The sequence below is a fragment of the Nicotiana tomentosiformis genome, chromosome 3 (genome assembly GCF_000390325.3).
Source record: "Nicotiana tomentosiformis chromosome 3, ASM39032v3, whole genome shotgun sequence".
Taxonomy (NCBI): Eukaryota; Viridiplantae; Streptophyta; class Magnoliopsida; order Solanales; family Solanaceae; genus Nicotiana; species Nicotiana tomentosiformis.
The window spans coordinates 106,548,429-106,692,607 of NC_090814.1; the positions used below are offsets into that span (position 1 = coordinate 106,548,429).

General features: G+C 37.3%; 6 protein-coding genes and 1 long non-coding RNA gene across 7 annotated transcripts; 6 read left to right on the forward strand and 1 right to left on the reverse strand.

Moving 5' to 3' along the window:
- The first annotated feature begins 16,602 nt into the window (after positions 1–16,602).
- On the forward strand, positions 16,603–20,909 carry LOC104115413 (adenylate kinase 4). The gene is made up of 6 exons (XM_009626040.4): positions 16,603–17,012; positions 19,093–19,238; positions 19,378–19,497; positions 19,610–19,777; positions 20,081–20,170; positions 20,616–20,909. Exons 1-6 carry the CDS (start codon positions 16,904–16,906, stop codon positions 20,712–20,714), a joined length of 732 nt encoding a protein of 243 aa, XP_009624335.1. The 5' UTR covers positions 16,603–16,903; the 3' UTR covers positions 20,715–20,909.
- Positions 20,910–21,053: 144 nt separating this feature from the next.
- On the forward strand, positions 21,054–24,509 carry LOC104115415 (O-fucosyltransferase 37). Its single transcript, XM_009626041.4, is given in 7 exon segments — positions 21,054–22,930; positions 23,017–23,185; positions 23,332–23,421; positions 23,520–23,803; positions 23,891–24,149; positions 24,237–24,446; positions 24,448–24,509. Coding segments are annotated over 7 exon segments (1,683 nt in total). The 5' UTR covers positions 21,054–22,292; the 3' UTR covers positions 24,481–24,509.
- A 3,576-nt stretch (positions 24,510–28,085) lies between these two features.
- LOC104115412 (probable aspartyl aminopeptidase) lies at positions 28,086–35,964 on the forward strand. The gene is made up of 11 exons (XM_009626039.4): positions 28,086–28,404; positions 28,543–28,678; positions 28,838–28,916; positions 29,033–29,235; positions 29,790–29,859; positions 32,357–32,479; positions 32,631–32,786; positions 33,136–33,306; positions 35,203–35,277; positions 35,353–35,493; positions 35,562–35,964. Exons 1-11 carry the CDS (start codon positions 28,341–28,343, stop codon positions 35,781–35,783), a joined length of 1,440 nt encoding a protein of 479 aa, XP_009624334.1. The 5' UTR covers positions 28,086–28,340; the 3' UTR covers positions 35,784–35,964.
- Positions 35,965–40,307: 4,343 nt separating this feature from the next.
- On the reverse strand, positions 40,308–49,609 carry LOC138908800 (uncharacterized). The gene is made up of 3 exons (XR_011415208.1): positions 49,526–49,609; positions 40,734–40,776; positions 40,308–40,363 (listed from the first exon to the last, which is right to left on the reverse strand). It is a non-coding gene; the product is annotated as an uncharacterized lncRNA (long non-coding RNA).
- Positions 49,610–60,689: 11,080 nt separating this feature from the next.
- On the forward strand, positions 60,690–65,049 carry LOC104091892 (4-coumarate--CoA ligase-like 9). Its single transcript, XM_009597335.4, has 6 exons — positions 60,690–61,769; positions 62,284–62,473; positions 63,207–63,352; positions 63,465–63,532; positions 64,379–64,481; positions 64,704–65,049. The coding sequence occupies exons 1-6, from the start codon at positions 60,753–60,755 to the stop codon at positions 64,827–64,829; spliced, it is 1,650 nt and encodes a 549-aa protein (XP_009595630.1). The 5' UTR covers positions 60,690–60,752; the 3' UTR covers positions 64,830–65,049.
- A 1,159-nt stretch (positions 65,050–66,208) lies between these two features.
- On the forward strand, positions 66,209–74,742 carry LOC104091893 (uncharacterized). The gene is made up of 5 exons (XM_009597336.4): positions 66,209–66,765; positions 72,306–72,737; positions 73,182–73,488; positions 74,288–74,422; positions 74,504–74,742. The coding sequence occupies exons 1-5, from the start codon at positions 66,328–66,330 to the stop codon at positions 74,542–74,544; spliced, it is 1,353 nt and encodes a 450-aa protein (XP_009595631.1). The 5' UTR covers positions 66,209–66,327; the 3' UTR covers positions 74,545–74,742.
- An 18,308-nt stretch (positions 74,743–93,050) lies between these two features.
- Positions 93,051–96,513, forward strand: LOC104091894 (malate synthase, glyoxysomal). The gene is made up of 4 exons (XM_009597337.4): positions 93,051–93,566; positions 94,227–94,552; positions 94,644–94,974; positions 95,653–96,513. Exons 1-4 carry the CDS (start codon positions 93,165–93,167, stop codon positions 96,307–96,309), a joined length of 1,716 nt encoding a protein of 571 aa, XP_009595632.1. The 5' UTR covers positions 93,051–93,164; the 3' UTR covers positions 96,310–96,513.
- The last annotated feature ends 47,666 nt before the right edge of the window (positions 96,514–144,179 follow it).

Genomic DNA, 144,179 nt, shown 5'->3' on the forward strand with positions numbered 1-144,179 from the left:
ATTTTAAAAATATTAAAATGAGAATTTAATTAACTATTTAGTGTTGGCTTGCCTGACAGTGGTGTCCGGCTCCATCGCGACCTTTAACAAATTTTGGGTCGTGACAGGTACTATATCAGAAGGTGATTTCGAAGCCATTAAACGCAGCCACAGGTTTACCTTGAGTCTCCACAACAAGATCCGTACTGCTAGCGATCGGTCAACTGATTCCACATTTACCTGGCTCTGCACAAAAAAGTGCAGAAGTATAGTATGAGTACACCACAGTCGGTACCCAGTAAGTATCAAGACTAATCTCAGTGGAGTAGTGACGAGGTACAGTCAAGACACTCACTAGTCAAATAACCTGTGTCATACTAAAATAATCGAAAACAAATAGCAGTGATAGCAACAATAATCCACTAGTGCTATAAATAGTAAGGCAACAAGAACACCATAATTATTACTCAAACGAATAAGAAACACAAGAACAACCAATTAAATAAGTCTTTCACATATAATCTCTTCAAATAAATACCCTTCAAATATATTTCTTCAAATAAGTATCATTCGAATATAAAACTCTTCCAAATAATATCTCATATCATAATCATAAAATACGGTTCTCGACCTCATTTCAATTTCTCACGGCACCTCGTGCCCATATCTCTAATCACAACCGCACGAACAACTCTCGTGCCAAATATTTCAATACAAAAGATCTGCACGATTAATTTATTTTCAATAAAGTAAGGTTACAATTTTTAAAACTAAGTAAGAATTCAACAAAGAAATGAGCTTATTTTAGAAATAGTTTGAGTAAAGAAAAATGACATTTCAATTTAAATAAAATATCAGATAATCTATTGCTTCGGATGTAAAACTTATTAGTTTAAAACATAATAGTAACTTCTTTTATTTAATACAACTCAGTCATCAAAAACCGGTTAAAACCAGAAATATAAATCTTCAGAGTCTCTTACTAAAATCCCAAACCAACACAATTCAACAAAGAATACAAACGCATAGTAAAATCAAATAATATATCACGGCAGATCACAAGGATTGACCTATCACGGAAATACAAAATAACCAAAAACAAATGCAACCATATAGAGATGTCAACAAAAGGGCACTTCCGAGATACCGCCTCGTAGTCCCAAAAGTAAATGCTCAACAGGGGATCTCCCAAGGCACCGTCTCGTAGTCCCAAAAATAAATATGCAAGACAGGGGGATCTCCCGAGGTACCGCCTCGTAGTCCCAAAGTAAATATGCAAGACAAGGGGATCTCCTGAGGTACCGCCTCGTAGTCCCAAAGTAAATATGCAACAAACAACAATGCCCCCAGGCTATCACAAATCATAACAATTTAATTCCCGACATAGCCCACCTTGTCTTACCGCGTGTACAATAATAAAGTAAATGCCCGCCTTGTCTCGCCACATGCGCATAATAATATTCCCATCTTGTCTCGCCGCATGCGCAAATCCATATATATATATATATATATATATATATATATATATAGCCCGTCTTGTCACGCCACATGTGTATAAATCAATAATAATAATAGCACGGTAGAAACCTCGTGCAAACCCCCGAACAAAACTTTCCAACAATATAACGCCCCAATATCACATCTCATAAACTGCACCTCAAGTGCTCAAATATTACAACTTGCCACAAAATTCAACAATACATTATTTTCCACAATAAGGAGCCCATGTGCACAAAATCTTAATAAATATATCCGTAAGTGAACAAGAACAACTCAACAAAATAATATTTCATATAACAATCAAGGTGGCAATCACACCAAACCATCATATAAAAACAAATCCAACAAAATAAGGATTTAGGCAAGGCAATTAAAGGATTTAATAAGTGCCAATGATTTCTAATTTAATTCATAAGGGCGTCTAAGGATTATAACCAATGTAATTTGCACATATAAATCAAGTACGTACTCGTCACCTCGCGTACATGATTTTTAATTACACAAATTGCACATAAGACTCAATGCTTAAGGGAAATTTTTTCCACTCAAGGTTAGACAAGATACTTACCTTTTCGAAGTTAAGCTGATATTCCAAAACCGTCTTCTTGCTTGAATTAACCTCTGAACCGCTCAAATTTATCCAAATTAATTGTAACACTTCATTAAAATTCATCGGAAATAATTCCGAATAATAAAATGCTGACTTAGAAATTTATCTTTAAAAAGTCAACAAAAGTCAATGCGGGGTCCTTCTCTCGGAACCCGACATAATTTTTACGAAATCCGAACACCCATTCCGATACGAGTTCAACCATACTAATTTTATCCAATTCCGATAAAAATTCGACCTCCAAATCTTAAATTTTTATTTTTGGAAGATTTTGCCAAAAATTTGATTTCTTCTATAAAAATTCGAATTAAACGATGAATATAATCATAGATTCATGAAATGTAAACACTTTAGGATATAGAATACATACCCCAATCCATATGGTGAAAATCGCTTCAATCCGAGCTCCATAGCTCTAAACATGTTAAAAATGGCTGAAACCTCAAAATATAGCTACTGCCTAGGTATTTACTCTTCGCGATCGCGAAGCCCAACTTTTCTCAGCCCAACATTTGCCTTTCGCGATCACGGAAAATGCTTCACGATCGCGAAGAACAAGTGCTCAGCTCTTCCAGACAGCCTCTAGTTTAATAGTCATAACGTTTCGTACAAAACTCCAAATTGCAAATGGTTTAACTTTCTGAAAACTAGACACCAAGAGCTACAACTTTCATGTTTTCTCATCTCCTAGATCCTTATAGATTGTGATATATAATCTGTCAAAATTAGCCCTCTGCAACACAAATTTCTTCTTAGTGATTTCCAAACTCTTTCCAGACAACCTGGAGTATATCAATCATAACTTTTGGTACACAACTCCAAATGCCAAAATGGTTTGATTTTCTGAAAACTAGACACAAAGGGATACAACTTTTATTTTTTTATTATCTCCAAATTCCTTATAGATTGCGAGATATAAGCTTCCAAAATCGGGTTAGTGCAGCAGAATTTTCCTCTACGCGATCGCGAAAAGGCTTCCGCGATCGTGATTCACAGTCCAAACAGCAAAATTGCTCTTCGCGATCGCGACCGTTTGTCCGCAATCGCGATGCATACCTCTGTGGCCAAAAATTAGCAACTAAAAATGGTCCGAAACCACCCTGAAACTCACCCGAGCCACTGAGGGCCCCGTCCGAACATACCAACAAGTCTCAAAATATTTTACAGACTTAGTCGAAACCTCAAATCACATCAAACAACGCTAAAACCACGAATCATACCCCAATTCAAGCTTAATGAAACTAAAAAATTTCAACTTCTACATTCGACGCCGAAACCTATCAAATCAAATCTGATTGACCTCAAATTTTGCACACAACTCATAAATGACATAACGGACCTATGAAAATTTTTAGAATTGGATTCCGACCCTGATATCAAAAAGTTAACTCCCCGGTCAAACTTCCAACTTAAACTTCCTATTTTCGCCATTTCAAGCCTAATTTAACTACGGGCTTCCAAATAATTTTTCGGACATACTCCTAAGTCCAAAATCACCATACGAAACTATTGGAATAATCAAAACTCTATTCCGGAGTCGTTTACTCAATAGTCCAACTCTTGTCAATTCTTTTCATTTAACTTCTAAATAAGAATTGTTCTTTTAATTTAATTCCGAATCTTCCGAAAATCAAACTCGACCACACCCGCGGGTCATAATACATTTTACGAGACTGTTCGAGACCTTTAGTCGTTGAACGGGGCATAAATTCTTAAAACTACAAGTCGGGTCGTTACAAATTATTATAAATTTGGCCAATGTGACTTTTGTGATAAATAGAATAAAGTAAAATAATTTGTGTAACAAAAAAAGAATGACTTTTGGGTACTAAATACAAAGTTAAATGATTTTTACGTAACAAAAAAATAATAATAACATTTGATTAACGAACACAAACTTGAATAACCACACTAAAATTTACTCATCCAACGTACAAATGAAATAATATTATTATACATACCTTTCAGATTTGTGGAAAGTGTGCTAAAAATTTTAATAAGTCAGAGGAATTGATCAAACACATCGTACATTTGTGTTCGTTGGGACCCAATCAAAAGGGAAGTACACTTTTCAGTTCAATGTCGATAGTGTCATTTTTGTGTATACAAAATCTGTCCACTCTTTTAAAAGGAATCTTATCAAGCATATAATACTCGCAAAAGGTTTACTATATGAGACCACTTTTATTCTTCTCTATCTATTCTTTTTTCTTAAAAGAAAAAAAAGAATAACATGTGATTCCAAATATATTTTTCTCAAATTTTAAAAGTCGATTTAAGAACTAAAGGTGTCTTTTAGCAAAATATGGTTGGGCTAGAGTGTTGTTCCTTCGTTTATTTATGAAACAATTTGGATCATTAATTATTACCATTTAATTATCAAAATAATATAACTTACGTTTATTTTGGTTGAGTTTTGAATAAATGCTAAGTATATGGTATAAGTTGATTCGCCCGACGGGTTGTTTTAGCTGGGTGACAGTCACGTCTAGGGGGTATTTTGAGACTTGCCGGTCGTTTAGCAATAAATAATATTAGACTTATAATACCCATTAATCCAATAAATAAAATACCCACATTTAGCACAATGACACATCAGAATTATACTTTTAAATAAATAATATTAACAGATAAAGCTTTAAAAAACTTAATATTTGTAACGACCCGACCGGTCGTTTTGAGAGTTGTAGCCCCATTACCCTCATTTACTTCTCAATTTATGCTTTACATTTATTATGTGACTTGCCGGGGTGATTAGTTTGGGTCCGGTGAGGTTTTAGGAATGTATTGGAACACTTAGTTTCAAGGTTTAAAATCTAAGTTGAAATAGTGACCGGATGTCGACTTATATGTAAACGACCCCGAAATAGAGTTTTGATGATTCCTATAGCTCCGTATGGTAATTTTGGACTTAGGAGCACGTCCGAAAATTTTTTTGGAAGTCCGTAATGAAATTAGGCTTTAAATGGCGACATTTGAATTTTGGGAAAGTTTGACTGGGGAGTTGACTTTTTGATATCGGGGTCGAAATCCAGTTCTGAAATTTTTTATATCTCTGTTATATCATTTATGACTTGTATGAAAAATTTTAGGTCAATCAGACTTGATTTGGTAGGTTTCGGCATCGAATGTAGAAGTTGAAAATTCTTAAGTTCCTTAAGCTTGAATTGGGGTATGATTCGTGATTTTAGCGTTGTTTTATGTGATTTGAGGTTTCAAATAAGTTATTATGATGTTTTAGGACTTATTGGTGTATTTAGTTGAGGTCCCGAGGGCCTCGGGTGAGTTTCGGATGGTTAACGGATCAAGAATTAAAGTTGGGAGTCTGCTGAAGTTGAGTTTGCTGGTTTTAGGCTGATTTGATTTTTCCTTCATCTGTCAAAAATTGAGGTCAATATCAAGGTCATGAAATCGAAGACATGAAAATCGAGGTCACGAAATCGAGGGCAACGCCTGGATAGAGACTTTAAGTTATAAAACGGGGGCTTCGTCCCATTTTCTATTTTTGACAAATTGGAACCTTGGGAGAGGCGATTTTTGAGAGATTTTCAAGTAAAAATATTGGGGTAAGTAATTCTAACTCGGATTTGGTCAATATATACGAATATATCATTGTTTTCATAATTTCATTAGTGTTTTGAGATAAAAATTTGGGGAAAATTTTAAAGATCTCATAAAATGCAATTTTGAGATTTCGGTGTCGATTCAGAGTCGGATTTGAGTGAAACTAGTATGGTTACACTCTTAATTGAATGGGTTATCGGATTTTGTGAGTTTCGTCGAATTTCGAGGCGTGGGCCCCACAGGCGATTTTTGGGTTAAATTTCATATTTTGTTAGAAAATTTGTATTTTCATATAGAATTTATTCCTATAATTTTTATTGACTGAATCGAATTAATTATGACTAGATTCGAGCCGATCGGAGTCAAAAAATCGAGGAAAAGGCATACTAATTGACTGATTGTGAGAGTGGTTTGAGGTAAGTGACTTGTCTGATGTCGTGTGGGGGAAATTTCCCTTAGGATTGGTATTGATAAGAAAATGTTGATGTATTAAAAGTCGTGTACACGAGGTGACGAGTGTGTACACAGGCTAAATGTGGAAGATTATGTCATTAAATTGTGTAGAGCACTGTTGCATATTAATTAAATTATTTTATTCTATTATATTCATCATCATTAATATATTTCTATATTTTAAATTTGCTTGACCTGTTCATGCCAAGTGTTTTACCTGTTTAGTTGAAACTTTATTTCTTTTGTTCTTTGCATTTACTTGAAGGATGGATTTTTTTAATTTAAATATTATTAAAAATGAAGTATTTTACATTTAAAAATATGATATTTAGACAAGGTGTTAAATTTGTGAAATATTATTTTTGCTGAATATTTTGTGAGATTTTCGTACTCATTGTGATGGAGCCGTGAGTTCTTTATTATGAAAAATATTATTGTTGATTTATTTTGGCATGAGCCGTGAGCTCTTTATTATGAAAAAATATTGTTGTTGATTTATTTTGGCATGATCCGTGAGCTATTTATTGGAAAAAATATTGTTGTTGATTTATTTTGGCAAGTTGAAATATTTGGGCACTTGAGGTGCAAATTATGATATATTGTGATATTGATACGCATGTCGTGGTATAAGGTCTGGGTGTTAAAACGCATGCGGTGAGATAAGGGTGCCTTGATACACGTGGCTTGTAGGGGAACTACTATAAGTCATACGGTGTGATAAGGGTGGCTAAAACACGGGATGCTATTTCGGAAAAAATATTTTCTTTAAAATTTAATGTGAAGGCTCCTGCGGTGATATAAGAAAATGAGATATTGTGAATTTATTTATTATTTGGGACTACGAGGCGGAACCTCGGGAGTGCCCTTGTTGATATTTCTTTATGGCTGCATTGTCTTTAGTTATTTTTGGTATTTTTCTTAAAGTTGTAAATTTCTGTTTTCCTTCTGTGAGGTGTTAATTTCCCTTATTCTGTGTAATTAAACTATGACATACTACTTACTTGATTTATCCCCATTATTATTATTGTTATTATATTGTTTAACTTTTCTCCCTGTCTTTTATTATTCCAGTGGAGCCTGACCTGACCTCGTCACTACTCTACCTAGGTTAGGCTTGGCACTTACTGGGTACCGTTGTGGCGTACTCATACTACCCTTCTGCACATCTTTTTGTGCAGATCCAGGTACATCTTATCAGACCAGACATCAATGAATTAGCCGAACGAGGAGACTTCAAGATATATCTGCCAGCGTCCGCAGATTTTGGAGTCCCCTTCTATCCTTATTGTGTTGCTTCCTTATTTTCTTTAGACTCTGATATATAGATATACAACAACAATAACAACCCAGTATAATCCCATTAGTGGAGTCTGAGGAGAGTAGTGTGTATGCAGACCTTACCCCTACCCTGGGGTAGAGAGACTGTTTCCAATAGACCCCCAGCATCCTTCCCTCCAAGAACTCCCCACCTTGCTCTTGGTGTGACTCGAACTCATAACCTCTTGGTTGGAAGTGGAGGGTGCTTACCATCAGAGCAACCATCAGAGTACTGATATATAGATATATAGAGGATAAATCCTTAGAATCTTGTGACTTATTTTTACCGGGTTTTGGGAGTTGTAATTATGTGAATTTGCAGATTTATTTATTTCAGATTTCTATTGTTATTCCGCATTGATAGGCTTACCTAGTCTTAGAGACTAGGTGCCATCACGACATCCTACAGAGGAAATTTGGGGTCGTGATAAGTTGGTATCAGAGCTCTAGGTTCATAGGTGTTATGAGTCACAAGTAGGTTTAGTAGAGTCTCGCGGATCGGTACGGAGACGTCTGTACTTATCTTCGGGAGGGTATGTAACTGTTAGGAAAATGTTCACTTCTTTGATTCCTTATCGTGCACATTTGTTGACTTTGAAGTTCTAAACCATTGTCTTTCTATTCTCTCACAGATGGTGAGGGCACGCACAACTGGATCCGATGATCAGACACCCGCACCCCCTGTTGGATCCGCAAGAGGCCAAGGCCGGGGCCGGGGCAGAGGCCGTGGAAGACCACGTGGTGCAGCCAGAGCACCTGTACGAGCTGCTGCAGAGGAACCACAAGTAGCTCCAGTTGGAGAACATGCACCTGAGATGCCTGTTACTACTCCTGCACTTCAGGAGACTCTTGTCTAGTTTTTGAGCATGTTTGGCACTTTAGCTCAGACAGGGTTAATTCCACTTGCTCCTGCCACATCTCAGGCCGGGGGAGGAGCACAAACTCCCGTCGTGGTACCCCAGAGCCACGTGCCTAGGTTGACCATGCCCAGAGGTTATACTAGTGCAACCAGTTGTCCCAGTTCGGCCCGAGGTTAGGGCAGCAGTTTCAGAGGGGGAGCAGCTCAGGCTCGAGAGGTACAAAAAGTACCACCCTCCTAAATTCAGCGGTTTAGCTTGAGAGGATGCTCAGGGTTTTCTTGAGGAATGTCACAGTATCCTCCATACTATGGGTATTGTGGATTCCAGCGGGATTTCTTTCACTGCATTCCAGCTTAGAGGAGCGGCCTACCAATGGTGGTGGACATATGAGTTAGATAGTCTGGCTGAGGCAGCTTCACTTATTTGGACTCAATTTTCAGATATGTTCTTGAGGGAGTATGTTCTTCAGAGTCTTAGGGTTGCATGGCGCGCTAAGTTTGAGCAGCTGCGCCAGGGTGCTATGACCGTGTCAGAGTATGCGGTCTGATTCAGTGATTTGGCTAGGCATGCACCAGCCTTGGTTGCTACTGTTCGAGAGCGGGTTCGTCAATTTATCGAGGGGTCCACTATAGTATCAGATTTAGTATGACCCGAGAACTGGAGATGGACATCACATACCAACGGGTGGTGTCAATTGCTAGGAGTTTGGGGGTATGCGGACTCGAAAGAGAGAAGATAGGGAAGCTAAGAGACCTCGGGATTCTGGCACATATAATAGTTCTCGTGCCCCTAGCTGCAGCCCATCATGGTAGAGGCTATGTGAGACATCCTACTTATTCAGCACTTCCAACATTAGTCCGGCTACTCCCAGACCCTAGGTTCTATATTATGCACTGCTAGTGTCTATTGTACCTCCTATACGGAGTGCTTTCAGCGGAAAGTCCAGTCGATCAGGTCCGAGCCAGTCCCAGCAGCCACGTCCTCCGGGGGCTTGTTTTGAGTGTGGTGACACTCGTCATATAATGAGGGATTGCCCCAGATTAAGAAGGGGTGCACCTTCACAAATTTCTCAGGCCCCACCCATTCCACAGGGCCCTCGGGTTTCTGAGTCCATGATTACTACACCAGTTGCTACTCCACCTGCACCGCCAGCTAGAGGTGGAAGTCGGATAGGTAGAGGTCGCCCTAGAGGGGGAGGCCAGGCCATATATTATGCCCTTCCTGCTAGGATGAAGGTAGTTGCATCCGATTCTGTTATCACAGGTATTGTTCCGATTTGTCATAAAGATGCATCAGTCTTATTTGATCCAAGCTCCACTTATTCTTATGTGTCATCTTATTTTTCCCGTATTTGGGCGTATCACGTGATTCTTTGAGTTCTTCTATTTATGTATCTATACCCGTGGGTGAATCTATTATTATTGACTGATCGGTCGTGTTTGATTGTTATCAGTGGTTTTGAGACCAGATCTGATTTATTATTACTTAGTATGGTGGATTTCGATATTATTTTGGGCATGGACTGGTTGTCACCCTATCACGCTATCCTTGATTATCACGTCAAGACAGTGACATTGGCTATGCCAGGTCTACCACAGCTAGAGTAGAGAGGTACCTCGGATCTTGTTCCTAGAAGGGTTATTTCATTTATTAAGGCTCAACGAATGGTTGAGAAGGGGTGCGATGTGTATCTGGCCTATGTGAGAGATGTTAGTATTCATACTCCTACGTGGAGTCAGTTCCTATAGTAAGGGATTTTCCTGATGTACTTCCCGCGGATCTTTTGGGTATGCCACCCGACAGGGATATTTACTTTGGCATTGATCTGTTACCGGGCACTCAACCCATTTCTATTCCACCATATTGTATGGCATCGGCAAAATTAAAAGAATTAAAAGAGCAGTTACAAGAATTACTTGAAAATGGCTTCATTCGGCCCAATGTATCACCTTAGGGTGCTCCTGTCTTATTTGTGAAGAAGAAGGATGACTCTATGCGGATGTGTATTGATTACCGCCAACGGAACAAGGTTACAGTGAAGAACATGTATCCATTACCACGTATTGATGACCTATTTGATCAGCTTCAGTGTGCTAGAGTGTTCTCTAAGATCGACTTGTGTTCAGGCTATCATCAGTTGAAGATTCGGGAACCAGATATCCCGAAGACTGCTTTCAGGACTCGGTATCGTCATTACGAGTTCCTGGTGATGTCTTTTGGGCTGACCAACGCCCCAAAAATATTTATGCACTTAATGAATAGTGTATTTCGGCCCTATTTTGATTCTTTCGTCATTGTATTTATTGACGACATTCTGGTGTATTCCCGAAATTGAGAGGATCATGAACAACACCTGAGGACTGTGCTTCAGACTTTGAGAGAAAAGAAGTTGTATGCAAATTTTTCAAAGTGTGAATTCTGGCTTGCTTCAGTTGGATTTTTGGGTCATGTGGTAACGAACAAGGGGATCCAAGTAGATCCGAAGAAAATTGAAGCAGTGCAGAGTTGTCCCAGACCGTCATCAGCTACTGAGATCAGGAGTTTTCTTGGCTTGGCGGGGTACTATCACCGATTTGTAGAGGGTTTCTCTTCTATTGCTGCACTTATGACCAAATTGACCCAGAAGGGTGCTCCGTTCAAGTGGACCAAGGAATGTAAGGAGAGCTTTCAAAAGCACAAGACAACTTTTACTACAGCCCCAATATTGGTATTGCCTGTAGGTTCAGGGTCTTATACTGTGTATTGTTATGTGTCATGCATTGGTCTCAGTGTAGTGTTGATGCAAGATGGTAGAGTGATTGCCTATGCATCCAGACAATTAAAGGTACATGAGAATAATTATCCGGTCCACGACCTTGAGTTAGCAGCTATTGTTCATGCCTTGTAGATTTGGCGGCATTATTTGTATAGTGTCCATTATGAGGTTTATACCGATCACCGGAGTCTACAACATCTGTTTAAATAGAAGGATCTTAATTTGCGGTAGCGAAGGTGGTTGGAGTTGCTTAAGGATTATGATATCACCATTCTCTATCATCCCGGAAAGGCTAATGTGGTGGCCGATGCCTTGAGTCGTAAGGCGAAGAGCTTGGGAAACTTAGCATACTTACCAGTAGTAGAGAGGCCTTTAGCCTTGGATGTTCAGGCCTTGGACAACTAGTTTGTTAGATTGGATGTTTTCGAGCCAAGCCGAGTTTTAGCTTGTGTGTTTTCTCAGTCTTTTCTGTATGATTGTATCAGGGAACGTCAGTATGATGACCCACATCTGCTTGTCCTTAAGGACACAATTCAACATGGTGATGCCAAGGAGGTCACTATTGGAGATGATGGTGTATTACGGATGCAGGACAGGCTATGTGTGCTTAATGTAGATGGTTTGCGTGAGTTGATTCTCCAGGAGGCTCATAGTTCGCGGTACTCCATTTATCCAGGTGCCGCAAAGATGTATCAGGACTTGAGACAACACTATTGGTGGAGGCGGATGAAGAAATACATAGTGGAATATGTAGCTCGATGCCTAAATTATCAGCAGGTGAAATATGAGCATCAACGACCGGGTGGATTGCTTCAGAAGTTAGAGATTCCATAGTGGAAATGGGAGTGAATCACTATGGATTTCGTTGTTGGGCTCCCACATACTCAGAGAAAGTTCGATGCAGTTTGGGTGATTGTGGATAGATTTACCAAGTCAGCTTATTTCATTCATGTGGTTACTACTTACTCTTCGGAGCAGCTGGCTCAAGTTTACATTCGCGATATTGTTAGGCTTTATGGAGTACAGGTATTTATCATCTCTGACCGGGGTACACAGTTTACATCACAGTTCTGGAGAGCCGTATATCGAGAGTTGGGTACTCGGGTAGAGTTGAGTACACCATTTCACCCTCAAATGGACGGACAGTCCAAGCGTACTATTCAGATATTGGAGGATATGCTTTGTGCGTGTGTGATGGATTTTGGGGGTGCTTGGGACCAGTTCTTGCCACTTGCGGATTTTGCCTAAAACAAGAATTATCAGTCGAGCATTCAGATGGCTCCGTATGAGGCCTTGTATGGTAGGCGGTACCAGTCTCCAGTGGGTTGGTTCAAATCAGGCGAGGCTAGACTATTGGGTACAGACCTGGTTCAGGATGCTTTGGAAAAGGTTAAGTTGATTCAGGATCGACTCAGTACAGCCCAATCTAGACAAAAGAGTTATGTGGATCGAAAGGTTCGTGATGTTGCATTCATGGTTGGTGAGCGGGTCTTGATCTGGGTTTTGCCTATGAAGGGTGTTATGAGGTTCGGAAAGAAAGGCAAGTTGAGCCCGAGGTATATCGGACCTTTTGAGATTCTTGAGAGAGTTGGAGAGGTGGCTTACAGACTTGCACCACCACCTAGTCTCTCTGCAGTTCATCCAGTGTTCCATGTTTCCATGCTCCGAAGTATCACATCGATCCGTCTCATGTGTTAGACTTCAGCTCAGTCCAATTGGACAAGGATCTATCTTATGTCGAGGAACCAATGGCCATTTTGGACAGACAGGTTAGAAAGCTAAGATCAAAGAGCATTGCTTCAGTGAAAGTACATAGGAGGGGTCATCCAGTCGAGGAGGCAACTTGGAAGACCGAGCATGATATGCGCAGTTGTTATCCTCATCTTTTCACCACTCCAGGTATAATTCTATACTCGTTCGAGGACGAACGTTTATTTAAGAGGGGGAGAATGTAACGACCTGACCGGTCGTTTTGAGAGTTATAGCCTCATTCCACCATTTACTTCTCAATTTATGCTTTACATTTGTTATGTGACTTTCCAGGGTGATTAGTTTGGGTTCGTGAGGTTTTAGGAATGAATTGGAACACTTAGTTTCAAGGTTTAAAGTTTAAGTTGAAATAGTGATCGAATATCGACTTATGTATAAATGACCCCGTAATAGCGTTTTGATGATTCCAATAGTTTCGTATGGTGATTTTGGACTTAGAAGCGTGTCCGAAAAATATTTTGGAAGTCCGTAGTGGAATTAGACTTGAAATGGCGAAAGTTGAATTTTTGGGAAGTTTGACCGGGGAGTTGACTTTTTGATATAAGGTCGAAATCCAGTTCTGAAAATTTTTATAGCTTCGTTATATCATTTATGACTTGTGTGCAAAATTTGAGGTCAATCAGACTTGATTTGATAGGTTTCGGCATCGAATGTAGAAGTTGGAAATTCTTAAGTTCCTTAAGCTTGAATAGGGGGATGATTTGTGATTTTAGCGTTATTTTATGTGATTTGAGGTTTCAAATAAGTTCGTATGATATTTTAGGACTTGTTGGTATATTTGGTTGAGGTCCCGAGGGCGTCGAGTGAGTTTCAGATGGTTAACAGATCAAGAATTGAAGTTGGGAGTGTGCTGAAGTTGGGAGTGTGCTGAAGTTGAGTTTGCTGGTTTTTGGCTGATCTGGTTTTTCCTTCATCTGTCAAAAATCGAGGTCAGGAAATCGAACTCAAGAAATCGAAGCCAGGAAATCGAGGTCAGGAAATCGAAGTCAGGAAATCGAGGTCAGGAAATCGAGGGTAGGAAATCGAGGGCAGCGCTTGGACAGAGACTTTAAGTTATAAAATAGTGGCTTCGTCCCATTTTCCATTTTTGACAAATTGAAACTTTGGGAAATGCGATTTTTGAGAGATTTTCAAGGAAAAATATTAGGGTAAGTAATTCTAACTCGGATTTGATCAATATACATGAATATATCATTATTTTCATCATTTAATTAGTGTTTTGAGATGAAAATTTGGGAAATATTTTTAGAGATTTCATAAAACGAATTTTTGAGATTTCGGTGTCGATTCGGAGTCGGATTTGAGTGAAATTAGTATGGTTGGACTCATAATTGAATGGGTTGTTGGATTTTATGAGTTTCGTCAGATTTCGAGATGTGGGCCCCACAGGCAATTTTTGGATTAAATTTTGAATTTTGTTAGAAAATTTATATTTTCATATGGAATTTATTCCTATAATTTGTATTGATTGAATCGAATTAATTATGACTATATTCGAGCCGATCGGAGTCGAAAAATTGAGGAAAAGGCATACTACTTGACTGATTAAGCGTGGTTTGAGGTAAGTGACTTGTCTAACCATGTGTGGGGAAAATTTCCCTTAGGATTGGTATTGATACGAAAATGTTAATGTGTTGAAAGTCGTGTACACGAGGTGACGAGTATGTACACGGGCTACATAATGAAGATTATGTCATTAAATTGTGTAGAGCACTATTGCATATTAATTAAATTATTTTATTTTGTTATATTCATCATCATTAATATATTTTCATATTTTAAATTTACCTGACATGTTTCTGCTAAGTGTTTTACCTGTTTAGTTGAAACTCTGTTTCTTTTGTTCCGTGCATTTACTTGAAGGATGGATTTATTAATTTAAATATTATTAAAAATAAAGTATTTTACATTTAAAATTTTGATATTTAGACAAGGTATTAAATTTGTGAAATATTATTTTTGCTGAATATTTTATGAGATTTTCGTACTCATTGTGATGGAGTCGTGAGCTCTTTATTATGGAAAATATTGTGATTGATTTATTTTGGCATGAGCCGTGAGCTCTTTATTGTGAAAAAATATTGTTGTTGATTTATTTTGGCAAGTTAAAATATTTGGGCACTTGAGATACAAATTGTGATATATTGTGATATTGATACGCATGCGATGGTATAAGGTCTGGGTGTTAAAACGCATGCGGTGAGATAAGGGTGGCTTAATATGCGTGGCCAGTAAGGGAACTACTAGAAGTCATGCCGTGTGATAAGGGTGGCTAAAACGCGGGATGCTTTTTCGGGAAAAATATTTTCTTTAAAACTTAATGTGAAGGCTCCCGTGGTGATATAAGAAAATGAGATATTGTGAATTTATTTATTATTTGGGACTACGGGAGTGCCTTTGTTGATATTTCTTTATGGCTGCATTGTCTTTGGTTATTTTTGGTATTTTTCTTCCTTCCGCGAGGTGTTAACTGCCCTTATTCTGTGTAGTTAAACTGTGATATACTACTTACTTGATTTATCCCCATTGTCATTATTGTTATTATATTGTTAAACTTTTCTCTCTATCTTTTATTATTCTAGTAGGGCCTGACCTGACCTCGTCACTACTCTACCGAGGTTAGGCTTGGCACTTACTGGGCACCGTTGTGGCGTACTCATACTACACTTCTGTACATCTTTTTGTGCAGATCCAGATACATCTTATCAGACCAGGCATCAGTGAATTAGTCGTACGAGAAGACTTCGAGGTATATCTGCCAGTGTCCGCAGACTCCGGACTCCCCTTTTATCCTTATTATGTTGCTTCCTTATTTTCTTTAAACTCTGATATATAGAGATATTGAGGATAAATTCTTAGAAGCTTGTGACTTATTTCTACCGGGTTTTGGGAGTTGCAATTATGTGAATTTGTAGATTTATTTATTTCAGATTTCTATTGTTATTCCGCATTGATAGGCTTACCTAGTTTTAGAGACTAGGTGGCATCACGACATCCTACGGAGGGAATTTGGGGTCGTGACAATATTAAACACATGTATTTTTGAAACTTTTTAAAAAAAATTTATTGACTATAAAAATCTATCATTTGTTAAACAAATATATTTTTATTATTTCAAATAAGTATTAAAAATAAATATTTTTATTATTTTTATATTTAAAATATGTTCATGTTTGAATATAATTAAACAAATTGAGTGCCATGGAAAATTAAATGTATGGATATATTATAAAAATTATAAATAAAATAATATAAAGTTATTTTGATTATAAGTAAAATACCTAGGTAAAATAATATTATATAGTATATAATATAGAAAGTATTATATAAATGAGAGGATTTATAATATCAAGGGCGTAATAGACTTTTTAAGTTTATTATAAAATATGGCCAAGGTAACTTTTGTGATAAACAGAACAAAGTAAAATAATTTTTGTGTAACAAAAGAAAGAAAAATGACTTTTGAATACTGAACACAAAATTAAATAATTTTAACGTAACAAAAAGAAGTATAAGTGAAATTTACTCATCCAACGTACAAACAAAATAAGATTATTATACATACCTTTCAGATTTGTGGAAAGTGTGCTAAAATATTTAATAAGTCAAACGAATTGATCAAAAACATCGTACATTTGTGTTCGTTGGGAGTTGGAACCCAATCAAAAGGGAAGTACACTTTTCAGTTCAATGTCTATAGTGTCATTTTTGTGTATACAAAATCTATCCACTCTTTTAAAAGGAATCTTATCAAGCATATAATACTCACAAAAGGTTTACTATGAGACCACTTTTATTCTTCTCTATCTATTCTTTTTTCTTAAAAGAAAAAAAAAGAATAACATGTGATTACAAATATATTTTCCTCAAATTTTAAAAGTCGAATTAAGAGTTAAAGGTGTCTTTTAGCAAAATATCGAGATTTTCTTTCTCAAAATATTGATATGTGTGACTAACCAGTGATTCAAGGGTATAGTAGTCATTATAACAGTAAACCTCACGTAGCATCATTCTTGTGTGTAAAATCCTGCTTCAGTTTCAAGCGTTGGAAGCTCCGAAATCCAACACCCAAAACTCCAAGTCTCCATTGAAACAATGTCGACATCCGTGAACTTAGAAGATGTTCCGTCGGAAAGCCTCATGTCGGAGCTCCTCCGCCGCATGCGGTGTTCCTCCAAGCCTGACAAACGTCTTATTCTCATTGGTAATTATACTCACATCTGCTCTCTTTTGTTTGTGTGTATATCTGATGTTCACTGTCAAAATTCTTTCCTTTTACTTTATCATATGTTTTTTGCCAATCAGATCCACACGATTTATTTATTACTTTGTTTGTTTTGCTTTATGGTGTGTTATCGGTACATATATGTGGTGTTCACTCTCAAAGTTCTTTCTTTGAGTACTTTATATGGTTTTTGCCCTCATAATACTATCAGATCTACAGTTTCTCCATTTCAGTTAAGCAGAATTTTGTAATTGATTAGTTTATTTCTGTTGGGTTTTGCTCCTTGGGGTTTTGGGAGTGGGAGGGACATTGTGCATACTGTAAACGAGAGGAAAGTTCTGGAATTTACGTGAATTTTATCGTTTAGAGGATGAGACAAGATCTTCCAGAAAAAAAATCTCTGTTTTACACAGGTTGCAATAGGTTAAATTTATTAAGTGAAGTGATCAAAGAGTAAAATTGCACCCTTACCTTACTCCCATTATTTACCATGCTCCTTGTCGGTGGCATTGTTCGAATTTGTGATACGCGCCTTACCTGTATCTCTCACGTCGTATCCTTAGCACTGAACCAAAGTCGTGAGGCGTATTTTGGGTTAATATCTATGTCTGAAGTCTTCTCTATATTTTTTAAAACAAGGTGACATAGATATATGATCTTTTTGGTACTACATTTGTGTCAGATGTTACTTATCCACAAATAAAATTGTGTGAGATGTTGAAAAGTCTAGAAGATTGGTTATGAATATTAGGAAAGTAAAAGAAAGAGTCTAGAAAGTCAGAAGTGATAAAAGGTTTGTGAAATTGGGAGGCACTAGGAGTGCAATAACTATGATATGAGAAGAAGCGAGTAGAAATGGTAAAACTTTGCCTTGTTTTGGTATGGGAAATCTTCAGCTCGAAGATGTGCTGCCTCCTTTTCCAACATTTCTGGAATTGGCTTGAAGTAGGATGCCATGGGGGATCTTGATGGAAGATAAAATATTTTGAAAATAAGAGAATTTTGACCATGTCAAATAACATCTACCTGCCCTGCGTGCGTGTCGGCTTATTTTTAAATCCGTACTGTTGCATTTTGGTTTCAAGTCTAAACAAATAATATGCTATGTCAAGCTACAATAGTATTCCTTAAAAGGAGTAATGAGTCAACCGAGCTTTCAAGTTAAAATAGGGATTCTGCCAGAGCATCTGGTTTCCTGACTATTTGTAATGGATAATTTGGTAATGATCCTAGCTTTTATGTTGTTAGCTTTCACGATACAAGAATTGAAGGTTAAGATCAAGTGTATATAACACTTAAAGTGATTTCATGTTGGCTTGTTTGGTTTTTTGCTGATATTGGGTGGAAGTAGCTATACTCTTCTCTGGTAAAGTGCTCTCTCTATATGCGAATGTTCTATGGTGTTTTTCCTTTTGGGAATCTCTTTGTGATTCAAGTCAAGCTACTACCCGCTCAACCCTTGGAACACTAAACCAGGGTGTCATCCTTCGGTCTGGAGTACCTAGACTTGATTGATTCTCAATAGTGTAAATAGAAAGGCAAAAAACATTCCAATGGATTCCACATGCCTCAAGGAGAAGACTGGACAATAATTTGCCTCCTGTTTCATGTTTGGGTCTCTTGGCATTTTTTTCTTCTCTAAGCTTTTTGCATAATGCTCGTAGGCGGCGGATATATAGGTGGTTGAAAGTTTTAGCCAAGGATATATATTTGGATTGGGTTTGGAGCTGGTTATTCTTAATGAGTTATACCAATTCTTCTTTTTCCTAGTTGACTAGTATATTTATTTCATAGCAATTGTGTTTTAATATTTCTGTTCTGGTTTACCATTGTTCTAGTTTCTCTGGACAAACAATGTCATCCATGTGCTCAATCTGAAGTCATTTGGGTGTTGAGTTCTCATCATATGGACTTATATGTAGAATTATTCTCTTTTGTTTTGCCATATTTTTGTGATAGATAATTCTATAGATTTTCCTTCTCTCTCCAAACTATTATTATGTTGAGATCTCTTTTTTTTTTTTGATAAGGTAAACTAAAAACTAGAAATATTTTGCAGGCCCACCTGGATCAGGGAAAGGAACGCAATCTCCTATCATTAAAGATGAGTATTGCTTGTGTCATTTAGCCACTGGGGACATGCTGAGAGCTGCTGTTGCTGCCAAAACGCCTTTGGGCATTAAGGCGAAGGAGGCCATGGATAAGGTCACATTGGGTGTTTATTTTGATTATTATTATGGTTTTCTGACTACCCTGCTTCTTTCAAGTTTCAACTAGAGAATACAAGAGAGAACACATTGGTTTTCCTTTCCTCAGTAAAATTGTTTTTGTACTATCTTTTCAGGGAGAACTTGTTTCTGATGACTTGGTTGTTGGTATCATAGACGAAGCACTAAAGAAGCCGTCATGTCAAAAAGGATTCATTCTTGATGGATTCCCTAGGACTGTGGTGCAAGCAGAAAAGGTTTTTTTCCTGTTAATCCATGACTATTTATGCTTATATTGTCTTTATGTTCAATTCTTGCCAGCTTTGAATCTTTGTAGTAGGAAATCATGTCGTTCTCTGCTTATTGCAGCTTGATGAGATGCTTCAAAATCGAGGGACTAAAATTGATAAGGTCCTTAATTTTGCGATTGATGATGCCATCTTGGAGGAGAGAATTACCGGACGTTGGATCCACCCAGCTAGTGGTCGTTCATACCATACAAAATTTGCACCTCCAAAAGTACCTGGGGTAGATGATGTAAGATAATACTGTCAAAATTTATTTATTTAATTGGTCTGTTCTGATAATACTGTTGTTCCTCTCTAACTTATCAAAAATAAAGAAGAAGTCTTTTTGCTGAAGTAGTTCATTGTAATGTGTCTGCAAAGACTGAGCAATTGTTTGTTTACAATTTTATAATCGTTATTGTCTGCTATGCAACTTATATTCTGTCAGAAAAACTTAGTTTCATAACTTTCTATATTAAGGACTTTCTCCACAAAAAAAAAAAAGGAAGCTCTGACATCTGAATCTAATTAAATTTTATTTGTCTTCATGAAGGTCACTGGAGAGCCTTTGATACAACGTAAAGATGATACTGCTGCTGTTCTCAAGTCAAGGCTGGAAGGCTTCCATAGGCAAACTGAGCCGGTAAATAGCTGTTTATCTCTTCTGATTGTGGGAGAAAGGGGAAAAAAGGAAAAATCATCTGTTTATCTAGTTGCTTTGGTAGAGAATTGATCTCAATCTAATATTCAAGCCCTGAATGAACTGAGTAGGTAGGATTCCTTTGGGGAAAGTATGTCCAGACTAAGAATTGCATTTGGGAATCTAACATAATGTATACGAGATTTGGCAACATTTACCACTCTGTCACTCGAAGTGTTGAAAAGAGAGATTTTTCAGTTTGCAATTGATTATAGCCTTTCATTTTAGGACAAAGATTATATACACAGGGTATAGCAGTCATTTGACCTAATAATGTTTGTTTATTTTAGTTCAATACATGTGAAAGCCAATGATCCATTTTTGTTGTCTGTTTGGGCTCTACTTTAGTCTCTGTCTCATGCTAAAGCTGTTTTGTTTTAATGTACAGGTCATTGACTACTACGCCAAGAAGGGTAATGTAGTGAATCTTCCTGCGGAGAAACCACCACAGATGGTCACAAATGAAGTCAAGAAAGCTCTCTCCTGATCGAAGGATGCCAAACTTTTTTGTTTAAAGGCTAGAAAATTGAACTCTGAATTTTGGTTTAACCCGTTATATTTCTAGGTGACTGACTTGGCTATTTATCTTTTATGGCACTAGGTTGGTACCAACCCCTTATGAACATCACAAAGATGGTGTATTTATTTTATTTTTAACATTGAAATCTAGTGAGCTTTTGCAGAGTGCCGTAGGAATTTGCACAAAGTTATTACTCTTTTGAGCCAGATTGAATTCAGAGGAGTGTAACAGAAGATGCAAAGTAGGAGCCACGATTTTCGAGTGTGTGGGAGGGTAACTGAAACGGCTTCTGGGTTCTGGAAATGTTATTTTCAGTAGTCTGCTTTTATGAAACATTAGTTTATCTGTCAACAGACTTATCATTTACAGGTTGCTCCACAAAAGCATCTCTCTTAGCTGCCCTCTTTTAGAAGAAAACAGTTTGTTTCCCCTGAAATAATGTTTCAAGAGGTTTAAGCTCTAACCAATATGAAAAAGATATCACGAGAAGAAACTATGTTCTAGGTGTTTGCAGGTTGCTTTATTGGCCTAACTTTTTTTATAGTTCCAAGCAATTCAGACAAGGCGCTTCTTGGTATAGTGCTATTTTGTCTGCTGAAACTAGTGTAGCATGTTTTCAATTAGATTTTTATTACTTTGTTGTATTATACAGCACAAAAATTGTCTGAATAACCTTTAATTAGATGGCGGTTGTGCCCCATTACAAGTAAGAAAAATGTGTTCTGCCTGCGTATCTCAACCTCCTGCGCTCCATTAAGGATGGGTTGTCAAAATTGAGAGAAGACGACTTAATGCAGTTTTAGTCGATCCTAACTTTGATCTTTTCTCAACGATAGCCTTTTGTAAGTACATATTGAGCATGTAAAGATTATACTAGTAATTGTTCTCCGATGGAAACAGTTGCAAGTAGAAAAAGAAAGTCATAGAAGCTGCCATGTCTTCCTTCGCCGGCAAGTACCTAAAAATGATGATTGCGAGGCTGCACCATCGATGCAAATCTCACATAGAACATCGAATGCGTAGATAATTGTCCATCTTTGAGAGTGAAGGAACCGTGAAGTAATAAAAAAACAGAGCTCCAGAAAATTTGAGTGTGAGAGTTGCAAATGCTACTAGAAGTTCACCTGCAGTTATGTTGCCAAAAATCGTCTCCGGAGGCTTCCCTTGTTCTGGTCATTCATTTGTTTTAGTTCCCTCCCACCCTTACCCTCTTCGAGGGAAGTTAAGGGTCTACAATATTCAATAAGTAGAAGTAAGAGGGGTTTCTTTGCAATTTGCAACTCTTTTTAGAAAAATAGTCGTACACGGGAAAACTGCAATATACAGTTGGTTAAGTTCTGGCGGGAAACGGAGAAAAGAATCTTGTAACCAACTTAACGGCAAATAATATCTTGACCAAAATCTCCCCTTCATCAGTTCTCTGATTTACTACGCTTCAAGTTTCTGTTATTCCACAGTTTTGTCTCTAGAAAACCATCTTCACCTGAATACATTTCTCTGCTTTTCTTCCACAAGAGCTTCTGTAAATTTCTCAGAGAATCTTCAATGGCGAGAACAAGAAATTCCAAGAGCTCATTCATCTCTCTCAACCCATCATTCTTCACTCATTTGCTCTCACTATTTCCCTTCAATTCCCTCAATTACTCACCCAAAAGGAACTCAAGAAACACCCAAACACATCTCTATTCATCTCCATTTCTCTCTTTCTGTTTCCTCTCTCTGCTCATTTTCCTCACTTTCTTTGGCATTTTGATGCTCACATTCACAACCCTTTTCCAAAATTCAGTCCCATGCCCTGAGACTTCTTCTTCTCCTCTGTTATTAGCCTCTATTTTGGCTGCAGCATCAGGTTCTGTTCAAGATGACCCAATTACTCTATCTACTGGAGCAATGGTGCCGCTTCCGGCTCACGGGGCGGTTGGAAATATTTCCGAGGAGGAAAAAGAGTTCTGGAAACAACCAGATAATCAGGGATACATCCCTTGTTTGGATTTCAGTCTCAAGTATCGAAAAGCCTCTGCAAAGATTTCCAAAGAGAGGAGGAATTTTTTGGTTGTTGTTGCTTCAGGAGGATTGAATCAGCAAAGGAATCAGATTGTTGATGCAGTTGTCATAGCAAGAATTCTTGGAGCTGCTCTCGTTGTTCCTGTTTTGCAAGTAAATCACATTTGGGGTGATGATAGGTAAAATATGAAGTTCCCCTTGGTTTTTTTCAACTGTTTTGACTCATTTGGTTTTCAAGATTATAAGTACTTACTTTTGTGTGCAGTGAATTTTCGGATATATTCGATGTTGAACATTTCAAGAAAACTTTGAAAGCTGATGTTCGAATTGTGACATCATTGCCATCTACACATTTTGTTTCTAAACAGACTATCAATCGTGAACTTCCTTTTCATGTATCACCGCTCTGGCTTAGAGCCAGATTTCTCAAACAAGTAAGAAATTGAAACTGCTCCTTTTGCTGTACTAATACTTGAGTTGAGTAGTGAATTGGTCATCCTGATTTTAGCATTGCCTATTGTCTAAATTTGTTATGTCCGTTCAATTTAGTCATAACTTTATGTTACATTTAATTTTATAGCTAAACGAAGAAGGTCTGCTTATATTGAAAGGATTAGATTCTAAACTCTCAAAGAATCTTCCACCTGACTTGCAGAAGCTCAAATGCAAGGTAATACAACGAACTGCAGCTTGTTTTCTGAACTAGTGATTAAGCTAAGTAGTTAAAAAAAATTGAGGAAGTAACTTCCTTGTTTTGTTGCAACACAGGTTGCATTCCATGCATTAAGATTTGCAACTCCAATTAGGGAGCTAAGCTATCAGATAGCTAGAAGAATGTGGATTGAAGGTCCTTATGTTGCTATCCATCTCAGATTAGAGAAGGATGTTTGGATCCGAACCGGATGTCTTACCGGTTTAGGCAAGCAATTTGACAGTATTATAAGTAGAGAAAGGGAATCTCACCCTGAATACCTCACTGGCAAGTTGAACATGACTCATGCACAACGGCGACTTGCAGGACTTTGTCCTTTAAATGCATCAGAAATGGCAAGGTAAAATTTGTTTAAGTCCTTGACCATGTTTTGTTATACTTTAAAATGACCTAAAATCATTCTCAAATGGGGCATTATATGTTACAGATTTCTGAATGGTTTAGGAGTACCAAGCAGCGCTCATATATATGTTGCTGGAGGAGAACCCTTTGGAGGCGCGCAAGCTATGCAGCCTCTACAAAAGGAGTTTCCAAATTTAGTCACAAAACATACATTGGAGCGAAATGGAGAGCTCACTCCATACTTGGAAAAATCTTCAATGTTGGCAGCTATCGACTACATTGTGTCTTTGAGCAGTGATGTTTTCATCAATTCCCATGGAGGTAACATGGGCCGAGCTCTCGAGGTATTAAGTAGCAATAGACTTGTTATTTATTTACTGATTTTTTTAACATTGGACAATGCTGATTGTTTTTTGAACTTTGGTGGTCAGGGACATAGGGCATATGTAGGACACAGAAAGTACATAAAGCCAAACAAGAGAATGATGCTGCCTTTCTTTGAAGATCCATCTTTACCTGAGGAAGAATTCAAAAGGATAATAAAGAAACTGCACAGGAAAAGTCAGGGGCAACCTGAGCCGAGGACGAAGAAGATTGACAGAGATGTAATAGCATATCCTGTCCCTGAGTGTATGTGCAAGCCATAATAGACATATCTCTGTGTCAACAATTTAGATCACTGGGGCTAAAATTTTGTATGCAAATGGTCATTCCAGTTTTAACAGTCAAATTTCCAGTTTGCCAAGTCTAAAATAGCAGTATGGGGACTAGTCAGATAATAAATCAGTATTGTAGAGTAAAACAAAAGGATATGAGAAAGTATTTAAAGTAAGGGTACAACTTCTAAGACAAAGGTAAAGGCTAAAACGTTATACTTTACACAGATCTGGCACATATTCTTAATAGTAAAGTGGAGTCTTTTCCACTTTAATCGCATTGCACTAACTAAAGTAAAGAAATGCATCTATTCCTCGTCACAGAAGAACGTAACTAGTAAATAAGAATTGAATAAAAATGAATCTGTTAACAACGACAACAACAACAACCCAGTATAATTCCACTAGTGGGGTCTGGGAAGGGTAGTTTATACGCAGACCTTACACATACCCTAAGGTAGAGAGACTGTTTCCGATAGACCCGCGGCTCCCTCCCTCCAAAAATGAATCTGTTAAGTGAAAATAATATAGGAAACTGAAAGTTGACTGCATGCTCATTCCAACTAGTGTTTCATATTTGAAGAGACGGAGGAGCCAAATTTTTAAGTTTATGGGTTCCAAAATTAAGATATGACAACTTATTAGGTTCGTGATAAATTATTTATACATAATAAGTGGGTTTAAGTTACTGGGTCTGTCGGATCCATAATTGCTACTTTAGCTTTGCTCCTGCTTTTTGTGCACAAAAATTTATTATCATTGGCATTGGTCCAAACCTTAGCGGAAACGTTTTACAAAAATTATATGTAAAATAAAAATAAAAACATAATGCTTTGAATTTGCCAATATTTTCTATAAGAAAAGTAATAGTTTAAAGAATATCTACTTGGCTTCAACAATTCACTTCTATGAAATGTTAGTATAAGAGCAGTACATAAAATAAAGTTTTTAGTGACGATGTTGGTCTTCTGTGGCGACCTCCATAGACCACAGTCGCGACTCGCCACCAAAAAGTAGATCTTCTTTAGCCTCCCCGAGAGAAGTGCTATATGTCGCCGTTTGAATTGGCAACTACATTTCAGTGACGACCGTCTGTGGCGACCTCCACAGTCACCGCAAAACGTAGTGCCAAGTCGCCCTGCACGAAGTGCTATGTGTCGCCATTTGAATTGTGACTTACCATAACTGACGACTCTGCCTGAGTCGCCACCAAAAGTTGTGATAGGTGTAGCTAAAATTTATTTTACAACAACATAGCCAGTATTATCCCACACCATGGGGTCTGAGGAGTTTAGTGTATACGAAAACCTTACTCCTAACTTGTGAGGATAGAGAGGCAAAATTTATTTTGTGACGCTATATTTTTATATATTTTTGTGACAACTTTGGTCGCTATAAAACTAACGATCTTAATGAATAATCGATATAGGTGTCAAGGGGCAGGGCCAGGCCGGTCAGGGGTAGAGGAAAAAGGAACCAGCCGTTTTCATTATCGGGCCGGTTTCGGTTATTTTTTACCGTGTTTATCAGTGCAAAATTTAACCTGAACGGTTCCGGATGGGCCTTTTTTAAAAAAAAAAATATTTTGTATTTTGTATAACAATCGTAATTTATAAAATTTTAAAAAAATTCAAAAAATAGCTTCTTAATCCGATCTGATTAACCCGTTCCCATATGACTTGACCATAACGGGTCGTACAGGTCCGATTAACCGGTACCAAAAATTTACTCAGCACAGTCCGGTCCCCGTCCCAACCCAGCCCTGCCCGGCCCCTTACCACCGATCCGGTCTAAAATTGGTCTGGGCCGATCCGGAACCGGGCCAGCCCGACCCGTTTGACAGCCATAGTTGAAACATTAATAATTCGAGGACTGATGCATATATCTTGACGTGATTTGATCCGGTAATGACAAACTTGAGAAAACACATTTTGAAAAAAGTACCTAGCCTTTCTTTCAAGTTCCAACAATAGAAGTTTATAGAAATGTGTCCATTACAATAAGGCGATTGTGTGTGTGGGCGGGGAGCCGGAGGAGAATAATCTGAACGAATTTGCACCTATTTGTATTGAAAATTGGTAGTTAAATTATAAGCATATATGATTTTCTCCCAACATTAAAACATTTCTTCTATAGGCGTTAAAGAGTTACAAAACGCAAATGCAATTTCACTTGATATATGGATTAGTTTCTATGTTTTAATTCCAACACTGAATTCGTATTCTTTAAAATGATTAACCAACTAACTATTGACTGATGAAATACGTAGACTTATATAGATAACTCGCGTTCAACCTACCTAGATCACTAATTTTGTTTAGTTCTTAAAATATCAATTGAAATCAACAAAGTGAAATTAAGTCACTTGAGCAAACTGTAGCATAATATCGTGAAACCGACATCATATATTATAAATGTCTGTTTTCAAGAAAGAAAAAGAAAAAGAAAGATAGCACTATATTTGACATTTTAAAAAATTTCAAGAATCTAGAAACTGAATAATTAGAAATTAATAATATTGAGTTTTGAACTACAATTTTGAAAGAAAGATATGCACTTAAATTAGTTTTCAGTAAACATTCTTAAAAACAATTTGATATGTTTGTGCAAAAACTGTATATAAGTTGTTTATAGTGGAGAATTTAATCTTTTGAATGCAAAATCAATTTTTCCCCCTAATGTGTGTAAAGTGAATACACAAAAGAAAGGGATCACCTTTCTATCTTTTTCCCTCTCTTCATTAGCGTCGCCCTCAAGCAGACTTTTCTAAAGTAACCACTACACCCATAAGATCCAAATAAATTGGATCGAGAGGAGAATAATCGAAACGAATCTGCACCTATTTGTAGGGGGAAGCGATTGGAGAATAATCAGAACGAATCTGCACCTATTTGTAGAGGGAAGCGATTCAGAACGAATCTGCACCTATTTGTATGTTGGTACTTAAATTATAAGCTTATATGATTTTCTTCCAACATTAACATTAAGACCTTTCTTCTATAAGCGTTAAAGAGTTGCAAAACTCAAATGTAATTTTACTTGGTATATGGGTTAGTTTCTATGTTTTAATTCCAATACTGAATTCGTATTCTTTAAAATGATTAATCAACTAACTATTGACTAATGAAATACGTGGACTTACATAGATCACTCGCATTGAAACCTACATAGATCACTAATTTTGTTTACTTCTTAAAAATATCAATTGAAATCAACAAAGTGAAATTAAGTCACTTGAGCAAACTTTAGCATAAAATCGTGAAAGCGGCATCATATATTATAAATGTCTGTTTTCAAGAAAGAAAAAGAAAAAGAAAGTTAGCACCATATTTGACATTTTAAAAAATTTCAAGAGTCCATAGAAACTGAATAATTAGAAATTACTAATATTGAGTTTTGAACTAAAATTTTGAATAAAAAGATATGCACTTAAATTAGTTTTCAGTAAACATTCTTAAAAACAATTTGATATGTTTGTGCAAAAACTACATATAAGTTGTTTATAGTGGAGAATTTAATCTTTTGAATGCAAAATCAATTTTTTTTTTCCTAATGTGTGTAAAGTAATTGCACGAAAAAAAAGGGATCACCTTTCTATCTTTTTCCCTCTCCTTCATTAGCGTCGCCCTCAAGCAGGCTTTTCTAAAGTAACGACTACACCCAATCCAAATAAATTGGGATTAGTTATATGAATTTTTAGGGGTTCATTTAAGTCCAAATTTTATATTATTATCATATCAATAGAATAAAAATAAAATAAAAATCAAACCCTATATAGATGATAGTCCAAATTGAATAAATTTTCAGTTGGGGAGTAGTAGTGTTTAGTTTAACAAACAAATCAGAGAGAACAAATCAGTGTGTTTGAAGACGCAAACAATGGCAGTAGCAGCCGATCTGATTGATTTCTTGAACGCTTCTCCTACAGCTTTTCATGCAGTTGGTACTCTACTTTATCTCATTCTATCTTCTTTCTCCCTAATCGCACCACAGTATTGAAATCAGTCTTGCGTTTTTTTTTCTTACTGTTTAATTAAAAATTATGTTTTTAATTGATTTTTCTTTGGTTGGGTTTCTCTAGAGGAAGCAAAGAAGAGGCTTAAAAGTGCAGGTTATGTACAAATATTTGAGAGAGAGGACTGGGATTTGAAAGCTGGGAACAAGTATTTCTTCACTAGGAACCACTCTACTATTGTTGCTTTTGCTCTCGGTAAAAAGTATGCTCCCAATTTTTATTCTTTTTTTATTTTTCTTATAACTTAGGTTTATGTTGTATTGGTTACAGAGAAAGAGCACATGAATGAATTTGCTATGTTTATTCTTATAAATTGGACCTCGTTTATCATTAGTGCCTGATATTAATAAACTCATTCTAGATACGTTGCTGGAAATGGATTTTACATAATCGGTGCTCATACAGATAGTCCTTGTCTGAAGCTGAAGCCAGTTTCTAAGGTAATAATCTTGATTCTGTTAGGAGAGGAAAATTAGATTTTGAAGCTTGTTTAAGTTTTGAATTTGTGGCTTATCAAATATTCATCTAGGTCTCTTATTGATTGGGATTGTTGTAGGTAACTAAAAGTGGATTTCTGGAAGTGGGCGTACAAACGTATGGGGGTGGTCTGTGGCATACTTGGTTTGATCGTGATTTGACAGTTGCGGGAAGGATGATTATAAGGAGTAGGAAAGATGGTTCTGAATCCTACTTGCACAAGCTTGTGAGACTTGAGGAGCCCATAATGCGAATTCCAACTTTGGCAATTCACTTAGAAAGGTAAAATCATAAGAAGATGAACTATCTTCGTCAGATGTTGCATGTTTCAAAATTCATCTCGGGCGTCAGAGGTCTTGGCATTTCTGATTTCTATGCAGCCTACCTGTCTTGTGTCTAATAATTTTGGACCTATTCGGAATAAAAAAAGTTTTGAGCATTTCGTTAATTTGATGTATTTCATAGGATATAGGAGTCACAAATCTTGCTTTCAAAGTTTGAGTAGATTTGAAGAGAAAAGATCTTAGCATAGCTATTGAGTTTTATGTAGCATGCCTTAGCTTGCTTTCAATTGTGAAGTGACATACAATTGGGATAAACAGAAGGGTTTGCATAGGTGCTAATTATTCTTTCATGTTGTTCTAATCTTCTAATTCACCTCCATGGATTTGCATCAATGTATTATGTGGTTACCGTATTCATTAAAAGACATATTATGTGGTCATCATGTGCTTTGTACCTTCAATGAGTCAGACAGAACATCTTTATCTTCTTCGAATTATTTTGACCCATGGTTTGCAAGAGAAATTATTATAGTTTGTTTCCTATATTTGCAGAGGTACGAATGATGGATTTAAGGTGAACACGCAGACCCATCTTCTACCAGTATTGGCTACATCAATTAAGGTAATGTACATTCCATATGTTTGATGCTCGTGTATGTTTGGTGGTGTAATTCTTTATCTCAAGATTGTGTGACTAGAAATTTTGTGTAACTAATTCAATTTATCTACCTTGAGGAGACCTGTCCTCTTCTCTGTACTTATTTCCTTATCAATTAGATTCCTTTCCTTACCAGAAAAGCATTTAAATTATGTGAACTTCTTTGTGATATGATCTAATTCTTTTTCTCACTGGTTTAGATTCTTAATTTGTTAGCATCATCTAGGAAATTCTAATTCTTGCCTACAGTTCACACATTATTCTGACTACTCCTCTCACTGGTTAATTTGTTAGCATCTAATTCTTGCATACAGTTCACACATTATTCTGACTACTCCTAATCCGGAAATTCTTACCTTGATAAGCTTTTGGCATGTTTGTGGGTCCTTTCATTTTACATGCGCTTCAGAAGAACACTTGAATTGAATCTATTGTTTTGTTGGACATGAAGCATCTGCGAATGCCCTGCTTTGAATGCTTGCTTGAAATGAGTTGCAAACCCACTTTGGACATTACACATTAAGCAGACGAACTCACCACAAGAAAATAGGGAGAAAAAAAAAGGAAAAAGAAATATTACCTTCTTGTTCCATATTATTTTACAGTGTTTAACTTGACACAGAGTTAAGGTGCATGGAAAGTTAGTTTGATAGAGAAACATTGCATCAAAGTGCATCAAGGACGAAGAAGGTAGAGTTTTGTTGGATGAGGGGCTTATCCGTCGGAGATGGCAGACCTACTTCCATAGTCTCTTGAACAAGGAGGGGGGCAGGAGAATTGTACTGGCCACTGGGTGATTTGGAACTCTCTGGGAGTCGTTGTAACATAGGGTATTGTAGGCGGATTAGAGTGGATGAAGTTGAGGGGGCTATGCGTAAGATTAGCAGGGGCAAAGCGACCGGGCCGGATGAAATTCCGGTGGAGTTTTGGAAGAGTGCGGGCAAGGCAGGCCTGGAGTGGCTCACTAGGTTATTTAATGTCATTTTTAGAACGAAGAAGATGCCCGAAGAGTGGAGGTGGAGCACGATGGTTCCTGTATATAAGAACAAGTGATATCCAAAATTGCAATAACTATCGGGTATCAAGCTGCTTAGCCATACTATGAAAGCCTGGGAAAGAGTGGTAGAGCTAAGGGTGAGGAGGAGTGTGTCTATTTCCGAGAACCAGTTCGGGTTTATGCCGGGGAGTTCGACTAAAAAGCCATCCACCTTGTTAGGAGTTTGATAGAGCAGTATAGGGAGAGAAAGAAGGACTTGCATATGGTGTTCATCGACTTAGAAAAGACGTACGATAAAGTTCCAAGGGAGGTTTTGTAGAGATGTTTGGAGACTAGAGGTGTACATGTTGCTTACGTTAGGTTGATTAAGGACATGTATGATGGAGCAAAGACCCAAGTGAGGACGGTGGGTGGGGACTCAGACCATTTTTCGGTTATGATGGGGTTGCATCAGGGGTTGGCACTTAGCCCTTTTTTGTTTTCTCTGGCGATGGACGTACTGACGCCCCACATCCAAGGGGAGGTGCTGTGGTGCATGCTATTTGCAGATGATATTGTATTGATTGACGAGACGCGAGATGGTGTGAACGCGCAATTAGAGTTATGGAGGCAGACCCTGGAGTCTAAATGTTTCAAGTTGAGCAGGACCAAGACAATATTTGGAGTGTAAGTTCAGTGGAGAGACTCAAGGAGGGGAAGGAGAGGTGAGGCTGGACTCGCAGCTCATCCCTAGGAGAGGAAGTTTTTAGTACCTTGGGTCTATTATTCAAGAGATGGGGAGATTGATGAAGATGTCACACATCGTATTGGAGCGGGATGGATGAAATGGAGACTCGCTTCCGGTGTTGTGTGACAAGAAGGTGTCACTGAAACTTAAAGGTAAGTTCTACAGAGTTGTGGTCAGACCAACGATATTGTATGGGACTGAGCGTTGGCCAGTCAAGATCGCTCATGTCCAGAAGATAAAGGTAGCAGAGATGAGGAAATACCAACAGACTCGCTTTCTGTTGGTAGTAGTTTTTTATGACTAACCATTGTTTTCTTTCATTGTTGATCACCTTACTATCTTGTTCTTTTTATTCTGCTTTTATATGGTTTTTTGGTACTGTCACTTCTTGTCTATATTTCTATTAATGTGGGCTTATGCTTTCCTGAGCCGAGGGTCTATTGGAAACAACCTCTCTATTCTCACAAGGTAGGGGTAAGGTCTGCGTATACACTACCCTCCCCATACCCCACGGTGTGGGATAATACTGGATATATTGTTGAATTTGAAATCTTAAAATCTCAAGCTGTGCTAATCCCAAAAAAAAAAGAAAAGAAAGTTATGAAAGTTCTATAGAAGGGGACAAAAGGAGTATTAAACAGTAAAATTATTTAACTTTGTTTGATTCTTTATTTTGGAATAAGCTTGTGTCCTGTTAGGATAAATGCATTCATTATATATCTAACATCGGTTTGCAGGCTGAACTTAATAAACCAGTTTCTGCTGATGATTCTACTGAAATTGGAGCTCCAAATGATGGAAGTAAGTCCAGTAAAAAGATAAATCCTGGTGGTGAGCAACATCATTCCCTTCTTCTGCAGGTATCATAAATTGCTTAAATTGCAATCCTTATGGATGTTAATGTTGATGAATCTGAATTGCTAGATGCTTTTCTTACATTGCTTGAAGTATATTTCCAAGATCTCTGGCGCTGTACAGTTTTGTTTTCATGCTATTTTCTTTTTCTTTCAGCTTCTTGCTGCTCAGGCTGGATGTGAACCAAGTGACATATGTGACTTTGAGTTGCAAGCATGCGATACTCAGCCAAGTGTTATTGCTGGTGCCATGAAGGAATTTGTTTTTTCTGGAAGACTGGATAATTTATGCAGTTCATTCTGCTCTCTAAAGGTAAAAGATGCATGGATACAGAAAGTTGCATTGGATAGTTCTTCATGGATATTTTATTAGAAAGAATGGCATCATTTTTTGTATGAATAGTCTAATAGATGCATGGTTAAATACAATGTGCATAAATTTCGTAAAAAGATTGGAGACTATATTTAGAAGTTGCAACGTTCCTTTGCTGCATTGCTTTCCTTTTTTTCTTTAGTTCACATTTTTGTTGCTTTAGCAAAGCATTTTGAAACGGCAGCACCGGAGCGGTTTTACTTGAAATCATGTTGAGTGCTTGGAATGCGATAATGGTACTTGTTTTAAAATTCATGCAATGAAACTACTCTGGCGGTGGTCATGTCAGGCACTGATAGATGCTACTTCTCAAAATAGTCTTGAGGACGAGGTTGGTGTAAGAATGGTGGCTCTGTTTGATCATGAAGAGGTTGGGTCTGCTTCAGCACAAGGAGCTGGATCCCCGGTCATGTTTGATGCTCTCTCACGAATTACAAATACATTTAGTACAGATTCAAAGGTAACAATTGAATAAATCTATCTCAGTGCTCCATATTGCTGCAATATTTCAATTGTCTCTTATTATTTCTTGTATACAGAATATGTTTGGTATTGTTAGATAGTTATGTGTAAATAGTCCTAGTCCCATATGTAGTAAGAGTAGAATATGTCCTAGTCCCCTATGTAGTAGGAGTAGAATATGTATTATATATATGACTCATTGTATCATTGTTAATAAATAGATTTTTCTCCTGTGCATTCTCACATGGTATCAGAGCTTCAATGTGTAAATTATCGATGTGCCTCATTCCAGCGGCATCGGGGAAGAAAGTTCTCGTCGTGCAATTTTCTGGCAACTTTGTCTTGTTCCCAGGGCTCATCAATGCTTCAGTGGTACTGTGCATATACCACTACCACCATCAGATCCGAAACCCTTGTGCGACCAAACCCCAGAAATCCCAGTCCCATCGGAACAGAAAAGTCATTCACCGTGCGTCTTTCCGGTTGACGACTCAAGATTGATTTGCGTTATCTCCTCATCGGCAAGTGTTGTGCAAAAACCAATACTACCATCTTGTTCACAAAAGTCAGACTGACAATACCCTAGTCAATCGCTCCGGCAGAGAGTCCCTCACGCGCCTCCAGAACTAGGGTTTCCGGCAAGCACGTCTGACACACACCGACGCGTGGAGAATTTTCCCGCCATAATTTTCAAAATTTTCTTTAGGACAGTTGTTTCGTGGGGTGATTCCGAGTCCACTAGTACAATTTCCTACGGATTCTTAGAACTTTGGAATTTTCCGGCAAGCTACATTAACTTTTCCGGCGCGTGTGAGCCATTCCGGTCACCTTTTTTGACAAAACTTTTTCAGGACAACTTACTCTTCCAGTGATTCTGAGCCTACCCATGTAAATTACATCAAATTCTGACAACTTTATTTTTTCGGCGTGAACAGTGCACTTTTCCTGGCGTGAACAATGATTTTCCAGGAAAGTTACCGTTTTCTGGTTGTGTTTTAGAACCTATTTGTAGTGTGGAATTCGGCTTTAGTCTCACTATTTTTGATTTTTTCCGGCAACTTTTCGGCCAACTTCTGTTTATCAGCAACCACCTGATTTTGTTGCTCAGGAGGAGTCTAGGGGCCTTGTATGTCGAATGATCAGTTTGCAGATATTTTCGCCAAGTCCCTGACTAGTCCTCTCGTATTAGTTCCATATGTAACAAGCTTGGTACATATGATTTGTATGCACCGGCTTGAGGGGGAGTGATAGATAGTTATGTGTAAATAGTCCTAGTCCCATATGTAGTAGGAGCAGAATATGTCCTAATCCCTTATGTAGCAGGAGTAGAATATGTTAATAAATAGATTTTTCTCCAGTGCATTTTCACCGGTACCTTGTAAGCAGACGCAGTAGAGCTCTTCATGCAGGCTTGGTTATCACTTTATATAACTCTTATCCTATTGAGAAAAGATTTGGACTTGCTTTATATTCCTAGTTTTACTGGAAATAGGTTCTGTAAGTTTTATCTATCCGTCTGAAGAAGCTTATATTTAGTTGAGATTAGCACCTCTCTTTATTATAATGTCTGCTGTTGTTTCCCATCTGTCCGCTTAGTAACATATAAAATAACACTTCTCTTTATTGTAATATCTACAAAGGTTTCCCATCTGTCCAATTAACTGAAAAATATGGGAGGCGATATTGCCAAAATCCTAGTTGTTGTCTCCGCAACTAGATAGCCAGGCTTGACAAAATGACGCTACTTTTGCCTGTGGCCATAATGAAATACTTCATATAAAAAATAAACTAATTTAGTTTAAAATTCTAAAGCCTAAACCATCTTTAAATCTTTCATTAAGTCGCTTTGAAGTGTATTCCTGGTTTTCTGATATGATTTTATGTTGCGCTTCAGTTAATACCGAAAGCGATCCAGAGGAGTTTCCTGGTCTCTGCTGATATGGCACATGCCTTGCATCCTAATTATCCGGTAAGTTGGTTCATGTGTCACCACTGTCTATAATTTAATATCTTTTGACTTGATATCAATTTAGTTCTTTTTCAGGACAAGCACGAAGAGAATCATCAACCCAAATTTCACGGTGGGCTTGTTATAAAACACAATGCTAATCAACGTTATGCCACCAATGCAGTCACTTCCTTCATCTTCAGAGAAATAGCTGCTAAGCACAACATTCCTATTCAGGTCAGTGGATCCTTAAAGCACTTGTATATGAACTGAATGCAAATAACTTGTGAAACCTTGTTTTGCAGGATTTTGTGATTCGCAATGATATGCCATGTGGCTCAACAATTGGACCTATATTGGCAAGCGGGATAGGTATTCGAACTGTTGATGTAGGAGCACCGCAGTGGTCAATGCATAGCATAAGAGAAATGTGTGCAGTGGATGATGTGAAGCATTCGTACCAGCACTTTAAGGCCTTCTTCCAAGATTTCTCACTTCTTGATGGAAAGATTGCTGTGGACCTCTAGCCCAAATATAATTTGGTAATCAAACTTGTTACATCATAATATCCCACACTGTGGGGTCTGGAATAATCAAACTTGTTCTCTAAGTCTTATTTCTTGACAATGGACAATGAAGTTATGCTTGTTTTCAGCGAATGTTACAACTGAATTTGTTTCTAAAAAGTCATTTATTACTCTTTCTAAATCTACCCTTAATGAGTTTACTAGAGTACTCTTATTAGTTAGTATATCATAGATGACAATCATGGCAAATATTCTTATTAATTAAGGTTATTAAATGTCTTTTTTAAACTGTCTGTTTAAAAATTTAATACATATAATATGGGATACAAATACTTTGGTTACCAAATAAATATACAAATATTTTGTTTACTGTAATATACAACTTGGATGTTGACAAGCTGATATAATACTCGTGAAAACAAAGAAATATTGCAAAGATTGATTAAATTATTGGCAGTTAAATCGTTTTTTTTAATATTGTCCTTTCTTGAAAAATGTAAGAAAAGGTTTGCAACTTTTTTACTACTTTTTGAGAATAGAGTCACTCTCGCGAGAGGGTCTAGAAATATACTAGTAAAAGAGATGATTATAATATTTTGTCAATTGAAGGTGAGAACGTATTAAAAAACCACTCCTTGTCTGTTCTAGTTACAGTAGTTCATTATTAAAATGACTAACCACCACCTACTACTACCAGTACTACTTTACTAGTATATCCATACTAAAGGCAAAGCGATTACGTAGTTGTACTGCTTATCGACTGTTGTATACGGGTGTGTTTGGTACGAAGGAAATTAAATTTTTTCATATTTGGTTGACTTAAATGTTTTGAAAAATATTTTCCTCATCAACTCATTTTTCTCCGATTGGAGGAAAATATTTTCTCTATCAAGAAAACCCTAAAATATTTTCCAAATCTCTTTTTCAACCTTTCCACCCTATTCTCTATCCCCCCACACCTATCCCAACCCACCCTCCCCCAACCCTGCCCTACCCCACCATAAATAGAAATATTATTAAGAATATTTTCTTTTCATGTTGTAGATAAAGTACTTTCTTCTTTCATTTCAACAAAATGAGTATTTTTTTCATGATGTAAAAAAAATATTTTATTTTATTTCAACAAAAAAAAGTACTTTCTTTTCGCGATATTGAAAACGTATTTTCTTTCATTTCAACAAAATGATGTCGTAAAAAGTATCGTCTTTCATTTCAACAAAAAAATACTTTCTTTTTATGATTTAGAAAACGTATTTTCTTTCATTTCAGCAAAATGATATAGTAAAAAGTATTTTCTTTCATTTCAATAAAATGAGTATTTTTTTCATGATGTAAAAAAGTATTTTCTTTCACTTCAACAAAAAAAGTATTTTTTTTATGATGTAGAAAAAGTATTATCTTTTGTTTCAACAAAATAATGTAGTAAAAAGTATTTTTTTTCATTTCAACAAAATGCGTATTTTCTTTTCATGATGTAGAAAAAATATTTTTTTTCATTTTAACAAAATAAATACTTTTTTTCATGTTGTAGAAAGACTACTTTCTTTTTCAACCAAAAAAGAGTATTTTCTTTTTAGTTATGTAGCACAAAATTCAACGTTTTTGAGTGAAAAAGTAAAGCAGCACATTAGTCCCTTTTGGGGTTATATGAATTTTTAAAAGAATAATTAAATTCTTGAAAAAAATAGAGTGATGAAAACGTTGGATATTTAGGGTTTTTTTTGGGGGGAGGGGGGGGGGAGGGAGATAAGGAAAGTAGCATAAAAACGTTGGAAAAAGTAGCATAAAAATATTTCTTAAAAAATATTTTTCTAAGAAATATATTATACTCTCTAAACAAACATTAGAAAATATTTTCCGGAAAAAACTTTTCACTCACCAACCAAACATGAGAAAATAAGTGATAAAATCATTCATTTTTCATGGAAACATTTTCCTTCGTACCAAACACAACAACTCTGAAAGTTTTAATTAACTTTTCTAAAAAAAATTATAAAATGAAAAGTTTAAAAATAATTTATTAAAAAATAGATAAGTTTTTTAAATAGATAAAAAAGAAAAGTATCACCTAAAATAAAATAATAAATTTTATTTCTTGATTCACAAGTCTAAACAAAAATCGAGAAGCCAAACGAATGAAATTTTCCGCCTAGCTTATTTATCAAATGAAGCTAATAGAGTGATTTATCTTTCTAGTGACAAAAAGCTTCTTTAACAAAGTGCAATATTTCTTTTTTAGTTTACCTCTATGCAAATATACAGTATTTCTAGTGATCAAGCACTTTGTGAGTAGGGGCGGATTTAGGGGCGGATGGGTTCACCCGAACCTCCTTCGCTGAAAAATTACATTATATTAAATTTTGAATCTACTTGACACAGTCCAAAAGTATAGTTTAGTGGTCAAGGGGGTTCAAAATTTTTGTAAGGTTATAGGTTCAATTCCCACTAGCTACAATTTTTTTAACTTTTTTTTTGAACCCCTTTCGCGAAGATCCTGTCTCCGCCTTTGTGAGTTATGACGTCTATATAAATGTGAGAAACAAGTGTACATAATTTAGTAGCAACTTTTGTGTATTTTTCGAACTTCTTACCTATAATCATATTATTTTAATTTTTTTAAAACTAAATTTATGACCTAATGTTGCCCGTCAAAGTAGTAATAACCAAATAATATCTTGTCCCAAAGTTTTTAAAAAGTATGATTGTTTTTTCCTTTTCCAATTGTTTTTTTAAAATGCTGATTGGTCTCACAGTTTCAAGACTTGTGCATTAATTCTTTTGATTTATCTTCCTTTAAAATGAACCGTTTATTTTTTTCTACCTTTTATAATAACTAGTTTTAGGTGCTAGCTTTACACGTGTACCCTATATCAATAAATATAAAATTGTAATAGATTATTTAAATATTTTTGACAAGGTGGGTTGCTCTAATGGTAAGCATCCTCCACTTCCAACAAAGAGGTTGTGAGTTCGAGTCACCTTAAGAGCAAGATGGGGAGTTCTTGGAGGGAAGGATGCCGAGGGTCATTTCGAAACAATCTCTCTACCCCAGGGTAGGGGTAAGGTCTGCGTACACATTACCCTCCCCAGACCCTACTAGTGGGATTATACTGGGTTGTTGTTGTTGTTATTCATAGCATGACGTGTTATTATAAAGTGTCATTCGCAGGTATTTCTAGATTTAATGTTGAGTTAAAGAGTATAATAATTATGGATATTGAGAGAATTTGATGTATTTGCATTTTCGTGTATATAAAAGAAGTGTTTAATTAAAGAGTAATGGACATACTATTGCATACTCAAAGAATCAAGTATAACTTTTCACAAAGTCTTTCTCTAATTTTTTATTTAAAATAATTAACTTATATAACATAACTGTTTTTACTTCTAGGAGTAGTTAAAAACTATAGTTAATAAGAATAAAGAAAATCGAAGTAGCGTTGACCGACATATCGACTCTAGTTATATTTTCATACTTCAGTCTTTCTTTATTTTTATTTTTCCTTTTTACTAAGATAATTAAATTATTGGTTATAGTTCTACAACAAAGAATAATTCAAACACAAAATAAGTAATAGATGTTATAAATATATTATATTATGGATATTCATTTAGTACTCCGTTGTAAATAAGCTTCCTGAAGAAGCTTATCCATATGAGACTCTGTCACAAATATGTTTATCTATTTAGTACTCTATTGGAAATAAGCCTTCTGAAAAAGCTTATTCTTTCGGTACTCTGTTATGGATAAATATTACCCATGGTAGAAGATAATCTATATCTGGTACAATAACAACTTACAAGCAGCTTACACAACAGATTAGAATAGCAGCTTACAAGCAACTTACACAACAACTTACAAGGAGCTTACATAACAGCTTACAAGCAGCTTACACAGCAGTTTGCAGTAGCAGCTTACACAACAGCTTTATTTCTTCTATAAATAGAGGAGTTTTCAGTTCATTATGTACAGAAGTTTGAAATTTGAATAATATATCAGTTTCTCTCTATACTTGTCTTTACTTTACAGTCTTTATTTTATAACACGTTATCAGCACGAGACTCTGCCATCTCGAGCAAATACTTTGAAAGTATCAGAGGTACGAACTTTGCTTTTCTAAATAATGTCAAGTCTTTCTAAACTTGAATTTGTAGCCCTCGATATATCGGGCAAAAGCTACATGTCTTGGGTGTTTGATGCTGAAATTCATCTTGATGTGATGGGTATGGCAGACACCATCATGGACAAAAATCAAGCATCAAACTAAGGCCGTGCCAAAGCAATGATATTCCTACGCCATCACCTTGATGAAGGCCTGAAAATGGAATATCTCACTATTAAAGATCCAGTCATACTGTGGAATAATTTGAAAGATAGATATGACCACCTGAAAATGGTCGTTCTTCCACAGGCACGTTATGATTTGACTCATCTAAGGCTACAAGATTTGAAATCTATCGGTGAGTATAATTCTACTATGTTCAGAATTATTTTTCAATTGAAACTATGTGGTAATAATATTACTGATCATGATATGTTGGAGAAAACTTTCACCACTTTTCATGCCTCGAATATGCTCCTGCAGCAGCAATATCGAGAGATGAGATTCAAAAAGTATTCTAAACTTATCTCACATCTTCTTGTAGCCGAGCAACATAATGGGCTATTAATAAAAAAAACCATGAAAGTCGACTTACTGATTCTTGTCCATTCCCTGAAGTGAATGAAACGAACTTCCACCAAGCTAAGCGTGGAAGAGGACGTGGCCCCAGTCGTGGTCATGGCCGTGATTGGGGTAGAAACTCTAATCATGGTAATAATAATACACCAAAGAACCCTCCTCACCACCAGCAGTGAAAAATGAAGGAACAAAAGCATGAAGCGGTGCAAGCAGCAAATCCAAAAAATGCATGCTATAGATGTGGAGGAAAAAAGCACTGGTCACGTACCTGTCGTACGCCAAAGCACCTGGTTGAGCTTTATCAAGCCTCCCTGAAGAAGACAGAAAAATGCTGAAGCAAATTTTATTTCTGAAGATAATTTAGACTTCATGCATTTGGATGTAGCTGATTACTTTGCACTCCCGGAAGGAGAAACAAGTCATATGATCGGTGATGAATCTATAGAGATACAAATATTTTAATTTTTGTTGTTTGTAGTAGATAGTATGGTTATATAATTGTTGCACATAAATAAAAGTTATGCTTTGATAATGATGTTTACTATCATATTTATTTTGTTTATGTCATTTTGAAGAATATGGATAATCCTCAAATTATATTTGGATCAAAGACCAATCATGAAGATATTTGTGTAATTGATAGTGGAACAACCCATGCCATATTCAAAGATCAGAAATACTTTTCTTATTTGCATAAGGAAAAAGCAGATGTTTCTGCAATTTCTGGTAATATAAGTTTGACTGAAGGATCCGGAAGAGTTACTGTATTTATGTGTAAGGGAACAAAACTTATAATAGATAATGCATTATTCTCCTCCAAGTCCCGAAGAAACTTGTTGAGTTTTATAGATATCCGCCGAAATGGGTATCATGTTGAGACAATAAATAAAATGAACATGGAATATCTTTGTATTACAAAGAATATTTCTGGTCAGAAATGCATTATAGAAAAGTTTTCAACTTTATCTTCTGGCTTATACAATTCAAAGATTAGTACAGTTGAAGCACACTCTATCATAAACCAGAAGTTTACTGATTCAAATATTTTTGTGCTTTGGCATGGCCGTTTGGGCCATCCCGGATCAATAATGATGAGACGAATTACTGAAAATTCGATTGGGCATTCATTAAAGAACCTGAAGATTCTTACAAATAATGAATTTTCTTGTGATGCTTATTATCAAGGCAAAATGATCACTAGACCATCACCAATGAAGATTGACATTGAATCCCCTGTCTTTTTAGAACGTATACATGGCGATATAGGTGGACATATTCACCCACCAAGTGGGTTGTTTAGATATTTTATGGTCCTAATAAATTCATCTTCAAGATGGTCTCATGTGTGCCTACTATCATCTCGCAACGTGGCATTTGCAAAGCTATTAGCCCAAATAATTCGATTAAGGGCACAATTCCCAGATTATCCTTTAAAGGCTATTCGCCTTGATAATGCTGGAGAATTCTCATCTCAAACTTTTGATGATTACTGCCTATCAGTTGGGATAAAAGTTGAACATCCTGTAGCTTATGGTCATACTCAAAATGGCCTTGCAGAGTCAATGATTAAATGCCTGCAATTGATAGCAAGACTAATACTTATGAAAATAAAATTGCCCACTACTGTTTGGGGCCATGCTATCTTGCATGCAATATCACTTATCAATTTCAGACCGACACATTATAATAAATATTCTCCGTCACAATTAGATTTTGGTCATGAACCAAATATTACTCATCTATAAATTTTTAGATGTACTGTATATGTGCCAGTAGCACCACCACATCGCAGTAAGATGGGCCCGCAGAGAAGGTTATGAATATATGTTGGGTTTGAATCACCATCTATTATTCGCTATCTTGAACCATTGATGAGAGATTTATTTACTGCCCGATTTGCAGATTGTCGGTTTGATAAAATAAATTTTCCACAATTAGGGGGAGAGAAAAAGGAAATCAAAAGAGAAATTGTGTGGAATGTTTCATCATTATCTCATTTTGATCCACGTACCCCTATATGTAATCAGGAGGTCCAGAAGATCATCTATTTATAAAATATAGCAAATCAAATGTCAGACGCGTTTACTGATTTAAAAAGGATAACTAAGTCACATATCCCTGCAGAGAATGTGCCTATACGAATTGATGTCCTAGCAGGACTTTCTACTAGCATAAGAACTAGTGAACCTAAAGCACGCCTGAAGCGTGGTAAGCCTTTGGGTTCTAAGGATCGAAATCCTCGGAAAAAAAAAATCGACAAATGATCAAAACGATATTATAAAGGGATTTCCTGAAGAGACCCAAGATCTGATTAGTTCTAAGATTCCTGAAGAAATCACTGAACCCGAGACTCAAGTTAGCGAGAAACTTTAATAAGTTCTACTAGTGATGAGATTAATTTAAATCGATCTGAAATAGTGGTGGATAATATTTTTGCTTATAATGTTGTACTTAATATTATACAAGATAGTGAGGATTTTGAACTCCGATCTGTTAAAGAATGTTGACAAAGATCTGATTGGCCAAAATGGCAAGAGTCAATTCAATCGGAATTGAAGTCACTTGCTAAAAGAGAGGTCTTTGGACCAGTAGTCCAAATACCTGCTGGTATAAAGCGAGTTGGTCATAAATAGATTTTTGTGCGAAAAAGGAATTATAAAAATGAAGTTGAAAGATACAAGGCTTGCCTTTTTGCACAAGGATTCTCACAACGGCCTGGAGTCGATTATGAAGAAACATATTCACCCGTTATGGATGTCATAACATTTTGATATCTCATCAGTTTAGCCTTACGTGAAATGCTTGAAATATATCTAATGGATGTGGTTACAGCTTATCTGTACGGGTCACTTGATAATAAAATTTACATGAAAATCCCTGAAGGATTTAAAATGCCTGAAGTATATTCAAAATCTCGAAAAATATACTTAATTAAATTACAAAGATCTTTGTACGATTTAAAACAATTTGGGCGCATGTGGTATGATCGTCTCAGTGAATATTTGCTGAAAGAGGGTTACATAAATGATGTTATTTGTCCATGTATTTTTATAAAAAAAATGGCATCCGAATTTTGTTATACTTGTTGTTTATGTTGATGACATAAATCTTGTTGGAACTCCAGAAGAGCTCCAAAAGGCAATTGAATATCTTAAGAGAGAATTTGAGATGAAAGATCTTGGAAAGACAAAACTTTGTCTTGGTCTGCAAATTGAACATTTAGCAGACGTGATCTTTATCCATCAATCTGCCTATACAGAAAGGGTCTTAAATCGCTTTTACATGGACAAAGCGCACCCATTGAGTACACCAATGGTTATTCGATCACTTGAAATGAATAAAGATTTGTTCTGACCTCCATAAGAGGATGAGGAACTCCTTGGTCCCGAAGTACCCTATCTCAGTGCAATTAGTGCACTAATGTATCTTGCTAATGCTACAAGGCCTGACATAGCATTTTCTATTAATTTACTAGCAAGATATAGTTTTTGTACTACACGGAGACATTGGAACAAGATTAAGCATATATTACGATATTTAAAGGGAACTCTTGATATGGGTTTGTTTTATGCTAACAAAGATAGTGCAGATCTTGTAGGTTATGCAGATGCATGTTATTTATCTGATCCCCATAAAGCTAGATCTCAAACCGGGTACGTGTTTACATGTGAAGGTACTATCATATCATGTCGCTCCACAAAGCAATATATTATTGCTACTTCTTCAAATCATGCTGAAATAATAGCTATTCATGAAGCAAGTAGGGAATGCGTATGATTGAGATCAATAATTCATTTTATTCGAGAAAAATATGGTTTAGAATGTGAGAAAAGACCCACAATTTTATACGAAGACAATATTGCATGCATAGCCCAATTGAAGGGAGGATTTATAAAAGGAGATAGAACGAAGCACATTTCCCCAAAATTATTCTACACACACGATCTTCAGAAAAATGGTGACATTGATGTGCAATAAATCCATTCAACTGACAATCCGGTAGATTTATTCACAAAATCTTTACCAACTTCAACTTTTAAGAAGATGGTATACAAGATTGGAATGCGGAGACTCAAATATTTGAAACAAAGTTTTCACCAGGGGGAGTAAAATACGCGATGTACTTTTTTTTTCTTACTAAGGTTTTTTCTCATATGGTTTTTCTTATAAGGTTTTTAATGAGACAGCTAGCAATGCGTATTACTAAATATGTGTACTCTTTTTCCTTCACTAGGATTTTTTCCCATAGGGTTTTTTCCTAGTAAGGTTTTAATGAGGCACATTATCTTTTAATGAACATCCAAGGGGGAGTGTTATAAATATATTATATTATGAATATTTATTTAGTACTCCGTTGTAAATAAGCTTCCTGAAGAAACTTATCCATATGAGACTTCGTTGTAAATATGTTTATCTATTTAGTACTCTATTGGAAATAAGCCTCCTGAAGAAGTTTATCCTTTCGGTACTCCGTTATGGATAAATATTACCCATGGTAGAAGATTATCTATATCTGGTACAGTAACAGCTTACAAGCAGCTTACACATCAGCTTAGAGTAGCAGCTTACAAGCAGCTTACACAGCAGCTTGCAGTAGCAGCTTACACAACAACTTTCTTTCTTCTATAAATAGAGGAGTTTTCAGTTCATTATATACATAAGTTTGAAGTTTGAATAATATATCAGTTTCTCTCTATACTTGTCTTTACTTTACAGTCTTTATTTTATAACAATAGCTATGTTTTACCTATTTTCTGTGGATTTTTTCATTTTTGATATTACTTGTCTTCTGCAAAATTGTTGTTGTTACATATCTCAAATAAAGAAATGATATATACAAAATATTTAATAGTAGGACTTTCTATATAGTTTAATAAATATAAATCAACAAACGTCTTTAAAGCAATTTTTTTTAAAAAGTGTTAATCCTGAAAATGATGAATATTTATCCTATTTAGCTAGTTTGATAAGAAGAAATCCTCAAGATCCAACGATGAATAAAATCAAATAATAAAGTTTTAAATTAATTGTAGTTACAATTTTATCTAAGATCAAATTCACTTAGGAAAAGTAAAAAAAGTCATAAATAGCATATATATATATATATATATATATATATATATATATATATAGTCTTATTTCTATTTCAATCCAACAATCAGGATGGATAGAAAGACATACCATCTGTCCTTTGATTCTCTGGCCGAGTTGGAATTGTGGGGAGAGCTATAGCTCCAGACGAAGATTAACGACTTGGCATTACCGGTTAAGGAGAAGGTCTTGAAGCTCGACTGATTAGAGAGTAGGTCTTGGTAAGGACAGTAAGCATTACAGATCCTGGTCCTGGGGAACAAGAGTCAGAGTTCAACCTACTTGAAAGCGGTCTTTAGCCAATGAAATCGGGACAAGCCTGCTGATGTATTCCATCATCAACACCAGAGGCACCATCAGAGGTAGCATCAACATCAGAGGCACCTTCAACATCCAATAATGCTTCACCCCCCATTCTTAAGATTTCTAGCCCTGTCTGGGTAAAGCCATTTTTAAGGGAATATATATATATATATATATATATATATATATAAAAGTTATCATTAACAAAATATTTTATAAATCATAATTAAAATAAAAATCTTTCAGAGATTTGTAATAAAATTTAAATTTACTTTTTAAATATTTTTTTGTAGTATCTGAATTGAGTATATATTTATAAAGTTCTTACTCTTTTCTATTAAATTGTTTAGATAAATTTTTATATTTTTTATTGCTATTAATAAAATTACTGAACCGAACAAACTATTTTTATTGTGAACCTTTTATCCTATAAGATCAAACGTTAACATCCTTTATTTCAATGTAAATTCAGTGCTATCATTACTTGTTAGTAGGAACTACTCATATATGCTAGAGTACAAGAAAAAATAACATTTTTGTAGAATAATTGGAATATCCAATTCAAACTCTTAAAGCTCTTTTCTTGCTTTTTACTTTTTCAAATTAAGGGTTACGGTTTTCCAATTCTATGAAAGCTCGTACACAAGTATGAGGAGCTACACATATATTTGTGCTACAATAGAATGAGTAACGTTTCTAGAATACAACTCAACGCCCTAAATATTAGTTCCTCTAAGTTTTAGAATAGTTTTAAGTTTTAACACTCAATTCAAAGCACTTTTTTTATTTTATAGTTTTTTGTTTTTTAATTTTTTATTTTAAAGTCCGAAATATTATGACTTCTTATATAATTCAAATAAGAAAAGATTTAATAATCAAAATTATGGGATTTTTGAATCCTAAATATTAGGAAAATAATAAAATTACTATTTTGTCCAATGTGAAACTCTATTTTAAAAGATAAAAAAAACGAACGATATTTCGGTAAGAGCATTCTTGTTTTTAATATAATAAATAGGAAATTGTACGTACAAATTGGATTGCAATAATAGTTAAGGCACGTGCTTTCTGGTGTTTGATGCAGCTTTAGGTATTATAACTCTTGAATTTGACGGGAGTTACCTGATATTTTTAGTTTTCCATTAAACTTAACAAATAAAGTTTTGTCAAAATATTTGATGAAAATAAAAAATGCACACTTTTAACAAACGTAAAAGATTAAACCGATCAGAAAAATATTAAGGAACTGCTTCAAAACTTACCCCAATCATAAGGGGCCATCTTTATTACTTTCTCAAAAGAACACCATTATTATTTTGTGCTAACCTGATCATCTTAGATGTGGACAGTCTAAATAATAATTTAGCAAACTAGCCCCACAATATTCAATGACAATGAAATATAGGTCCACAAATAGCAAAAAATGTCACAATTAATTAAATATTACAAAGTCGACAATATGGACAAATCTTCAATTGCTAAACATCCTCATAGTCCCAACCTACAACGGGATTTCAATTAGATTGAGAGACATACGCTGGAATTAAGAGAAAAGTGTCCCATTCTTTTGTCTAATTTAATTAATGTCCAAACAACAAAGCAGAAAGCACAAGTCTCCTAGCAAGCAAACTCTGCAAAATGTCTGAAATGCCCTCAAGCAAAAAGGTTTTCTACTTATAAAATCAAGGACCTCTAGGCAATATCACTATCAATGCGCAATGGATAAAACTTTTACAGCGCAAATAACTAAACGAAATCTCCAAAGCACCCTCTGCTCGGCAAGGAATTATGTCAACAGACAAATTATATTAATAGCATACAATAATATATATATATATAAAATATTATGAATGTTCATTTAGTACTCCGTTGAAAATAAATTTTCTGAACAAGCTTATCTATATGAGACTCCGCCGTAAATATGTTTATCTATTTAATACTCTATTGGAGATAGTCTTTTGAAGAAACTTATCCTTTCAGTACCCCGTTATAGATAAACATCACACCGGTAGAATATCATCTATATCTGGTACAATGAGTTTATTCTTTCAGTACCCCATTATGGATAAACATCATACCCGGTAGAAGATTATCTATATCTGGTACAATGAGCTTATCCTTTCGGTACCCCACTATGGATAAACATTACCCCCGATAGAAGATTATCTATATTTGGTATAATGAGCTTATCCTTTCGGTACTCCGTTATGGATAAACATTACCCCCGGTAGAAGATTATCTATATCTGGTATAATGAGCTTATCCTTTCGGTACTTCGTTATGGATAAACATTACCATCAGTAGAAGATTATCTATATCTGGTATAATGAGCTTATCCTTTCGGTACTTCGTTATGGATAAACATTACCATCAGTAGAAGATTATCTATATCTGGTATAATGAGCTTATCCTTTCGGTACTCTGTTATGGATAAACATTACCCCTGGTAGAAGATTATCTATATCTGGTACAGTAGCAGCTTACACAGCAGCTTGCAAAAACAGCTTACACAACAACTTGCTTTCTTATATAAATAGAGGAGATTTCAGTTCGTTATGTACATAAGTTTGAAGTTTGAATAATATATCAGTTTCTCTCTATACTTGTCTTTACTTTACAGTCTTCATTTTATAACACGTTATCAGCACGAGACTCTGCCATCTCGAGCAAATACTTTGAAAGTATCAGAGGTATGAACTTTGTTTTTCTAAATAATGTCAAATCTTTCTAAACTTGAGTTTATAGCCCTGGATATATCGGGCAAAAGTTACATGTCTTGGGTGCTTGATGCTGAAATTCATCTTGATGTGATGGGTCTGGCAGACACCATCATGGACAAAAATCAAGCATCAAACCAAGACCGTGCCAAAGCAATGATATTCCTACGCCATCACCTTGATGAAGGCTTGAAAATGAAATATCTCACTATTAAAGATCCAGTCATACCGTGGAATAATTTAAAAGATAGATATGACCACCTGAAGATGGTCGTTCTTCCACATGCACGTTATGATTGGACTTATCTAAGGTTACAAGATTTTAAATCTATCAGTGGGTATAATTCTGATATGTTCAGAATTATTTTCCAATTGAAACTATGTGGTGATAATATTACTGATTATGATATGTTGGAAAAAACTTTCACCACTTTTCATGCCTCGAATATACTCCTGCAACAGCAATATCGAGAGATGAGATTCAAAAAATATTCTGAACTTATCTCACATCTTCTTGTAGGCGAGCAACATAATAGGTTATTAATGAAAAACCATGAAAGTCGACCTACTGGTTCTTGTCCATTCCCTGAAGTGAATGAGACGAACTTCCACCAAGCTAAACGTGGAAGAGGACGTGGACCCAGTCGTGGTCATGGCCGTGGTCGGGGAAGAAACTCTAATCATGGTAATAATAATGCACCAAAGAACCCTCCTCACCACAAACAATGGAAAAAGAAGGAACAAAAGCATGAATCGGTGCAAGCAACAAAATCAAAAAATGCATGCTATAGATGTGGAGGAAAAGGGCACTGGGTCACGTACATGTTGTACGCCAAAGCACCTAGTTGAGCTGTATCAAACCTCCCTGAAGAAGACAGCGAAAAATACTGAAGCAAATTTTATTTTTGAAGATAATTTAGGCTTTATGCATTTGGATGTAGCCAATTACTTTGCACTCCCGGAAGGAGAAACAAGTCATGTAATCGGTGATGAATCTGTAGAGATGTAAATTTTTTAATTTTTGTTGTTTGTAGTAGATAGTATGATTATGTAATTATTATACATAAATAAAAGTTATGCTTTGATAATGATGTTTACTATCATATTTATTTTGTTTATGTCATTTTGAAGAATATGGATAATCCTCAAATTATGTTTGGATCAAAAACCAATCATGAAGATATTTGTGTAATTGATAGTGGAACAACTCATGCCATATTCAAAGATCAGAAATACTTTTCTTATTTGCATAAGAAAAAAGCAATGTTTCAACATTTTATGGTAATATAAGTTTAATTGAAGGTTCCGGAAGAGCCACTATATTTCTGTCTAAGAGAACAAAACTTATAATAGACAATGCATTATTCTCCTCCAAGTCCCGAAGAAACTTGTTGAGTTTTTTAGATATCCGTTGAAATGGATATCATGTTGAGGCGATAGATGAAATGAATATGGAATATCTTTGTATTATAAAGAATGTTTCTGGACATAAGTGCATTGTAGAAAAGTTACCAACTTTATCTTCTGGCTTATACTATTCAAAGATTAGTACAGTTGAAGCACACTCTACCGTAAACTAGAAGTTTACTGATTTAAATATTTTTATGCTTTGGCATACCCGTTTGGACCATTCTGGATCAATAATGATGAGACAAATTACTGAAAATTCTAGTGGGAATCCATTAAAGAACTTGAAGATTCTTACAAATAATGAATTTTCTTGTGATGCTTGTTATCAAGGCAAAATGATCACTAGACCATCACCAATGAAGGTTGGCATTGAATCTCCTGCCTTTTTAGAACGTATACATGGGGATATATATGGACTTATTCACCCACCAAGTGGGTTGTTCAGATATTTTATGGTCCTAATAGATGCATCTTCAAGATGGTCTCATGTGTGCCTACTATCATCTCGCAACCTGGAGTTTACAAAGCTATTAGCCCAAATAATTCGATTAAGGGCACAATTCCCAGATTATCCTATAAAGACTATTCGCCTTGATAATGCTGGAGAATTCTCATCTCAAGATTTTGATGATTATTGTTTATCAGTTGGGATAAAAGTTGAACATCCTGTAGCTTATGTTCATACTCAAAATGGCCTTGCAGAGTCATTTATTAAATGCCTGCAATTGATAGCAAAACCACTACTTATGAAAACAAAATTGCTCATTACTGTTTGGGGCCATGCTACCTTACATGCATCATCACTTATCCGTGTCAGACTGACACATTATAATAAATATTCTCTGTCATAATTAGTTTTTGGTCATGAACCAAATATTGCCCATCTACGAATTTTTAGATGTATTGTATATGTGCCAATAGCACCACCATAGCGCAGTAAGATGATCCCGCAGAGAAGATTAGGAATATATGTTGGGTTTGAATCACCCTCTATTATTCGCTATCTTGTACCATTGACAGGAGATTTATTTATTGCTCGATTTACAGATTGTCGGTTTGATGAAACCAATTTCCCACAATTATGGGGAGAGAAAAAGGAAATCAAAAGAGAAATTGTGTAGAAAGTTTTATCACTATCCCATTTTTATCCACGTACCCATATATGTAATCAGGAGGTCCTAAAGATTATCCATTTATAAAATATAGCAAATCAAATGCCAGACGCGTTTACTGATTTGAAAAGGATAACTAAGTCACATATCCCTACAGAGAATGTGTCTATCCGAATTGATGTTCCAACAGAACCATCTACTAGCATGAGAGCTAGTGAACCTAAAGCACGCCTGAAGCGTGGTAGACCTTGGGTTCTAAGGATCGAACTCCTCGAAAAAAAAAACAACAAATGATCAAAACGATACTATGAAGGGATCCCCTGAAGAGACCCAAGATCTGATTAGTTCTAAGATTCCTGAAGAAATTAATGAACCCGAGACTCAAATGAGTGAGAAGCTTTTAATAAGTTTTACTGGTAAAGGGATTAATTTAAATCGATCTGAAATAGTGGTGAATTATATTTTTCATATAATGTTGCACTTAACATTATGCAAGATAGTGAGGATCTTGAACCCCGATCTATCGAATAATGTCGACAAAGATCTGATTGGTCAAAATAGCAAGAGGCAATTCAATCAGAATTGAATGCACTTTCTAAAAGAGAGGTTTTTGGATCAGTAGTCCAAACACTGTTGATATAAAACCAGTTGGTCATAAATGAGTTTTTGTGCGAAAAAAAGAATGATAAAAATGAAATTGAAAGATACAAAGCCCGCCTTGTCGCACAAGGATTCTCACAACAACCTGAAGTCGATTTTGATGAAACATATTCACCTGTTATGGATGCCATAACATTTCGATATCTCATCAGTTTAGCACTACATGAAAAGCTTGAAATACATCTAATGGATGTAGTTACAGCTTATCTGTACGGTTTACTTGGTAATGAAATTTATATAAAAATCCCCGAAGGACTTAAAATGCCTGAAGCAAATCCAAAATCTCGGGAAATGTATTCAATCAGATTACAAAGATCTTTTTAGGGTTTAAAGCAATCTGAGCTTATGTGGTATAATCGCCTCAGTGAATATTTGCTTGAAGAGGGTTACATAAGTGATGTTATTTGTCCATGTATTTTTATAAATAAAATGGCATCAGAATTTTTTATACTTGCTGTTTATATTGATGATATAAATCTTGTTGGAACTCCAGAAGAGCTCCAAAAGGCAATTGAATATCTTAAGAAAGAATTTGAGACGAAAGATCTTAGAAGGACAAAACTTTGTCTTGGTCTGCAAATTGAACATTTAGCAGACGAGATATTTTTTCTATCAATCTGCCTATAGAGAAAAGGTCTTAAAACGCTTTTACATGGATAAAGCACACCCATTGAGTACACCAATGGTTGTTCGATGACTTGAAGTGAATAAGGATTTGTTCCGACCTCCAAAAGAAGATGAGGAACTTCTTGGTCCCGAAATATCTTATCTTAGTGCAATTGGTGCACTTATGTATCTTGCTAATGCTACAAGGACTGACATAGCATTTTCTGTTAATTTACTAGTAAGATATAGCTCTTCTCATACACAGAGATATTTGAACGGGATTAAGCATATATTGCGATATTTAAAGGGAACACTTGATATGAGTTTATTTTATTCTAACAAAGGTAGGCAGATCTTGTTGATTATGCAGATGCAGGTTATTTATCTGATCCACATAAAGCTCGATCTCAAACCGGGTACGTGTTTACATATGGAGGTACTGTCATATCATGGCGCTCCACAAAGCAATCTATTGTTGCTAGTTCTTCAAATCATGCTGAGATAATAGCTATTCATGAAGCAAGTAGGGAATGCGTGTGGTTGAGATCGGTGATTCATTTTATTCAAGAAAAATATGGTTTGGAATGTGATAAAAGATCCACAATTTTATACGAAGATAATGCTGCATGCATAGCCCAGTTAAAGGGAGGTTTTATAAAAGGAGATAGAACGAATCACATTTCACCAAAATTATTCTACACACATGATCTTCAGAAAAATGGTGATATTAATGTGTAACAAATCCGTTCAAGTGACAATCCGATAGATTTATTCATTAAATCTTTGCAAACTTCAACTTTTGAGAAGATGGTATACAAGATTGGAATGCGGAGACTCAAATATTTGAAACAAGATTTTTATCAGGGGGAGTAAAATATGCGCTATACTATTTTTCCCTTACTAAGGTTTTTCCCACAGGGTTTTCCTTATAAGGTTTTTAATGAGACAACTAATTATGCGTATTACTAAATATGTGTACTCTTTTTTCTTCACTAGGATTTTTTTCCCACGGAATTTTTTCTAGTAAGGTTTTAATGAACCACATTATCTTTTAATGAATATCCAGGGGGGTGTTATAAATATATTATATTATGGATGTTCATTTAGTACTCCGTTGAAAATAAACTTCCTGAAGAAGCTTATCTATATGAGACTCCACCGTAAATATGTTTATCTATTTAGTACTCTATTGGAAATAAGTCTCGTGAAGAAACTTATCCTTTCAGTACCCCGTTATGGATAAACATCATATCCGGTAAAAGATTATCTATATCTGGTACAATGAGCTTATCTTTTCGGTACTCTGCTATGGATAAACATTACCCCCGGTAGAAGATTATCTATATCTGGTATAATGAGTTTATCCTTTCGGTACTTCATTATGGATAAATATTACCACCGGTAGAAGATTATATATATCTGGTATAATGAGCTTATCCTTTCGGTACTCCGTTATGGATAAATATTACCTCCGGTAAAAGATTATCTATATCTGGTACAGTAGCAGCTTACACAACAACTTGCTTTCTTTTATAAATTGAGGAGATTTCAGTTCATTAAGTACATAAATTTAAAGTTTGAATAATATATCAGTTTCTCTCTAGACTTGTCTTTACTTTACGATCTTTATTTTATAATATATATATATATATATATATATATATATATATATTCTTGGTTCAGAAATAAACAGTACTATTATTCTTGGTTTTGATGATAATGAGTATTAAGAAAATGCAAGATCAACTATCAAAATACTGCTCATTCCCCGAGAAACTTTATCCAAGTCACTGTACAAAATTTCAGGTTTCACAATTAAAGATTTAAGATTTTCTTTTGGCTTTTTGGCATTTTTGAAGATTAAATTACTACTAGCAATTGAAGAAAAAGGGGTTAAAATTTCTTTTATTTTTAAAAAGGAGTGTGTGAGTGTATGACCCAAAATTTAGATCTTGGTTATACAATAAAATTTATAATGAAATAGGGTTAATCTTAGCCAATATTAACATCCAAAGGATAAATCAAATATATTTATTGAAGATATCCCACATATACTACTGAATAGCAAGAAATGATAGCAATAATGTGTAATGAACTATTCAAGAGTATGGAAGATAACGATAAATAAAAATAAATAACATTTAAATAAATAAATGAATAGAAGTCACCCGACAAAATGTGAGATTCTCCAATAATTCTTCTGACAATGATGGGTAATGATAAATCTTTTGATATCCGGATCTGTTTGACCAAAAAATATAATCTCCGGTTAAACTATTAAATTTACATAGTATGGGGTAAATCTAACTAAGGATAATGACTCTAGATATTAAGCACAAAAACGTATAGTAGATAGGACAGACTCCGTATATGGTTGGTGACAATAAATGCAAAATACTCTTAAAGCAAGGACGTTAAGAGTATTATAGCTAACAATAAATGTCAATAAATGACATTTAAGTAAATAAAGAGAATGATTCACCCAATAATGGATGGGTGGGACGAATATTGTACCTGACAATGATGAATGATAGATAGATCCAGGATTCGCATGAACAATCCTCGGATCTGATGGAAAGTTGGGGAATAATATCTCACCAAGAATATTTGTAAAGGTAACCTTTGTGTTTTTGCCAAAGAGAGAGTCCTCTTCTCAAAAATGTTCTTATCAGAGTCAATATTACATGTCCCTATCATTATCTCTTCTTTCTATATATATGAGGCATTTTTCCTAGGAAACCCTAATAGTACAAATGCAGGGAATATTTCCTTTTAGTACCTTGTCTTGACAAATTAGTTGTTGCAAGTCTTATCTTGATTGCGATAAGACCCTTGTTGACATCTTGATTGCGATAACCGTCGATATCTTGACCATGACTCATGTCGGCACCTCGGCCATTGAACTCGCTGCGTCTTGGGGGAGCTCGACCGATAACTCTTTTTTAATGATATATTACGCTAAATATTCTGAAGACGGATTTTGGCCTATGCAGTTAGTCCCTCCGCTTATTAAGGCCGAGCTCAGACGGTCTTTGATGTCGCCCAAGCTCACACTACAAATATAGGTAGTGAGGCGGTCGAAGCAATAATAAAACCCAATGCAAGTCGGGGTCGAATCCTTAGAGAGTTAGAATTGAAATTAGGTATATATTTAGTGTAATTGTACAATATGCCTTAGATTATACTTCCATATTCTTGTTTGTTATTTCTACTTCTACTTTAAACTATTGATTGCAATTATAAAACTAGGAGACAATATTTTTAGTTTTGGTTGTTTTCCAAATGACAAAAGATCTAGGGTCGTGACTTCCACCTAGGTGGTTACCTAATGGGTTGAAAACTCTAGGACAAGCCTGATTGGTCGGGTTTGTAATATAGCAATCACACACAATTACCCACTCTATACCTCTCGGTAGTTTGAGTGGTTTTGCCCAATTTGGCTTTCTCAAGTCCAAATGGGCATTGCACAAAATAAGTGATAAATGCTCAAGTTGGGTCTTACTATCTCTAGATTCAACCCTTTAATTGGGGCTATCAATTTTTTGAATTCACCCCAATTTCTTGTTAGCCAAGTTTTCCTAGACTTAGTCTCTCTTTCTCAAGTAGAGACTAAGTCAATTAGGCATGAATCAATTTTTGCAACCATTAATTCTTGAATTCAAGCAAGAACCAGGCTAAATATCACTAACCCAATCACAAACAAGTCCTAAATCAAACACCCATTAAGTACCCACACTAGGGTTGGGCCACAACCCTAGCTAAAAATTTAGCTACTCATGAAAAATGAAGAAATAGAAGAAGAAATTAAGATAGAATGCATAATAATTGATTAGGAAAAGAAAATCTAATGTTTAGAAGCTAATCTAGTACAATATTACTCAAAACAGTAAAGAAAAACGGCTTAGGTGCTCTCCCAAAACAAAACTTACCCTAAAAATGACAAAAACTTCTATTATACTAAGCTGAAAATATCTGACAAAAATGCTCCTGCGGAGGTTGTGCGACCACATAATTGTGTGTGCGGTCCGCACAACGAGACTTGGCTTGACAGGTTCCAGTTTTGCGGCCGCACAATTCTGGATTGCGGCCGCACTCCTTCAACTACTGCGAACTGCATATTTGTGAGTGCGGCCGCACTCTTGCTTCTGCGGTCGCACAATTGTAGTGCGGTCCGTACTCCTTCATCGTAGGCTCTGACTGTGTGAGACTTCTGCGGACCGCATAAAAATGAGTGCGGTCGCGCTCTTGATTATGCGTCCGCACAAAAATGGTGCGGTCCGCATTTCTTCTTGAACTTGAAATCACATCTCTCTGATCTTTGTCTTCTGTGGCCGCACTAGAATTGTGCGGTCCGTACTTTACATGTCATTTCTTGTCAGAGGTTTTCTTCATTATCTGCGGCTGCACTCAATATTATGTGGGCCATACAGTGCCCTTTTAGCCTTGTTTTTGTCCTTCTCCAATATTACTCCTTCTTAAGTTGATTTTCATTTCTTTAGCTCATATTCTAATACTCATGCAAGCAAGCATATTTTGTTAGATTTTGGGAATACCTTTAAGAAATTTTGAGCTAAAACGCAAGTAAAAGAGTGCAAATAAGCAGTCAAAATCAATACTTATCAGTCTTGATGAGCGAATTCTGTATGTCGTAGTTGGCAAAATAAGACGAGCAAGTTGGGTAGCAACGCTTTAGGTGAGGTGGCAACATGACTTTTCGTGAGATACAAACTTTGGGGATGCATTGTTTCGGAATGACATCACGACATCATGCGTCATTATGACGCACTTTCCCGATGCCTTGCGTCATTTCCTGCGCCTCTGATGTTTCGATACATGTGCTGGGTAATGATGGCCTGATTTCTCGGTCTTGGTGCTTGAACACTTATTAATAGGGATTTGAGGCCATTTGTGTTTGTTTTTCATACTTGCATTATCGAATCCATGTGTCCCTTTCTTCATTCTCTATATCAAACCCTTGTCTCCTTTTTGCTTCGTCACTGCGTATCCATTCCCCCAGTTCCAGTGATTTCAGTTGTTCTCGGCTCTTCTGTGCTTAAGATATCTTCTCTCAAGAATATGGTTAACGCACCCTCTGGTTCTAGTATGGTGCTTAGCCCTACCCCTTTGGCGGTGCACATACCTCCTCATGGCGCCAGTGTTTCTGTTGCCACTGAAGATGAGGGGTTTCCTACGGTGGAGGAAATAATTTCTCGCAGTGAAAAGATTAGATCTGAATTTTTGAAGTTGCCCGAAGACGATCCTGAGGTCTCGGAGTCGGTGATGAACGAGGTTGACCTCTTTGCATTTAGGAAAAAGTTCAAAATCCCGGCTCACATTGATCTAGTTCCGGCGGGGCACGATGTGGTACAAATACATCGCCCAGGATATTGTGCGTTCTATGTGTATCCATTCTACGTGGGCTATTCTTTTCCTCTTCTCCTACTGGCAGAGGAATTTTGCCGCTACTACGGTATCTGCCCGGCCCAGCTGCCCCCTTATATCTACAAGCTTATCCGTATGCTGACCAAAAATGTGGAGTTGGTTGGCCGTGTGGTCTCACTTTGCCATCTGATGCATCTCTTCGCCCCTAGTTTCTATAGGGGACAATGCTGCGCCTTTGCCACCGAGGAAGTAGATATTTGGTGGTGAAGATGGACGATAAGGCGAATTGTCAGTTCTGGCTCAACTATTTCTTTGTCAAGACCGAGGATGAGGTGGCCAACGCAAGTGGGTTCCCCGAGGCTTGGAATTACGCAAGTAAGTATTTTTTTGCTGAGCATTCATTTTGCCTGTTTTTAGTCGTTGTCTAACATTCCGTTCCTTCTTCGTGCACCTGAGACTTCGCCCCCTCCCTTGGTTGGGGACATTCATGATTGGGTCAGTCAGGTCTTGCTTCACATGGTGGGAATTCGTGAATGGCTGACCTTTATAAAAAAAATTCCCAACTAGTATTTTCTCTCTTACCTGCCATGTTAGATCTGTGCATGCAGCGAGAAAAAGAGAAAAAAAGTTCTTCTTTTCGTTTTCTCTTCCTTTTTTTTTTCGTCAGCAATCAGTACCGGTAGTAGATATAGGAGAAACTAAGTGATTTAGTTAGAGATTTCCCCACAGACGACGCCAAATTATTTGACCAAAAAATATAATCTCCGGTTAAACTATTAAATTTACATAGTATGTGGTTAAATCTAACTAAGGATAATGACTCTAGATATTAAGCACAAAAATATATAGTAGATAGGACAGACTCCGTATATGGTTGGTGACAATAAATGCAAAATACTCTTAAAGTAAGGACGTTAAGGGTGTTATAGCTAACAATAAATGTCAATAAATGAGATTTAAGTAAATAAAGAGAATGATTCACCCAATAATGGATGGGTGAGACGAATATTTTACCTGACAATGATGAATGATAGATAGATCCAGGATTCGCATGAACAATCCTCGGATCTGATGGAAAGGTGGGGAATAATATCTTACCAAGAATATTTGTAAAGGTAACCTTTGTGTTTTTGCCAAAGAGAGAGTCCTCTTCTCAAAAGTATTCTTATCAGAGTCAATATTACATGCCCCTATCATTGTCTCTTCTTTCTATATATATGGGGCATTTTTCCTAGGAAACCCTAATAGTACAAATGCAGGGAATATTCACTTTTAGTACCTTATCTTGACAAATTAGCCGTTGTAAGTCTTATCATCAATAGTCAATCTCGACCTCAACCCTTGCTGACATCTTGATTGCGATAACCGTCGATTGACTACGACTCATGTCGGCACTTCGGCCATTGACCTCGCTGTGTCTTGGGCGAGCTCGATCGATAACTTTGTTTAATGCCATATTACGTTAAATATTCTGAAGACGAATTTTGGCCTATACAGGATCCTTCTTGGATCGAGGAAGAGAAGATAGATTAAGATATAAAAAGGTGAACTTTGTATGTATTTGATAAAGAGAGAATTTTAGAGATTGTCAATGTGTTGTTCTTTACAATGAATATCCAATTTCCCCTACAACTACATATCTTTCTATTTAAAAGGGGACACGAGTTATAAAATCCTAAATAGTACAATTGAAAAGAATACTCACTGAAATATTCTCTAGGAAATAGTGATCCTAGAACTAACCGTTATTGATTTCCGAAAAAGAGTGCTCGTCCTCGTCTTTTATCGAGTCACTTCGACCTCCTCCACGATGCATTGTCTATTGACATCGATCCATTAAGGTCAAGTCATTATATCCTATCGACGACACGTGATAATTCTGAAAACTCCCCTTATGTTGACTTGGTCAACATTTCTTCGCCCATACAGTGAGGAAGCCATTTATATCAGTTTTAGAGAAAAAATAAAGACAAAACCATGAGATTTAGAGAAAAAATAAATAAAGAAAGAAAAACCATGAGTTTGACGTGTTTAGTAGATGTCCACTATTTTATCAGACTAATCCGATATAGTGCCACCACCAACCAAGCCAAGTCGTACTCTTCTTCTCGAAATTTAATACCTGTCGTACAAAGAAAAAACAAATCAGAAAACCATTGTATTTTTTTTTCTCAAAAACATTTTTTTTTAAATTTGAGGTATTTGATCAAGTTTTTCGGGGAAAGAAGTACTTCCGGGAAAAAACAGAAATAGTTTATGAAAAATAAAAAAAAATAGTTTCCTCCCAAACGCAGAAGCAAAAACAATTTTGATTTTGCTTCTTACCAAAAATACCCTTAACAAAATATAATATATACTAAAATAACCGTTAAACCTAATACTTAGGATATTAATGTATAAATATTTTTTATTATTTTTAGGATAACTTTCTAATATATAGTGAATTTAGGGGTAAATGCTTTTATATTTGTTGAATGATTTTTAATATATTTAACTTATATGAAAAGAATTAAGTACTTTTAAATTTTATTTTTATATTTTATTTAAATAAAATAAAAATATTTAATTATTAGTAATAATAAATTTTTAAAATTATTTATTTATTTATAATATTAACTATTAAGTAAATATATTTATGTTTTTATTCATAATTTAATACTTAAAATACTCTCTAAAAAATTTGACCAAATATAAATTATTGCTTAAAAGTATTTTTCAAGGGTGATTAATCAAAAACAAACCGTTTTCTCCCTCAGACTCGATAAAAACATTGTTCAAAGCTTTTCCTTTTATAGTAGTAAAATGCTGTAATAATTCGGGTTGCCACTGATACTTAGATTAGAATAAACTCGCTACTTAATATTTTTTGGGAGTTCGCTAAACACACCGGCCACTTTTTTTTTATACCGCAATAATTGTTATCCATATATACCATTGAACTTCTGCAAATCTTTTCCATAATACACACACATATTGCTTAACTTAAAAAAAAAAGTTCAAAACAAAATGGATCCAAGGAATGGCTATTGCCCACAAACTAAAACTTTCCATAGCCTAAGACAACCAGTTCCATTGCCACCGTTAACAGAACCTCTTTCTATCATCCAATACACCCTCTCTCTCCTCAACTCACCGATCACCGGAATCAATGTCAACGCCACCACTTTCCTTATTGACGCCACCACCGGCCACCGCCTCTCTTACGCCGATTTCCTTCAAAAAACTCAATCTCTTGCTTCTTCTCTCCAAGCCCGTTTCCCTTCCCTTTCTAAAAACGGTGTCGCCTTTGTTCTCTCCCCTCCTTCACCCCATATTCCAATTGTATATTTCGTACTCCTCTCTCTAGGGATCGTTGTTTCTCCTGCTAATCCACTTTCTTCCACTTCCGAGGTAGCTCACATGATTCAGCTGTGTAAACCCGCCATTGCTTTTGCAACTTCCTCTACTGCCGTTAAACTGCCGTCGCTTCCCCTTGGTACTATTCTACTTGATTCCCCTGAATTTCTCTCTATGATTCAAGCTCCCGTTTCTACTCAAATCTCTTATCCAGTTATTCACCAGTCCGATTCGGCAGCGATTCTTTACTCGTCTGGAACTACTGGGAAAGTAAAAGGTGTTGAGTTAACTCACCGGAATTTAATCGCGTTAACAGCCGGTTTGTACTACAACAAATTCAATGATGCTGCTGATGAAGGTGAAAAGGCGGAGCAAGAGGTGTCGTTCATGACGTTGCCGATGTTTCACGTGTTTGGATTTTTTATGCTTATTAGATTAGCGGCGTTCGGGGAGACGGTGGTGATGATTGAGAAATTTGATTTTGAGAAGATGTTGAAGGCGGTGGAGAAGTACAGAGTTACGTACATCCCAGTGTCGCCGCCACTGGTGGTCGCAATGGCGAAGTCTGATTTGGCGTTGAAGTATGATCTCAGCTCACTGAAGCTGCTGGCGTGCGGCGGAGCGCCGCTGGGGAAGGAGGTGGCAGAGCGGTTCAAGAGCAGGTTCCCTAACGTGATGATAATACAAGTATGTGTTCGGTTATCACGCGCTAGATTTGGCTAGATTCGGTTAACATAAACGTGAAAATATTTTATTTAAGTAGGAGTAATTAAAAAGAACTAGAAAGTTGCTGAAATTAAGTGTTGAATTAACAACCTTGATCCAAACCAAGATTCCTGTCCCTGGCTCCCTGCAGAGACGAGACTGGATTCTACTCATCTATCTAACCTTGAGCAAATTTATCGGATAACTATGTTAGTGGGAGTTAGCAGGTATCGAAAGATTAATCTAGACTACCAAAATATTAGAACATAAAATGCTAAATATTGTATATATTTTGTGTAGTGTAGATAGAGATGGTAAGTGTGAACTAGAAATAAGGTGAAAGGTTTCTGGTAAGTGGAGAAGCATAAGGAAAATACTTATGTGAGTAACTATTTTTTCTGTACTTGTGTTATATGCAAATGTGTGCATATTGTGCTTGCATCTAATGATATGACAAAATGTTTTGTTTAATGTGTTCAATTGTGATGCATCATAGGGATATGGTCTGACCGAGACTACTGGAGGAGCAACAGGGATGAGTGGCCCTGAGGAATCAGACCGGTATGGATCTGCTGGTCGCCTTGCTGTGAATGTGGAAGCTAAGATTGTTGATCCTGATAGTGGAGAGACCTTACCTCCTGGCCAGCGTGGAGAGCTTTGGATACGCGGGCCAACAATCATGAAAGGTGATGCTTGCATATATAAGACACAGATTCAAAATGTTAAGTCGTGGGCATGGATCATTCTCCACCTACTGCTACTTTATGGCAAGAAGTTATTACAAACATATATTTTTGTAAAAGAATAGTTCAGCTATAATTTTATGGTTCAAGTTGAAGACAATAAGTAAGGCTGCAGTCATTGCGCAAATATGGCATTGTCTCCTGCATATATAGTTGTTAATTCACCTTCTGGTTGTGCAAATATGGGCCTTTGAAGTTGATGAATTTGAAAGGATTACTTGAATGGCTTGACATTATTTATATTCACAGCCTTTGCTTGCTTTTTGTCAGTCTGTTCCCCTTATCTGTCATTCCTGTAATACAGAAGAATGTTGCTTCAGGAACTAGGCATTTCAAGGATAGCTTTGAACTGGGATTTCAGCAATAACTTACAATTCGCAGATTGAGTTAGTAAAGTCGAAAGCAATTCATTGTTTTAAAAATTTAACTAGTATAGTTTACTAATATACCACAATCGAGAAGTTTCCTTGTAATATTTTTTATTGATATTTCATGAGTTGAGTGTTGTTGATTTCATTCAAGGAGCCAAATATGAAAAATAGTGTACGTGATTGCAAATATATATGATCTGAAACATACTATTATGTCGTTGCTGCTAAATTTGTTTCCAATATGGCCTTTATAGTACCCTTTCAATCAAACTTGAATTCTGAAAGAGAATGGTGGTGAATGGCAGGCTATGTTGGAGATGAACAAGCAACCTCAGCAACACTCGATTCAGAAGGTTGGCTGAAAACTGGCGATCTCTGCTATTTTGATGCAGATGGGTTTCTATATGTTGTCGATAGGTTAAAAGAACTGATAAAGTACAAGGCGTATCAGGTAATTAAATTATAGCTGATCCTGATTCAGTTGTTACTCGTATGCAAACTTGTTATCTCTCCTCTCTTACTATGTTACTTCTTCAGTATCTTATGAATGGATGAACTTTCAGGTCCCCCCTGCTGAACTTGAACATTTGCTTCAATCAATTCCTGATGTTGCTGATGCAGCAGTTATTCCGTATGTAATCCTATCTGCCTCCCTCTGTCGCCTTTCCAATTCTTGTGCCACTGCTACGTACTCATGTACCAGTATGATGGGAAAATCATAAACTTTTTGAACAATTTACATTTGATTTCATTAAAAACTCACTTCTAGCAATACAACTTAACCAATGGGCATTATTGTGCAAAAACTTGCAATCCAGCTTCCTCTTACAAGGCTACGTATTCGTACTCTCTCTCTAGTATTTAACTAGTATAACATTTGTAATAGAATCTTCTTAACACATGCAATGTCTTTCACAAATTTGGTCTGGAAATTCTACTCGCTTTGGGTTTTTAGCTTCTTGACTCTGTTACTTAGGCTTTTAGAACATCAGGTGAATCTTTGGTCCACTGTACTGTGTAGTTGCAGAGTTACACCATCTGTTCTTTTAGAAGCTTGTGTCTTACCACTTACCTTTATTTCTACATTTTCATACTAATAAAATGATAAAAAGGAAAAGGAGTGTCATATAAACTCATAAACATTTATAATTCTTATTCAAGCCCAGTATTTCAACATGTGATTTTGAGCCTGACATGGAATTCTGTTGTGCCAACAAAACTAAGCAATGGCACAAGCAATTGAAGCAAATTGTTCTGCCATCTAATAATCTTTACTTGCTCTGGAGGTGGCAACGAAATATGAATAAGGCACTGATGTGTCATGTGTGTGTATAATTTTTTTTGTGTGTGCGTGTATTTGAGTATTCGGCCACTGGTGGAAATTATAAGCTTCCCAAGCAGATCTTGAGTCTCAGTTTCTGTTGATATTTTGATGTCCCAACTCTTAATACGATCTTTTTGTTTCACCTGAATCTAGATATCCTGATGAAGAAGCAGGGCAGATTCCTATGGCTTATGTAGTCAGAAGACCAGGAAGCACTATTAGTGAGTCACAAATTATAGATGTCATTGCAAAACAGGTACGCGTCCTGCCTCCTAATGATTAAGATCAAAACCGTTTTGCTTGATTGTTGCATTAATATGTTGTGTAGGTGAATTCTCTGATTGTTATGGCACAAGAAATCAAAATGAACTTTCAAAATCTGTATCATGTTGCTTTGATGTGTTCCAGATATGAACTGGCACATTCATTTGTCCATGTAAACAATGTATGCATATAGTAACCAGAAGTTACCTTGCAGGTCGCACCATACAAAAAGATACGGCGTGTTGCATTCATCAACGCAATACCAAAATCTCCAGCAGGAAAGATCTTGAGGAGAGAACTCGTTAATCATGCCTCTAGTGGTGCTTCTGCAAGATTGTGACGGAACAATTACATATATCTACTTAATCTAAATTACCTGTTCAATTAACGTATAATATGTTGTTTTAAGTCTTCCACGTCACCTTATTGCTTCAATGTTTTTTCCTATGAAGCTCATAATTTAAATTACCAAGTTTTATGCAGCAATAATTCACAGGAGGAAAAGTGCCTTCTTTTGATGTCATGGATAGGGTGATCAATTGTTATATCTTTTTTCTCTAGGTATTTGGATTGGCTTTTAAGCTCTTTTTAGTTTTTTTAGTGTTTGACAAAGTTAAAAAATGCTTAAAATAAGTTAAAAACTGCTTAAAACAAGCCAAAAGCAAGAAGTTGGACAATCCCAACTTATTACTTTTTAGCTTAAAAGTTATTTTTGCTGAAAAAATCACTTTTTAAGCTAATCCAAACGGGTTCATACAATAACTTTTTTCTATTACACTAGTCTGTGTATAGAAGTAAAACACTTCTAACGTATTAAGGCAAAATAAGTCACTCGCTTAGGTTACAAAATACTTAAAAGCTTTCCCCAGATGTTCAAGAATAGCAAGTTTATTTATATAGAAAATTGATAGATAAGGGTAAAATCAGTAACTCATATAACTAAATTTTGGCAAGATTCCAAATTTCAATACATGAAGGTCAGGTTTATTCATGATATATGAAGGAATTTAAAATTTTGGATACCTCAGGAGATGATTCCTATAAATACCTCTATTGAAATTACATTAAGAAATCATCTCATGATATGACATCTTGAAAGTCTTCTCATTCCTGCCCTACAATATTCTGCTTTTGGTTTACCTTTTCTTTTCTTTTTTTCTTTTTTTAAATATTAAAATCTTGGTTATAATAATGTGCACAGTCAAACATCACTATAGTAAAAAAAAAAAAAAAAAAAAAAAAAAAAGTGGACGTTTGAACATAAAAATTGTAAAATTCCAAAAAAAAAATGAGTGGGCGCTTGTAAAATAAAAATAAAAATAAATAAAAAAATAAAAAACTAAAAAAAAATATATATATATATATATATATATCCAAACACAACTCTAATTTTCAAATACCTTTGAAAAAATTTCTCATTTTTTTTTGGAATTTTATAATTTTTTTGTTCAAACGCCCACTTAATATATATATATATATATATAGAGTTGTGTTTGGATTTTGGATATATATATATATATATAATTTTGAATTGTTTTTAAAGTTTTATGAGTGATTTGAATAAAAAATTTGAAAACAGTTTTTTGTAATTGAAAATTTGAAAATTTTATCGCAAAACACCAATTCTGTAAAAAGTAAAAATGTTTCTAAAAAAGTGAAAAAAAGGGAAAATTAAAGCAAGAACAAAGAATTTGATAGAGTCATATGAAATGTTGCTTTCTGAGGCATAAACCTTAAGCTACGTGCTAACGTCTCTTGTGTCAATTTAGTTGAAAAAAAGTTACGAGCTATAAGCAATCACCCAAAACCTCGTGCTTTTTCAGCACCTCATTCGGGTCATGGCCGCCGTCGAATGCCGCCCACCGGAACCCGAAGCCGACGACAACGACAACTCGATTCACGTCTCGCTTATAGACGCTATTCAAAACTTCACTGATCTCGACATTTCCTTAAATAAGCTTGAACGCTTTCTCCGAGTTTTGGGCTTTTGTCAATACTCTATTTTAAGCACTGCTCTATCCTGGCTAGCCTTTTTTGTCATTTCAATTATTGTGCCTCTTCTCGTAGCTTACTTCACTTACTGCTCTAATTGTGAGCGGTATAAGATTGATCACTTTGAGCTCGAGGTTCTTGTAAGCCAATCTATTGCCGCCGCCACATCATTGCTGTGCATCTCACACAATCTTCGTAAATATCGCATCAGGAAATTGCTTTTCGTGGATCGGTACCATGGTCAATTGACTCAGTTTAGTGAGCTGTACCTCAAAAAGATACGGGTAAGTGTTCAATTCAAGCCTTAATTTTTGTTAATCTCACATCCACGATTTTGTTGCGGAAGCCAAATGTATATAGTGTGAATGAGTCACAACTACTATACCAAAAATTATGACAACCACTAAATAATAAACAAGACAATAAGACAACAATAAAAGAACACCAGAATTTACGAGGTTCGGCCAATTTTGCCTACTTCCTCGGACACAATCAATATTTTATTCCACTCTAAAATTACAAGTGAAATAATACTAAAGAGAGAAGATACAAATGCCTTAAGAAGATAAAAGGCAAATGAGAGGTGTATTTAAATCCTAAACATTAGGCCTCCTTTTATAGGGTGAAATTCTCATTCAAAATTGTCATCCACCGATGTGGTACTTTTGCCAATTTCAACAAATCTCCACCTTGGCAAAATTCCACATCTTCAATTTTCTCTCAATAACAAATTTTGGTTGTGTCTTCATCTTCAATCTTTAGTGTTCAACAATGTTGATCAAATCCAAACAATGTTGAAACTTGACCGCAGTCACCACTTTTGTCAGCATATCAGCAGGGTTCTCCGTAGTATGAATTTTCTTCACCGTGACTCCACCTTCTTCTATGATTTCTCGTACGAAATGATACCGAACATCAATGTGCTTCGTCCTTGCATGATAAACTTGGTTCTTCGCTAATTGAATAGCACTTTGACTATCACAAAAAATTGTAATATTTTTTTGTTCAATACCAAGCTCTTTTAGCAACCCCTGAAGCCAAATTGCCTCCTTCACAGCCTCCGTAATAGCCATGTACTCTGCCTCTGTTGTAGACAAAGCAACTGTTGACTGCAAAGTAGACTTCCAACTAACTGGTGCCTTTGCAAAAGTAAACACATAACCAGTAGTTGACCTTCGTTTGTCCAGATCACCCGCAAAATCTGAGTCACAATATCCAACTACAGACCGATTGCCTTCCTGCTCAAAAACTAACCCAACATCTACAGTACTATGAATATACCGTAGAATCCATTTCACAGCTTGCCAATGCTCCTTTCCTGGATTATGCATATATCTGCTAATAACTCCAACGGCTTGTGAAATGTCAGGTCTCGTACAAACCATTGCATACATCAAGCTACCAACAACATTTGCGTATGGTACCCTTGACATATACTCCTGTTCAGTTTCATCCTTTGGCGACATAGTAGTACTTAGCTTAAAATGGGGAGCAAGTGGCGTACTAATTGGCTTAGTCTTCTTATCTATGCCAAAACGCTTTAGTACTCTCTTCAAATATTCTTTCTGAGATAAACAGAGTTTCTTTGTACGTCTATCTCTTATTATCTCCATGCCAAGAATTTTCTTTGCCTCACCCAGATCCTTCATCTCGAACTCCTCCTTCAGTTGAATCTTCAACTTATCAATTTCTTCCGAATTCTTGGAAGTTATCAACATATCATCAACATATAGGAGAAGATATACAAAGGAACCATCATTAAGTTTGCGCAAATACACACAATGATCGTATTTGCTTCTCTTGTACCCTTGCCGCAACATAAACTTGTCAAATCGCTTGTACCATTGTCTAGAAGATTGTTTCAATCCGTACAACGATTTTTCAAGTTTGCATACTATATTTTCTTTTCCAGCAACTTTGAATCCTTCTGGCTGAGTCATGTAGATTTCCTCCTCCAAGTTTCCATGTAAAAACGCAGTTTTTACATCCATCTGAACTAGTTCCAAATCCAACTGTGCTACCAAAGCCAACATAATTCTAATGGAGGAATGTTTTACAACTGGAGAAAATACTTCATTGTAATCAATTCCCTCCTTTTGAGCATATCCTTTGGCCACCAATCTTGCTTTGTAGCGAACATCTTCTTGGTTAGGAAATCCTTCTTTCTTTGCAAATACCCATTTGCACCCAATTGCTTTCTTTCCCTTCGGGAGATTGGCCAATTTCCATGTATGATTCTGATGAAGGGACTGCATTTCTTCATTCATGGCAATCCTCCACTTATCTTCTTCTGAACTTTGGATTGCGTCTTTATAAGTGGTAGGAACACCATCAGCTACAATTGAGGTTGCACAAGCAACCGTCTCTATAAGACGAACAGGTTTCGTTATTGTCCTTTTTGGCCTGCTGGTTGCTATTGATTCAAGTTGTTGTCGAGGTTCCTGAGTTGGAATCTCCCTTTCTACTGGCTCTTCTTCCAGAGGGTAATCTTCATGAGTTTCCTCCTCTGCTTCTTGTGTAGGAAAAATAAATTTTCCCTCAAACTCCACCTGCTTTGATGCACCACCAGTTTGTTTGACATCTTCAACTGTCATCTTATTTGTTATGGTAGATTCATCAAAGGTAACATCTCTGCTGAATATAATATTCCTTGTCTCTGGACACCATAAGCGGTATCCTTTGACTCCAGAAGTAATCCCCATAAATATAGCCTTCTTTGCTCTCGGATCCAATTTTGACTCTTTCACATGATAGTATGCAATTGAGCCAAACACGTGCAAAGAATCATAATCTACAGCAGGTTTTCCATACCATTTTTCAAATGGTGTCTTGCCATCAATAGCAGCAGATGGTAGACGATTAATGAGGTGGCATGCATATGTAATTGCCTCAGCCCAAAATTCTTTGCCCAAGCCAGCATTGGACAACATACACCGTACCTTCTCCAGTAAAGTCCGGTTCATACGTTCTGCCACTCCATTCTGTTGTGGTGTATTTCTGACAGTGAAGTGTCGGACGATGCCATCATTTTCACAGACCTTATTGAAATGATCATTTTTGTATTCACCTCCATTGTCTGTGCGAATACACTTGATCCTCCTGCCTGTTTGATTCTCCACCATCGTTTTCCATTTGAGAAAAATTCCCAACACTTCATCTTTCCTCTTCATTGTATACACCCACACTCTTCGGGAAAAATCATCAACAAAGGTTACAAAATAGTGCTTCCCACCCAATGAAGGTGTTTTGGAAGCACCCCAAACATCAGAGTGTACATAATCCAAAATGCCTTTAGTATTATGGATCGCTATACCAAATTTAACCCTTGTCTGTTTCCCTTTGACACAATGCTCGCAAAACTCCAAGTTGCAAGTCTTTACGCCTTTTAACAATCCTTGATTAGATAAAGCTTTCAAGGATTTTCCTCCAGCATGTCCCAAGCGCATGTGCCATAGCCTGGTTGCTTCTGCCTCTTTGTCATCACTGGATGTCACTGTTGCTGTCCCAATAACTGTGCTACCACGATAGCAGTACATGTTATTGTTCTTCCGATTGGCCTTCATTACCACTAGTGCACCGGAGCATATTCTCATCACTCCATTTTCTGCAATGATTTTGAACCCTTTTGATTCTAGGGCTCCCACAGAGATGAGATTCTTCTTCAAACCCGGTACATATCGAACATCTGTTAATGTTCTGATCATTCCATCATGGCTCCTTAATCTTATTGAACCAATGCCATATGAGGTAAGAGGGCTGTTATCCGCTGTGTGGATGACTCCATATTCTCCTTCTTGAAAATTCACGAACCAGTCCTTGTTGGGACACATATGGTAGCTACAAGCCGAGTCCATCAACCATATGTCTGATGATGTTGATAACTCTGTTGTAACTAATGAGAAGTCTGAATCATCACAATCAGCTACATTTGAATCCATAATGGCCTTTCCATTGTTATGTCTGGCCTTATTCTTCAACTTCGGACAGTCTTTCTTCCAGTGCCCCTTTTCTCGACAAAAGGCACATTCATCTTTGCTGGGTCTAGATCTCGACTTGGATCTTCCCTTCTTAGTCCTCGTTTGATTTTGAGGACGACCCCTCACAATTAGTGCTTCTCCTTCTCCGCCCTTCTGTTTTTCTCCCTTTCTTTGTTCATAGCTGTACAAAGCCGAACAAACTTCTCTGAGAGAAATTTCGTCATTTCCATGGAGTAGAGTAGTTTCAAGGTGCTCGTACTCATTAGGAAGTGACCCCAATAACATCAAGGCCAAGTCACCATCATCAAAAGTTGCATCCATATTTTGCAAATCTGTGACCAACTTATTGAAACTGGTGATATGTTCATTCATTGTGGTACCAGGAACATAGGTAAAGCGAAACAGTCTCTTCTTCATGTACAATTTATTTTGACTGTTTTTCTTCAAAAATTTATCCTCCAGTGCTTTCCATAATTTACTTGCAGAAGTTTCCTTTGTGTATGGATATTTCTGCTCTCTAGCAAGGTAGGATCGAATGGTACCGCAAGCAACACGATTGATAATTTTCCAATCTTCTTCTCCAATAACATCTGGCTTCTTTTCTTCAATGGCAAGATCTAGCCCTTGTTGAAAAAGAACATCTAGAACCTCGCCTTGCCACATCCCAAAATGTCCTGACCCGTCAAAAATTTCTACCGCAAATTTCGCATTTGACACAATTCTTGTCATAAGCGAAGATGCCAACGATGACGTATTATTGACACTTGATGTAGATTCTTCTTGTTTACTGTCTCCCATTTTGACACAAATATTATTTAGTAGCTGACGACACAAATCAAGATTATTTCCTTTCTGGTGTGGAAGATCAGACTAAGCTGCAACCACAGAGCATACTCAGATAGAACCTTGACTCAGTTACCAAGATAGATCTTTTCTGATGTGGAAGATCAGACTATGCTGCAACCACAGAGCATACTTAGACAGTACCTTGGCTCTGATACCAATTGTTGCGGAAGCCAAATGTATATAGTGTGAATGAGTCACAACTACTATACCAAAAATTATGACAACCACTAAATAATAAACAAGACAATAAGACAACAATAAAAGAACACCAGAATTTACGAGGTTCGGCCAATTTTGCCTACTTCCTCGGACACAATCAATATTTTATTCCACTCTAAAATTACAAGTGAAATAATACTAAAGAGAGAAGATACAAATGCCTTAAGAAGATAAAAGGCAAATGAGAGGTGTATTTAAATCCTAAACATTAGGCCTCCTTTTATAGGGTGAAATTCTCATTCAAAATTGTCATCCACCGATGTGGTACTTTTGCCAATTTCAACAAATCTCCACCTTGGCAAAATTCCACATCTTCAATTTTCTCTCAATAACAAATTTTGGTTGTGTCTTCATCTTCAATCTTTAGTGTTCAACAATGTTGATCAAATCCAAACAATGTTGAAACTTGACCGCAGTCACCACTTTTGTCAGCATATCAGCAGGGTTCTCCGTAGTATGAATTTTCTTCACCGTGACTCCACCTTCTTCTATGATTTCTCGTACGAGGATAATTCCAAGAGATTAAACTTATCCCCACCGACTGTTTACACCAAACTATATTAGCTTATCATGGTTAAGTGTTTAATGAAGTGAGAATATATGTTAATTGGCCATGGTAATATTGAGAAATATACAAACATATGTCATAAATCTATTATTTTGATGTCAACAACTAGTGTTTCAGGAATCTCTAAGCAGGTAAGTTTTTACCATTCCAACACGATGTTACTCCTTGTTTCTCAATCTTGGAATTCTGATTCTATGAACTTTGTTGTTTCCAGGTCTTTTATTATTTGGTGGTTTCATGGATGACAATTTGCTTTTTGCTGAAGATAACTCGGGCAGTCACTAGGGCTGTGTATCTTTATGATGGTTCTGTGTTGTGGTCAATTGGGATTGTGGTTGCTTCACTTGTCTCATGGGCATATTCTACCATTATCTTTCTTGTGGGAACTGCTCTGTTTCATCTGGTGGGCAATTTGCAAGTTATACACTTCGAACATTTTGGCAAGCTTTTGGAAATGGATATGGATGTCTTGGTTTATATCAACGAACATATGCGTCTGACATATTATTTGTGTAAAATTAGCCACAGGTTTAGAATGTTCCTCCTCCTGGAGTACTTGATAGTCACAGCCAGCCAATGTATAGTTCTATTACAGACAACTACAAATCAAGGAATTATCAACTTCGTAAATGCTGGTGATTTTGCGGTATGCATCTTGATAATAAGTACCATTCACATAATCACTTGGTTTCACCGTCAAGTTCTTTAATTGTTTGTATGCATCTAAAGATACTATAGAATTTTAAGCCCCAAATTCTATAGATCTTGGTGCATTTATTCAACAAGTTCAAATCCCAGTCTTGATTGACTTACAGTAACTTGATTGTTCAGGCATATAGTCTTCTTTCCCAGGTGAAGGGGAACCCATGACAATCCTACTTTTAAATTTCTCGCCATGTTGGTTTATATGAAGCGCCAAAAAGTGCATTCAAAATCTTTGAGACTTGTGTATACCATCAAATCTTTTGCTTATGTCTTTACTTTGTGAACTTAAGAAACAAAGTCATCATATTAGTGGTTATTCTCTACCGAAGTATATTAAAACTGTTACTTGGCTGATCGTATTATTTTTATTGAACTTCATATTCAGGTATTATCAATTGTTCAACTGGTTGGACTACTTATATGTCTGAATGCAGCTGCAAAGATATCGCATAGAGCACAAGGCCTGGGATCAGTAGCCAGTAGATGGCATGCACTAGTTACATGTAATAATGATGACACTTCTGTCTCCGGACTTTCATCTGATGGTAGAAATGTTGAAGCACCAAAAACACTGAGCCAGCTGCCTGTAAATAATTCAGAAGGTGATCTGGAGTCCGCTGATTGTATGCCTCCACCTACAAACATAGAACTCACCTCTACTATGTCGTCATATCACAAGAGACAAGCATTTGGTATGCAAAACCAAACTTCTGCTGAAATTTGTACTTCTTCTATGCTTGTATTATCAATATGTTCCTATTATGCCCAAATGAAAAGAGAATTTTGCAGCTTTAATGACATGATTCACTGAGGCAATATAAGGGGTCTGTTTGTTCAACAAATAGTATAAATAACATCTAGTCCACATTGTTATAATGATTGATGTACCTGCATGATGCATATGCCATAGTCAGGTGAAGTGAGGGTCTAAACTGCCAGAACTACTAGATTTTTTAAGACAAACTGCATTTAATAATAATCTCAATAGTCTTTGCTACTCCAAAACAGAATTACCTAGTTATCAGTACTAGTCTCTTATCAGACAGTTGAGTGAAGCCCCTAGACAAAAGGGGTCTCATAAGATTAAACACTTCAAGTTTCTAAGAGTTGATAAAACAAGTGTTGTGGGCGTAATATTTACAATTGTCTAGATGTAGTGGGACTACGATGCATCGCTTGGTTTTTAGTTTTTGGTTTTTGGACCTCTGGAGAAGTGGAGTTGGATTTTCAGATCTCTAGAGAAGCAGACTGGGAAGGTTGGGGATATGCTGTGTAAAATACTAGCAGTTGTATTTTATGTCTTGTAACGAGTGGCAATCATCGGTTTAGATCACCCAAACTTCCATTACATTCTTGTTTTTCTGTATTATAATATATGTATATCATTCACATTATGTTCCAATCAAATGTAAAATTGCTGAGTAGAATCTCTTAACTTTATATTTTTTTACGCAGACAGCAAATTAAATCTAGTTTGCTTTATCTATGCAGTGGCTTATGTGCAGTCTAACCCTGGTGGTTTTAGCATTTTTGGATGGAAGGTTGATCGATTACTCATTAACACACTTTTCTTCGTTGAGATGACTTTGGTTACTTTTCTACTCGGGATGACTCTAACAATAAAAGGTAGGTGACATACACCAGACTGCAACAACAGCTAAATGCTGCATACAAGCAACTCCAATTAATTCTTCATGTGCTTTGCAGCTCTCCTCGAGTTTCTCTTATGGGAAAAGCTAGAGCCATAACCTTTTGCTTCTCCGTATAATGATACAAACCTGATTCCCCTGTATTTTGGATATCACTTTTCATCATGGTCCAAAATAGGGATGATATATGTAAGAACACTACTGTGTTATTTATTTCTCTTCTTCTCTCATGAAACATCAACTGTATTATTGACGAAAACAATGTTGTGCAACCTCTGTAAAACAAATTTTACTGTATCATATTGTTTACCCTTAAAAATGAGTAACAATTAAATTTGTTCGCGGTTTAAAGGAGACGTGATTTAATTTAACACGAATAATCTAAGAACAACAAATAATTACATTAAAGAGAGATAAAACGATCAAACCAAACGCGATGGAACAATTAAGCCTGGCTTTGGATTGAACACTGCAACTGGCTCCGATCGAGTCCTCGATATGGGCTCAGTTGTAACTAAAGAAAAAGGGAACTGAATAACACTTTGAACAACAGTTAGAATATAAAAATAAACTTTATTGCTTTGATATGTGTGCCAACAATGATATAAAACGAAAAAGTTATCTCCTTTATATAGTAGGAGAATTTCAATCCTAGTACAAGTCTAAATAAGGTGAAAATCTTCTTTTTTGGGTAAATGTTAATCTGCAGCTGATATCGGGCTGGATTTGCGCCGTAATACCCGATTGAGGGCGGATATCATGGCTCATCGTTTATCGTGCTTAACCGTTCCTCTTTTTCCTTAGTCTCGAACCTCCACTCTGCCCGAACCCGATGCTCAGCCGTGTCTGATCGCGGATGCACAGTTCGTCCTCTCCGGTCTCATAAACGAGGAACTCTTCGGCTTTACTCGAGATTGCATCACATCATGCTTCCTACTCATTTCTTTATCGAGAAATTGGGGGGGGGGGGGAGGGGTAACATTATTCCCGATTTTATCCGTACACAAATAGTCCCCTCACTTTTCGGTGAGTAGATTTATCGAAGCGACGAGAAGTGATTAATTAACCCCGGCTCCTTTCTCTATACGCTGCAATTGGGTCGATGGATCAATGAAACATCCCATTAGTTGCGTCGTTCTGACTTTGGACACGTGTCAACTGCCGGTTGACCATCCCCGAATGCGAAACGTCACGCATTAATTACCTCTTCCCTATAAATTCTTCGGTTCTTTTTTCACTTTTTTACTTTCCGGTTTCAGAACTTCTTAATCTACCCCCGAACTTTTTACTTGCTCGTAACCCCTTCAAATCTTCATACGATGTTCTTCATATCCTCATATCTTCATTTTCTCATCTTCAAATCTTCATACTTCATCCTTGAATCTTCAAGTTTGACTTTCAAACCTTCATACCCGCCTTCATATATTCATATTCCCAAAATTCGATGGCGAAAACTTCGAAATCCAACAGACCGCCCATTCAACTTCTAACCCGGCCACGGATGTCAAGGTGGTCGTATCCGAAGTCGCTGCAGAACCTTCTCTAAAGAATTTCATCTCAGGAGGCTGCTCTATAAAAAACGACTTTAAGGTCAAAAAAGCCTCCAGGCAAGGGTATCGAGGCAAGGAGGTGTGGAGATACATATGCTCCATCAGCTAGGACACGCTCCCGATGGTTCGGAAGGACTGCAAGTGGGAGGGCAACTTTTACTAGTTCATAGTTTAAGGTAGTAAGATTACTTCTCTATTGTGATATCTTTGATTCCTTTGTGGTATTCTTAGAAGGCGATTAATACTAGTTATTAATTATTGTCTCAAGTTACTCGTAAAGCGGTCAAGATCCAAATCTATTGTTTTGAATTGCTTTTAAGTAAAAGCGTTTGATTTCTTCAATAAATCAAGACGTTGCTGTTTTGATCTTGTCAAGGCTATAGAACTTGCGTTCTTGGAAGTTCTTGGAATTCTTTCCTTGAATTTTTCCATATTCTTTATTTTCTGCCCTTTAGTTGTAGTTATTCAATTCCTTATTGTTATTGCTTCCGCATTTACTTTTCAAATTCTTACTCTAGTTGGGATTCCCGACCTAGTCGTTATTAGTCAATAATACGAAGGAACCTCGATTTACCATAGACCATCTGCTTCGCCTCTACAGTCTCTGCATCTTCCGAGGGGGATTAATCAAGCTCGTCCGTCGGGAAAAGAAAGCTACATTTTTGAGCATTGATGAGGACTGGGATCGAGGCTGGCAGGGGAGATTTGTTCGGGTGAAAACTGAGGATCTCATTCTCCCCGAGTTCCTGTCGTTCCCTGCAAAGTGGAACCTAGCACGTAAGTTCCTCTCATCTTGAGTATTTAGAATACTTGTTGGGTTTTGTTCTTGTTTCTCATCGCCTGGTTCTACCGTTGTGCAATAGTTCCCCGCTTCAAAGAGTGGGTCGAGGAGATCTACAAACAATTATCGTACTTCGAGTGCTAATGGCGCAAACTCTCAAAAGGCAAGTAGGAGGCTCGTTCCCATGGTGAGTGTACTTCCCCCGATTGAGTTTTCCTAATCTATTCAACTGTCATCTTTACTAAGTCCCTTTCTTCCATCCATACGTTTGCCCAAGACCACCGTGCTTCGGGCAGTGGACGAGGACGAGGCTCTGTCCTCACCTACTAAACCCTCTGCTTTGGGACAGCCTGTCGTCGAGACCGTTGTGAAGAAGGAGGAGAAAAAGAGAAAAAAGAGGGGGTCTTCCGGTTCCCCGGACGCCGAGGCCAAGAAGAAGAGGGTCGCGATTAGGGTCCAAAACAGTAACAAGAAGAGTACTTGGGCTAGGGTACCGGACCCCGAATCCCTTTATCGGCTCAGGGACTACCTTGAATATGACAACTTGGAGTTCGTCTCCCATGGACCGGCCACTGATGCAGAAGAGCTGGAAGCATCGGAGGGTAGTAATCGGGAGGCCGAACCCTCTTTGGCTCGGGAGCCCGAATGAAAGCCAGTGGCTACGGACTCTCGAGAAACTACTCCCGCTCCGAGAGAAGCCGCCGGTGTCATTGACATCCCGGAGTCGCCGTCTCACACGGATTCTCTATTTGATGAGGCTCAGGACATCAAAGAAAAACCAACTGAGACATCACGGGTCGTAGATGAGGCCCTCAACCTATTCTTCGAAGGCATGAATATCGGTGTGTTGGAGGACTACTTCAGGTTTGGTCACCCGGAGATCCTGAAATAGGATATGGTACCGGAGTCAGGTGGGCCGAGCTCGAGCCCAAAGCTGGTGAAGCAGTTCCCCGCCCCGAGCATGGATCCCGACCGTAAAAGAATGGTCATGTTTACAATCCTGGCAGATACCAGGTTGTTGTCCGGACCGGTTGGCATTGCGAGCTACCTTCGCTGCTTGGTGACTGAAGAGGATCAAGCGGAGATGAATGAGGTGGATGCACCGAGCCTTTTCAATGATGCACAACAGGCGCTGAACAGGGTATGCTTTTTTTTTTATCCACTGAAGGGTTCATTTAACCTTAGCATATTCTTACGATCTCATCATTTTTGTTTCTCAGGCATCGATGCTTCATCACGAGAGCTTCCATCGGTCTTGGTTGTAGGTGAGCCAATTCGGGTTCGAGCTCAAGGAACAAGTCCGTCATAAGGACATGTACAAAGCTCTTAGCGAGCAAAGAGACGAGGCCCTCAAGAACCTCCCCATCCTCCAAGCTAAGCTGGAAAAAGCTCAAAAGGTGGCTTTGTCGTTGAAACGGGAACCTGCCGTTCTGGTCAAGAAGGTAAGGATATTTGAGATTAATAACGAGAGGTTAAGCACAGTAGCTAACGCCGCAACCTCGCAGGTCCAAGAGAAGATAGACCTGATTGACCATCTCCTGGCCGAGATGATCGAGCTTAAAGCTTCGGCCGAGGCGTTGAGGAGCAAGATAGATCTTCTGGCCTCGGAAAAGGAGGCCACTAAAGAAGAGTTGGCATCGGCCAAGGACCAGCTCAAGGTGCTGAAGGAAAAAGCCGATAAGTAGTCTCGCCTGAATGATGAGATCCGAGAACAACTAGGCTCGGCCATCTTGGAACGGGATGCCCTCGGCCAAGAGTATATCGCATTGAAGTCCAAGTTGGAGGCGACTTCGAACGTGTCGTGCGAGGTCCAGGATATGCTGGCCCAAAACAAGAACGACGTGGAGATAGCCGAGGACCGTTTAATAACAAAGGCTGAATGTGTCAAAGACCCTCGAGGAGATTCACGCCCGGGGGTTCGATCTCACAACCGAGATTGAAGAGGCTAAGAGGCTCGAGGCCGAGGCCAAAGAGATATACGAGCCCGAGGGTTCAGGCAGTGAATCGGGCTCTGGCGAAGACTAGGCGGAGATGCCTTAATTTATTTTTTGTTTTCTTTTGTACATTGTTTTATTTATTTTGAGGTCATGTTACCGTGCCTTTGTAAATACCTTTGGCATATATAGAAAATTTTCCCTTTGGCTATATTGTGTCTTTTACTTTTCAGCATCTGCTTGCAACTATTTGTTTAAAAATGTCATTAACGCCTTAACATAAAATTGGACATAATTTAGAGCGCTCGTTCCCTCAGAGCCCGAATAAGGCCTGATTTCGATAACAACTTTGAGTTGCTTAGGCTTCAGAATATCTGATAAAAATGAAGTCTTTAAAATACTTGAATGTTTCAACCGGACACGATGACGTTTCGCCGAGGGTAGCATTTTTTCATAGGTTTTAATCATTGTAAGGTGCCTCTGGGACTCGATAGCCCGAGCTGTCCGATCTTATTATCGGACAACAGTCCCCGATTCGAGGAGGCACATGGGCTCTTGGATTTTAAACCCATTATTTGTTCTAAATAACTTAAGGAATATATCGCTGGTACAAATGTGAAGTAATGAAATACAGAGGGCAAGTTTCTTTCATTACTTTGCATGTAGAGTACATGATCGAAGGCACACAAGCTTTCCGCCATGGGAAGAATGAGCTACACGGGCACAGTTCGTTTGACCGGCTGACCCTTACAATGAATCCTAATATTCAAATCTTGGCTTTTAACATCAAATAAAAAATGCCTTATAAGGATCCTGACTTGGGGTGTAATGGCTCCCCTAGTATTCAAGACTGAGATCGTGAGGGCTCAAATACTATCGATCCAGTATGGGTGGTCAGCAGTCCCGGCCTCAGGCCTGTCTTCAAAACTAAGGTAGCACGTTTTATTGTTACCTCGTTAAAAACCTTGCCATAAAACCCACTTCGGGAAAAGTCGGTCCAAGAAAAAAAGAGTACAACACGTGCTTTCAGATCTAATTGTCAAATTTAACCTCGACCGAATACCTGCCGGTTAGTCCAAAGCATAACAAATTTCAAAGGAAATTATGTTCACACCTTAACAGTAGCACCACTTTAAGTGTGTCTTATTCTAGTTGTTCGGTAGTTGTACACCATTCCCTGACTCGAGCTTATATGAACCTTTCCTGGTTATACTAGCAACTCTGTACGAACCTTCCTAGTTCGAGCTTAGTTTCTCGCCGTTTGGGTTCTTGTTGTGTAGAGTAACTTTCCTTAATACCAAATCCCCGACTTGGAAATGTGGAAGGTTAGACCTTCGGTTGTAGTATCTCCCCATTCGCTACTTTTGGGACGCTAACCGGACCAGGGCGGCTTCTCGCCTTTCGTCCAATAAGTCCAAGATCGTGGCCATGGCCTCGTCATTTGGCGTCTTGGTAGCGTACTGGAACCTTAGACTTGGTTCCCTCACTTCGGCCGGGATCAGAGCTTCCACGCCGTAGACTAAAGATAGCGGGGTTGTATCGGTGCTTGACTTCGAAGTCGTTTGATATGCCCACAAGACCTCGGGCAAAAGTTTCTTTCCACTTTCTCTTCGAATCGATAAATCCCTTCTTCATGTTTTGGAGTATAGTTTTGTTTGTTGACTCACCTTGATCGTTCCCACTAGAGTGGTAAGTGTTGACAAGATCTTTTTAATTTTCCTTCTCGAACGCCCGTGCTTCGACCCACTTGGAGATATAATCGGTCATGAGTAGTATGTATTGGGCTTTACCAGGTGCCCATGGCAAGGGACCGACGATGTCCATCCTTCATTTCATAAACGACCATCGTGATAGGACCGGGCAAAGCATTTACCCTGGTTGATAAATCATTGAGGCGTGCCTTTGGCATTCGTTACATTTTCGAACGGAGTCTTTTGCATCCTTCACCATCTCGTTCCTGTAATAACCGACTCTGATCAATTTCCGAACCAATGATTCCTCTCCTGAATGGTTTCCACAAGTACCTTCATGTACTTCCTTCATGGCGTAGTCGGTCTCCCCAGGACACAAGCACCTAGCTAGTGGCCCGAAAAAAGGATCTTCTCTATAATTTTCCCTTGACCAAGCTGAACCTGGCAGCTTTAGTACGTAGGGCCCTTGATTCCTTGGGATTCGATGATAATTTCCCTTTCTCAAGGTAGTCTATGTATTTGTTCCTCCAATTCCAAGTCAAGCTTATCGAGTTCACCTCGGCATGACCTTCTTCTACCACCGAGTTCATCAATTGCACTACTGCTCTGGATCTAAATTCGTCGGAGTCGACTGACGACCCTAAATTGGCCAATACATCGGCCTCGTTATTTTGATCCCGAAGTACGTTCTCTAGAGTCCATACCTTGAATTGGTGTAATATTACCTGCTACTTATCCAAGTATCTCCGCATCCGTTCCTCTTTTACTTCAAACGTCTCGTTGACTTGGTTGACAACATGGAAGGAGTCATATTTGGCCTCGATCACCTCGGCCCCAGGCTCTTAGCCAGTTCTAGACCTGCAATCATAGCCTCATATTCGGCTTCGTTGTTAGTCAATTTTATAGTTCTAATAGACTGCCTTATTATGTTACTTGCAGGTTGTTTTAATACGATTCCCAGCCCAGACCCCTTTGCGTTGGAAGCACCATCTGTGAATAAGGTCTAGATCCCCAGGTTAGTCCCCGAGGTGAGTCGTAATTCCTATTCAACCTCGGGGATCAAGACCGGCGTAAAGTCGACCACGAAGTCCGACAAAATCTGAGATTTTATGGCGGTCCGGGGTTTTGTACTCGATATCGTACCAGCTAATTTTTATGGCCCATTTGGCTAGCTGGTCTGAGAGCTTGGGTTTGTGTATAACATTCCTCAGCAGGTACGAGGTCACGTCACATATGGGGTGATATTGAAAGTATGATTTTAATTTCCTAGATGCGCTTAATAAGGCGAGCGCTAATTTTTCTAAGTGTGGATACCTTGTTTTGGCGTCGCCTAGGGTTCTACTAACACAATAAATTGAAAATTCTGTACTTTCTTCTTCTCGGACCAGGACACCACTTACCGTCACCTCAAAAAATGCCAAGTAGAGTATAGTTGTTCGTCCGCCTTCGAAGTATACAGCAAGGGAGGGCTTAATAGGTATCGCTTAAGTTCTTCTAAAGCTCGTTAGCAATCCAGGGTCCAAGAGAAAAACTAATGTCTCTTTTCTGACGACCTCGAAATAAACTGGCCCAATGCGGTTATCCGCCCGATCAGTCTTTGTATTGCCTTAACGTTGTCAACTATGGTGATATCTTCTATAGCTTTTATTTTGTCCGGGTTGATATCTATTCCCCGGTTGGATACTAACCCGAAGAACTTGCCCGAGCTGACCCCGAAATCATACTTCTCCAAGTTTAGCTTCATGTTGTATTTCCTCAGTACGTTGAAGGTTTCCTGTAAATGCGTCAAATGTTCCTCTGCTCGCAGGGATTTAACCAACATATCATCAATATAAACCTCTATTGATTTCCCTATTTGTTCTTCGGACAACCGGTTAACTAGGCGTTGATACGTGGCACTAACATTCTTTAGCCCAAACGACATCACGTTATAATAGTAGGTGCCGAATTTGGTTAAGAATGAAGTCTTTTCTTGATCGCCCTGGTCCATCTGAATTTGGTTGTACCCGGAATAGGCATTGAGAAAACTCAGTATCTCGTGTCCGGCAGTCGCATCGATCATTCGATCTATGTTAGACAAAGGGAATGAATCCTTCGGACATGCCCTTTTTAGATCCTTATAATCTAAACAGATTCTAAGTTTGTTTCCTTTTTTAGGTACGACTGCTATGTTATCTAACAAATCCGGATACTTAACGTCCCGAATGGAACCTATTGTCAAAAGTTTAGATACCTCATCTTTGTTGAACGCGCATTTGATCTCGGACTGTGGCCTTTTATTTTGTTTGAGCGGGTGAAAATTTGGATCCAGGATCAATTTGTGAGTTTTCACCTACGATGGGATCCCTGTCACATCTAAGTGGGACCAAGCGAAACAATTGGTATTAGCTCTAAGAAAATCAATAAGTTTTTTCCTGAGCTTGGGAGTTAGTCCCGTGCCCAGTTATACCTTTCAATCTTGTAGGTGCTCAATTAGTATAACGTGATCAAATTCCTCGATTGTCAATTTAGTGGGATCAGGTGCTATAAAATATCTCGGGTGCAGTGTTTACCGGTAAAGTTATTTCACCCTTCGTCATCTCGCATGCCATGTTGAATCCGTTCAGCACCCCGACCGCCGGTACGATTTTGTCCAATAATCCATGTGTACTACGACCCTCTATCGGATGATGTTTGGTTGAGCTATCTGGGTCAATCAACAAACGTTTAACTCGAGATTTATTGATAAGTACAAATATTACCAGTGCATCATTGTGAGGCTGGGTGATGCCCTCGGCATCTTCGTCGCTGAACGAGATGGCCCTTTCCGGGATGTAATCCTTGGTGCGTTTTCCCTTGTGATACAAACTTTGGTGCGTTTTATCATGGGCCCTTGGAGGACATCCACTCCCCCCAATGATCATGTTGATCACGTGTTGGGGATCCTCTTGTTCAACCTGTTTGTTGGCGTCCCTATTTTTGAAATGATTTTTGGCCCGTTCGCTTAGGAATTCTCGAAGATGCTTGTTGTTGAATAATTGAGCCACTTCTTCCCTTAGTTGTCGACAATCTTTGGTCTTATGACCGTGAGTACTGTAGTACTTGCACACCAAGCTATGATTCCTCTATGCGGGATCGGACTGAAGTGGTCTAGGACACTTGGTCTCTTTGATGCGACATATGGCCGACACTTTACTTGTAGCATCCACGTTGAAATTGTACTCCGATAATATCGGTGCTTCCCTACCCTAGAGCGACCTGTCAAAACTGTTTTTACTCATTAAAGCCCGATTGCTCGGTCCTTGATCATTTTTCTTGTCGTTCCTAGTTGAGTGGCGACCGGATGCGTTTCCACTTTTATCCAGGTTGTATGACCCGATCTCAGACTGGCCTTGGCTCCTGGTTGATAATCCTCTTAGATCTGTCATTCACTCTGTTGAGGTAAACAGGCCCTGAGGGCCCCCCCAGTTGGTCGTCCTCGACTCTGATCTTTGACTGATATCTGTTGTGGAGGTTGGCCTAATTAACCGTCGGGTACTCCACCAAGTTTTGCTTCAATTGTTGAGAAGCAACGGAACTTTGGGGGTTGAGCCCTTGAGTAAACGCCTGAACGGCCCAATCATCCGCGATCAGGGGCAAGTCCATTCGCTCCATCTGGAACCTCAACACGATTTTATAAGTATCTCGTTATCCCTCACAAAAGGTCTGATTTCCCCATCTCAACCTTGATGGCGCCAACATGGGCTTTTGCAAAAGCATCCGCAAGTATAGCAAATGAATCAAATATAATTCGGAGGCAAGTTGTGGTACCATATCATCGCTCCTTTGGACAAGGTTTCCCCAAATTTCTTCAATAACATCGATTCGATCTCGTCGTCTTCCAGGCCATTCTCCTTAATTGCGCACGTATAAGAGGTTACATGCTTATTTGGATCTGTGGTCCCATTATACTTGGGAATGTCGGGCATTCAGAATCTCTTATGGATTGTCTTCGGCGCCGCACTCGAGGGGAAAGGCTTATGAATAAACTTTTTGAAATCTAGCCCCTTCAATATTGGAGGCGCTCCCGGTATCTGATTGACCCTGGAATTGTAAGTTTCCACCTTCTTGTTGTTGGCCTCTATCTTTTTTCTTACCATACTTCACCCGCTTTGTCTGTGATTTGACAAGTGCAAAACACAACACAAAATTGATGCTCGCTAATCAAAGATAGTATAGTATAATATCGTCTCCGCAAGAATTTGGATTTAAATAATGTTCGAGTAATTCCTGTTTTAATTGCTACTCAGGAGGATCAACACTTGATTTAAATGATTATGAATTAAGTTTAACTACAAAAATAATGTAATTGACAATTGACGCCAAGGAATTGGAGATTCATAGAATGGTTTCTTATCAATGCGAGGGATAAGGGTTTGACACGATAGGTGCAAGATAGCTATTTGGGATTTAACTCTAGTTTAATTCACTCTAATATTCTAATGATTCTCACGAATTCACTCGATGATTAGTTGAAACGTGTAGTCAAGACTCCTCTCTCGATTAAATCTCAACTCTACGAGGTGAACTAATATAGGTACTGTGAAGTATGCAAGCATGCGTCAATGGATTGGTCCTTAGGAAAACGACTCTCGAATATTCTCCAAACTTGATTCAATCAACAATTCAATAAGCTCTTTCGATTACTTAAGAGAATCAATGAATTAAATCAAACAAAATAATATAAAGATAATCATCAAAATATTTCTCTTTCGATTAAATAACCTGACGAATAAAGTTGCATCAATTCAAAACTCCATAAACGAATTCAAGCATGAACTAGGGTTAAAATCCAAAAATATTTATCAACACACCAAATCCGTTAAACCCTACAGGAAACTACTCCATAATAATGGAGGAAGTCATTACAAATATAATTAAAGAATGAGAAAACATCAATCTAATATTACAATCCAAACTCCCGTATTGAATTGATGGAAAGATGATGAATATGTCTTGTCGCCTCCAATGCTCTCCCAAAGCTTCCAAGGTCAAAAGTCCCTTCAAAAATGTCTTTTTAGTGTATTTATACCCTATAGGAGTGGGCCCAGGCGAAATTACCTTTTCCAAGCCGAAACAGGACAAATACTCTGAGCAAATTGCATAGGAGCGACGCACATTGCGCCGCCCCATGCAGGGCGCTAGTGGGGAAGTTCAAAGAGCAAGTTCTGACAGACAACAGCAAAACTGTACTGCCGCCCCGCCCCATGCGGCGCGGCAGTGGGAGTTTTCTAGAGTGAAATGTTTTTCTTCGATTTTGATATCCAGACTTGGCTCTCGACCCCCGAACGCGATCCCGATTTAATCCCTTGGGCTTTTACTCAGACTTCAAAGCTCCAACTTGTTTAATTTAGCTCTCGAATATCCTTTTAGCTCAAAATCACTTCCTGCAAGGCATGAAACACATAATAAATGCAATACACTAACCTTTAGGCTCAAACACAAGTAAAATACAGTAATTAGAGTGCAAACTATGACTAAAATAGGTGACTCTAGCCTACCATCAATATCCCACACTTAAATCATTGCTAGTCCTCGAGCAATCAAACTGCACTTCACATATAGATGACCTTCTTATCAAACAACTCCCCTGACTCATCATGCCAAGAATATTTAAAGCAGATTAAGTACCCTATCATAACATCCTAGCCTTAAGACTTGACTCAAAAGCACCACGCATTTTTCACAACCTACTCACTTACTCTAGCGCAGAGGTCAAAGTCATTGCCTTTCCTCTACAAGTCATGTGCCCTCACACAAACAATAGAGAGTGGTTCCACATATAATAAAGTTCAAGAACAATTAGGAACTCAAGATAAAAAGAATTCATTCACTCTCAGAATCAAAATTCATGTGTCATAGAAGATGTACCATAAGCTTGCCCATAGTGTAATACTCTACTAATTGAGCTTAGTGAGTCAAAGATCAAGTAGGACTTAATTTGGTTGTAATGTAGGCTGCGAGACGGGTAGGATACATTTGGATATAGTGACTCCACCTCCCCGAGCACTTTAATACATATATATTAATAATTCAAACTCCACACTTATGTTGCACCAAACCCCAGCCTTCATTCATAATAGCATCAAGCTCCCAATTTATTTAAGCACAAATAAGATGAGAACTACCACTAACATGGAATAATTTTTTTACTTTCTTTTTAATCAAACTCTTTTTCCTTTTCAATTCTCTACAAATGGCCCTTATTAGTTTTCAAACAGTACACCTTTCTCCTTTTTTTGTAGTTCCACTCAACAATCAGACCATACCTCACTTAGCTTTTACAAGCTCATACAAATTCAAGTTCTCACGAGAGGTAAAAGGTTCAAATGGAGAGACAATTCAAACAAAAAGGGTTAGGCTTGTAGTGTGGTTGTCAAAGAAATATGATTACAGGCTCAACGGGGCTAGCTAAGATACAACACAATTAAGTGGGTAAATACATATATCTGTCTCAATAAAGAAATGCGTATATCGCCTCCTAGACTGAACAAGACTACTATTTCGCTAAGCAAATACACAGGGCAAGTTCTATACATCAACTGACATGCACAAAATATCACGAAACCTCACACACACATTGGCACATAACTCACTTAGGATCAAATCTATCCCGACTCTCTAGTCAAAGTAGTTAAGCAAAGTTATGATCAACTAATTTAAGGCACTTATCCATGAATCAAGAACTGAGCCTAGATGTCACAACTAAGGCACTCACTACTCTCAAGGCATAACAATGTCAATAAAAGTCATCTCCATTTAATACATAGCACAAGGCTTCACTATTCTTAATAAAAGAAAAATTAACTACACCCAGTTCAAATAAAACCCTTGAAAAAGAACCGCGACACAAAGAATATTCAAGGAGGAATTGTTACACTACCTAAGAAAAATAAAATATTTTTTCTTCGACTTTGATCCCTCAAGAAGAATCAAAAGAAACGACTACAAACATACATATACATATATACATTCCCCACCCCCATACATTCCCCGCAAGAGGTACATGAAACTTCCCTGATTCGTCTAGTCGGGGTCTGAATCGAAGTCGGGATCTCCTTTGCATACCCGACCCAGTTCACACATCCACGTAGAGAGCTTCTTTTCCGCCTTCTTTGGGCACACCCCACACTTATCAGCTTCACTCTTTCCAATTTTCTCTTTCAGGGCCCCCATTTCTCCTTACATTTTGAAGATCAACCTTTCATCCCCCACTCTGAGCATGAGCTGCCTTTACTGAATATCTAGAATTGCTCTGCCCGTAGCCAAGAATGGTCTTCTTAAAATCAGAGGGGCCTCCCTATTTTCCTCCATGTTTACCACAATGAAGTTCACAGGGAACACAAATTTGTCTACCCCGAACCAGCACATCTTCAACGATTCCTTCAGGTATGATTGTGGTCTGATCTGCCAGATGCAAAAACACGGGTATTGACCTGATTTCTCCAATCTCGCCCTCCAATTTCCTGTAAATAGAAGCACCTGAATCACATAAAGATTTTTTAAATTTAGTTTTTCCTAAAGAGCAAGGTATAGTAAAACTCCCTAGATCTCCACATTTTTTAGGGAGCTTATTTTTTCAAAATGGCACTACAATGCTTTGTCAGCTTGACAATCGATGTCTCTTCCACTTTCCGCTTCTTGGACAATATCTCCTTCATGAATTTAGCATAAGCTGACATCTGTGAAAGCACCTCTGTGAAAGGTATATTCACATGTACCTGCTTGAACACTTCTAGAAAGCGCTCGAATTATTTGTCTAGCTTTTCTCTTCTTTATTTCTGGGGGAATGGTAGAACTGCCATGTATTTGCTATCCTCGGTCTCATAATTTGTTGAATTATCATTTTTCTTCTTTTTTTGAGCTCTAATCTTCCCCTTCTTCTTCAAATCCTCATCTACCATCACTTCTCCTTCTTGAATGTTGTTATTTTTCTGCTGGTCCACAATCTCCACCTGTCTCTCAATCGACTCATCCTTTTGCTTTTCTATGGGATCCTCTAACTCGTGCCCACTCCTCAAAGACACTGAATTGATTGTATCTTTTGGATTTCTTTCTGTATCATTAGGTAGCATTCCTGGAACCCTCTCAGACAATAGAGTAGCTAGTTGTCCAACCTGTCTTTCCAGGTTTTGAAAAGATGTGCCCAGTTCTTTGATAATTGTACCATGGGTGTCAAGCCTCTAATCTATCTTGATAATGAAGGCCTTCATTAGATCTTCCATGCTAGACTGATTAGACTGTGGAGGTTAATATTGCTGCCTCAGCTGATTTTGAAAGCCTTAAGCTCTCTGTCCCTGGGGTCTAGAGGTTTGCTGCCATGAGTTCAGGCTACCACTTGGTGAATTCCAAGAAAAGCCTGGGTGCCTCTGTCCCATAGGATTGAAATTATTACTACTCTGGTAGTTGCCTCTATCAAAGCTTCCCACAGCATTTACCACTTTATCTACAGCTAAGGCCTGGCACTCATGTGTTGGATGACCCATTCCACAGAAATCACAAACTAGTGAGGGTTGGCTTTGGACCTTGGCTAAGGTTAACGTTTTTATCTCTTTGGCCATGGTGTCTAGTTGGGCTTGCACTACGGTGTTAGAGTCTACTTGATGAACCCCAACTGATCTTCTTCTATCATTACTCTCAGCAGGCCACTGGTTAGCATCTTCAGAGAGCTCATCAAGAATTGCCATAATCTCCTCACGAGTCTTCTTCATTAAAGGACCTCCGACTGCAGTGTTCAGAGTTCGTTGTGAGGGAGGTGTCAGTCCATCCCATTCGATTACTTAAGAGAATCAATGAATTAAATCAAGCAAAATAATGCAAAGATAATCATCAAGATATTCCTCTTTCGATTAAAAAATCTAACGAATAAAGTTGCATCAATTCAAAACTCCATAAACGAATTCAAGCACAAACTAGAGTTAAAATTCACAAATATTTATCAACACACAAAATCCGTCAAACCCTACAGGAAACTACTCCATAATCATGGAGGAAGTCATCACAAATATAATTAAAGAATGAGAAAATATCAATCTAATATTACAATCCAAACTCCTGTATATTGATGGAAAGATGATGAAATCTTGTGTCTTGTCGCCTCCAATGCTCTCCCAAAGCTTCCAAGGTCAAAAGTCCCTTCAAAAATGTCTTTTTGGTGTATTTATACCATGTAGGAGTGGGCCCAGGCGAAATTACCTTTTCCAAGCCGAAACATGACAAACACTCTGAGAAAACTACATAGGCGCGCTGCGCATTGCGCCGCCCCATGCAGGGCGCTAATGGGAAGTTCAGAGAGCAAGTTCTGACAGACAGCAACAAAAATGTACTGTCGCGCTGCACCATGCGGCGCGACAGTGGGAGTTTTCAAGAGTGAAATATTTTTCTTCGATTTTTGATATCCAGACTTGGCTCCCGACCACCGAATGCGATCCCGGTTTAATCCCTTGGGCTTTTACTCACACTTCAAAGTTCCAACTTGTTCAATTTAGCTCCCGAATACCCTTTTAACTCAAAATCACTTCCTGCAAGGCATGAAACACATAATAAGTGCAATACACTAACATTCAGGCTCAAACACAAGTAAAATGCATTAATTAGAGTGCAAAATATGACTAAAATACGTGATTCTAGTCTACCATCATATTTCTAGCCTACCATCATGATTCTAGCCTACCATCATGCAAACTATGTCATTGCTAGGTACCACGTCATTTTTTTCACCATGGTGGCGTGACTCAGCGTCAACATTCAAGTGAGCAAACTGAGAATTGACATTCTCAGGTTAACCTAAAATCAAACTTCAAAGAACAAGTGTAAATAGGGTGTGTTATAGAGACTCGTATTAAATCACCACTATTATCCTTTGCCCCACGGTGGGTGCCAAACTGTCTACCCTTAAAAATGAATAACAATTTAATTTGTTCGCGATTTGTGGATACGTGATTTAATTTAACACGAATGATCTAAAAATAACAAATAATTAAATTAAAGAGAGATAAAATGATCAAACCAAACGCAATGGAATAATTAAGCCTAGCTTTGGATTGAACACTGAAACCGGCTCCTATCGAGCCCTCGATACGGGCTCGGTTGTAACTAAAGAAAAAGGGAACCGAAGAACACTTTGAACAACAACTAGAATACAAAGATGAACTTTATTGCTTTGATATGCGTGTCAACAGTAGTTTAAAACGAAAAAGTTATCCCCTTTATATAGTAGGGGAGTTTCAATCCTATTACAAGTCAAAATAAGGTGAAATCTTCTTTTTTCGGTAAATGCTGATCTATCGGGCGGGATTTGCGCCGTAATACTCGGTTGAGGGCGGATATCATGGCTCCCTGCTTATCGTGCTTAACCGTTCCTCTTTTTCCTTAGTCTCGAACCTCCACTCTGCCCGGACCCGATGCTCAGCCGTGCATGTCCAATCTCGGATGCACTGTCCGCCCTCTCCGATCTCAGAAACGAGGAACCCTTTGGGTTTACTCGAGGTTATATTAGATCATGCTTCCCTCTTGTTTCTTTACAGAAAAATCGGAGATAACATTATCCCAGATTTTACCCGTACACGCATATACTCCAGCTGCTTTTCTTGTTAGAGTTAATAATGGTACTTAGCTAATAATCTTAGCTCTGTAATCAACATCACAACTCATGCATATCTTTTTCTTTTGTGGTTCTTTTCCTTTTTGATTTTGTTTTCTCCTTCTTTTTGGGGGGTGGAGGGCGTTATTTATGCGATCCATATATTACTCAGCTTACGATCAAAGTTGGTGCTTAATTAGTCTTCCTTTAATTTTAAAACATTTTCCTACCGATACAATGTACGGTTCACTGTTTGGCTGATGGGAATTTGGAATATGAACCTTAGCTCTAAAACTAGAAGCTCCGGTATTTCCAGTAAATCAAGGCGCTGTAGTAAATCAGGATCGACTTGGTTAGTCTTTTTGATAAGGATTTTTTTTATCTTGCTTGAAATGTCTAGGCTGGACAAGTTATGAAATAAAGAAATCTCAGAGTAAGAAAAAGATCAGCACTTGTTTTAACTGTATTAAGTTGCAAAAGCAACAACAACTAAGCTTCAGTTCCAAACAAGCCGAGTTCGACTGTATGAATCCTCATTGACGATTTTATTCCATTTTAATCATCTCCTGCCAATATTGTGCATGTACAACTAAAAGGTATTAGAAAATCTGCATTTATTAAGTTGCAGCTAGTACTAGTATCAGGCATGTACCTACTTTTTCATTATATTTAACTGTATAGGAACAACTAATCCAGACCATACTAAATTGGAGAGCACTTCCAACTCGAGTTTCAACACAGCCCCATTCCGATGTAGCAGATGAAGTGAAGAAGTCGGTACAAAATATAAGCATTAAAGTGCTTAATTACTCCTTTGAGAGCCTCTGTTACACCTTTGTTTTTTCAAGCTTACTAATAAAAATCCAATCCTACTTGTTATGCTGCAAGTGGAGGCTATTTTACCTTAAGAGTAGCAAATATATGACAAGATGTGCATGGTTATGAAGATATAGTTGATATAATTATAAGAAGGGCATGGAATAATTAATAATTAAACAAATAGCGGATGCTACCCCTTATTTTTATTATTCACCACACATGAGATTAATTTCTGTGGCCGCATACGATCGACGTTATTGACCAATTTATAACTTGGACAATATGGTGAGTACGTAATTTCTGTGAGGGTATATTTGACATGAAACAACTCAAAAATTGACATTGAATTGATCAATTTGCCTACTTGGTATCCTGTTTTAGTGTCTTTAATTTCAGCATAAAAGAAGGTCAAAAAAGTCACCACTGTAGAAATCTTTTGATCTTTTCTTAATTTAGTTTGTCTCATAGAACCATGGGTTGTGTATAAGCTTAAAACTATCACCAGATTATTTTCTTCCCTATAGATATATAGAGAGAGGATGATTGTTTCCTTGTTTTAGAAATTATTTTTATAGTTAAATTCCTTTGTTCTCGAATAATAAGTTGATGAAACAAATAAAGAGTAAAATGGTAGATTAGGTGCATGACGCACTTTATTACGTAATTAAATTCCTAATAAGAAAGTTTGATTGCTTATGATCAGCCTAACTCATTTCAGGAAGAATGATTGCGTTCTTCGATTTCATATTGCTTTTGGAAACTATTTTGTATTATAGTCTCTTTCTATTCTTCAAATTCGTTATTGCGAAGTTACGTTGTTCACTCATTGTTACTTATGAATTGCTTATATGTAGCTCAATTTCATTAATTGTTTCAATTATACTGCACTTCTTGTTACTTTCCCCCCTTTTCTTCTATTCCTATAAACACACGTGGCACCAAAACTCCAAAACATGCCACTTGTCAAAGAAGACAGTTTAATAATCCAATATCTTACGTAACAAATTGCAACTCCCGAGGCTGGCACAATTATCAAAAACCAGCCCCCTCATTATTATCCTTGTGTTTGAATATATCAAGAACGAAGATAGAACATCACCTGCATTTTTATCATCTGACGCACGTAACGCCATGCAATTCTCTAATTTTAGACCCATATCGATAAGCCTTACCCCCATTAAAATATATTAAAACGAAAATCATTAACTCAGTAGCTATCCACATACTATAAATTTCACCAATCTAAAGCACCTTTTCCTCCTCGTTATATTGCAGCCAGCTGCTACATTGAAAACAAAGAACCAAAAAATTATTAGTGAAAACTACCAAAGAAGAAAAAAGGAAATGGTTAGCTTTGAGACATTTCTTCAACCCAATATCTCTGTTCTAAAAAAGAGCAGTGGAATGATGGGTTATGATGTGCCTGAAGGAGTGGACATTAGGGGAAGATATGATCCTGAATTTTCCAAGATTTTAACTAGGGATGCTTTGCAATTTGTAGCTGATTTACAGAGGGAATTCAGGAACCATATTAAGTATGCTATGGAATGCAGAAAAGAGGCCAAAATGAGGTATAATAATGGAGGATTGCCAGGTTTTGATCCGGCAACTAAATATATTAGGGAAGGAGAGTGGTTGTGTGCTCCTGTGCCACAGGCTGTGGCTGATCGGAGGGTGGAGATAACTGGACCAGTTGAGAGGAAGATGATTATCAATGCCCTTAATTCTGGTGCCAAAGTTTTCATGGTACGTCAATTTTACGCAAATTTTTACACTATCATGTCATTTAAATAGTAGTACCTTAGAAAATGAGCTCGTTTATCCGTTAAAAGAGATTAGAATATACTAATAGTATAAAACTTGTTTGCTTATGTAGTAGTGACTAGAAAGATGTTAGCTTTCAAGATTTAAAAAAGCGAATTAGAGAAGGAAACTTAGGGTACTATTGTATGTAGCCGTTGTGACCAAATTTAAGGAACAAGTGATCTTTATATAGTGGTCACCTTATGAAATGACTAGAAGTGGAGATTGTAATGCAAGACCATATGAGCGTGAATTTGTTATGTGGGAAGCATATCAATAACGTTTTATCAGTTACGATTTGAATAGAAGAACTTTCCTTTATATAGTAAAAGAAAAGTTAGTTTAGTTAGAAAGAGCGAATGGCCTGATCGATTAACTAATGATATCTCCAGATGTTCAAAATAATTGGGTAAAAAGCCAGTGTAGATTATGCTGAAGGAAATAATTAATTTAAGCAAATCTAGTTAACTTCAAAAACTTTAAGTACATCCAGAATATGTACATTTTGTTTTTTCTTCCTACATATAGTGATGCAGTTTATAAACTACTGGTAATCAAGTTCCATTAGTTAATTCCCAGATTTGTTGTGTGTATATTCCACAGGCAGATTTTGAAGATGCACTTTCACCAAGTTGGGAGAATCTAATGAGAGGCCAAGTAAATCTGAGGGATGCAGTGAATGGAACAATATCATTCCATGATCAAGCCAGAAACAGAGTTTATAAACTGAATGATCAGACGGCAAAGCTATTCGTGCGCCCAAGAGGCTGGCATTTGCCCGAAGCTCACATCTTCATTGATGGTGAACCTGCCACTGGTTGCCTTGTCGACTTCGGCCTCTACTTTTTCCACAACTTTGCCAACTTCCGCAAGGCACAAGGACAAGGATTTGGACCCTTTTTCTATCTCCCCAAAATGGAAAACTCTAGGTTAGTGGTCTTCTTATCAGTTAAATTCAAATAGTATTTGAAAGTTAAAACTTCAAGAAATGTAGTAAATGTTTTTCTTTTGTTTGGACAGGGAAGCAAGAATATGGAACAATGTGTTTGATAAGGCAGAGAAATGGGCTGGAATTGAGAAAGGAAGCATTAGGGCCACTGTCCTAATTGAAACACTTCCGGCTGTGTTTCAAATGAATGAAATATTGTATGAACTGAGGGACCATTCTGTTGGCCTCAACTGTGGTAGATGGGATTACATTTTCAGCTACGTCAAGACTTTCCAGGCGCACCCCGATCGCCTTCTCCCTGATAGAGTTCTTGTTGGCATGTCTCAACACTTTATGAGAAGTTACTCTGACTTGCTCATCCACACTTGTCATAAGCGCGGTGTCCACGCTATGGGAGGCATGGTATGTCGATATTCAACTCCGTCATTTCAGTTTAGTTAATTCTACACAAGCATATCTATATATACATGCACTACCGTGTATAGTTGTTTTAAACAATCAGGTTAAATTAGCAACAACATTGTAAGCTATTCATAACAAGTTGCATATGGTAACATGGAAAATACAATAAAATAGCCTGATTTAAAAGGTTAAAATACACTAATAATGTAAAGCTCTTAATATTGTCGGTGTAAAAGAGCAGCCTGGTGCACTAAGTTTCCGCGGAAATACAATAAAATAACCTGATGTAAAAGGTTAAAATACGCTAATAATATAAAGCTCTTAATATTGTCAGTGTAAAAGGGCAGCCCGGTGCACTAAGCTCCCGCTATGCGTGGGATCCGGGGAAGGGCCGGATCACAAGGGTCTATCGGACGTAGCCTTAACCTATATTTCTGCAAGAGCCTGTTTTCACAGCTCGAACTGGTCGCATGGAAGCAACTTTACTACCTACGCCAAGGCTACCCTTCTAATACTGTCAGTTAAATCCTTTTGTATTATAACTATGAAGTCAAATAGAATGACATAGTTAAATGTCATATGGACAAAGGAAGCATCAGAATGCGTTAGGCTAACTGGTATCTAATTGATACATTATCAAAATTGATGCATAATGGCATTGTGGGATCCTTGAAACAGGCAGCTCAGATTCCGATCAGAGATGATCCAGCAGCAAATGAGGCAGCATTGGAACTAGTAAGGAAAGATAAGCTAAGAGAAGTGAAGGCAGGGCATGATGGAACATGGGCAGCTCACCCTGGCCTAATTCCAGCTTGCATGGAAGTCTTCACTAACAACATGTCCAATGCTCCTAACCAAATCCACTCCGTGAAGCGCCAAGATGCATCGGTCCTAACTGAAGAAGACCTGCTGCAGAGGCCGAGAGGTGTCCGAACAATGGAGGGTCTCCGGCTCAACACCCGAGGGGGGATTCAGTATTTAGCAGCCTGGCTAACAGGGGCTGGCTCTGTCCCTCTATACAACCTGATGGAAGATGCTGCCACAGCTGAGATTAGCAGAGTCCAAAACTGGCAGTGGTTGAAATATGGAGTGGAATTGGACGGAGATGGACTTGGAGTGAAGGTGAACTTGGACCTTTTTGGAAGAGTGGTTGAAGAAGAAATGGCTAGAATTGAGAGAGAAGTTGGAAAGGAGAAATTCAAGAAGGGAATGTACAAGGAAGCTTGCAAGTTATTCACAAGGCAATGTACTGCACCAATCTTGGATGATTTTCTGACTCTTGATGCCTACAATAACATTGTGATGCACCATCCTATTGCATCTTCCCGCCTCTAAATTTTGCAGCGTAAGTTGTCTTTGTATTGTGACTGCGCTGCTATCTTCCCCAGTAATAATGAAAGAAAAATGGAACTTTGCCTTTGCGGAGATAGTTGATTATCCAAAGGCTCTCTTTTTCAGCTTTTGCTTTTCAATCAATCTGTTATCTGTATTGAGTACTGCTATCTTTCCCTGTAATAATAAAGACAGTTGTTCATTTTATTATCCTCTTTCCCTAGTACGTACAATTATTTTCTTTGGATATTTGTGTTAAAATTTTGATGAATTCAGGATAGTACAGGCTGTGGAAAAGTTTGAAACCAAATCTAAAGAGTTCCACTCAAAGTCTAGAGGATAAATTAATTATGAGGGTAGTATTTTCAGTTAATGAATCATAACCTGATTACGTGTTACGTGAGATTGAGAACTTTCACTGTTCAATTATTAGATCCGGGTATCGGGTCGCTACATGTGGGCAGGCCCAACCCATTTGAAAAAGAAAGAATTTAGAGGAAATGGTCCTTAATGTAGGGGTATGTAAAAAGGTGACACATTTGGTCTAAACCCCTTAATCTAAAAGAATTTCCAATAAAAGCTTTTTAGTTTAACAGTTCACGTGTGTTTCGAAAAGAAGAATTAAGCCAAACCCATGCATCTCTTCCTCTCGTCACCGTAGATGTCTTCATTCAGGTGCTCTCTTTTCCCACTCAATCCTCACACGCTCACTTTCGATCTTCTCTGTCCACACTCTACTATGTTTTTTCACTTTTAATTTGCTTTTTAATCAAATTACAAAATTTTAATACAATATCAATCTCAAGTTTCCTCCTCCTATACGAAGTCATATCCAATCTTCTTTGTGCTCTTTTACTGTTTCTTTCTATTCTTTTACCGTTTCTTTCTTTGAGTACAACATAGATTAATTTACAGATGTGTTTTTCACCATTGTACACTTGCAAACAAGAAAAAGAAATTGCCTTTTCTCACAGAACCAAGAATTATAACAAAAGCTAAATATGGGTCTTCTTGAATGGTTCTAACTCCTTTTCTTTCTTCCTTATCTTTTCAGCTGAAGGAATTTCTGTTTTGCTCAGATAACGTTCAAATTAAATCTCCATTCTTATCGGAGCTTTTTGTCAGTTTTCGTGAATGAAATTGTGTTAGATGCAATAGGCTCCATTTTTAGTCCCTTTTATGAATGATTATCTCTTTTAATTTAGAAGATTAGTGAAATCTGCATATGATAAATCTAAAGCGTCTGAAGCGGTCCAAAGAGGAAGTGACAAAAGTACGATAGTTGCTCGTTTTATCTTCCTTGCTGACTGAAACTAAGAGAAGAGGAAAAAAATTTAAGAAAAGACCATTTTGATCAAGGACCAAAATAAAGCAACCGCAATACATTAAGGACCATTTTTCTCAAAGCATTTAAGAAGAGATAGGGTTTGAAATAATCTCTTCAAAGAGGTTACTACACGTTTAAGTGTAGTGGGAGCAGTTTTCCCATAACTGTTATTTTCCTTGTCTTTTTAAACATGTACTTTATTCTTCTTTAAAAAAAATAACAGAGATAAGAGTAAGAGTGTGATAAAAATTTCTTTCTCATCTCTTTGAAACTAGTGTAACAAAGAACTGCAACTGTTAAAGTTGAATTGCTTTTTTCTCGTTTCGATAAATTGGCGTCTCCTAAACGTTAAAGAACTTATACGGAGGATTATATATCTACCCCTTCACAATCTATGTGAATTGCATTAACTTCCATATTCTAATTTACTCCAGTTCACTTTTACTTATCTATTATATTAAAAATATATTTTTACTTTTATTTGTCCACTATATTAAATCAAGAGAAAAATAATTTTTATTTTTATGTTTTACCCTTATTATTAATTACTCATTTTTAAAATTATTTCTCAAGACTTTTGAAGTACTATCATTATTAAGGGTTATATGGTAAAATATATACTATAATTATTATTTTTTAAGGGTGTGAAAAGTCAAAAGTGGACAAGTAAAAGTGAATGGAAGGAGTATTTTAATGGAATGTCATTTAAAGTCATGATTGATTCCTAGAAATCTACATCATGTCTATTGCTTTAGTATTATTTTTGTGTTGGGACAAAAGGAATCTTGCTACTTAATTGATTGGTAAGGTATGTAAGTCTTTAACTTTAAAATATATGGAATTGTGATCTGATCTTTGTCATTTATTGTTCAACTTAACAGTATTGGGAAATCTCTCGTTAACAATCTAGATGATTAACAAGCTATATCTTTAACTTAACAGAATCATTAAGTGATTTCTATAAGTTAAATGTAGACGGAGTTTGCAGTCCATTCCTTTTAGATTTTAGAAAAACAGATCACCAATTGTGTCGTTTTCTATTCTATTTGCTAAGAGAATTTTTTTTATTACAGTTAATAGACATCACTAAAAATGTCCATGATTCAGAAGGGTAATATTTTTCCCACAACTGTTAGAATAGAAAATGATATGGCTTCCTGAATCTCTGTATCTGTTAACATATTTAGTCTTAATATCTAAGGTTGTCTCTTAATATAGAAAATTAGTTTAGTTCTAATCCCTCAATTGACATCCTTCTACAAGTAATCGTGATATATGTTACCACATTGAATGGTTGTACCCATTCTTATTTTTGCTTGGTCTTATTTCAGATATGGCTGAACAGGGACAAGTTCAAATTACTCCAAGTGGGAGTTCTCGAAGTGGAGGAAGGGGACAACGTAGAAGGATGCGTCGTCCCAGGATTTATTTCTATAATGATTCAAACTCAGAGCCTGAAGTCATCAAGATAGTCCCGAGGGTAGTGCAAAATGAGTTAAAGTATCGAAGGGCTGAACGAAGGGAAGGAGAAAAGAAATTTAGGGAGTTTAAGGAATTTAAAATGGGTCCTGATGCTTCCATTCCTAAACTCTCACGACCCAAAATCTCACCATAGGCGTCGTGATGGTACTTAGTCTCTAAGACTAGGTAAAACGATTACAAATACATTTTGAGCCTTTTTTTAAAAACATATAATTTAATACAAGTGTCGAAACCAAAAGCGGAAACAAATATAACAACCTCCCAAGACTAGTAATATTGAGTCACGAACTCTAACTGAATACATGCAATGATCTCAAGGATTGAATATAGAATACTGTTCAAATAAGAGTTGACAGTACAATAAAATGGAAAGATTCCAAGGGATTGCGACGACCAAGCAGCTCTACCTTGAATCCTTGTGATCAACACACTAACTCTACCCGAGTCCGATATCTCCAATAATTGGCTCTGCACAAAAATGTGCAGAAGTGTAGTATGAATACACCACAGTCGATACCCAGTAAGTATCAAGACTAATATCGGTAGAGTAGTGACGAGGTACAGTCAAGATACTCACTAGTCAAATAACATGTGCAATATAGCAGTATCCAATAATACTGAAAAATAATTAGCAGTGATAGCAACAAAAATCAACTAGTGATATAAACAGCAAGGCAACAAGAACACCATAATTATTGCTCAAACGAATAAGGAATACAAGTACAACCAATTAATCAAGTCCTTCAAATATAAATCTTTCACATATAATTCTTTCGAATAAATACCTTCCAAATATACTTCTTTCAAATAAATATCTTTCGAATATAAAATTCTTTCAAATAAATATCTTTCGAATATAAATTCTTTCAAATAAAAGTAACTTTGTGACACCTCATTTCATAATCATAAAACACGGGTCTCAATCCACTTTCATATTTTCGTAACACGGGTCTCAATCCACTTTCATATTTTCGTAACACGGGTCTCAGCCCACTTTCATGTTTCCACGGCACTTCATGCCCATATTTCTATTAAAATCGCACGGACAACTCACGTGCCAATAATAAAAATTATCATATTTTTTTCGGCACCTCGTGCCTGCATTTCATATCACATCTACACAGATAGTTCACGTGCCAATAACATAATCATTATATTTCCTTGGCACCTCGTGCCCACATTTCATATCACATCAACACGGACAGTTCACGTGCCAATAACATAATCTGCCCGGCAATAGCCACATGCCCACAATTTCAACATAGAGTAGATATTATCAAGTTTACCGAAATAACAACACAAGTTGCACAAGATATAAAAATAAACACAAGAAAAATCACAATATCACATGAAAATTACCAACGCAATAACCCCACATCATCACATAAAAATTACCAACAAAATAACATCACATCATCACATATCATCCCTGACAATAGCCACTATTATCTCTCATATAGCCACCCTTATCACTCCTATAATAGCCTCATTTATCCCTCCGCCCTAACAATATCAATAGCCACCCTTATCCCTCCTATAATAGTCTCCCTTATCGCTCCATTTAATAGCCTCCCTTATCACTCCGCCCAGACAATATCCCAACACACATAACAACAGTGAAATGCTACCCATATGCCCACATAATGTCAACAATGGAATGTCACCCTTATACGTCGCATAACAGTTACCCAAATCACACAACAATTCACACATAATATTATCACAATAACACAATAGCATCAACTCATATTTACAAATTTTCCGTATACCACAGCCATTCCAAAAGTACAATAAAGTCAATTAATTTCACAACAGATAGTCCACGGCTCAACACAATGTATATAAAATCTCAAAAATAACCACAAGGATTGGAAAATAACTCATCATAGGACAACACCTTCTTTAATCCAAATTTTAGATAAATATATAAATGCCTCAATTTAAACTTATTTAATTAATTATTTACATATGAAAAATTCATAATGTGACTATTTTCAAGAAATATCAAATCAACAAACACATGAAATTCACATAAAAATCCAAGTGGCAATCACACCAAATTATCATATAAAATACAAACTCGACAAACAAGGAATGAATCATGACAAATCAAAGATTTTCTAAGTTCGAACAATTTTTCAATTTAATGCATAAGGGCGTCTACGAATTTCAACCGATATAATTTGCACATATAAACCAAGTACGTACTCGTCACCTCGCGTACATGGTTTTCAATTACACAATTTTCACATAAGACTCAATGCCTAAGTGGTAATTCCCCCACTCAAGGTTAGGCAAGATACTTACCTCGATGAAACTAAACCGAGTCTTTAAATGATCTTCGCGAGTGAAACCACCTCCGGACGGCTCAAATTCTGATGATTTCCTTAAAAATTCCTCGAAATAAGATCGCCCCAAATCGATCTTTCTTAATTCAGCACTTTAGTGGTATTAAAACCTCCCACTACTCTTACAACTTCAATCTACATCAACATAATTCAATTGGACCAATATTAGTAAATAAATTTCTAGATTTTTGGTCATTTAGGCATTTTATCAAACACGTAGAGTACATACCATTTTACTACCTCTAGTAATGGTGTTTCTTCATCCAATAATCTCTCCTTCCCACCAACAAGAAATACTAAATCATCCGTTGTCTACAAACAACCTTCTTTAGCACCATTAAAATCATTAATAAACTCACATCCACTTATTGTTACTAATTAATTCATTACAAAATCTCTACAACACCCAATAATCTAGTTTAAGTATTTATGGCTTCCAAACAACATCCAATAAGTGCTAATACTTATTTCTTGCTCACACACTCATAATAAATCCATGCATATGTGTCTAAGGGTGTAAGATTACCTTTTGGAAGAAATATTGCCAAAACCCTCTTTTGAGTTCTTGAAGAAATTTCTTGAAAATCTAAGGATTTAATGGTACATTGAGTTAATTTTAGAGTGGAAATGATAGAATGAAACCCCAAATTAGTAGGGATTACTCACCTTGGAGATGGGGGAGTTGGAGGTCTTGAGAGAGTGGAGGAAATCTCCAAAATTCGACCAAGAGGAATGGGGGAAAAATGAACCCCGAAATGAGTATATAACATTTTGAGCGTCACAGGTAGCGTGGGGCGCTACTTGTGGCCCAGTTTCCAGAACCTCAAGATTCCCAGCGCCCCACGCTACCCTGGGCTCTAGCGATGGAAAATCTTTTCTATTTCGCCCTGAAATGGGCATAACTCTCTCATACGATGTTCGAATTCGACGATTCTTTTTGTTATGGATCCGTAATTTCCATACGGATCTAATGCTTCAATAAAAACTGAATTTGAAGCTCATTTTCTTAATGTTATACTACTTATGCTTGAAGAAACGATGTCGAAACATCCTAGAAATATTCAAATTAAATTTCGGGCATATGCCCGAGTCCAAAATCACCATCCGGACCTAACAGAAAAATTAAAACTCTGATCCGAGGTCGAATACAAAATAAAACTCAAACTTTGTCATAATACATCATATGAAGCTACTCAAGACTTCAAATAGTTGAAAGGAGCGTAAATGTTCAAAACGACAAGTCGGGTCGTTACATAAACATGTACACATTTTTCAGTTAAAAAGAGCAGAATTATCTAATTACATAGAGATTATTGATTGGGAAGAATTAGCTATTTTAGCAGACTCTCTTCAAGAGCCTTGGGGTGAAATTTTAACTGAGAATTATCATGATATTTGGCTTAGTGCACCTTTTAGCGTATATGTGCAAGAGTTAGTATTCGATTGGTACATGGATATCCTAGCAAACATGTAAATTGTTATTATATGTTTTATTTTAATAAAATTTAAATTATGTTGTTTGTCTCACCAGTTACATATATTATTTATTATTTTATTTTGTAATGGATTGAGACTTGAAATAAAGTACACACTAAGAAGTGATTTTAATATTAATTAAAATATTTAGATATAGATGATGAATAGAAACATAGTGACCTTTCGATTCTATACTAAATGTAGGATTAATATTATAATTAATTTGCTTGAGTGTGTAATCACATGCATAAATTGACTGCTATATATATATATATATATATATATATATTGATGAGTTAAACTTGTAATATTGTCTCTAATAACAGACATGGCATCGAAAAGTATCATTGCTGACTTAAACAAGGGTGACAAACTGAATGGTGAAAATTACGATATCTGGAGCCGTAAAATGTGGTATGTACTCGAAGAGCAGGATGCTCTTGAAAGTATTAACCATGTTATGAGTCACCCAGAGGAGAGTAACACTGCCCAACATAAGAAGGATTTGGAAACTTATAATATTTGGAAAAAGAAAGACTCCACTGCACGTGGAATTATTGTAAGTTCAATTGCTAATGATCTCATCCATGAATATGAGCAATATCCTACTGCTCAAGCCATGTGGGCATATTTAAGAGAGGCATACTGTGACTCGCCTTCGACAGCTGACAATCAAGTTTGACACGTACAAAAAGCGTCATGATCACAGTGTCAAGCAACATCTAAGAGTGATGTCAACTATGATTTCTCATCTCAAAAGTGCTAGCCATGTTCTCTTTGATGTACAGTGGGTTCAGGCAATGATTCGGTCTCTTCCCAATAATTGGAAACATATGAAGGTTAACTTAACCCGCAATGATATCATCAAGACTTTTGCTGATGTTGCCTGTTATGTGGAGTTTGAAGACGAGCGGCTTGGTGCTGCTAAAGCTGTACCTAATGCATTTGTGGAAGAATCAAGTGGTACAAAGAGATGAAGCTTCAAACACAAGAGAAACTAGAAAAATGATGGAAAGGGTAAGGAAACCGAAGAAGGATCCTCCAAGAAAAGAAACAAGCCAAATTCCAAGAAAGAAAAACGGTTCTACAAGAAGAAAGACAAGAGCATGATGAAGTGCTACAATTGTCAAGTTCCAGGGCATTTTGCTCGTGAGTGCACTGAGCCGAAAAAGGTAGCATTTCAAAACGCATCTCTAAGTGTTATTTATGTTTCTAGTACTGTTTTATTAACTGAATCTTATCATGTGTAGATTGTAGACTCAGGGGCCAGCGACCATGTGAACCATGATAGAGAAGCGTTTATAGAGTTTCGTCGAGTTCCACCTGGATCAAGACATGTATATGTGGGAAATAATGCAAAGCTTGAAGTCAAAGGGATATGCACTTGCAGAATGGACATGCGTGGTGGCCGATCATTGATGTTGCTTGAGTCCTATATGTTCCAGAGAGTCGACGAAACTTAGTGTCTGTGTCTATTCTTCTAGATTTAGATTTCAATTTGAACTTTAGTCACAATGGTCTTAGAATTACTCTAGACAATGTTGTTTATGGTTTTGGACATCGTTATGATGGTTTTATTGTGTTAGATTGTAATCATTCTATGTATAACTATTATGTTGACTGTTTTGTTATGGAATGTTATTCTAGTAACAATGATGTTGATGTTATTACATGGCATTCAAGATAAGGTCACATAGGGCAGGATCGAATGAATAGATTGGTTAAGGAAGGTAATTTAGGTTCTTTCTCTAAAATTGAAATGTCAACTTGTGAAAATTTTCTTGCCGGAAAGATTACACGTAAATCATTTAGAAAGGCTAAGAGAGTTGATTTTCCATTGCAATTAATCCATTCAAATATATGTGGTCCAATAAATGTAAGGGATAGGTCTAGTGCTTTATATTTCATTTCGTTCATTGACGATTTCACGCGCTTTGGTTATGTCGATTTGATTTTTCATAAATCTGAAGCACTTGAATGTTTTAAGAAATATTTGAATGAAGTTGAGAATCAATTAGACAAAAGGATTAAGACCTTAAGAACCGATAGAGGACGTGAATATATTTTAAAAGAATTTAAAGAATTGTGTAATGAAAAGGGCATCACCAGACAGTTAACTATTCCTTACACACCTCAACAAAATGGTGTAGCCGAAAGGAGGAATAGAACACTACTGGACATGATAAGGTCCATGATGGCGCATGCAAATTTACTTATCTTCTTTTGGGGAGATGCGTTATTGACTGCACCCTACATATTGAACAAAGTACCTTCTAAATCAGTTTCTTCCACTCCTTATGAGCTATAGACTGGTCATAAACCAAACTTAAAAGATTTACGATATTGGGGTTGTGCTGCATATGTAAAAGATTCTTTTAGCAAGTTTGGTAAATTAGGTCCAAAAGGTAAGAAATGTATATTTATAAGATATTCAGAACACTCCAAAGGGTATGTCTCCATTGGTGAATTAGAGGATGGAAGTGTTACTGAGATTGAATCACGAGATGTCATATTTTTGGAAAATAATTTTCCAAAGAAGGGCGAGGTAAAGAATGGAGAGCCTCTTTATAAAATGTTGAACTCAAATAGTCAGCAAGTGTCTTCTGACACAATTGATAATCAAATCGATTAAGATCTTGTTCTTGATCCGAGTGGGAGTGGGAGTTCTCAATCCCAAAATCCTTTTGACGAATCCGAATTTCAACTACGAAAGAGCACCAGGAAAAATATACTGAAACGTAATTATGAGATTGAAGATTATGTTTTCATGGTATCTCACACAGAAATGGATGAGCCAAAGTCTGTGACTGAGGCTTTATCGAGCCCTGAAAAAGATGTGTGGATGAAAGCAATGAAAGAAGAATTAGAATCCATGAAAACCAACAAAGTATGTGATCTAGTTGACCTTCCGCCTGGGTGTTGAGCCATTGGGAACAAATAGGTTCTCAAAGATAAACACAAAGCGGATGGGTTAATAGAAAGATACAAGGCACGATTGGTGACAAAGGGCTTTACTCAAGAAGCTGGAATAGATTATGAAGAAACATTTTCTCCAGTTGTGAAATTTACCTCAGTTCACTTACTTTTGGCTATTGTTGCACGTTTGGATTTGCAATTACATCAAATGGACGCGAAGACAACTTTTCTCAATATAGAACTAAACGGAAAATTCTACATGGAACAACTTGTAGGCTTCATCGTTAAAGGCCAAGAAAATAAGGTTTGTAAATTAAAAAGATCTATTTATGGCCTGAAACAATCTTCAAGGCAATGGTATTTGAGATTTCACAAGGAGGTGATCTCATATGATTTCACCATGATCAGTGAAGACCATTGCATTTATGTGAAGAAGTCCAATGGGATGTTTGTAATTCTTTTTCTTTACGTGGATGATATTTTCTTGGCCGAAAATAATTTGGAGTATTTAAAAACTATCAAGTCATGGCTTTCAAAATCATTTGGCATGAAAAATATGGGTGAGGCAGACTATATCCTTGGAGTTAAAATCCAAAGAGACCATTCCAAAAAGGTTGTTGAGTTTATCTCAAGAAACTTTTATAAAAAAAATTTTGGAGCGTTTTCGCATGAATAGTTGCAAATCTATGGATACTCCTATAGCAAGAGGTGAAACTTTAAGCCTTGAAATGTGTCCCAAGACTGAAAATGAAAAGGAAGACATGTCTCGAGTTCCGTATTCAAGTGTTGTCGGTAGCTTGATGCACGTTATGATGTGTATTCGCCCAGACATTTATTATGTCGTAGGTCTGGTTAGCAAGTATCAATCCAATCCTGGAAGAGACCATTGGGAACTGTAGAATATTCACTATGTTATAGTGGAAATGATTTATACTTGAGAGGATATACAGATGCTGATTCGACTGGTGACCGGAATGATAGAAAATCAACATCCGATTATGTCTTCTTACTTAATGGTGGTGCTATATCATGGAAAAGTAAGAAACAAAATTGTACAACCCTTTCAATGATGGAAGCTGAGTTCGTGGCTTGTGCGTCTGCAGTACAAGAAGCTGTTTGGTTGAAGATATTCTTTGAGAATTTGGATATTACAAAGAACTCTCAAGATCCCATGACTCTATATTGTGATAGTCAAGCGACTATTGCATACACAAAAGATCCTAAGTATCACAGCAAGACCAAACATATTGACATCAAGTATAACTTTGAGAGAGACATGGTAGCAAGTGGAGAGATAAATTTAGAGTACATTCATACGCGAAGCATAGTAGCTCACCCTTTTTACAAATGCGATATCTAGAGACCTATTTGAGAAACATGTAATGTCTCTAGGTTTGAGAATGATATGAATATATATTTATGTATTGTAAAATAACTTGATTATTATAATATGCTCATCGATATTTGACTTTTGAATTTATGCTTATATCTCGTATGCATGTGATGATGTTTTATTGATAAAGAGTGTCGAACAAGTCGCGAGATTGGCTCTCTCACACGAGCAATCACCTCTTATGTTAAGAATCGTGAAGAGATGAGACCTTATAGAACCTTGGATAATGCGAGGTTACATTTACTTATTAAGGTCGGTCTTGACAACTAGTCAGGCTTTATGAATTTTAATATTCAATTATGACTTGTTTTGTAAGTCAAATACAAGTTTCTCCAAAAAGTTAGATTTGAGGATTATTAAAGTGAGAAACTCGGGTTAGACATTTGGATGTGTCTAGACTAAGATCTGTACGGTGTTGAATAATTAAAATAATAAGACACACGCGCCAATATAAGGTGAGAACACCGTAACATGTGTTTCATACCACGTGTGTTATCGACCATAGGATAATGGAAGAATGAATCCCTGCTTCTTCATTGTGTGAGATCCCAAAGAAGTTATATTAACTTTTATGAAATACTCGTTGACCTTTTACTGTCTCTTCAAGTGCCAATCAATGTTGCTACTTTAGCATGTCACTAATAGCCATGAGTGATTCGGCAATGCAGTGCATGTGTAGGAAAGCAGTTGATTTGGAATGGAGAGATTCGAGTAGAAAGGGAAGACAACTAAAAAGATCTTTTTTAGTAATTTAACTTGTATTCATAGGTCGACCATTACACTTACCATGAGGGTATCAAATATAATTATGGATACAAAGTTAAACATGAACTCGAGTTCACCTCTTTCAAGGATGAGGGAACGAATAACTAGCTACTAGAGTAGCGTGTGATGTCTAGGTATAGCGAGTAATAAGATCCTCATGTTAGTAGTGAATCCTTTCCGAATGTGATCGGATTTCTACATAAAGCTTTAGAATAACCTTAATAGGTTTGAAATATATTATAGCTCTTGACGCTCGTAGGTCGCACGAACTACTTGTCTGTATGAATTAAGTGTGTTATTTACTCATGATACTGGTTTGAGTTTCAGCCCATCATGAGCGAAGTGGGAGATATTGGATATTGGATCCGGGTATCGAATCGCTACATATGGGATGGCCCAACCCATTTGGAAAAGAAAGAATTTTAGAAGAGATAGGGTTTGAAACAACCTCTTCAAAGAGGTTACTACACGTTAAAGTGTAGTGGGAACTGTTTTCCCATAACTGCTATTTTCCTTCTGTTTTTAAACGTGCGCTTTCTTATTCTTTAAAAAAAATAACAGAGATAAGAGTAAGAGTGTCACGACCCAAAATCCATTAAAAGCAGTGATGGCGCCGTACACCAATGTCAGGCAAGTCAACACTAAATAGTTAATTAAATTCTCATTTTAGTGTTTCTGAAAACATAAATTTGCTTCAATTTAACTAGTAACAAACAAACTTTAAGAATAATAATAATGTTTTTCAATTTCAATAATAAATATTTCATAATCATCCTAGAACCCGGTGTCACAAGTGCATGAACATCAACTTGGAAGATAAAATAAAATACAACACCTGTCCAGAATATAAATTAGATAGAAAAATACATAAGTAACTCTGATGGGGACTCTGCTGGCTGCGGATCGTAGATGGAAATGCAGCTCACCTAAGTCTCTGCATTTACCTCACTTCTGCGCCCGCAAGACTGGTAGACATATATGCAGTTGCATAATAATATGCAGAAAGTGTAGTATGAGTACGTAAATCAACACGTACTTAGTAAGTATCCCGCCTAACCTCGAAGAAGTAGTAACGAGGGGTCGACTCGGACGCTTACTATGGCCAACAATAATATACCGATAATATGATGAATTATGGATTTTATAAGCAACTGTAAACTCGGTAATATGAAGCATGTAAATAATTCTTTTGTTAATAGGGGATTTTCAAATTTATTTTCATCTTTTAACAATTTATATCTCCAGCCAATGAGGCCATATCAATTATCAATAATTCCAAAATAATCTTATGCCATGCGCAAATCATGCCGAGGTCGTACGACTCGATCCAACATAATATTAAATTGTACACTGCCGGAGGGTCGAACGCGAACCATAGATGCATCTATTTAATCTGCCGAGGCATTCGACTCGTTCCTCGAAAGATAAACACATTCAAACAGTTAGTCAATAATTCATCAAGGAGAAATTGTCCAAGGAAATGGAAAATCCTCTTTTAACGGTAAAGAAAATGATGTTTAACCTTTTTGAAATTCATTTACCAAGTTCGATATGATTTAAGCAATTTAAATTGACCATAAGGTTACAAATATCGCAAGTATAGAATGCTTTTGGGTCCTAGACTACTCGGACTTAAGCATTATAGTAGCTACGCACGGACTCTCGTCACCTCGTGCGTACATAGCCCTCACAAATAGAAGCACGTATTGATTTAATTTACCTATGGGATTAATTCCCTCATACAAGGTTAGAAATGAGACTTACCTCACTCAGAAGTTTCATAGCCGGCTCCCAAGCCTTTCCAACAATTTAAACTGATGCTCAACGCTCCAAACTAGTCAATAAATGTGCAAACCCATAAAAATATACTCTAATACTCACAACAATTCAATTTACAACAATTCTCAACTCCGCTCGAAAAGTCGATAAAATCACCCTCGGGCCCACGTGCCCGGATTTCACAAAATTTTCTGATGATAAACATTATCCATAGCATTACAAACTCAAATATATAATTTGTTCTCAATTCCTTACCTAAATTCGTGGTCAAATTCCAAAAATACTAATTTCTAGGTTTTTTAAAATAATTCAAATTTCTATAATTTTTCATGTCTAAATCCATATAAACTCATGTATTTAACTCAAAATTGTGAAGAAAATATTTATCCCATTATGATTGATGAATATGGTACTCCAATGTACTCCAAAATCGGCTCCCATGGGCAAAATAAAATGAGATAGAGCCAAACCCTCATTTTAAAGAAGACACTGCCCAGCCCTGACTTCCGCACCTGCGGTCACTTGACCGCTCCTGCGGTTCCGCAGGTGCGGCCCAACTACCGCTTCTGCGGTCTTCCACCAGACCCCTCAACTCCGCATTTGCGGCCACCATCCACTCCTGCGGCTCCACGTGCGCGGGTGCGGTCCCGCTTCTGCGGATCTCGACCGCATCTGTTGTCCACGCCTCCCCCAGCAAAATCCTCTTCTGCGAGTCCTTTCCCGCACCCGTAGACTCGCACCCGCAGGTGCGATTACACCAGAAGCCCAGTTGCTTCAACCCTTCCTAAAATTCTATTTTTTATTCCGTTAACCACCCGGAATCTACCCGAGGCCCCTGGAACCTCGTCCAATCATACCAACTAGTTTCAAAACATAATGCGGACCTGCTCGAGGCCTCAAATCACATCAAACAACGCTAATACCACGAATCGCACTCCAATTCAAGTCTTTTGAACTTTAAAACTTCAAACTTCATCATTCGATACCGAAACCTATCAAATCATGCCCGGTTGCCCTCATATTTTGTACACAAGTAACATTTGATATTACGGACCTACTCCAACTTTCGGAATCGAAATCCGACTCCGATATCAAAAAGTCCACTCACGGTCAAACTCTCCAAAAACTTTCAAATTTCTAACTTTCGCCAAATGACCTCGAAATGACCTGCAGACCTCCAAATCCACTTCGGGACGCGCTCCTAATACCAGAATCACCATACGGAGCTATTCCAGACTCAGAATCCCAAACGGATATCGATAGCATTGAAATGCACTCCAACCCAAATTTACGAAATCCTTCCAAAATGCCAACTTTCACAATAGGCGCTGAAACGCTCCCGGGTCATCCAAAACCTGATCCGGACATACGCCCAAGTCCAAAATTATCATACGAATCTGTTGGAACCTTTCAATCCCGATTCCGATGTCGTTTACTCAAAAATCAAACCTTAGTTAATTCTTCCAACTTGAGGCTTCCGAAATTAGAATTTTCTTTCCAAATCAACTCTGAACTTCCCGAAATTTAATTCCGACCATGTGCACAAGTCATAATACCTGAAGTGAAGCTACACAAGGCCTCAAATCGCCGAACGATGCGCGGGAGCTCAAAACGACCGGTCGGGTCGTTACAAAGAGTGTGATCAAAAATGTCTTTCTCATCTCTTCCCAATCAACACAAGAAGACATTTAGTTCCGTGGTAATTTTGCTTTTGTTTCCAAGAGAAATAAAGTGGACTTAGGAGCAATTTCCCGATTGAGATTTGATTCTGCTGCGTTAACAGGTACAAATTCATGCCCCCGTTACTGTGTTTTTGCTTTAAGCATCAAAATCAATATATCTCCTGAATTCATTGCTAAATCCTAGCAACATCAAGATAGGTACAAAAGAAGGGTGCCTAAAATTGGTTCATCTAATCCTTGTTAGAGCAAGCCCATCTAAAAATGATAATGTTGGACCTTCTATAAACTATTGGTGAGGCCCAACATTTGGTACATCTTTTATTTGAAGAATTAACTTAAATAGTTATCCACCTATCGGTTAAACTAAAAATGTGAATAATATATGTATATTATTCATGTATAATATATATATATAATTTTATATAATCAATGTATAATTTGAAAAGGTAAATAGTGAATCCCCCGGCTATTTGCGTAAAAATTCCCTTAAAAGCCTTTTCATTATTGTGATATTACCTAATTGCTCAATTTCTTCTTGTATGCCGGGTGACATTCTCTAGGGAATTGACCCATGGCATGGGTATAAGTCCAGATGATTTTTCTAGAGTTCCTTTCCATTCAAGTAGGTGTACAAACTTAGTACTAAATTGTAAAGACCAGCGAGTCAATTATGGATGGAAATAGTCTTATGCTCAATGTTTGGTGAGAATTGAAAGTCACTGAAAATATTATGTCGCGTACTCACTTACATAAATATATAAAATAATTAAATAAGAGTATTTATGCGGCGCGGAGCTATCTTTATCCAAGGAGAGTTTCGCTGAAAATTTATATTGTATAAATAGTTTTAAAAAATATTAAACATATATGTTTCGCTTTTTCATGTGTTTAATTTTTTATATTTTAAATTTTTTAGTGATAATCTTACCTCGGCCAATGACTATATTATCGAATAATTAAGTAGGAGTGTGTTATATATAAAAAGTGTAAGGACCCGTAGGCGAGGAGAGAATTAGAGTTGCGCATAATTTGGTAAATACCGAATTACCGTACCGAAATCGAAAATTTTGGTATTTGATATTCGAAATTTTGGTATTCGGTATGGTATTCGGTTTAATTTTAAAAATAATTGGTATTAGGTATGGTATTTGGTATTTTAAAATAAAATACCGAAATATCGATACCGTACCAAAATATATATTATATTGCATAATACACATATTATTAATTATAATATAAATATAAAAAATTTAAAACTTTACTTTTTTTTATTCTCTAAGTTCATCAATTAACTCTAAGCAAGTAATAAGACATTTCTAATGATCAAATTTATTCCTTTATGTATAGTTTTCTCTCTGTGGGTTGGTATTTATTGGTTTTGGACAAAACTTTTGTCAACAAACATTTATAGTTTTGTACTTTTGAGTACTTTAATTAAGAATATTACAGTCTCTAGACTCTACATACTAGTTAGAATTCAAACCGAATAAACCGAAGTTACCGAACCGAATAAACCGAAACCAAAAGGAGAAAAATCGAACCATACCGAATTTAATTAAGTACGGTTATTGGTATAGCATTTTAAGAAACCGAATACCGAAAATACCGAACCGAAATATCTAAATATCGTACCGTACCGACCGACCGACGAACAACCCTAGAGAGAACTGAGTCCCCTCATAGTTATCACTCGCGAAATAAAAGTATCCCCTAATATTTGGAGGATTTTTATCCCCAACAATTAGTCTCCTAATCCTACCCGTATCCTAAAAATGAACAAAAATATTGAGAGGTTGTTTGGTTCACGAAATAACTATATAGGAATGATATAATTTTAAGGACTGTTTATTCAGTAAGTAATAAAGTGAAGATTGCCTAAATTTTGCGTACAATATGGCCAGCCAAACAACCCCTTAAAGGGCTCATGTAACAATCTTCTCCGCATCTTGCTTAGTACTCTCTCCGTTTCAATTTATGTGAATATGTTTGACTGGGCACGAAGTTTAAGAAAAAAATGAAGACTTTTGAAATTTGTGGTCCTAAACAAGTCAAAAAGGGACCCAGAGTATTTGTATGGTTATAAAAGCTTCTCATTAAGGGTATAATTATAAGTTTAAGCTAAATTGTTTCCAAATTTAGAAAGGGATCATTCTTTTTGAAATGGACCAAAAAAAAAATAAGTTCACATAAAGTGAAACGGAGGGAGTATGAAACTCCAAATTTTCTAGGTGACTTCGCATACTGTCCGAGGGCTGCGTTAATTTGTCTTAGTAGATAGAACAAATTCTGCCCTGAACCTCCTATCTAACTATTAATAATGAATAATTGGAAATTATTAAACAGCTCCATATACAGATTATATTTTCAAGAAAAAAGTTATACTACTATTTAGAGTCAAATTAACAGTCATCACCGTTATGCAGTACTCCACAGAAAAAGATGCTAGCATCCGGAGGCGGACCTAGGATTAGGCGGTCACTGGCAGGGGCGAAGCTACATATTTTAAAGAGTGGTCTATTGACTACCTTTCGTCGAAAAATTATATTGTATATATAGGTAAAATATTACTCCATCCGGTCCACAATAAGTGACAATTTTATCTTTGGTATAACCATTAAGAAAATATGAACTCCTGAAAGAAAAAGATATATTCACTAAATTAACCTTAATTAATTACATTGGAATACGTAAATAAGGGCAAATTTTGGAAAAATAAAATTAGTTCCTTCTTGATTATGTAAATGGACACTTATATTTTGGACTAAAATAAAAAGGTAAAATGATCACTTATTATGGACATGAGGAGTAGGTTTTAGAGGTATATGACATATATTGAACGCTCTGTGTCAGAGAACTTTTTTTATTTCTGTCAAGTTTGAATACCCTAGAGGAAATTCATGGTTTCACCGCTGATCACATAATACGGTGACATTCAATATAAATTTATCACTACTCATAAAAATTAATACGAAGACCTAAACTAATATCTAACTATTTCTTGAAAATATTTATCTGTATACATGAATTTTTGACGAAATTTTGGGGTGCCGTGACCCCTTTCCCGATTGTGTGCGTCCGCCTCTGCACGCACTAACTCTTTTTTAATCATTTTCTATTTTTATGGGCAAAAAGTAACAAAAGGAAAATAAAATGCTTATTCCCTATTTAGTAACTTTCCATAAAAACTGGAGTTGCTCCGTTCAAAGCGGCTTCTTGTAGGGCTAGCTTTGGTATTAAAACTTAAAAAGGAATACCACAATAGCTGTAATAAAAGATATAGTACTATTCTAGGAAAGGAACCAGGTGGATGTGTCGTTTTTTGGTTGGAAGAAGTGGTCATTACTCATTAGTCATCTAAAGTATCTGCTTTTGTTGCCCTAAAAGCAGCAAATATTCTACGAATTTAGTACTATATAATAAATATATAGTTCCTTGGATTTGGAGTAAGACTTTGAAAGTGGAAACCTAATCCAGCAGGAGTCCAAAGCTTTACCCACTTTTCATGTTTCTTTTGGTACCCATGTCAACACGTGTCAAGACTTAGATTCTGGTTTCCAACTTAAGCTAAACATCCAATTTATTTATAGAGCTAAACATCCAGTATTTGCTGAAGCCAATTATTTGCTTCGATGTGTTCAATTCTATTTGGTTTGCCATTATCTAAATCTAGGAGAATCCCATATTGCTATCTACTTTTAGCAAACTAAGGAAAAAACTATTTTTGAAACCCCACAATAAGACAGAGCCCTGTACTTTTCTCTGTTTTTTCCCTTTATTTAATGTGGAAATTAGGGACATAATCAATGTCACACTTTGACACTGGCAGTCCTTAAAACCCTAACAAGTATATGAAAGGGTGTACATGGTTCGGTTTGGATCAGTTTTTTTCAAAAAAAAAATCAAACCAAGTAAGTCGATTTTTCAAATATTGGAACCAAACCAAACTAATTAAGTCAGTTTTTTATCGATTCGGTTTGATTCGATTTTTGTTGGTTTTTCGATTTTTTTGATTATTTATCGGGTTTTTTCTTAAATATGAGACACTACTAAACGCATATTTCGACGACTATATTTTCAATGTAACACTATCAAATCAATTGTTCTTTGAGAAATCTATCATTTACCAAGATATATTGATGATGATTGAATCAAATGGTGGTGAATAATTAAAGAACTCAATTAAAAATCGATTATTTTTAACATGAAATAAATTCTTGTACTTAGCAAAAGAAACTACCAATCAAACTAGAATGTAAAAGCAAAGAATTAGATTATTATAATAGCAAAGAACTAGACTAAAAATATAAATGACTAATATGTACCAAACAATTTTAGAAACTTTATATAAAAATATACATATATATAGGTGTAATAATAAATATAAATAGCTACTTTTATAGTCGGTTTGGTTCGATTTTTTCGATTATTTTTTTATTAAAACCAAAACCAGACCAAATTTGATCGGTTTTTAAAATTCAAAACCAAAACCAAACCAAACCTAAAAAGTATCGGTCTTTTTTGTAGGTTTGGTTCGATTTTTGGTTTGGTTAGATTTTTCGGATTTTTATGAACACCCCTATGTATAAGTAAATGAATGAATATAAACGACAAAAACTTAGCTTAAAATAAGAGATTAAGTCCTCCACACTTGTAACATAAAAATAATATTTACACAATTAAGTCACATATAATAATTCTTTGAATTATTGCCTGCTTGCATGTCCATACATGAAATAACTCCATTGACAGTTTTTGTTAGAACAAATCAAATTTCAAGAACTTAATTTGCATAATATATATCAAATAAATACAGCACTGTGTAGGTTTTGAAGCCAAGATTCAAAAATTTTACCTTGCACCGTCTGTTTGACAACATACTGTTCATCAAAGATATATCTCAAAATATTGATCTTATCCCTAAATTAAGGTGTCCTATTTTGTTATGATATGATTATTCCGATGAGAGTTGAAATTTTGATTATAGTTAAATGAAAGCAGACCTAAAATGTAGATAAATTTCATATTTCAAAATATTTAATTGAACTATTAAAGTTGATCCCATATTGTTTATATATATATATATATATATATATATATATATATAAGGAAAATAAAAATTGAGACAACCTAAAATGGAAGGTGAAACTGCCAATTCAAAATAATGGGTGTGACTTCAATTGGCTAAAATAAATGGATTTAAGTAATATACACCAACAATGTAAAATCTTTTATTTTTCATGTTATAATGGGTTATTAATTCTCTATTTTTCATATTATTAGATCATGTTTGTTATAAACGGTAGTACTAGTTATTGCTGCAAATAACTTAACATGGTGTAAAAATATTTTTCATTGTCAGTGGATAAATATATACTTAAATTCTAAGTAATATAAGTATATGTCGTCTGATATTCAATTCCAAAGACCAAAATGTTTATGTAATGATATGTTAATACAGAGGGATGTGATGTTTTGCATAAGATTAATAAGAAAAGAATTTGGCCATTAGGGGGTCAGAATATCTAGATCTTTTCTATAAAAAAGCTAAGCTCGACCCTCCTAATGATCTGATGCAACATACCTATAAGATACAGTAAACACAAAATTTTGATGATATTACTTTATACATACATGTATTATATTATTTATCGAGGAAGCAAGGCTCACTTTAATAGGCGAAACATTTTGTCGTTAATTTGTGTGGGTCTTCTTCCACACTAGTACGTTTGAAAATCTCCAATATGATTAAGAAAAAAAAAACAAAAACAAAAAAAGGTATTATGATCAATCAGATCACTTTTGAGAGGGACATTTGGGCTGCTAGCTTTTAAGACTATATTATATGCCATATTAAGAAATTAAGATATATATTTGTTAAAATTCTCCAGTCTCACTGCAATGTCTTTGTCAAGATTGAATAATACGTTTCCCTTGTTGATATCTAGCTAGAAAAGGAAAGTGACCCATACCCATAATTGCGAATTATTCAAACACAACACCAATAAAATATGATATACATAATTTTGCAGGTAGGTCAATAGTGTGTGTGTATATATATATATATATATATATATATATATATATATATATCACATCTTGATTATGGAATATCTTAATGCTAAAAGTGGAAAAGGATTGTTATCATTCTAGATCCAAGTTCTGTTTCTAATATGTTATGAAAGAATGTAGTAACATGGCATATCCAAAATAATATATTCTAAAAAGATAAATTCTCGACTCGGAAAATACATCCCATAACGTTGTAAAATGGGTTATTTCAAGTTGATTTTTTTTTTTAATATGTGATATAGTAAGTTAGTTACTATTTTTAGCAAGTTACTGTTAATGTGTACCATATAAATATATCTATAATTATATTATAAATGACATAATTAATCTTATAATCTACTCCCTCCGTTTCAATTTATGTGAACCTGTTAGACTGGGCACGGAGTTTAAGAAAAAATGAAGACTTTTGCAATTTATGGTCCTAAACAAGTTAAAATGGGGTCCAGAGTATTTGTGTGGTTATAAAAGTTTCTCATTAAGGGTAGAATTGTAAGTTTAAGCAAAATTGTTTCCAAATTTAGAAAGGAATTATTCTATTTGGAACGGACTAAAAAGTCAATAGATTCAAATAAACTGATAAACTGAAATGAAGGGAGTAATAAACGGTTTCTACCAGAGTCGTAACATGCTAAAATAGATAACTAATGCTGTAGGATTGTAATTTGAATCAGTGATGCTCATTTACCGAAAATGGAGTTGTTGAGTACACTTGGCAGATATAGGAGAATTGGTTATAGATTTCTACCTGTCTCTCCTCACCCTAACAAAATTAGAAATCAAATTCTTCAGTCGTCGAAAAGAAAATGTCATTGACATTAAGAGAAAAAGAAGAAGAAATAATTGATTTAAACTGGATAAGAAGGTCGGAAATATGAGTTGAAGGAATGATTGATTTACTTACGCCTTTAGGACGTAACATACGAAAATTTCTAAATGTGGATTTGATTTTAACCAAACTATTATTTTTCTTTTTCTATCAGCCGTCCCCTGCCCAAGAAAAAGTAAAACATGAATAACATCAGTCTGATCTGGTAGATGCTTTAGCCATCTAATTTGAAAAGATGGCGTTTGGCGTATTGGCTGAAATTAGGGGTGTACAAAAAAATCGATAAATTGCATCAAATTAATAATTTGAGTCAAATCGGAAAAAAATAAATCCGATGTGGTTTGGTTTGATTTGGTTTGATATTGGAAAATAAAACTCAATCATAATTGATTTGGTTTGGTTTTAACTAAAAAAAGTCAAACCGAAACTAAACCAACCCGATAATACATTTATATAATTTTTAAAAATATTTTATACATATAAATATTTATTGTAATATAATTTATAAATATTTCTTAAAAATTTTTACAGTTTTATCTTTTAACGTATTATTTCAAGTTTAGACTTAACATTCTTGAATGGTAAATAAATTTTATAGCCCATAAATGTAGCAACTCAAACAAAGTTCAAATCAATACTAATACAAACAAAAGAAATTCAATTCAATACTAGGAATGACGATAGCGTTGGATAATAATTTTAGTTTTACATTGATTTAAAATAAAAATGCATATCTTAGTTTATCTTTTTCTTTAGTGCTTAGTTATGTAATTAATATTAGTACTTATTAGCTATACTTATTTTAGCATGACCTAAATAGTATTTTTAGATTATGTTAATTTTTATTATGGCTTATTAATTAGCAATATTTATTTTATATAATTTTATTATTTTATCTTTGTTATTGAATACTGTAGTATGATGTTATGACTTATCTCATATTATTGTGTTAGTTTCTTGGAAAACACATTATATAGTTGTATTTTACTAGGACTTAAGAAATATTTGGAGCACAAGTTACATATTTTATGCTATGAAGACTTTACTAGGAAAAAATTCGAACACCCGAAAAATCCCGAAAAATCCAAGAAAAATCGAGATTGAAAAACACGACTTTGTTGGTTTGGTTTATAAATTTAAAAATCGGACACCATTGATTTGGTTTGATAATTGAAAAATACGAACCAACCCGACCTATGTATACCCTTAGCTGAAACCATAGAGAATTTAAGTTATAGTATGAATTAATAGTGAAAAAAATATATCACTTATAAGATAGATAAATTTTATAATAAATGTAATTCATAATATTATAAAAATAGTAATTAAATTAACCTGCTATTGAATTACTTAAAGTGCATTAATTAGAGAGAAATATGTTTAATACCTCGTCAGTATATATAAATTAAGCATAAAAAAAGGACAGTTCGATGCCTAGGATATCCCGTGTCATGCAGGACCAGAAAAAAAGGTCCCATCCAAAGAGGATGATGTATATTATATAATAAACGTATATAATTTAGATCTGATAGATAATCTTGTCTGCCGGAAAGCTACTCGAGTCGCAATCACTTTATCATGACAGGTGCCAATCGACTTCAACCAGCAAATCCATTCATTTTGGAATTTCAATAACCCATGTTATCATATTATTATATTGCTTTGAAAGTAACCTCAAAACCCTACTCAATAATCAGTTTACATACAAGTCCTTATGGAAGAGGACAATAAGTTGGCTGGTTGACAAGCCAATGATACTCTTTAGTAATGGATCCATGCCGGTTAGTACAATTTCCAATATTCTAAGTGTTCCTTCTCCTATCCAAATTAACCTTCAGCTTAGTTGCGCGAAAATGAAGGGAATAGGAGCAAAGGCTGGATCTGGGATTTGAAGGTGGTGGATGCCATAATTTCTTTTAAAGTATACTTTGTAATGATTAATATGGAGTTTGTTAGAAATATTTATGTTTACCAGTAAAACAGTACAGTTGAATTTGTAATGTGGTTTATAGACAAGCGAATCGATTTGATCCCAAAATAATAAATAAATTAAATAAAATGCATGACTTAGCGTTAAAATCGAGATGATGCAGCAAATAGCTTGGTTCCAGGAGTAGAGCTTCCGAAGACAGTAATTATAATGTCAATAGACAGGAAATAAAGTATTATTGAGCTTAGAATAATGTGTAGCATAAGTTTGTCAGAAAATTCGTGTCATACAATGGTTGTTGAAATCATTAATTATAGCCGCACCTAGGGAATAAGGTCCTAGGATCAAGTCCCTCTTAAATGACAATTATGGGGCCATTAATGAATGTGTAACGGTAGGCTATGAATGTCAAATTCTCTATAACGGATTGTGTATTTAATATCGAAGAATATTCTTTATTGAATATCATCGGGTGACAAACATTTATTTGTCTTCATTAATAATATTCCCTTCGGGGTCTACCCGGTACCAACCGAAACTGCTGTCATCGGTCTTCGTTTCCACTTGCCTCGCTTTTCGTCTGTTTTCGATTCCACGTGTCGCTCTATTATTTGAGTATTTAATATGAACCGATTTTACCCTATACAAATAGTCCCCCTATCTTTGGTGGCATATCTTTGTGTCATCGCGAAGTTGGTGAAGATACCTTTCTTGGCGAAAAATTTTCTGACGCTTGATTAGACTCCAGTCACTCCGCATTTAATGCCCCGAACATGCGTCACTTCACGATTTAGCAATACTTTTATCGGTTTTCGAGGTAATCATGGCCACGATTTTAGCCGCATATTCCTTTACTTATATGCCTCATTCTTCTTCTTTTACACTTCATAGTTTTTCAAACTCTCTCAACTTCTTTGCGTTCAACTCTTTCTTGCTTTTACTCTTATTGAATCTTCTGCTTCTAAGAACTCTTATTACCTTCTGCTAACCATGGCCTCCTCCTCTAAGAACTCAAGTTTCTAAAAAAACAAAGAAAGTACCGATGATGCTTCCCCTCCTACAGTAAGCACCATTATTCCTAGAAGGCTCAGTACATCCAAGAATTTTGAAGAGAAGTTTCCTTCTACAAGCTCTCGTACATGGGCTGTTGGTGTGTACCCTTCTTCCATCCGTCCTTCTAGCATTTCTACTGTGAAGGAAGATTGTGGTTTCCATGATCTGAACATCATCACTCCCGATCTGGTGGAGCGAGTAACCTTTGCTAAGAAGGGTTTTACGTACATTTACTCGTACCCCTTCACTTTGGGCCATTCTCATTGAGCAGGGGACTTGACCCCATAATCTTGAAGTTCTGCCACCGGTATCAAGTCTGCTTGGCACAAGTGAGCCCATCTGTGTGGCGGACGGTAGCCTGTCTACCGCGGCTATACCAAGAGATGGGGGAAGAGCTCTCCTTGGCTCGCATGATAAACCTCTACTCCCCTAAGGTTTTCCGTGGAGGAATAATAGATTTTAGCAAACGTGGACACCATGCTTTGTTCACCAGCATAGATGATGACAACGACCATGTATGGATGAAGCGGTTCGTTGTTGTTGCCGCCAGGGATATCATACCGGCCACAACTCCATCTTTTCTTGAGTCATGGACTCGTACACATAAGTTCAATGTTTGCCTTTTCTCTGATAAAAAAGGTTGTTTCATGTTGTTACTGGTCCTTCTCTTTTCATTATTTCAGCAACTCGATGGACACCACCAAGGGTTGAAGGCGTGGACTAGTAGGTTCAGAAGATTCTGGATATTACTACGCCTGAGACCCGACGGTGGGAAGAACTAGCCCTCATGGTAAGTTGACTCGCGAAAATAATCTCGTCTTTATCTCATTTTTGTGTATAAGAAAATTGGTTAACTTCTTTTTCAGCTAAATTCAGGTCTTCCGCATGTCTCTGTTATCGTCCCCTCGGAGGATGTTTTGGCTGATCCCGCTGAGGCTGCGAGATTGCTAAAGGAGGCCTTTACCCAAACAGGGGCCATAAGATCGGCTTTCGGTGCAGGTGCTTCCTCTCAGAGTCCCCGGCCGGAGAACAAACAACCAAAAAGGCAGCGGTCCTCCTCGGCCGAGGGCAAAAATAAAAAGGTAAAGAACGTCGCGCCCCGAACCAGCCGCAACCACTGTGGTGATTGATGATGATGGGGAAACCAGTGATGGAGAGGCTTTCCTACAGAGAAGACAACAAACTTCATCAGCTCAACAAAATGCTCAATCTGAAGAGTTTATAACACCAACCGAGGACGATGTCCAAATACTCTGGGAGAGTGTGATATAGTGGAGAATGCAATTTCTCGCTTTCGATTCCCAATTCCTGCTCCCGGTATTATGATGCTCAGTACCGAGCCTCTTCCGTCTTCAATTGACGAGCAACCTATAACCAGCACTGCCTTTGCCGCAGCTGATTCTCAACCCATAATGCCATCATCTTTATCTACTGCTACATTTCCCCTACCGGCCGCATACACCCGAGAGGAGGACGTCCCTCGTCCCCAGTCCCCAGACCATGGGAATTTGGGGCACAACTATTCTTCCCCCTATACAGATCCCCAGAGGAGGAGGAGTGTCTCCCTCTTGGTTTCTACCGAGTGCCATTTGCTGTCTCCGCCGGTAGAACTCGCTAATTACCTGAAGCCACTGGCTTACACTCTCTTTCGGGGGAGTGTATGATAAACAATGCCATGCACAATGCAACAGTTGTATGATATTTGTTCCTTTTACTATTTCTTCTGGTCTTGTTATAACAGGATTTCTTATTTGAGTTTTTACTTTGCAGGCTAACTTTCTTGCTTCTGAGGGCGTTCAGAAGTTGATCCTCGATAAATAAATACTCAGATCCGAGTGGGATCAACTGTTGGATGAGGGAGATCAAGTTGTTGCTCGCCTCCCGGTACTAGAAGCACAAACTGCCGAAGCCGGTGAGTTGGAGGCTCGGTTGCAGCAGAGCGAGCAAAAGTGACCGCCTGATGGTAGGCTAGAAACCCGTATTTTAGCCGTATTTTGCACTCTAATTACTATACTTTACTGGTGTTTGAGCTTAAATGACGGTGATTTACACTTATTACGTGTTTTATGCCTTGCAGAAAATGATTCCGAGTTAAGAAGATAATTTTGAGCTAAATCAAATAATTTGGAGCTTTGAAGTCTAAGTTGGATCCCAAGGAATTAAACCGGTATTACGTTTGAATATTGAGGATCGAATACACATGTGAAAGATAGAGGAAAATTATTTAAAGCCATTTAAATGGCCATCATGGCATGGTAACTAAAATGGGGGACAAGGTGACAATATGTCACCATATTCTATGAAGAAATTTAATTCCCCAAGACATGGTCCAATAGGACATTTGACCAACGTTAGGGATTTGCTTTGTTTTGGCAGAAATGCAATCCTCTGATGCTGTCCACTACTGCGTCGTATGGGGCGCCGCGAGGCACAGCGCGACACTGCAAAATGTGCCCAAATTTTATTTTTCGATGTGTTCTGGAAATTGCCACAAGCGCGCCGCATGGGGCGGCACCGTAATTCAAAAATGTTAGAGTATCGTCCCATTTCTGCTAAAAAGGGTATTTTCGTCCGGTGTTTTTTGAGGGATGGCTTAAATACATAGGAAAATACCATTTTCGGCACTTTTGACAGATTTTCGACCTAAGGAGGCCAAGGAGGCTAAGGAGGAGTTGCAAGAACACAAACACAAGGATTTCATCATTCCTTCCTCACTCAAGATCCGGGTTTGGATTGAATCTATATTTTCCTACTTTAATTACAATTGTGAAGAACTTCTCCATGTCTATGGAGTAGATTATTTTGGGTTTTGATGGATTTGGTGTATTGATGATTGTTTGTGGATTATAACTTTATTTTTATGTAGTTGAATCATTTTTGGAAGATTTAATTGTTGCATCTATATTCACTTGTTCTTGTAATCGAAAGAGGCATAACTTGTGATATCTTTGCATTATATTGTTGGTTGAGTTCATAGGTTCTTCTAAGTAAGCGAAAGTGGCTAGTTGAATCATTGATTAAACCTAGTTAGGATAATAATCAAAAGAGGTTTTTCTAAAGACCGATCCACTATGAATTCTTGCATATCTTCACAATGCTTAAATTGGTTCATATTGAGAGGTTGAGACTTAATCGAGAGAGGAGTTTCTACTAAATAATTGTACTGATAATAAAGTGAATTCGAGAGACTCACTTTAACATTAGAAGTGAATTATCTAGAGTTAAATCCCAGACAATTATCTTGCACCTATCTTATCAAAAACCCATTTTCTCCCATTGATATCTACCTTTGCTTAGGCCTTGCTTTCATTTTCATTAGTCAATTAGCTCTAGATTCTTAATTAATTTTAGTATTAACTGCATAAATATAAATTGTTGATCACTATGTATAGCGATCTGGCTACAAACTATGATAATACTGTTTAACTCCAATCCCTGTGGATACGATATTATACTATACTATCTTTGACTAGCGAGCACAACTTAAGTGTGTGTTTTGTGCTCGTCACGGCCCTCAGCCAAGAAGCCTCCCAAATAAATACACAATTTCAAGAAGCCAAGGCTAAATGGTCTGACATCCAAAATGCTATACTAGCTTCTACCGAGCGCGAGGCTGCCTCTACTAAGAAATTGAATAATTTAGAGGCAGCCTAGAACTCCAAAGCTGAAGCGGCTGCTACTGCTGAGGAGAAGCTAGCCTAGATGGAGGAGAAGTATAAGAAGGTCATGAAACACAATAAGGTTCATATATCCACTCTCCTTGACCTTGATCTCACCCTTACGGCCACAAGGTCTGAGCGGAATAGCCTTTCGATCGAGGTTGGTTGGCTCAAATCAGAGCTCCAACACTAAGCGGATTCCCTCACTGTTGAGAAATCATATTCTATTTATATCATAAGGAGAAAAACCTTAGAAGAGGCCAAAGCGGGCGCCATTGATTTTGATGCCGAGATCAACAAGGCCCAATAGCTGGAGTCTACTGCCCGAAGGTGCCTCCCGACTCGACCCGATGCAACTGACTCTTTTGGCTTCGGTTCCGAGTTATTGGGAACCGTGGAAATCAAGTTGTCGTATTCTCATATCATTCCTCCCCCAGTGTTCGAATGCGAAGAATGTGAATTGGAATACTAGAAGTCTTGCTCCTTTGAAGATTCTACTAGTGAATGATTGGATAATCTTTGGTCTGATAGCAAGTTTCATTTTACGTTAGGGACTTTGCTACTGAGCCAAAGATTATCTAACCACCCCCAGTGACTTGTGGTGAAGGGGCACTCGTGAACGGTTAGATAACTTTTGGTCCGATAGCAAGCTTTGTTTCCCGTTAGGAACTTTGTTATCGAGCCAAAGACTATCTAACCATCCCGTAGTGGTTTGTCGTTTCCATGCCTTGTTGTTTAAAGGTCTTATTTCTGCTTATGGTTTTTCCTTCGTAGTATGCTTTCTGTTGCTGCCTCGTTAAAAACCTTGCCTGAAAAATCTAATTGGGACAAAAACTGGACGAAGGAAAAAAGAGTGCAGTACATACTTTCAGTATAAGCGGTGCTCATCAACAGTAGTACATTTTGAGGTGTGCCACATTCCAGTTTCTTGGAATTTTAACTCCGTCTTGATTTTCCAGTTCATATGATCCTTTCCCGGTGACAGCTGAAACCCGGTAGGGGCCTTCCCACATCGGACCCAGCTTCCCTGTGTTGAGCTCTCGGGTGTTTTGAGTCACTTTTCTTAAAACCAAGTCTCCCACTTTGAAATAACGGAGATTGGTTCTTCGATTATAGTATCTTTCCATTCTTTGTTTCTGGGCCACCATCCTTATACGCACAAAGTCCGTCGTTCGTCAAGCATCTCCAATTTAACCAGCAATGCTTCATTGGTTACTTCTTTGTCCGCCCGGAAGTATCTCATGGTAGGTTCCCCACTTCTGCCCGTATCAGGGTTTCTGCTCCGTATGCGAGAGAGAAAGGTGTCTCTCCCGTGCTTGACTTGACCGTCGTTCGGTATGCCCATAGCACTCCCGGTAGCTCTTCGGGCTATTTTTCTATGGCTGCTTCCAGTCTCTTTTTGTTATTTTGAATAATCACCTTTTCGATTCCGCTTAGCCATTTGTGCTCGGGTTGTATAACGAAGATGTGTTTCTTTTGATTTTTAATTCTCCAAGGAATTTTGTGACCTTTGCGCCTATGAATTGTGGCCCGTTGTCGTAGGCTATTTCCTTTGGTAATCCGAACCTGTAAATTATATTCTCCTAGAGGAAACCGACCACTTCGCGTTCGCCGATTTTTTGGTAAGGACCTGCTTTAACCCACTTAAAGAAGTAATCAGTTAAAATAAAAAGTAAGATAATCTTACCTTACCGGGAGCTGGCGATAGCAGACACACTATGTCCATCTCCTATTTCACGAATGGACAAGGCGAAAATACCGAATGCAATAGTTTTGCCGGTTGAAGCACCAACAGTGCGTGGCATTGACACTTGTCGCATTTCTAAACAAATGCCTTAGCGTCTTGTTCCATCCGGGTCCAGTAGTATCCTGCCCTAATTAACTTTAATAATAACGACTCCACACCCGATTGATTTCTACAGATTCCTTCGTGAACTTCTCTCATGACGTAATTAGCCTCGGAGGCTCCTAAACATTGAGCCAATGGGCTTTGGAAAGACTTTCTATACAATTGGCCTCCCCGAAAGCTATAACGAGCTGCTTTGGTGTAGAGTGCCCGAGATGCCTTGGGATCTTTAGGTAGTTTGCCATGCTCAAGATAGTCGATGATCTCATTTCTCCAGTCCCAGACCAAATTGGTCGGATTTACTTTATAATAACCGTCCACATCCAATACTGAATGCATGAGTTGTACGGCCGTACCTGAGCTTGATCCCTTCATTTCTATGGACGAGCCCAGTTTGGCCAGTGCGTCTTCTTCTCTCGGGATATGGGTGATTGACCATTCCATGAACCGTGCGAGCAAAGTCTGGACTTTCACTATATATTGTTGCATGCGTTCCTCTTTGGTGTCGAATATCCCGTATACCTGATTTACTACCAGTTGAGAATCACATTTGATTTCAATGACCTTAGAGTTTAGTCCCCAGGCCAGTTCAAGTCCTGCAATCAAAGCCTATACTCGGCTTCATTGTTAGTCAAGGGAACAGTTCTTATGGCCTACCTCAGGGTTTCTCCCGAGGGCATAATTAGTACTACCCCAAGCTCAAAACCTTTTATGTTGGAAGCTCCATTCATGAACAAGGTCCAGACTCCTGATGTCGTTTTCGACACCATCACCGCTTCTTTGGTGGCCAAAGGCAGCAATTCGGGACTAAAATCGGTCACGAAGTCCGCCAAAACCTGCGGTTTGATCGCATTCCTGATTTATACTCTATGTCAAATACACTCATTTTTACTACCCATTTGGCTAGTTGACCTGACAATTCAGGCTTGTGAAGGATATTCCGCAGAGAAAAGGTGGTCACCACAACTATCGGGTGGCATTAAAAATAAGGCCTAAGCTTTCGAGCGGCGACTACGAGAGCTAAGGCCAATTTTTTAAGGTGTGGGTAGCGAGTTTCTACTCTCATTTAAATTTTACTAACATAATAGATAGGAGATTGCGTACCTTCGTCTTCGCGGACAAAAACGGCACTTACCGCTACCTCCAAGATCGATAAGTAAATTAGCAATTGTTCGCCTTCCTCCAGTTTCGATAGTAACGGAGGGCTTGATAAATACCTTTTTAAATATTTCAAGGTCTGATGGCATTCAAAGTTGTTCTTTGATAAATTCCGGAGTCCATTCAAAGTTGTTCTTCTTTTTCAAAAGCGAGAAGAAGTGATGGCATTTTTTTGAAGATCGGAAAATGATCCGCTTAAAGCGGCCAGTCTTCCAGTTAACCTCTGAACTTCTTTCACATTTGATTGCAGGTCGGGAATGTCCTCGATGGCTTTAATTTTATCGGGATTAACTTCGATCCCCCTTTGTGACACCAGGAAACCCAAGAACTTACCAGAGATGACTCTAAAATGCACATTTTTCAGAGTTAAGCTTCATGTTGTGCTTCCTTAGGATGTCAAAGGTTACTTGCAGGTGCTTCAGATGATCACCTGCATTCAAATACTTAACCAACATATCATATATGTAAACTTCCATTGTTTTCCCTATTTTCTTTTCGAACATTTTGTTCACAAGCCTCTGGTAAGTGGCTCCGGCGTTCTTGAGCCCGAAAGGCATCACATTGTAGCAATATGTGCCAAAGTTCGTTATGAACGAAGTCTTTTCCTGATCCTCCATGTTCATTTTGATTTGGTTGTAATCGGAATAAGCATCAAGGAAACTCATCAACTCGTGCTAGGTCGTTGCATCAATCATTTGATCAATGTTTGGCAATGGGAACGAGTCTTTTGGGCACACCTTATTCAGATCCTTATAATCTATGCACATACGAAATTTATTATTCTTTTTTGGAACTACCACTACGTTAGCTAGCCAATCGGGATATTTTACCTCCCGGATTGAACCGATATCAAGCAAATGAGTTACCTCGTCTTTGACAAACATGTTTTTAACCTCGACAATAGGGCGTTTCTTCTGCCTTACAGGAGGGACGTTGGGATCCAAGCTTAATTTGTGCATGGCCATCTCTAGCGGAATACCTGTCATATTCGCATGCGACTACGTAAAACAATCAACATTAAATTTAAGAAATGATATAAATTCTAACCTGAGCTCGGGGTTTAATCTTGTCCCCAAGTGGAACTTCCACTCTAAGAACTTCTCGAACAATGCGACGCTATGGATTTGGTTGCATCCGTTTCTTCTAGTACCTGGAAATACCTTGTACCTAATAGAATTCCAATGGCTCCTACCCTTTGTCGACTTTGTTTGGCTCGGTAGCAGGCGTCAGTTCCTGTAATTGATATGCCACATGTTCCTTCCCTTTACTACTGGAAATTGAGATCGCGTTCATCTCCCTTACCGCTGGTTGATCTCCTCTTATTTGTTTAATTCCCTCTGAAGTTGGGAATTTCAAAAGTTGATGGTATTTTGATGGCACGACCTTCATTTCGTGTAGCCATGGCCTTCCAAGTATAATATTTTAGCCCATGTCGCCGTCTACTACCTCAAACAGGGTCGTCTTTATGCCCTTCGGCGTTTGTTGGCAGCAGGATCTCCCATCGGGTTGTCACACTGCTAAGTTGAACCTGGCGAGGAGCTTTATGGCTAGAATGATTTAGTTAGCTTGGCTTATTACAGCACTCTCCATTGGATAATATTGGTTGAACTTCCTAGGTCCACCAAAACACGTTTAATTTTAAAATCTAAAACATTAAGAGAAATTACCAGGGCATTGTTGTGTAGTAGTGGGATTCCATCGGTTTCCTCCTCCGTGAAGGTAATATCATCCTCGGCAACTTCTCGGAGTCTTTTGCTATGGGTCACCGATACCTTTGTCTTTTTTACTGCTGAAAAGGTTACACCATTTATCTCGTTCTATCCGAAAATCATGTTGATCGTTAGATGAGGAGGATTTTCTCTTGTCTTCGAGCGTTTTGAATTATCCCGGTTGCGATCGTAGTATTTTTAGCACGGTCGATTAAGAACTCTCTGAGATGACTATTTTTCAGCAATGTTGCCACCTCCTCATGTAGATGTCGGCAGTCCCCAGTCTGATGGACGTTAGTCCCATAATACTCACACCATAAATAAGCATCCCTCTGACTGGGATCGGATTCATCAGCCTCGGGAACCTTGCTTCCTTAATGTTCCTCATCACCGAAACTAGTTCCACAACACTGACATTGCAATTATACTCAGACAATCTGGGGTAGGTGGTATCCCGGAAGCCTGATATCTCTTTATCGTGCAACGATCTATTATTCTGGCCGCGGTCAACTCTCTTATCGATAGCGGACCTGTCCGCCGATCGGAAACCTCTGCGTCATCCTTCGGCCCTTTCGTAGGGAAAAAATCGGCCTTTAGGAGACCGTCGATCTATGCCAAAATCATCCTTCAACTTTTCCTTATTCTTCTCTCGACCCCGACCCTTGGTTGATGCCGGGAAATCCAGTTGGTCATCCTCTATTCTTATCTTTGATTCATAGCGGTTGTGGACATCTGCCCATGTTGTTGTCTGGAACTTGAGCAAACTTTCTTTCAATTTCTGGGAAACGTCAAAGCTTTCCAGGTTCAGCCCCTTAATAAATGCCTCAGCCGCCCATTTATCTGGCACGGTCGGTAGCAGCATCCTTTCCTTCTGAAATCTGGTCATGAACTCTCGCAGCAATTCTGAATATATCGGCCTTTCGGTCCTGCACCTTCCTATCCCCAGCATGGGCCTTGATAAATGAATCTGCGAACATCTCAAAGGAATATATTGAGTGCTCGGGTAGAAATGAATACCATGTCAGGGCCCCCTTCGTGAGGGTCTCCCCGAACTTCGTCAAGAAGACTGACTCAATTTCGGGCGGAGCTAAATCGTTTCCTTTCATTGCGATGTGCTCTTGAGGATCCGAAGTCCCATCATATTTTGGCACGTCTGGCAATTTAAACCGCTTCGAGATTAACTCTAGTGTCGCGATCGATTTGAACGACAACTAGGTGTATTTCTTTGAGCCAGTTCCTTTCAACACTGGTGGCGTGCCCTAGATTTGGTTCACCCGGCGTTTACTTCCCTCATAAACCACATGCGTTCAGTTTTAAAGGGATCATTCCCATTATTGTGACCAGATCCGCTGATTTCCCTCCGGCCCCGTCGAAGCCGACCTCACCTATAGGAGTGTTGTTGTCAACCCTTTGTGCTGTTTGGTTTGCGGGAGCACCGGGAGGAACTGGACCTCTTCCATTCGCGTTGTTGGATGCACCCGACAGCGCTCGCCCCAACTCCATCATAGCCTGATCTTGTCGCGAGAGATGGCCCATAATAGCCTTTTATTTGTTTCCTCAGGATTTTCACCGTTTCCACAACGTGCTCGTCTTCAGCATCATCAGGAGTTGCCTCCCGAATATGTCGTGGATATTGCCCGTCATGGACCGGCGTGGCTACATCCTCCTCATTGAGGGTATCACTGATCGAATCTTTGTGTGGGTTTCCTTGGGCCTTAACATTGTGTGCGATGTTGACATCGTTATCTGCTATTTTTTATGATTTTTCACTAAGAAATAAAGAATTAAACAGATTAGTAATATAGGCAAGGATCAACTCAATTATGTAACTGTCTAAGCCCCACGGGGTGCCAAATTGTTTACCCGTAAAACAGTACAGTTGAATTTGTAACGTGGTTTATAGACAAGTGAATCGATTTGAACTCAAAATGATAAATAAGTTAAATAAAATGCATGACTTAGCATTGAAATCGAGATAAGGCAGCAAATAGCTTGGTTCCGGAAATAAAGCTTCTGAACACAGTAATAAGAATATCAATAGACAGGAAATAGAGTATTATTGAGCTTAGAATAATGTGTAGCATAAGTTTGTTAGAAAATTCGTGCCCTACAATGCTTGTTGAAGTCACTATTTATAGTTGTACCTAGGGAAGAAGGTCCTAAGATCAAGCCCCTCTTAAATGACAATTACGTGGGCCATTGATGAATGTGTAACGGTAGGCTATTAATGCCAAAATTCTCTATAACGGATTGTGTATCTAATACTGAAGAATATTCTTCATTGAATGTCATTGGGTGGCAAACATTCGTTTTTCTTCATTAACGATATTCCCTTCGGAGTCTACCCGGTGCCAACCAAAGCTGGTGTCCCCGGTCTTGTTTTTCACTCGCCTCGCTTTTCGTCTATCTTCGGTTCCACGTGTCGCTCTATTATTCGAGTATTTAATACGAATCAATTTTACCCTATACAGTTTATTTGTTATTTTTAGTTTATTCGGGCCAACCTAATAAGTATGTTTTATTTGCAAATATGAAAATTACATCTTTATTTTAACAATACAAGTAAAATTAGTATTTTCACTAAGGAATTACATCTTTTTCTGAATATTAAAAATAAATTTCACAAGTAAGATAACATCTTCAATAAGGGAATTACATCAATTAGAACAAGAAAATTTCAAAAACAATCTTGATCAATATATAAATTATACCCTATAAGTATAGAATTAAACAAACTACAAGTTTTCAAAAACAAAATCATAAATCTCATTGTTTTTAAGCAATGCTTACGAAATTTTCACCATAATTTAATAGTGAAAAGATTTAAATTATATTTAATAACCATAGAATATCACAAATTTTTTATGATATAACAAAAAAAAGATGAAAATTAAATCTTATCTCAATGCAAAATTCCCATTAAGACAAAGTTTTCGGATTTGAGAGAAGAATACTCATAGATTTGAGATTAAGATGAATGCTTATTTTATCATATTTAAAAATTTAGAGTCTTTTTTTGAATGTTTTCTAGAGACCATATAAAAAATAATAGAATAGAGACAAAAAAAATATAAAAAAATAATAAAACGATAAATAAAAAACTGGGAGATAGCCGAAAGAGAAATGACTAGGACAAAAAGAAATAAAAACCACCAAAAAAAAGGAAATTGGAGAAGGTTCCAGATAAATTCTAACTTGAATTTTACGCACGAGAAAAGTTTTCAAAAGGTCTACCAGCCATTACACCTCTATCTAGTTATGACTGCGGGTGGCAGGATCAAATATTTAACCAAGTTTAAGAAAATGTCAACATGGGTATATAATAATTTTATCATCTTAGCGGGTGCTATGCCACCCATCCTAAATGTCACGGCCCAATTTCACCTATAGGTCGTAATGGCGCCCAACACTACGGCTAGGCAAGCCAACTTAATAAATTAAGCATCCATTGACAAAATTTAAAACCAAGAAAAATAATAAAATCCAAATTCTACCAATGTGTGTGCCAAGACTTGGTATCACAAGTGTATGAGAATCTAGTAGATTATACAAAACCTCAAATACTGTCTGAAATAAAATAGACAGAATGAAAAATACAAGGAGAGATACTAGTAGCTGCAGAACGGCTCAGAAAGGCAGCTCATCACTATGCACCCGGATAGCGTAGGTGTAAGACGATAGGTTCCCCCACTAGTACTTGCCTCAGGTCCTGCACAAAAAGTGCAGCAAGTGTAGTATGAGTACATAAACAACGTGTACCCAGTAAGTATCAAGCTTAATCTCGAAGTGGTAGAGACGAGATGGCCGACTTTGACACTCACTATGGGTCAATAATAATAATGAAAATACAACTAGGATATTAAAATCAGCATGATTTACAGAATTAACAATAATTTATTCAATCAGCGAAAATAATCAAATTCCTTCAAATGCAAAAATCCTCAGTATATTAATTAAATTCCTTCAATTCAAATAATATCTTTATCAATTAAATATCATTTATAGGAATAATAATTAATTCTTTAACAAGAAAAAATAATAATTCATTAAATTCCAAGGATTTTTCAATTTATCAATTAACTTCGCAAGTTGAAATAACTATTAAAGTATCGTGTAATTATTATTATTAAGCACGATTTCTGTCGAGGACGTACGGCCCGATCCAGAGTGTCGTGTACACTGCCGAGAAACGTGCGGCACGATCCATAGATGCATTTATCCTGCTGAGGTGTTCGGCCCGCTCCACTGAAAAGGATGACATTTTTCTTATGTATCTCCGGAATAAGATTAAATTTGTTATAAGATAAATTGAGGAGGAAGAACAAATTTCTCTTAACAATTACTTAATTTAAACAGAAAATCAAGTATATGAAATTTCCATCCTTTAATATTTTTAGCTAACAATTCATAATATATATATATATATATATATATATATATATCAAGTAATATTAATTAAACAAGGAATACAATTTACACAAGTAATTCATGCTTTGAGTCCTAAACTACCCGGACTTTAGCATAAATAGTAGCTACGCACGGACTCTCGTCACCTCGTGCGTACGTAGCCCCCACAATTAGCAACAAGTATTTAATTTTAATCACCTATGAGGTAATTTTTCCATTACAAGATTAGACAAGAGACTTACCTCGTCTTGCTCCAATTTAATCTACTAGAAGGCCTTTTCCACGATTATCCAACTGTCTCGCTCGAATCTAGCCAAAATAATTCGATACAATCACTAAAAATTATAGGAATCAATTTTATAAGAAAATGCTATATTTTTAATAAAAAATTTGAAATTAATTAAAAATTCGTCTATGGGGCCCACATCTCGGAATCCGGCAAAAGTTACGAAATATGAACATCCATTCAACCACAAGTCTACCCATACCAAAATCACTAAATTTCGATAACAATTCGGCCCTCAAATCCTCAAATCTATCCAAAAGGGTTTTCAAACTTTTCCAACTCAATTCACCAATTAAATGATAAAAATAGTGACGGATTCGGGTAATATAACCAATATTGAGTTAAGAACATTTACCCCATTATTTTCTTTGAAAATCTACCAAACATCGCCTAAATCCGAGCTCCAAATCGTTAAAAATGGAAAATGGAACGAAGTCCCATTTTCAGAACTTAAACTCTCTACCCAGTTATTCCTTCTACGCGATCGCGAACTTCCTCACGCGATCGCGTAGCATAAATTTTTTGCCTAAACATTAACCCTACACAATCGCGGAAAATCCCACATGATCGCGAATCACAGTCTCCGCAAGCCTACGCGATCGCGAGCCTCCTCATGCGATCGCGAAGCATTAAGCGCGTGGTCCGCTTCTGTTTCGTTTCCTCTTCGCAAACGCGGCCTTAACCATGCGTTCGCATAGCACAACTGAATCCAACCTACGCGATCGCGGACTTGCACACGCGATCGCATAGAACAAATTCTCAGCTGCCAAATTAAGCCTACGCGATCGCAACCACATTCACCCGATCGCGTAGAACAAATCCACCTCTTCCCGAATTACTCTACGCGATCGCGTATAAGGAATTCAGAAGAAGATGCCAGCAGCTATCAGCAGTGTTTCAAAGGCCAAAAATGATCCGTTAGTCGTCTGAAATTCACCCGAGCCCCTCGGGACCTCAACCAATTATACCAACAAGTTCCAAAACATCATACGAACTTAGTCGAACCCTCAAATTACATCAAACAACGCTAAAATGATGAATCATCCCTCAATTCAAGCTTAATGAAACTTAAGATTTTCAACTTCTACATTAAGTGCCGAGACTTATCAATTCAAGTTCGATTGACCTCAAATTTTTCACACAAGTCATAAATGAAATAACGGAGCTATAAAAATTTTCGGAACTGGATTCTGACTCCGATATAAAAAAGTCAACTCCCCGGTCAAACTTCCAAACTTAAATTCTTATTTTATCCATTTCAAGCCTAATTTAACTACGGAGTTCCAAATAAAATTTTGAACATGCTCCTAAGTCCAAAATCACCATACAGAGCTATTGGAACTGTCAAATCCCAATTCCGGGGTCGTTTTCTCAAAATGTTGACCAAAGTCAAACTTGCCCTTTTAAGGCTAACTTAAGGAACCAAGTGTTCCGATTTCAACCCAACGCTTCCAAATCCCGAACCAATCATCCCCGCAAGTTAATAATCATTAAAAGCACATACGTGAAGTTTTATTTTAGGGAATGGGGTTCTAAAAGTTAAAATGACCGGTTAGGTCATTACATTCTCCACCTCTTAAACAAACGTTCGTACTCGAACGGGTTTAGAATTGTACATGGAGTGCTAAATAAGTGTGGATATCTGCTCCGCATGTCTTCCTCGGCCTCCCAAGTCGCTTCCTCGACGGGGTTGGCCCCTCCACTGGACTTTTACTGCAGAAATCCTCTTGGACCTCAACTGGCGAACTTGTTTATCAACAATGGCAAATGGCTCTTCTTCATAACCCAAACTCTTATCTAGTTGAACTGTGCTGAAGTCCAACACATGTGATAGGTCGGCATGATACTTCCGGAGCATAGATACATGGAAAATCGGATGAACTCCTGATAGACTGGGAGGCAATGCAAGTTCATAAGCAACCTCTCCAACTCATCTCAACACCTCAAATGGGCCTATAAACCTTGGGCTCAACTTGCCTTTTTCCCGAATCTCATAATTCCCTTCATCGGCAAAACCTTCAAGAGAACTTTTTCACCTACCATAAAGGATAAATCACGCGCTTTCTGATCCACATAACTCTTCTGTCGGGACTGTGCTGTACGAAGTCGCTCCTGAATCAACTTCACCTTTTTCAAAGCATCCTTTACCAAATCAGTACCATATAACTTAGCCTCACCGGGATCAAACCATCCGATAGGTGACGGCATCGACGGCCATATAAAGCCTCAAATGGAGCCATCTCGATGCTGGATTGGTAACTGTTATTATAAGCAAACTCGGCCAAAGGCAGGAAACTATCCCACTAACCCCCAAAGTCAATCACACATGCCCTGAGCATATCCTCCAAAATCTGAACTATCCGCTCTGACTGCCCATCGGTCTGCGGATGAAAGGCTGTGCTGAGCTCTACACGGGTCCCTAATTCACTCTAAACTGCTCTCTAGAAATGTGAACTAAACTGAGGGCCTCTATCTGATATGATAGAAATTGGCACACCGTGCAACCGAACTATCTCCTGAATATAAATCTGGGCCAACCTCTTTGAAGTACACGTAGTCAAAACAGGAATAAAGTGTGCCGACTTGGTTAACCTATCGACAATGACCCAAACTGCATCAAACTTCTGCAAGGTCCGTGGCAACCCAACTACAAAGTCCATGGTAATGCGTTCCCATTTCCATTCTGGTATAGTCAGCTGCTGAAGTAGGCCACCTGGCCTCTGGTGCTCATATTTAACTTGCTGGCAATTTAGACACCTAGCTACATACCCAACTATGTCCTTTTTCATTCGTCGCCACCAATAATGTACCTCAAATCACGATACATCTTCGTAGCACCTGGATGAATAGAATACCGAGAACTGTGTGCCTCCTCTAGGATCTTTTTCCTCAGTCCATCCACATTAGGAACACATAGACGATCCTGGAGTCGCAGAACACCATCCGCTCCAATAGTAACTTCCTTGGCACCACCCCGTAGTATCGTTTCTCGAAGAACCATTAAATGTGGATCATCATACTGGCGAGCCTTGATCTGCTCAAATAGTGAAGATTGAGCTATAACACATGCAAGAATTTGGCTGGGCTCCGAAATGTCCAACCTCACAAGTAGGTTAGCCAAGGATTGAATATCCAAAGCTAATGGCCACTCCTCTGCTGTAATGAAAGCCAAACTACCCATACTCTCCACCTTCCTACTCAAGGCATCTGCGACCATATTTGCTTTGCCCGGATGATATAGGATAGTAATATCATAATCTTTTAGTAACTCCAGCCATCTGCGCTGCCTCAAATTTAGGTCCCTCTGCTTGAACATATGTTGCAAACTGTGATGATTTGTATAAACTTCACAAGACACCCCATAAATATAATGCCTCCAAATCTTAAGAGCATGAACAATCACAGCCAACTCCAAATTATGTACCGGATAATTCTTTTCATGGGGCTTCAGCTGACGTGAAGCATATGCAATAACTTGCCCTTCCTGTATCAATACATAACCCAAACCAACGCGTGAAGCATCGCAATACACTGTATACATTCCCGTACCGGAAGGTAACACTAACACTGGTGATGTAGTCAATACTGTCTTGAGCTTCTGAAAGCTTGCCTCACACTCATCGGACCATCGGAACTGAACACCCTTTTGGGTTAATTTGGTCAAAGGTGTTGCAATAGATGAAAAATCTTCCACAAACCGACGATAATAACCTGCTAAACCCAGAAAAATCCTGATCTCAGTCGCCGAAGTGGGACGATGCCAATTCTGAACTGCCTCAATCTTTTTGGGATCAACCTTAATACCCTCGCTCGATATAATATGTCCCAAAAATGCTACAGACTCTAGCCAAAACTCATATTTAGAGAACTTAGCATATAGCTTTTGTTCCCGCAATATTTGAAGCACTACTCTCGTATGCTGCTCATGTTCCTCCTTACTGCGTGAGTAGATCAAAACATCATAAACGAAGACAATGACAAATGAATCAATATACGACCTGAATACCTTGTTCATCAAATCCATAAACGCTATCGTGGCATTAGTTAAACCAAAAGACATTACCAGAAACTCATAATGACCGTATTTAGTACAGAAAGCAGTTTTCGGAACATCCGAATCTCGAATCTTCAACTGATGATACCCCGACCTCAAGTCGATCTTAGAGAATACCCTAGCACCCTGCAACTGGTCAAATAGGTCATCAATATGCGACAACGGGTACTTTTTCTTAATAGTAACTTTGTTCAATTGGAGATAATCAATACACATTCGCATTGTGCCATCTTTCTTCTTCACAAATAATACCGGTGCACCCCAAGGCGATACACTCGGTCTGATGAACCCTTTGGCTAGTAACTCTTCAAGCTGTTCTTTTAACTCTTTTAATTCTTTCAGAGCCATGCGATATGGTGGAATAGATATAGGCTGAGTATCTAGAGCCAAGTCAATACAGAAATCAATATCCCGATCAGGTGGCATACTTGGAAGATCTGAAGGAAAAACATCGTAGAACTCCCGAACTACTGGAACTGAATCAATAACCGGAGTCTCTGCAGTAGTATCCCGAACATATGCTAGATAAGCCAAACAACCCTTCTCAACCATGTGTTGAGCCTTTATAAAAGAAATAACCCGATTAAATGAACTAACCGACGAACCCTTCCACTCCAGCCTAGGCAAAGATGGAATAGCCAAGGTAACAGTTTTGGCATGACAATCTAGAATAGCATGATATGGAGATAACCAGTCCATACCCAGAATAATTTCAAAATCGGTCATCTCGAGCAATAAGAGATCTGCTCTAGTTTCATAACCACAGAATGTAATAATACATGACCGGTAGATCCGGTTCACAATAATAGAATCGCCTACAGGAGAGGACACATAAATATGAGTACTCAAGGACTCACGAGAAACACCCAAGAATGGAGCAAATAGAGATGACACATATGAATACGTGGATCCTGGATCAAATAATACTGAGGCATCTTTGCCGCAAACAAAAATAATACCTGTAATCACAACATCTGAGGCCTCTGCATCTGGTCTAGCTGAAAAAGCATAGAACCAAGATGGAGCACCAATTGGTTGGCCTCCGCCTGGCTGACCTCCACCTCTAGGACGACCCCTACCCACCTGTCCTCCACCTCTCGATGGTCGGACTACTGGTGGAGCAACTGGTCCGGTAAGCATAGGCTGATGTACTGGTCTACCCCGAAGCCTGGGAAAAACCTCCGCATGTGATTGGGATCCCCGCACTCGTAACAACTCTTCGGTGCGATGGGCTGCTGACTAAGTGTTTGGCCCTGGGGAACTGAATACCCACTGGGAGGACCCTAAATAGCTGGTGGGCGGTAGGAACTTTCTGGTATAGCACTGAGATAAGGTCGCACTAGAGCACCTCAAGGAGGTAGTGGTGGTGGCAATGGGGGTCTGCTGGACTGGCCCCTCACGAACTGACCTCTGCCCCTAGACGGAGCACCTCTGAACTTTCCAGAGTACCTGAACTGCATATTTCTCATAATCTGCTCTCGGCTCCGCTGACGCACACCCTCAATCCTCCAGGCTATCTCCATAACTAGCTCATAAAAAGTACCCATCTCAACCTCTCGAGCCATAGTGGCCTGAATGCCAGTATGTAAATCGGCTATAAACCTCCGCACTCTCTCCTCCTCAGTAGGTAGTATCATAAGTGCATGGCGAGATAATTCAGAAAACCTCGACTCATAATCGGTCAGTGACATCTGACCCTGCTGGAGCTGCTCAAACTGAAACCTCAACTCTTCCCTCTGGGAGGGTGGAATATACCTGTCCAGGAAGATACGGGTGAACCTGTCCCAAGTCATGGGGGGAGAATCTGCTGGTCTGCTGAGAACATAAGACTGCCACCATCTACGGGCTCTGCCCTTTAGCTGAAAAGTAGCAAAGTCTACCCTATGAGACTCTAATATCCTTATGTTGCGTAGTCTGTCCCTGCAACGATCAATGAAGTCCTATGGATCCTCATGTCGCTCACCTCCAAAGACAAGAGGATGTAGTCTAGTCCATCTGTCCAATAGCTTTTGAGGATCAGCGACTACAGCTGGCCTGGGCTCAGGTGTAGCTGCTGCCATTGGCTGGGCTACACCCACAGGTAGTGCACCCTGGGTCTGATATACAGCAACTGCCTGTCTATGAGCATGCGCGGTAGGGGTCTGTGCTCCCCCACTCGCCTAAGATGTGGCTGGGTCTGCCGGAAATAAACCGACCTGAGTCATATTATCCATGAACCGTAGCATAAGACCCATGACATCTTGAAATTTCGGTGCAGATGTGAAATCCACCAGAGCTGGCTCTGCCACAGGCACCTCACCCTGCTCATCAATAATGGGATTCTCTATTGGACCCACTGGCGGCATAACTGGAACAGTCCTGGGACCGCCTCGCCCTCTACTACGGGCTGGAGCCCTCCCTCTGCCTCGGCCTCTGCCTCGACCTCTAGTAACTGGGGAGTAGCTCTTCCCTGGTCTGGAACCTCATTCGAGCACGTTCTCACCATATGTGAGAGAATAAGAGAAGGATATTTAGTACTACATTAATTGCACGATGGAATATGAAGAAATGTATTTTTCCTAATACCTTATAGCCTCTCGAAGATAAGTACAGACGTCTCCGCACTGATCCGCAAGACTCTATTAGGCTGCACATAACTTGTGAGACCTATATGAATCTAGTGCTCTGATACCATGTTGTCACGACCCAATTTTACCTATAGGTCGTAATGGCACCCAACACTACGGCTAGGCAAGCCAACTTAATAAATTAAGCATTCATTGACAAAATTTAAAACCAAGAGAAATAATAAAATCCAAATTCTACCAATGTGTGTGCCAAGACCTGGTGTCACAAGTGTATGAGCATCTAGTAGATTATACAAAACCTCAAATACTGTCTGAAATAAAATAGACAGAATGAAAAATACAAGGAGAGATACTAGTAGCTGCAGAACGGCTCAAAAAGGCAGCTCACCACTATGCCCCTGGATAGCGTAGGTGTAAGACGATAGGTCCCCCACTAGTACTTGCCTCAGGTCCTGCACAAAAAGTGCATCAAGTGTAGTATGAGTACGTAAACAACGTGTACCCAATAAGTATCAAGTTTAATCTCGAAGTGGTAGAGACGAGATGGCCAACTTTGACACTCACATGAGTCAATAATAATAATGGAAATACAACTAGGATATTTAAATCAACATGATTTACAGAATTAACAATAATTTATTTAATCAGCGGAAATAATCATCCTTCAAATGCAACAATCCTAAGTATATTAATTAAATTCCAAGAATTTTCTAATTTATCAATTAGCTTTGCAAGTTGAAACAACTATTAAAGTATCGTGTAATTATTATTATTAAGCACGATTTCTGCCGAGGACGTACGACCCGATCCAAAGTGTCATGTACACTGCCGAGGGACGTGCGGCACGATCTATAGATGCATCTATCCTGCCGAGACGTTCGGCCCGTTCCACTGAAAAGGAGGACATTTTTCTTATGTACCTCCGGAATGATAGTATATTTGTTATAAGATAAATTCAGGAGGAAGAACAAATTTCTCTTAACAATTACTTAATTTAAATAGAAAATCAAGTATATGAAATTTCTATCCTTTAATATTTTTAGCTAACAATTCACAGTATATATATATATATATATATATATATATATATATATATATATATATATATATATATATATATATATATATCAAATAATATTAATTAAACAAAGAATACAATTTACACAAGTAATTCATGCTTTGAGTCCTAAACTACCTGGACTTTAGCATTAATAGTAGCTACGTACGGACTCTCGTCACCTCGTGCGTACGTAGCCACCACAATTAGCAATAAGTATTTAATTTTAATCACCTATAAGGTAATTTTTCCATCACAAAATTAGACAAGAGACTTACCTCGTCTTGCTCCAATTTAATCCACTAGAAGGCCTTTTCTATGATTATCCAACTCTGTCTGGCTCGAATCTAGCCAAAATAATTCGATACAATCACTAAAAATTATAGGAATCAATTCTATAAGAAAATGCTACATTTTCAATAAAAATTCCGAAATTAATTAAAAATTCGTCCGTGGGACCCACATCTCGGAATCCAGCGAAAGTTACGAAATATGAACACCCATTCAACCACGAGTCTACCCATACCAAAATCACTAAATTCCGATAACAATTCAGCCCTCAAATCCTCAAATCTATCCAAGAGGGTTTTCAAACTTTTCCAACTCAATTCACCAATTAAATGATAAAAACAGTGACAGATTCGGGTAATATAACCAATATTTAATTAGGAACATTTACCCCGTTGTTTTCTCTGAAAATCTCTCAAAAATCGCCTAAATCCGAGCTCTAAATCGTTAAAAATGAAAAATGGGACGAAGTCCCATTTTCAGAACTTAAACTCTCTGCCCAGTTATTCCATCTACGGACAAATTTTCTGCCCAAACATTAACCCTACGCGATCACGAAAAATCACACGCGATCGCGAAGCACAGTCTCCGCAAGCCTACGCGATCGCGAGCCTCCTCACGTGATCGTGAAGCATTAAGCGCGTGGTCCACTTCTGCTTCGTTTCCTCTTCGCGAACGCGGCCTTAGCCACGCGTTCGCATAGCACAACTGAATCCAACCTACGCGATCGCGGACTTGCACACACGATCGCATAGAACAAATTCTCAGCTGCCAAATTAAGCCTACGCGATCGCAACCCCATTCACGCGATCGCAACCCCATTCACGCGATCGCGTAGAACAAATCCACCTCTGCCCAAATTACTCTACGCGATCGCGTATAAGGAATTCAGAAGAAGATGCCAGCAGCTATCAGCAATGTTCCAAAGGTCAAAACTGATCCGTTAGTTATCCGAAATTCACCCGAGCCCCTCGAGACCTCAACCAATTATACCAACAAGTCTCAAAACATTATACGAAATTAGTCGAACCCTCAAATCACACCAAAAAATGCTAAAACCATGAATTATCCCTCAATTCAAGTTTAATGAAACTTAAGATTTCCAACTTCTAAATTAAGTACCGAGACCTATCAATTCAAGTTCGATTGACTTCAAATTTTGCACACAAGTCATAAATGACATAACAGAGCTATAAAAATTTTTGGAACTGGATTCCGACTCCGATATCAAAAAGTCAACTCCCCGGTCAAACTTCCAAACTTAAATTCTTATTTTAGCCATTTCAAACCTAATTTAACTACAGACTTCCAAATAAAATTCCGAACACGCTCCTAAATCCAAAATCACCATACAGAGCTATTGGAACTGTCAAATCCCGATTCTGGGGTCATTTTCTCAAAATATTGCCTTGCCCTTTTAAGGCTAACATAAGGAACCAAGTATCCCGATTTCAACCCAAGCACTTCCAAATCCCGAACCAACCATCCCCGCAAGTCAATAATTATTAAAAGCACATACGAGAAGTTTTATTTTAGGGAATGAGGTTTTAAAAGTTAAAATGACCGATTGGGTCATTACACTAAAGGGGTGGATCCGCCCCTGAATAGGAGGAAGTGATTTCCTGCTATCCTATTTATAATTTTAATAGAAGAAAATTATAAGTCTAAAAAAATTCTTTTATTTATTTACAGATATTCTGTGTTATTATTTAACAGGAAATTGCAAGAAATAAAGTAGAGAAAGGATAATGGGTAACGGATACTCCATCCGTACAAATAATCCTCTCATTTTACCC

What these genes read in the sequence shown, in the direction of transcription:
- LOC104115413 (XM_009626040.4), top strand. Translation starts at nt 16,904, where the DNA reads ATGTCGACATCCGTGAACTTAGAAGATGTTCCGTCGGAAAGCCTCATG. An exon ending in CGAAGGAGGCCATGGATAAG is followed by an intron (nt 19,239 to 19,377) that starts GTCACATTGGGT and finishes CTATCTTTTCAG; the next exon opens with GGAGAACTTGTTTCTGATGA. An exon ending in CTGTGGTGCAAGCAGAAAAG is followed by an intron (nt 19,498 to 19,609) that starts GTTTTTTTCCTG and finishes TGCTTATTGCAG; the next exon opens with CTTGATGAGATGCTTCAAAA.
- LOC104115412 (XM_009626039.4), top strand. Translation starts at nt 28,341, where the DNA reads ATGGCAGTAGCAGCCGATCTGATTGATTTCTTGAACGCTTCTCCTACA. An exon ending in TACAGCTTTTCATGCAGTTG is followed by an intron (nt 28,405 to 28,542) that starts GTACTCTACTTT and finishes GGGTTTCTCTAG; the next exon opens with AGGAAGCAAAGAAGAGGCTT. An exon ending in CATTTAGTACAGATTCAAAG is followed by an intron (nt 33,307 to 35,202) that starts GTAACAATTGAA and finishes GTTGCGCTTCAG; the next exon opens with TTAATACCGAAAGCGATCCA.
- LOC104091892 (XM_009597335.4), top strand. Translation starts at nt 60,753, where the DNA reads ATGGATCCAAGGAATGGCTATTGCCCACAAACTAAAACTTTCCATAGC. An exon ending in CTAACGTGATGATAATACAA is followed by an intron (nt 61,770 to 62,283) that starts GTATGTGTTCGG and finishes GATGCATCATAG; the next exon opens with GGATATGGTCTGACCGAGAC. An exon ending in CGGGCCAACAATCATGAAAG is followed by an intron (nt 62,474 to 63,206) that starts GTGATGCTTGCA and finishes GGTGAATGGCAG; the next exon opens with GCTATGTTGGAGATGAACAA.
- LOC104091893 (XM_009597336.4), top strand. Translation starts at nt 66,328, where the DNA reads ATGGCCGCCGTCGAATGCCGCCCACCGGAACCCGAAGCCGACGACAAC. An exon ending in TGTACCTCAAAAAGATACGG is followed by an intron (nt 66,766 to 72,305) that starts GTAAGTGTTCAA and finishes TGTTGTTTCCAG; the next exon opens with GTCTTTTATTATTTGGTGGT. An exon ending in TCACAAGAGACAAGCATTTG is followed by an intron (nt 73,489 to 74,287) that starts GTATGCAAAACC and finishes TTATCTATGCAG; the next exon opens with TGGCTTATGTGCAGTCTAAC.
- LOC104091894 (XM_009597337.4), top strand. Translation starts at nt 93,165, where the DNA reads ATGGTTAGCTTTGAGACATTTCTTCAACCCAATATCTCTGTTCTAAAA. An exon ending in CTGGTGCCAAAGTTTTCATG is followed by an intron (nt 93,567 to 94,226) that starts GTACGTCAATTT and finishes TATATTCCACAG; the next exon opens with GCAGATTTTGAAGATGCACT. An exon ending in TCCACGCTATGGGAGGCATG is followed by an intron (nt 94,975 to 95,652) that starts GTATGTCGATAT and finishes TCCTTGAAACAG; the next exon opens with GCAGCTCAGATTCCGATCAG.